Source organism: Lytechinus variegatus, chromosome 13 (genome assembly GCF_018143015.1).
Source record: "Lytechinus variegatus isolate NC3 chromosome 13, Lvar_3.0, whole genome shotgun sequence".
Taxonomy (NCBI): Eukaryota; Metazoa; Echinodermata; class Echinoidea; order Temnopleuroida; family Toxopneustidae; genus Lytechinus; species Lytechinus variegatus.
The window spans coordinates 19,296,789-19,402,220 of NC_054752.1; the positions used below are offsets into that span (position 1 = coordinate 19,296,789).

General features: G+C 36.7%; 2 protein-coding genes and 1 pseudogene across 2 annotated transcripts; all 3 read left to right on the plus strand.

Moving 5' to 3' along the window:
- The first annotated feature begins 8,197 nt into the window (after positions 1-8,197).
- Positions 8,198-15,076, plus strand: LOC121426691 (fibropellin-1-like). Its single transcript, XM_041623065.1, has 5 exons — positions 8,198-8,237; positions 8,587-9,285; positions 10,804-11,034; positions 12,807-12,960; positions 14,917-15,076. Exons 1-5 carry the CDS (start codon positions 8,198-8,200, stop codon positions 15,074-15,076), a joined length of 1,284 nt encoding a protein of 427 aa, XP_041478999.1.
- Positions 15,077-35,895: 20,819 nt separating this feature from the next.
- Positions 35,896-74,008, plus strand: LOC121425871 (annotated as a pseudogene).
- A 6,355-nt stretch (positions 74,009-80,363) lies between these two features.
- LOC121426646 (hepatocyte growth factor activator-like) lies at positions 80,364-103,632 on the plus strand. Its single transcript, XM_041623016.1, has 9 exons — positions 80,364-80,486; positions 81,038-81,280; positions 85,170-85,248; positions 85,687-85,820; positions 100,925-101,003; positions 101,448-101,580; positions 102,136-102,511; positions 102,959-103,078; positions 103,546-103,632. Exons 2-7 carry the CDS (start codon positions 81,088-81,090, stop codon positions 102,166-102,168), a joined length of 651 nt encoding a protein of 216 aa, XP_041478950.1. The 5' UTR covers positions 80,364-80,486; positions 81,038-81,087; the 3' UTR covers positions 102,169-102,511; positions 102,959-103,078; positions 103,546-103,632.
- Positions 103,633-105,432: the final 1,800 nt, after the last annotated feature.

Sequence of the window (105,432 nt, forward strand, 5' to 3'; positions counted from 1 at the left end):
AAAAAAAAAGATGAAGGGAGAAGATAATGGTGATCATGGGGGATGGGGTGGGCTAACTTAAGTAATTGGATGATAAATGATAAATAATCTTCATAATAATTGTCGTATACCACCTTGCAAATTTTAATCGAGAAGATTATGATTTCTTGTTCAGAAAGTATTACTTGTATGCATATAACGATATTTTGAAGATTCATGTTTTGGGGGGCATACTTTTAAAAGGAAATATCATATTCTTCATTTTTTTTCATTTTGCATGAAGAGAAAAACAGAGAGAACAAAATTAAGCAAAATAGGACGACGGGAGTAAAAGAATGAAAATAGGTATAAAGAGAAGATAAGACGACGAAGAAAAAAGGCGAAAAAAGAAGCACAAGCAAATTCATAACAAGAATGAGTAGAAGGGAAATAGAAAGAGAAAACTTAGGAGATGGAGGTGTAGGATTACACAATTATCAGTGAAGAAGAAGAAGGAGAAAATGAAAAGGGAGCATTATAAAAAAGGAAGAAAAAAAAGAAGGATTTCATTTGCAAGAGGAAACAGAGCAAGACTATATTAAGGAAGAAGGGGGGGTCTAAAAATAGGAAGTATAAGAACAAACAGATGAGACAGAGATCGAACAAAAGAAGAATGAGGATGATAAGATAAGAAGAATATCGAAAAAGAAGAATATGAGAAGAAAAGAAATGAGAATAATAATTTTGATAATAATAAGAAGAAAGGAAGGGAGAATATTATGATAATAGTAACATTATGAGAATATTATGATAATAGTAATATCGAAAAAGAAGAAGTCCAAGAAGAACTTCAAAACCCACATCACCAACAATACATTCTCAAAGAAGTCACTCTGTACGGACATAATTATAGCACTGGAGCGACAGGTGAGCTCTGAACTCCATGCAGCCAAAACAGGAAATGAACTACGCATGCGCGAAAACTATCGATCGATCAATTCACTCATCGTGGATCGCACACACGCTTTTGTAATCAACGATCCAGCTCGCACGCACGGAACAATGGAGCTGTTCGAACTTGACATGGCCGGCTGATTAATCTCGTTTGGGGTGTTAGAACCTATTCTACTATGCCGTCGCGAACGGGTTAATAAAACTTGGCCATAAGGTTGATCAAGTATTACTAAACATCCTATTAGAGATTCATGTCACATGACCAAGGTCAAAGGTCATTTAGGGTCAATGAACTTAGACCATGTTGGAGGATTCAACATCGAAATCTTAACCTGAGGTTAAGTTTTTGAAATGTCATCATAACTTAGAAAATATATGGACCTAGTTCATGAAACTTGGACATAAGGTTAATCAAGTATCACTAAATATCCTGCATGAGTTTCACGTCACATGATCAAGGTCAAAGGTCATTTAGGGTCAATGAACTTTGGCCAAATTGGGGACATCTGTTGAATTCCCATCATAACTTTGAAAGTTTATGGATCTGATTCATGAAACTTGGACATAATAGTAATCAAGCATCACTGAAAATTTTGTGCAAGTTTCAGGTCTCATGATTAAGGTCAAAGGTCATTTAGGGTCAATGAACTTTGGCCGAATCGGGGGTATCTGTTGAATTACTATCATAACTTTGAAAGTTTATTGGTCTAGTTCATTAAACTTGGACATTAGAGTAATCAAGTATCACTGAACATCCTGTGCGCGTTTCAGGTCACATGACCAAGGTCAAAGGTCAATGAACTTTGGCCGAATCGGGGGTATCTGTTGAATTACCATCATAACTTTGAAAGTTTATTGGTCTAGTTCATTAAACTTGGACATAAGAGTAATCAAGCATCACTGAACATTTTGTGCAAGTTTCAGGTCTCATGATTAAGGTCAAAGGTCATTTAGGGTCAATGAACTTTGGCCGAATCGGGGGTATCTGTTGAATTACCATCATAACTTTGAAAGTTTATGGATCTGATTCATGAAACTTGTACATAAGAGTAATCAAGTATCACTGAACATCCTGTTCGAGTTTCAGGTCACATGATCAAGGTCAAAGGTCATGTAAGGTCAATGAACTTTGGCCATGTTAGGTTTTTTTGTTGAATAACCATCATATCTCTGTAAGTTTATTGGTCTAGTTCATAAAAAGTGGACATAAGAGTAACCATGTATCACTGAACATCTTGTGCGAGTTAGAGTAGTATTCAAAGTCAGCACTGCTGCTATATTGAACCGCATGATGCAGGTGAGACGGCCAGAGGCATTCCACTTGTTGTAATATTCCAGTAGTCCTACTTATACGCGATCATACATGTATGTCATCAATGTATGGTTTCCAGGAAAGAAACTCATTTATTTTTATTCCTAAAAAAATGTCTTATCGACCCTATTCAAATGTATATTAACCATACCAAGGAGGATTTATTTTTCCTCTAGATCGGAACACAATAAATTTGGTTTTCTCAATATTCAAAGATAACTTGTTTAATTGTAACCATGACATGACCTTTTGGGGTTCAGAATTTAATAATGTGTCAAGGGAATTACAGTTTTTGTCTCACCTGCGAAGCAAAGTGAGACTATAGGCGCCGCTTTTCCGACGGCGGCGTCAACATCAAATCTTAACCTGAGGTTAAGTTTTTGAAATGACGTCATAACTTAGAAAGTATATTGACCTAGTTAATTAAACTTGGCCATAAGGTTAATCAAGTATTACTGAACATCCTATTAGAGTTTCATGTCACATGACCAAGGTCAAAGGTCATTTAGGGTCAATGAACTTAGACCATGTTGGAGGAATCAACATCGAAATCTTAACCTGAGGTTAAGTTTTTGAAATGTCATCATAACTTAGAAAACATATGGACCTAGTTCATGAAACTTGGACATAAGGTTAATCAAGTATCACTGAACATCCTTCATGAGTTTCACGTCACATGACCAAGGTCAAAGGTCATTTAGGGTCAATGAACTTTGGCCGAATTGGGGATATCTCTTGAATTCCCATCATAACTTTGAAAGTTTATGGATCTGATTCATGAAACTTGGACATAATAGTAATCAAGCATCACTGAAAATTTTGTGCAAGTTTCAGGTCTCATAATTAAGGTCAAAGGTCATTTAGGGTCAATGAACTTTGGCCGAATCGGGGGTATCTGTTGAATTCCCATCATAACTTTGAAAGTTTATGGATCTGATTCATGAAACATGGACATAATAGTAATCAAGCATCACTGAACATTTTGTGCAAGTTTCAGGTCTCATGATTAAGGTCAAAGGTCATTTAGGGTCAATGAACTTTGGCCAAATTGGGGGTATCTGTTGAATTACCATCATAACTTTGAAAATTTATTGGTCTAGTTCATTAAACTTGGACATTAGAGTAATCAAGTATCACTGAACATCCTGTGCGCATTTCAGGTCATATGACCAAGGTCAAAGGTCAATGAACTTTGGCCGAATTGGGTGTAACTGTTGAATTACCATCATAACTTTGAAAGTTTATGGATCTGATTCATGGATCTTGGACATAAGAGTAATCAAGTATCACTGAACATCCTGTGCGAGTTTCAAGTCACATGATCAAGGTCAAAGGTCATGTAAGGTCAATGAACTTAGGCCATGTTTGGGTTTTTTGTTGAACAACCATCATATCTCTGTAAGTTTATTGGTTAGTGGTTAGTTCATAAAAAGTGGACATAAGAGTAACCATGTATCACTGAACATCTTGTGCGAGTTAGAGTAGTTTTCAAAGTCAGCACTGCTGCTATATTGAACCGCGTGATGCAGGTGAGACGGCCAGAAGCATTCCACTTGTTATGGGATAAAAGTATATTTGTATCATCATGCAAATAATATAGATTTTAATAATGGAGAACAAAATATATCGTTTATATAAGAAGAAAAGGTAACGGGCCGAGGATGAACCTTGCAGAACGCCATGTGTAATGTTTTCAGTGGTAAATTTGACACCGTTGATGACAACATATTGTTTACGATCTGATAAATAATTCTTAAACCATTTTTTAAGCTAACTCCTTAACTCAATATTGATATATATTTTTTTTAACTATGGAGTGATTAACGGTGTCAAAGGCCTTTGACAGACTGAAAAATACTCCGACTTTGTAATTACTTTTATCAAATTGTTGCATTAGGTAATCATGCATAAAGAATAAAGACATATATGTAGAATATTTCTTTTCTGAAACCAAGTTCTTGAGAACACAAAATATTATTGAATGTAAACAATGAAGTAAAAAAAAAAAATTCTAATATTTTATAAAAAAGGATATAAAATAGAAATGACATGACGAAAATTTCGCGTTTGAGGGCTGTATACCCCATTTTTCCTTATCATCAAATATCTTCTCCCAGTAATACAAATCCTATTGCCCTCAAGCATGAAATTTAAGTATAGAAACACCTGTTTCTTGACCTCGGTCCGAAGATAATTCACCCCAGCATCTATGGTCTTAGCAGGGGGCCACACACGATGGATTGCAATGTGTGTAGTTCCGGCGAGCGCATGGATGTATACACGCGTTGATAGAAAGTTTTTTCTTCCTTTCTTTCTTTCCTTCTTTCTTTCTTTCTTTCTTTCTTTCTCTCTCTCTCTCTCTCTTCCTTCCTTCCTTTCTTTCTTTCTTTCTCTCTCTCTCTTCCTTCCTTTCTTCCTTTCTTTCTTTCTTTCTTTCTTCCTTCCTTTCTTTCCTTCTTTCTCTCTGTCTGGCTGTCTAATTCTTTTCTTTCTAGACTTATTTTCTTCATCCACCCCCTTTCTACACCTCTAAAGAACGTGCATTTGCCAATCATATCTGTAGTAAGGCCTATAAATGTCCTTTTCTCAAAGTTGAGGTGTAGGCCTATACATAGAACATTAAAATACAAAGACCAGCATTATGAATCACAATGTTTGGATAGCATTTCAATGTTCTATTCATATCTATTCAGAACGTTTTCTAATTCACATGCGTTATTAGCAGGTGATCTTCTTTATCTTTATCTCCCATTATTGTTCGTATTTTGTAGGCCTATAGCCTGTGTATACGGTAAACCTCCCTCTGAAATACCTTTCTTGGTTTCATGTTTTCTTCCAGATTTGTTTCCACCCAGGCGCGCCGGAACACTTTAATTTTTTTTTTTTTTGGGGGGGAGGGAAATCCCGAAGGGGGCACAATAATTTTGAAAGCGTGAGATACGGAAGCGATCGAGCGGAGAGGGTGTGGTTGAGGGTGTAAAAATTTAGTGTAAAAGTTGCGTTTCTAAGAGCATTCAAAAATAAATTTCTTGAGAATTAAACAGTCTTGGGGTTCTTTTTGCTCCTGTTTCCTCCCTTCTGACCCAGACTGGTGTTTCTTCATGATCAGGGTCGCAGTTCCAGCAAATTACGAGCCTTATTGCAAACTCTATTGTTTCAAACCAATGTAATATAGGCCTTTTAAAGACTTTAAGATGACAAACATGACCGTATGCATCCGGGGGCCGCCGATCGAGAGGGCAAAATTCACCCAAAGTGTGCACGAAATCTTTCAATTTTATTCTAGAAAATGCAAAAGCTCCCCCATCACCATGGGCAGAAATCCCAGGGGGACAGGGGGGACGCGTCCCCCTACCATTTTGGAAAGGGGTACATAATATCAAATGTCCCCCTACTATTTGTGCTCTTTTATTATGGAAAAAATACATAATTTCAAATCGAAATTATACACATGTATCCTTGAATTTCGAAATATATATAAACAGATAGTTTTTGTTAAGAACTTGGTTAGGAAAAGAAAAGGCATACCGGCCCAACTATTCTCCAACTCTCATCTAGCCCTATATACCAGCCAAAGAGTGATGACATTGATGACATCGATGGCCATTGTCAATTTCATAACTAATAAAAATGATGAAAAAAGAAAATCGCCTCTGAATTTAGTGCATAGACGGTTAGACGAGAATGTTCCATACCCAGTAAAATCATACCTTTGTTAATCCAATTCACTTTCCCTTTATTCCAAATTTACTTGGAATATACTGAGAATATTTTCATTGTTTGCGTACTCAGTATAAAGAATAGTTTTCATGAGTTATGATTAATCCTTCACAATGAACTTTAACTATGCTTTATCCCCCAAATTTGTTTTTAAACACTCTATTAACGAGACTTATACTCCATTTTTACACAAAATTCCTGCCGTGGGAGGGGTCATCATAGGTAGATCAAGGGGCGAAGCGGCGGAAGGTGAGGCGAAAAAAAAGAAGAAAGATAGGACCGGGAAGAAAGGTGAATGATGGAAGGGAGGTGAATAATTGGGAAAAAAGAAAACTTTCAGGACATATTATAAAAATAATAAAATCGCTTGCGCTTTGCATAAATACACAGCCATCTTTTTATTTCAAAACGTGCTCGATTTTTTTTTCACTTTTTGGATCGAAATATATAAAATCAAATCATTTATCTAAGAAGATATCCATCTTTTTCATAATTTGTAGGTTTAGATATTAAAGAAAATTAGCTTGCCATTCGGTTTTAGTCTGAAATGTATTCATTAAAGGTTAAACGTTATCACACTGTAATAAGATGGAAAAGGGGCTTTTCAAAGGTATGTTTCACAGAGGAACTGTTCGTCAAAAGACGCCAGGCTTACTATGATAATGTAATTGCCCCGTCAGGGGCAAAATTGTTCATTTTTGACAATAGAAATGACAATTTTTGGGCATAACAGTGCCTTCATCGTATACTTTTGTCCTTTAATTATTTAAAAATTTATCATTTTTCTACTTTCAGGGGGGCACATGGGGGGGCAAAATCTCGTTTTGCCCCCCAAAAAAAATTATTTGGGGGGGGCAAGTGCCCCCCTGCCCCCCCCCCTCGCTTCCGGCGCCCTTGTTAAAGATATATAGAGAGAAATAGAGATGGGGTGGAAATTCCACCCCATCTCTATTTTCTCTCTCTCTTTCTCCCGACAAAAAGGACAGGGCGCTAATTTTAATCACCTCATATTAGCAGAATGACAAATTTTGAACTAGAAAATAAAACAGACATTTATCACAATCAAATATGGGCATGTTCAAATGGGTCGCTTGATCAAAGATAAAAAAGGACACTGCAAAAGAACTTTCACTATGAAAAAGGGGCTAAGGGGGGGGGGGCAAAAAAGCAACTTTTTTTAAAGTTATTATTCAACAAGATGTACTTGAGGAAGGGGAACATATTAAAAATGGGCACTGGAGGGATCGGGGTTCAACGGGCACGCGGTTTTGTAAACTAAGACACGTGATCGATCTTTCCAACACTCCATCTTCCCAACTCATCAATCGCCTGAACTCGCTCTCCAACGATGAACATTTTGACTTACAAAAAAATTAGCACAACATATCTAAGTTAGACATTTAATGGTGGAAATTAAAAGTATAAACGACCCAAAACAAACGGTGGAATGGATGCAGCGCACATGGGCAGTTTACCGGAGAACCACGTATGGTGCAATAATACGTTTGCGATTAAAAAATAGTTACAGGCATAGTTTGTATTTAAATTATGAATAAGACTTTGGGGTAAAAAAAATAATGATTTCATATTTTTGTGCATATCAGCAGCATGATTATTATACTTTGTATGTTGGTATGCCATTACTTCTATTTTTCGAACGTTAAGACTGTATCATTGCGCGAGTGAACCCATTTTCTTGCTGGACGGACAGAAACTATGCATGCATCGCGGTCCTTGCATGCTAAGCATACCGTAATTCTTATTCGCTTACTTTCCTTATTTCAAGGTCGATTTTCTTCGTTCGAAATTGAAAATGGACTAGTATTGGATGTCTGAATGTAATATGCCTTTGAAAACGTGATTAATATCAGGTACAATAATTTCATTCCGAAGATCCTTCTACAGGCAGACAAGTCTTACGTAATAGCACAGCGTTGTTTATCATTTCGTCCTTGGCTCAACGCTCATTTAGCTGGCCCGTGGTGGTGAAATTGAGACAAGGGGATTACCTGGCCAAGATGGGTTTATCGGGGTTGGAAAAGTTGTTTGAGATATTCCAAACACAAATCGGGTATGAAACCGCAGTTTGCAGTCCGAAGTGAGGTCGAGAATCAAACGGGAAATTTTCGTAATGGAGCCGATAGTTACATATATTTTCTTTATTGCCCTTTTGAAAATAGATATTATTCATGGAATGTTTAGTTGATGTGGAATAGTTCCTGTTTGGATTGACGTATTCATAATATTACAAAAATGTATCAAAAAGCATGGATGCACTTCTTAGCAATCATAGGTATGATATCATTTCCAGGGGAATATGAGGATTTCAAAAAGGTGCATACTTTTAATAATTCAGATAGTGATACAGGCTTAAGGAACAATGAATTCAAATTACAATTAGGCAGATATATTGAAAAATCAATATTTGTATTTCTTACGTTTTTGTCAAGGCGCGATCCTACATTTTTTAAAGTATGATTAAAATACTTTGATTTCATACTATCAGTATTAGTACATGTATACATGTAAATGACCTCTTCTGCTTCCCTGTAATATGACCAAAGTCTTGCATTCTTATTTCTGTTTATTGTTCATACATTGCAACTGCATCTGATATATTCATCACTCTTTCATGTTGACAGGCAACGTATGCGAGACAGAAATAGACTACTGCAATCCACCACCATGCACGAATGGAACCTGTATGAACAACGAAGGTGATTTTGAATGTTCTTGCCCATTTGGATTTGGTGGTAAAACCTGCTCAGACAAAATAGAATACTGTCAAGAAAATCCATGCGCAAATGATGGAAGATGCATAGTCTCCGAACTTGCATTACGTGGGTACTTCTGTGAATGTAACGCAGGATATACAGGATCGTCCTGTTCTATTAACATTGACGAGTGTAAGAGCAGCCCTTGCTTACATGGCGGCGATTGCATCGATGGTATCAACAGTTTTACCTGTACATGCACAACTGGATTTACTGGTTTTGAATGCGAAGGAAAAATTGATCTATGTTCTGATTGGAACTGCCAGAATGGTGGTACATGCAATGATCTAGGCGACAGCGTAATCTGTGCATGTGCTGAAGCCTATGCCGGGCAGTACTGTGAAGAAGTTACAACAGCTTGCAGTGACTCCCCCTGCAGAAATGGAGGAACATGCTCAGCTGTTGACAACACAGCATTCACATACAAATGCTTCTGTACAGAGGGATTCATAGGACAAAGGTGTGAAACCAAGGCGAGCTTCTGCCAGTCGGATCCTTGTAGAAACGGAGCCACCTGTGAGGATGAAGCAGTTAATTACATCTGCCATTGTCCTGCTGGATTTCAAGGTATGTGGTTTAAGTTGCCAATGACATGAGCTTAGGATATGTATTTAGGGAATCTAAACCAAGGTTAAGTTTTTGAAATAACTTAAAATATATATGAACGTAGTTAATGAAACTTAGACATAAGAAAAATCAAGTATTACTAAACATTTTGCATAAGTTTCAACTAGCATGATTAAGGTCAAAGGTCATCTAGGGTCAATCTTAGACCATGATGTGGGAATCAGATATCGAAAACTTAACCAAGGTAAAGTTTTTGAAATGTCGTCATAACTTAGAAAGTATATAAACCTAGTCAATGAAACAAAGACATAGGGGTAATCAAGTATTACTGGACATCTTTCCTGAGTTTCAGGCCACATAACCAAGGTCAGATGTCACTTTGGCCATGTGGGGGGTATTTATGGAATTGTCATAACTTTTACATTGTATAGATCTTGTTCATGAAACTTAAACATAACAGCAATCAAGTATCCCTGAAAATTGTACGCAAGTTTCATGTCACATAACCGTGGTCAAAGGTCATTAAGGGTCAATGAACTTTGGTAGAATTGGGGGTATTTGTGGAATTGTGTTAAAGTCTATGGATCTAGTTCAGAAAACTTGGACATGATAGCAACTATGTATCCCTGAATATCCTATGCGCATTTCAGGTCACATGACTAAGGTCAATGATCACCTAAGGTCAATGAGCTTTGGCCACGTTACGGGAATTTGTCCAATTACCATCATATCTTAGAAAGCTGGTTCATGAAACATAGACACAAGGGTAATCAAGTATGAATGATTGTTTTGCACTCGTATTAGGTCACATGATCATGGCCACAAGCCATTTTTGGTCAATGAACATAGTATTTAATTATCATATGAAAGTTTTGTTTTGTGAATATTATTCAATAGCTGTTTTCAAAGTCAGCATTGTTACTATGTCAAATTGTATAACGCAGGCGAGACTACCAGAGGTGTTCCACTTGTTTATCAATGGTTTTAGAATATTTCTGTGTTCCGTATTTCCTTTGCTATTTCCCCCTTTCCCCTTCACTTGACCGCCTTGAGCATCTGTAACGAGATATCTATTAGGTCTTATTAATTGCATTTGTTATTGTTATCATTATTTGTTATTATTAGTATCATTACTTATTTACTTGTTTATTTATTTCAGCGTCGTCATCCTCATCTTTTATAGGGCGGTGGTTCAAATAGCAATCTAGGTTTAAACCGATTCTCACCCATCATTTTTATATGAATGGTTAGGACCTTAGGAAACACTTCTAAAGTCCATAAAGACTAACCAACAAGTTGAATAAGCTGCCACAAAAGAACCATGGATCCCACTGGACCGCTTGAAAACTGCCACGCCATAACGCCATTCTATTTACTGTACAGTGTACAAGTAATTCGCAGTTATGGTTGAGTGTGGGGCTCAATGCCAATCAAGCCATTAATTCTTCATTTAACTGGTATGAATGCAAGAGTACATGATATTGAACTAATATTTAGGGTGTCATTTGCATTCTAAAGGTGAAACCTGTTCTGAAGCAATACGATGGTGCGATGACACTCCATGTGGTCTGAATGCAATCTGCATTGAAGAGACTGATTCCTTCACCTGCCTATGCAATGTGGGTTACACTGGACCGAGATGTGAGGAAGTGCTAACGTTATGCAATGCCCAAAACCCCTGCCACAATGGAGCTACTTGCAGCGGGGACTCGGATACATTTGAGTGCCATTGCCCACCTGCATACAATGGTAATTCCTTGTGTCATTTCTTCTTTTTTTAAAAAGATATCGAGATGCTTCTCTCATAAATCATAAAGGATCTCGGTTCGATATAGATCTAAAATCTAACTTTACACCTCTGAATCATGGGTATCGTGTAGGTAATTGCCGATTTTCCAAGAGTGAGTGTTACTGTTTTATTTTATCATGGGGGGATATTGAGGAATATTTTTTTTCATCTCCCATGGAAGAGTAGTAATAACCATTACTTTCCATTAGGAAATTGTCAGTAATAGGTGGAAGATACCGCTGTTCCTATCATTTATCCCCTACAACTTTTTCGGAGACATTTTGTCTCACCTGCATAGCAGAGCGAGATTATAGGCACTGCTTTGCTGACAGCGGAGTCGTCAACATTTAAATCTTAACTAAGGTTAAGTTTTTGAAATGTCATCAGAACTTGGGAGAAACATATTATCCCAGTTCATAAAACCTTTACACAATGGTAATCAAGTATTTCTGAACATCTTGTTTGAGTTTCAGGTCACATAATTGAGATTAATGGTCATTTAGTGTTGAATAGACCAAGTTGGGAGAATTGACATCGATATCTCAACCAAGGTTAAGTTTTTGAAATGTTGTCATAGCTTTAGAAGTATATAAATCAATTTAATGAAACTTGGACAAAAGCGTGATCAATTGTTACGAAACATATTGCTTGAGTTTCAGGTCACATGACCAAGGTTAAAAGTCATTTTGGGTCGGTGAACTTTCGCCATGTTGGGGTATTTCTTGAATTGCCATACCTTGAAAGTTAAGGATCTAGTTCATGAAACCGGGACATAAAAGCAATCAAGTATCACCAGATATTCCATGCGAGTTTCAGGCCACATGATCAAGGTCAAATGTCATTTAGGGTCAATGAACTTTGGCCATGTTTGGGTATTTGTTTTAATTGCCATTATAACTTTGAAAGTTTATGTATCTAGTTAATGATTCTTAGATATAAGAGCAATCAAGTATCACTGAACATCCTGTTTAGGTTTCAGGGCATATTACCAAGGTCAAAGGCCATTTAGGGTCAAAGAGCTTTGGCCATGTTTGGGGTACATATATGTGCTGAATTGCGATGCCTTTGAATATTAATAGGTCTAGTTCATGAAACTTCAACGTAAAAGTACTCAAGTATAATTGAACATCCTGCATATTAAGTTTCAAAACACATGTTAAAGGTCATTTAGGGACAATGAGCATGTATTTTATTATCATATGAATGGGATTTTCCCCTACAGAAATTTAAGCGTGCCGCATGCTGGTTACTAGCATGCGACTAGCAGGGAGCTCGCTTAATAAGCGAGTGCACGCTAGCGAACAGTCCCTGCTCGCTAAAAGATCGCGTAACTATTACTCTGCACGCATATTACACGCTTATTAAGCTAGCCGCATACTAGTTACTAGCATGCCGCAAGCTTGAAAATTTCTGTGGGGGTTGTGATTAATTGTTTTATAGTTGTTTTCAAAGTCGGCACTGCTACTATATTGAATCACGTAAACGCAGGTGAGACTGCCAGAGGTCTTTCATTTGTTCCTTCACACTTTGAGCAATTAAATGTGTGACATGTATTTCCACAATATTTTTGAAAATCTTAAAAAAAAATTCTCAAAAGTTGTATGCGGGCTAAAATGCCTTGAAACGATTCGATGACGTGTTTTGTGACAACACGTGGCATCAAGGAGGGGGTGGGGGAGTTTAAATTTGCCTAGTAAGCATTAAATCAATTTACAATTATACTTTGCTACAGGTATGTTATGCGAGCATTTGATCAACCCTTGTGCTATTTCGCCTTGCCTGTACGGTGGTTCATGTGTAAAGGATCAGCTATCTTATCAGTGTGATTGTGTGGAAGGATTTGAAGGAATAAACTGTGAAGTTGATCAAGATGAATGTAAAAGCAAGTAAGTGAATGTTTTACAAATCAAGGGCACCCCGTGTACACTAAGGTACATTTGTAAATAAGTACTATTTACCTTTTACTGTACAGTTATAATACATGTATTAAATGCATAAAAAGCATATCTTCAGTAGGATTCTCAAATATTAAATTAATAATAATTTAAGAGAAAGTATATAAGATGCTTTTTTTTTAGTCTGTCAGTTCTGACAATATTACCGCAACTTTACCAGGGCTATTAGAGGGGAGAATAGGGACAGCTGAAATGTTTTTTAACAAGTAATCATTACGAAAATTTCCCGTTTGATTCTCGACCGCACTTCGGACTGCAAACTGCGGTCGGTCTCATACATCTTGGCCAGGTAATCCCCTTGTCTCAATTTCACCACCACGGGCCAGCCAAACGAGCGTTGAGCCAAGGACGAAATGATAAACAACAGCTGTGCTATTACGTAAGACTTGTCTGCCTGTAGAAGGATCTTCGGAATTAAATTATTGTATTCGATATCAATCACGTTTTCAAAGGCATATTACATTCAGACATCCAATACTAGTCCATTTTCAATTTCGAACGAAGAAAATCGACCTCGAAATAAGGAAAGTAAGCGAATAAAAATGACGGCATGTTTTGCAGAAACCGAGCTCAGCGCTGCGCATGCATCCCGTCGTGTGTGGCCCCCTACTGTGACTGTATATGCCGGGCTCTTGCGTTATCTTCGGACCGACGTCAAGAAACAGGTGTTTTGAAACTTAAATTGCTTGCTTGGGGCATGTTAGGGTTTGTCGTATTTGGAGAAGAGAATTGATGAGAAGGGAAACCAGGGTATAGTGATCTCAAATGGAAGTTTTTCGTCATGTAGTTTTTAGGCCCATTCAGAAAAAATTCATGTTAATTTTATCTTGAAGGAAGCTTTTGATTTAAAAAAGAAATAATTGGGTAAGTACAGCACACATCTTTCCAAAGAATTGCAAAAGCGTAAGTATAAGAAATGCACATGTAAACATGTATGGGGTTTCGGAACAACTGGGAATGGGTAAATGTTGCAGATTAAAGGGATGGTCCGGCTGAAAGTATTTAACATGTTTAAGGCTGAATAAATAAATTAGAATATACAGAGCAAAATACTGAAAATACCATCAAAATCGGATAACAAATAACAAAGTTATTGAATTTTAAAGTTTAGCAATATTTTATGAAAATAGTTGTCATGAATATTCATTAGGTGTGTTGATGATGTCACATCTCCACTTGTGTTTTTTTTTGTATTTTATTATATGAAATTAGGTTTATTCATTTTTTTCCTCCAAGAACTAGAAATATGGATTTACAACGGTATAGTTTATTAGATGTTCATTGCTGCAACTTGTTTCACTTTAAGGGAGACATATTGTTCATACAAGTATGAAATAATGAAAAAAACATGATTTTATTAATTAAATAGGAAAGCGGAAAGTGGGAATGTGACATTATCAGCCCACCTAATGAATATTCATTACAACTATTTTCACAAAATATTGCTAAACTTTAAACTTCAAAAACTTATTTGTTATCAGATTTTAATTAAATTTTCAGCATTTTGCTCAGTGAATTCTACTCTGTGTATTGAGATATAAATATTTCCAGCCTGGGCTATTTTTTTAGTTTCATGCACAGATCACTATCTGTCTTATTAAAGTATACAGTCTTTAGTCAAAGGAAAAAAAAGGTTATTTTATGTTAGTTTAATTTGTAGACCTTAATTGTAGCAAATATCGAGGCGAGGTCATGTAGACGAACAATCGCCTTTATTATGAATTTATTTTGTTCTTGTTTACATTTTCAAGTACTTCTTTATAAATTTCATTTTCCCCCTTTCGTAATGTATTAGTAATGCGCTTGGAGCGTGTTATCACTCGAAGCATACTTTCATATGTTTATTTCCACGTATTGATATAATCATTATTTCTTCCTCTCCTATAGTCCATGTGAGCATGGAACCTGCACAAATACCCCAGGCTCTTTTGAATGCGAATGTGAAGCAGGGTACACTGGGGTTACCTGTTCAGAAGATGTCCTATGCATCCCAAATCCTTGTGAAAATGGAGGAGTTTGTGAGAACCTGAACACTAGATATCGGTAATTTACATTGATACATTCCTTCGTCCGTGTATATAACGCTAACATTCAAGTTCAACCTTGAAAAGGGATAAAGTGTTGAGGCATTACAAAGTGCAAAGGACGGAATGATATGCACACAAGAAATTATAAATCTGTAATGGATTGCTATCATAAAATGGATATTAATCATCACTGAATGAAATTAAGATTTACAAAGTTTTACCACTGCATAATGTAAAGCATGATATTGTGCCCCATTCAAAGCCTGACGGACATTGCCTTGTGAGGCATCCAAGCTTGTATCAAACGGATGACTCTTTTATACTTTGTATGACTTCGAAGCAATTGAAAAAAATACTTTTCATTCAATCTCACCTATCGCAATAATGATAATATTACCAACTTTTACAGCGCAGTAGCATTTCCGGGAATGCATTCCTGCTAGGTGCCCATTTACCCCACCTCACTGCACAATGTGGATAAATTTCTTGCCAAAGGAAATTACGCCAGGGCTGGGATTCAAAGCCACAACCCCCCCCCCCATTTCAAAGTCCGAAGACTAATCAACTAGGCCACAACGCACCACAATTAAAGCAATTAAAGCAATAATTTGTTTTGCATGAATATGCCTTATGAAGGTTTGTCTCCCACATTCAGAGTAAATGAAAAGATTATGATATTTCACCTTCCCTCAAATCATTAGAAAAAAAGATTGTTTTTGTCCAATCCTTATACAAATTTCATGAAGTGTATTACATATCGATGATAATGATATCGATACTAATATTAAAATAAATAGTAAAATTACATATCAATATATCTTTTTTTTCCATATTAACTTGTCACTTTTCTTGTTATTCTTTATATGATGCATTTTAGAATTTGATTTTATGGTAAATTTCATGTTATTCCAGATACCACTTCCAATATAATGAAGTGAATTCTGTGCAAAAGTAGTCTTGTAGTTAACTTTCTTTGTGGACGCTACTTGCATCAAAAAAGTTACACATTTTAACTTCGCAATACCGCCAAATATGGTGCACAAAACATTGACAATATGTTCATGGATATCTGATTGCTATATATATATATATATATTTTTATCTATTTGTTTTATTTCTATTTTTTTTTGGGGGGGTACACAACATTTTTTTTCCAGTGACAATTGCTCCAGGCTGTATTTTTCTAAGGGTAAGGACAGCAATAGTCGTTTATGTTAGGTTTCGGGTTATTTTTACAGTAGGGGAAATAAATCTAGGGTTGGAGTTGGTCATTCCATTAGTGTATTTATTTGGAAATTACAACAGAGCAATTGTCGCCGGAGCAAATGTCATGGAACCATTTTTTTTCTCTATTACACTAAATGTTCAAGAGCGGGTGAAAAAAATTTATCAGGTTTGGCATGATACATGTACATGTAGGTTATGACTACCAGACTTGTAATTATACGTTTTCTATTAGTTGCGAATGTGCCATAGGATTCAGGGGACGAACTTGCGGTACCCAAGAAGACTACTGTCGACGAAAACCTTGCATTGGTAAAAATACTGAGCGCTGTGAGAATCTGATTGGTAGTTACCTGTGTGCATGTAAGACTGGTTTCTCAGGATCACGATGTGGGACAGAGATTGACGAGTGTGCAATGTCACCGTCCCCCTGTCTGAATGGTGGAAGCTGCTTTAACCTATGGGGGAGTTTCATATGCCAATGTCAACCGGGCTTCAGGGGAGACCGTTGTGGAGTAAGTACAGTGCGTCCCAGAAAAAACGAAACCGAGATTTAGCGACCATTTATCATTACTTAATCATAATTAAAATAAACAAATGACCTACCAATTTAAAGCTTAGAATCTCCTCTTTCATCTGATATTACTTAGATTATTTCTTATTCACGCATGAGTGAGCAAATGCAATTTGAAGAAAGGATATCAAAAACTCATTTGGCGGGGGGTATCTGGGTTTCAAATAGAAAACCACATTTTTGAAAAGTTCAATATCTCCTCTTTAATTTGATACCTAAATTACAGAAAATGGTCACGAAATAACAAAGTTCTGGTCATTTGAAATAAGGCTTGAATTTCAATAATTTCATAAAATTAAGAGGTTCTCCAGGATGGCTTTCAAACTCTCTCGACACTCTGTTTTGTTGACGATCAGCCATGCATTAAATCTTTTGTTCACCATGCGAAAGCTTCTGTGGGATACCGGTGAAAACATGTTTATCTCATGAAATTATGGAAATACAAGCCTTATTTCAAATGAACAGAACTTTTTTATTTCTTGACCATTTTTTGTAATTTTGGTACCAAACCAAAGAGCAGATATTGAACTTTTCAGAAATGTGGTTTTCTTTTTGAAACCCAGATAACCCCCGCCAAATGAGTTTTTGGTATCCTTTCTTCAAATTGTTTTTGCTCACTCATGCGTGAATAAAAAATAACCTAAGTAATATCAGATGAAAGAGGAGATTCTAAGCTTTAAATTGGTAGGTCATTTGTCTATTGTATTTATGATTAAGTTATGATAAATGATCGCTAAATCTCGGTTTCGTTTATTCTGGGACGCACTGTATAGTTGTGATTACATTGTTTTCCTTTTATTTAATTACCAATAAAGTTGTATGTATTTAAAGACCCTGACCGGACCCAAAAAGGAAATTAACAAATCATGTATCAATAGAAAAGTTATAAAAGTAAAAGACACATTATATGCAAGGTTTATGTATCTTCATTGATCCCGAGCTAATTATTTTGCTTAATAATAGTTCCAATTATCAGGCCTTGAAAATAGGTCATCCTGTAATAGAGGCGTTATGATTAAACAGGGTGATATTTATCACTTCAGATTATGCATTTCATGTTCTTTACTTCTATCTCAAAGAAATAACTTCTTTTTCTTTTACATCCAAGCTTGAAGTGATGAAATGTACAGCTTTGGACTAGTTTTTGCCATATCTTATTCCCCGCTGATTTCAGCACAATTTTCCAAATCTATTTGCCTTCAAATTTTGTATAACAGCTTTTCAAAAGAAATCACATAAGTCTTTGAAGAGTTGAAGGTCTACCTAAATTTTAGTACTGAATAATAATCAGTGCCATTTTCCCCTGCAAAGTGAAAAAAAAATTGATTTCATGATCTGGAATAAAAAGGGATATTTTATCCTCTAACCTCACGTCACATAATTCAGGCCATTAAGAAGCTCAATGAGGCTTTAATACTGTCGAAACCTGATAATTTGAGTTTTTTAGGTCATCCTGCCCGAAGGGCAAGATGAGCTTATGCCGTGGCCTGGCGTCCGTCGTCTGTCGTCCGTCCACAATTTCAAAATGCTACTACTTCGCCATTTCAAGTCCGATTTCAATTCTGTTTGCTTTATATGATAGCACTAGGTGGGGCATTCAAAACTTCTACACAGAATTTCGAAATTCATTAAATATGCTAATTTATGCGCATTTTTCAAAATTCACAAAAAATGCTACTTCTTTATTTGTCTACCGATTTTGATTTTTTTGCTTCCATCTGGTAGAGCTTCATGAGGTTCACCAAACTTCTACACAGAATTTTGAAATTTTGACCAGAACAATTTTTATGCTAATTTATGCGAAATTAATTTATGCATATTTTTAAAAATTCACATAAAATGCTTCTTCTTTATTTGTTGACCGATTTTGAATTTTTTGCTTCCATCTGGTAGAGCTTCATGAGATTCACCAATCTTCTACACAGAATTTTGAAATTTTGACCAGAACAATTTTTATGCTAATTTATGCGAAATTAATTTATTCATATTTTTAAAATTTCACATAAAATGCTTTTTCTTCTTCTTTATTTGTTGACAGATTTTGATATTTTTTCTTCCATCCGGTAGAACTTCATGAGGCCCACCAAACTTCTACACAGAATTTTGAAAATTTTCAGTAGAAAATTATTAATGCTAATTTATGCAAAATGTATTCATAAATCACAGAAAATTCCTCTTCTTCTTTATTTGTTGACAGATTTTGATTTTTTTCTTCCATCTGGTAGAGCTGCATGAGGTTCACCAAACTTGTACACAAAATTTTGAAATTTTGTCTGGAAAATTATTTATTCTGATTTATGAAAAATTTATTCATAAATCACAAAAAATGTTTTTTCTTCTTCATTTGTTGATCAATTTCAGTTTTGTTTGCTTTATATGATAGTTCAAAGTGGTGATACAAAATTTAAACATCGAATTTTGAAACTCACTGAATCTGCTATTTATTCATATATTTTCAAAACTCACAAAAATTGCTTACTTATTTGTTGATTGATTTTGGTTATTTTTGTTCCATCTGAGAGCTAGATTAGGTTCACCAAGGTTCTACACAGAGTTAAGAAACTTTGACTAGATAATAATTAATAATTAATTCATATGAAATTTATTCATAGATCACAAAAAATGCTTCTATGTCATTTCTTCATCAATTTCAATTCTATATCCTCAATTTATGTCACCAATATAATTCACTATAGTGTCAACTGGGCTGAAATTAAAATTGTGTTGAATTGTGTTGCGAGATGCCGGATGAGCTCCACATCTATTGATGTGCTAGTCAGTAATGAATAATTAATGAATGATTTTAAATTGTTGTACTGTATATATGCAGTGTCTATGGTTGTCAATTTAACATTTTATCCAGTGTACGCGTAGCTTTAAAATGTAGTTACCACTTGTCTATTTCACAGTTTGCTCCCTTCCAGTCTGTGTCGTAATGATGATACACCGGAATAAAGCTGTTGTTTTTTTTAATAATAATAATAGCGGTATTTATAAAGCGCCTTTTGCCTGAGGATACAAAGCGCTGCTATTATTACCCCGGCTTTAGCTCGAGCTGCCATCTCCGGCGCTCAGTGCATGCAAGGAATTAATCCTGCAGGGTACCCATTCACCTCACGTGGGTCGAGTGCAGCACATTGCGGATAAATTTCTTGCTAAAGAAAACACGCCATGGTTAGGATTCGAACCCATGACCCTCTGTTTGAAAGGCGAGAGTCAGAACCTTTTACACTGTGATGTTTACTATATAAATTTTACAGTAGTTTAACCGTGAAAAGAATTGTAACTCATGTTTATGCCATAGTCACATTTGTTCTACGGCGGTTGTACGGCGAGTCGAAAACAGCCGTTTTAACATTTTTTTTTGTCCAACTACATATAGGTGGTTTGAATCAAAATTGATAAAACGGCTGTTTTCGACTCGCCGTACGGCCGCCGTAGAACAAATGTGACCATGGTATTATAATCAATAAATCAAGCCTATTAAACAAGTACTGTAAAGTTCAAATAGTATGCAGAGTTGTATAAATTCGCATACATTCGTAATTCCGAAGCTTCGTTATTCCGAAGGTTCGTTATTCCGAAGGTTCGTGATTCTGAAGGTTTGTTAGTCCGAAAACGAAATGAGGTTCGTTAATCCGAAAACAATGTGAGGTTCATAATTCCTAAGGTTCGTTGATCCGAAAACATAATGAGGTTCGTAATTCCGAAGATGTTTTGATTAACAAATCTTACTTTGTTTACAACGAACCTTCGGAACAACGAACCTTATTTCATTTCCGGATTAACAAACCTTCGGAACAACAAACCTTGTTTCCCTTTCAGACTAACGAACCTTTGGAATATCGAACCTTATTTCGTTTTCGGATTATCGAACCTGCGGAATAACGAACAGGTCTTTGGAATAACGCCACAAATGTTCGGATTAACGAACCCTTTTACGTTTTCGGATTAACGAACATCGAGGTATAGGCTACATGTATTTACTTGTTTCGGAATTACGAAGTGTAACCATATATTAAATTTGTACCCACACACACCCAGCATAGGCGGATACAGGGGACCAAGGGGTCCGCCCCCCCATAGGCAGAGCAAAAAAAGGGGGAGAGAAGGATGTAGGAAAAAAAGAAGGGGAGCGTAAGAGGAGGAAGACGAGTGAATAAAATAAGATAGGGGAAAACTTAGAAAATAATTTTCAAAATCTCGCTTTGCGGTAGCATTGCCTTTTAGGTGATTTCCATATCTTGCTCAATATGGAGCTAAAAATTTCTTTTTAAAGTCAATATGCAAAACATATTTCAGCTCGGAAATCGAACTTACATTATTTTGTTGTATTTAAAAAAAAAAAAATGTTTTATGGTCTTAGGCACGTCATCAAAAATCCCTTATGCGTCGCTACCCGTCGCGACGCAAAAACAGGATGTAAATTCAATGCCCCGTCGCCCCTCGTCGCTTCCCGTCGAAGTCCGTCTGCTTTTTATTCAGCCGAGGCAGTTTATTGATTGGTTTCGGGACGCCCTGCGACGGCCCAATTAACGCCTCTAATCCAATACATCGCAACCCGGATGTGAGCCTCGATCTCGCTTCAACTGTACTATTTTTTCTGATCGGGAAGACGGCTTGTCGTGCGTGCGCAATACTTCCATTCTGATCGCTTCTGCACGAATCTTTTCTTGATTTATATGTATTTCCTTCTCAATTTGTTTTTATATCAACAAGTGCTTTTCCCTTTCCGACTTTGTTGGAAAGTTACGATTATTTTGAAAAACGGTGTTCGACAGCTTTAATTCGATCGAACATCGAATTTTGAAGGCGGAGAAAATTGGGTCAATTTTTTTGCTCCGGCGTCGTCGCGTCGATGCGGCTATGCACGCATGAGCTGCATGCATATGCACTGACGGTATGCGCTGGCCGGGTGAGCGTTGCACAAGCAGATGACAGAGCAAAGTTCTTTTGTATTTTCCATGATAACAAAATACAAAAAAAGGCCGGGGACCAATGTAGAATTCTTCCCGAATTCTTCTCAAAATATCTCCAACAATTATATTTGCAGATGAAAACATATAAGTTTAAAATGAAACAATACTAAAGACATGAATCACGCAGAGTCGATCCGAAAGATTTTACTCACTCTCACGAAACAACAGGCGTGCTTGTCAGCGCCAGCAAACAAGTACAAACAGCGGAGAGCGCTGTAACTTGCCTGAGATTGTGTAGTTGGATCCAAAATGTGCTCCAAATAAATTGATGGGAATAAATATGTAATCTTCTGTGGATGGTCATTTGGATTGCTATTCAATGTTGATATAAAGATTGTGAGGAAAGATTGTGGATATGAGTTATGACGATGTTCGAGAATTAATCCTGATAATGACAATCCATTTTTTTAAACAAGAGCATGCGATCGAAATAAATATGAATGTCTCGGATCGAGCCCTAAATTCATCAGTTATAATTACGATTTAATAAGATTTTACGGTCATACTAAGAATATTGACGATGTCATGCAGCAAAGTATGTTATGTTCATATGGAAGAATTAATACTGGCATGTTTTTTTTTATTGACGACGTCAGCAGAGTTTGTTATGTTTATATGGCAGAATTATTTTCATTCCATCTCTGGACGTCTCTTAGTTCCGAGCTCCGAGAAAAGAAGCAAAATGCGCATGCGTGTTCGATGACGTATGGCATATTTCCATTCAAGAAATCAGAGCCCAAAGTTGGGCACAAACTAGCTTCAAATCGATGGGGGAAAATATCAAAAGCAATTTTCTCTGTTTTGTCATGTGAAATGTTATTATTTGGTGATATTACGATTTTGAAAAGAGTTTTTGCATGGAGACAATGTTCGAGAATCAATCATGACGTGATAATCATTTTTTTCAGGTGCACTCAAGTCGATCGTCATATGATGTCCTCCATTGAAAATTGAAACGAAATACAAACGTTTCGCCAGGGTGACCAGATTTCTCAAAATGAAATACGGGACAATCGACAAAGATACGCGTAGAAGGTTACACAGTGTTAGACTTGTGAAAAAATATAAAGAATTGGAAGGGAAGGTGAACGAAAGAATGAAGGAGAGAAAGAAAATAAATGAATTGAGAGGAAAGAAAAGAAATGAATTGAGAGGAAAGAAAAAATGAAGGGGGATTAAATGAAGGAAAAATAAAAGAAAGTTAGTATAAAAAAAAGGTTTAATTCCGTAAAATCATTGTTAAATATTACGATTAAATAATGTTCTATGGTCATGATATTAATATTGTTCTTGAGAGCAAGATTTATTTCACGTTGATCGCGTCAATTTCCCGCCATTTTCTGGTTTGATTATTAAAGAACAGTACTGCGCATGCACGATCGATGGCGATGCCATTAATATTCATGAATTCATCTGCATGAATTATCTCGGCACGAGCAGACGAGTAAGACTCTAAATATGATCGAAATAAACTTCAAAGTAATGATGAATAGCTATAGGCAGGCATAATTACACAATCGGTTTCATTTTGGGGGGAAACAAATCAAGTATTGAGTAGTAGTCAAGTTGGACATTACTGATATTTTGATGATTGATTGTTGTGAACCAAACGAATCGGCCGAAGTATTTTTTTTTCGATCCACCGATTTTGCAAACTCAGGCTTACAAATAATACTTCTTCCGAGATAGTAAGCGTGTGTTCTGCCAGGTATATGAAAGTAATTTGACATCACAAGCAACTCGAACGAACTTTAATAACGGTAATGTCAAAGCGATCGGGCATTAATTTGGGATGGTGATTGCATCTACTGCATTTTAGTTAAAAAGTTTCCAGACTTTGTTTAAAAGTTACGTAAATCGTATTTTACACAGGATAGTAGAGAATTCATTCTGCCAGGCAAAGCAACCTGAACGATTTTTAATAAATGTCCGAACGATCGGACATTAATTTGGGATGATGATTGAGTCTATTCCATTGTAGTATTGTTCCGACATTGTTGGAAAGCTACATAAATCATATTTTATACGGGATAGTAGGGAATTCATTTTGCCAGGTATAGCAACTTGAACGATTTTTAATTAATGTCCGAACGACCGGACATTAATTTGGAATGATTGCGTCTATTCCATAGTGTAAGTGTTCCGACTTTGTTGGAAAGCTACGTAAATCATATTTTATACAGGATAGTAGAGAATTCATTCTGCCAGGTCTAGCCATTTGAACTATTTTTAATAAATGACTGAACGATCGGGCATTTATTTGGGGGTGATGATTGCGTCTACTCAAATATAGAATAGCTTTCCAACTTTGTTGGAAAGCTATACGTAAATCATATTTTATACATGATAGTATAGAATTAATTCTGCCAGGTCAAGCAATTAGAACCATTTTTAATTAATGACCGAACGATCGGGCATTACTTTGGGATGATCATTGCGTCTACTCCATTAAAGTATAGCTTTCCGACTTTCAAAAGCTACGTGAATGATATTTTATACGTACAGGATAGTATAGAATTCATTCTGCCAGGTACATACCTTGAACATTGGCGGCGGAGCAGAAGATTATCTTTTGTGTTGGGGGGGCGGCTATTGTTGCGTCCCCCCAAACACAAAAGATAATCCTCTGCTCCGCCACCTATGACCTTGAACATACCTTGTCAGGTAAATACCTTGTAGTAGTAGATAATTCATTCTGCCAGGTATAAGTAGTTTCATATCGCTATAGCAACCTGAACGATTTTCAAGAAATGTCCGACGATCGGGTATCGATTTGGGGGTGATGATTGCGTCTATACTCCTTTCCGACTTTATTGGAAAGTTACGTAAATCATATCTTATGCGGGATAGTAGAGAATTCATTCTGCCAGGTATACGAAAGTACTTTCATATCGCTATAGCAACTGGAACGATTTTCAATAAATGTCTAATAAATCGGGCATTATTTGGGATGATAATTGAGTCTTCCGTTTAGTATAGCTTTCCGACTTTGTTGGAAAGTTAGGTAAAAATGTTATGAAATTATATCAAATATACACAGTGGACAGTATGTTGCCATTCATTTTAAGTGTGTTGAGATGTATTTAGGGTGGCGGGTGTTCTCAACCGCCGTCGATCGCGCCGAAATTTGGCACGCACAAGCATCACACATTACCCCTACCAGCCATTGACAATATATATATAATTTTGTTGAATCATTATAAAGGAAACATTACTTGCATAATATATATATTAACACCCAATTTCACGTAAGATGTTTATGTCAGTTTTGAAATATAATTTATAGCTTTGGCAAAGAAAAAGGGTATTTTTTTAATTATGCAATTATATGATTTTATAATTTTTTATGTATATTTATTTTATTTCATCTTTGTATTTCAATGTTTTATTAACAATGGAAATTATTACAGACTATTCAGCGGCTAAAATCAACCCTAATTTAATTACGCAGACCAATTAGAATGAGAATTGAACCCATTCTGGTTTTGTACTACATAAGCATGTTCTCAAGTCTTTACCGGGCTGAGAATATATCAATTTAAATAGAGTAAAATTCACAAAGTAAAATGCTGAAAATTTCATCAAAATTGGATAACAAATAACGAAAATAACGAAGTTATTGAATTACAAAATTTAGAAATATCCTGTGAAAAGAGTTATATGCACATCGTCATTAATATTCATATTCGAGTCTATCAGTGGACGATTTAATTAAGGAGAGGGTGGGTGGTTTGGTAATAAAATACATGTTAGTTCTATATAGATTTTGAACATGTTCGTAATAAAGCCATGCCTTTACGGAGCTTTCCGGCTTCTATTCACGAGAGTATCAATCAAGTTGCGGTGGGGGACAGTAGCGGACCGTGACCCGGAGGAGACAAAGCATTGGGGGGGGAGGGGGCACTTCATTGTCTGTGAACAATGCTGTGCCCCCCGTGCTTTGTCTCCTCCGGATCACGGTCCGCCACTGGTGGGGATAACGGACTATCAAAGAATATCTGTCGTCTTTACGTGATGAATGGAATGGCAATACCAAGGGATCGTGCATAATGTTCATTAAAACATGCCTTTGCGGAGCTTACCGGTTTCTATTCACGGGAGTAAGCGAGTTGGGGTGGGGATTACAGATTATCAAAGAATGTCGTCTTCGTGCGTTTAGATGAAAAGATTGACAATGCCAGGGGATTGATAAACGCAGGGGATGAACAATAGCTTGAGATTTGCTCTTTGCAGGGTCAAGTGACCCATATTTTTAGGCCCAAAGCATTTTTAATATTCAATGTATACTAATATTTATCCGTTTCTCCGTATTTAATATTAATGCGTGTTTTACTCAATATAACTCCCATTTTATTGTAACGGAAATACTCATACACTGGTAGACGCGCATTTAGCTGATTTCGAGTCGTTGATAAAGGATCCCGCTCTTAAAAAAAACTATTACTACACAAAATGTCAGCGGGGCAAAATTTGTGTTGACTTTAAATGTGGTTTTAATTGAAACTTTAACATACTTTTCCAAATTGATCTATTTCTGCTCTATACAAGTAAGAAAAGGGAAGTTTAACCATATAACGAATTCCCCAACATAATTGTTTTATAATCGAACCCTATTTTCAGCGTGCTTAATTCTTTTCCAAGGGCCTCATTCAAAGAGGATAAATTATATGGGGTATAACAATAAAGACAACTTCTCCTTTATATTATGGAAAGTATTCTTATTTAGTATCCACTTTAATTATCGAAGGAGTACAAAATGAAAATAATCTTGAAAGAAAAAATAACAATGGAGTAGGTTGAACGGGAAAGGTTCATTTTTAATTCAAATAAATTCAGTCCTTAGACATGAATATGCACCTGAATTATACAATGTTATACATATTTTCATTGTACTGTCACTTAGAAAACAAAGTAAAATGTGTAAGAAAATCGAATTCAGGGTAGATTCCGATAGTTATAACAAACATTATAATTATCTGATATATTTTTATACCATTTTAGATAATACATATACTTTTTATTAAAATTCAGATATATATAGGTAAGCAATGTCGGGGAGTACATATAGCGCCGACAGCGCTAGACATCGGAATATAATCTATGACCACGGAAAGGATGTCGAGGTAAAAAATGTGATGACCAAGATAAAAATAATATAAATGACTACAGAATGAGCTCCGTGGGAGGTTAGCGATGACGGGAAGTAAATAGCGCCGACGGCAGGAAGTACTTCGACATCGGAATTTAATCTATGACCACGGAAAGGATGTCGAGGTAAGAAATATGATGACCAAGATAAATATAATTTAAATGACTACAGAATGCGCTCCGTGGGTGGTTAGCGATGACGGGAAATAAATAGCGCCGACGGCAGGAAGTACTTCGACATCGGAATTTAATCTATGACCACGGAAAGGATGTCGAGGTAAGAAATATGATCAAGATAAACATAATTTAAATGACTACAGAATGCGCTCCGTGGGTGGTTAGCGACGCCGGGGAGTAAATAGCGTCGACGACGGCAAGAAGTACTTCGACATCGGAATATAATCTATGACCACGGAAAGGATGTCGAGGTAAGAAATATGATGACCAAGATAAAAATAATATAAATGACTACAGAATGAGCTCCGTGGGAGGTTAGCGATGACGGGAAGTAAATAGCGCCGACGGCAGGAAGTACTTCGACATCGGAATTTAATCTATGACCACGGAAAGGATGTCGAGGTAAGAAATATGATCAAGATAAACATAATTTAAATGACTACAGAATGCGCTCCGTGGGTGGTTAGCGACGTCGGGGAGTAAATAACGTCGACGACGGTAAGTACGCAGACATCGGAATATAATCTATGACCACGGAAAGGATGTCGAGGTAAGAAATATGATGACCAAGATAAAAATAATTTAAATGACTACAGAATGCGCTCCGTGGGTGGTTAGCGATGACGGGAAGTAAATAGCGCCGACGGCGGGAAGTACTTCGACATCGGAATTTAATCTATGACCACGGAAAGGATGTCGAGGTAAGAAATATGATGACCAAGATAAAAATAATATAAATGACTACAGAATGAGCTCCGTGGGAGGTTAGCGATGACGGGAAGTAAATAGCGCCGACGGCGGGAAGTACTTCGACATCGGAAAGTAATCTATGACCACGGAAAGGATGTCGAGGTAAGAAATGTGATGACCAAGATAAAAATAATATAAATGACTACAGAATGCGCTCCGTGGGTGGTTAGCGATGACGGGAAATAAATAGCGCCGACGGCGGGAAGTACTTCGACATCGGAATTTAATCTATGACCACGGAAAGGATGTCGAGGTAAGAAATATGATGACCAAGATAAAAATAATATAAATGACTACATAATGAGCTCCGTGGGAGGTTAGCGATGACGGGAAGTAAATAGCGCCGACGGCGGGAAGTACTTCGACATCGGAAAGTAATCTATGACCACGGAAAGGATGTCGAGGTAAGAAATGTGATGACCAAGATAAAAATAATATAAATGACTACAGAATGCGCTCCGTGGGTGGTTAGCGATGACGGGAAATAAATAGCGCCGACGGCGGGAAGTACTTCGACATCGGAATTTAATCTATGACCACGGAAAGGATGTCGAGGTAAGAAATATGATGATCAAGATAAAAATAATATAAATGACTACAGAATGCGCTCCGTGGGTGGTTAGCGATGACGGGAAATAAATGGTGCGGACGGTAGCAAGTACTTAAACATCGGAATATAATCTATGACCACAGAAAGGATGTCGAGGTAAGAAATATGATGACCAAGATAAAAATAATGTGACTACAGAATACCTTCCGTGGGTGATAAGCGATGTCGGGGAGTAAAGAGCGCCGACGGCGGTAAGTACTCAGACATCGGAATATAATCTATGTCGCATTTATATGATGAAATCGTTTATTTCATATAAAAATCGCAATTAATGCAATAAAAAGGCATGCCTGTGCAAAAAATAGATATATGCAATCACGTTCGCTTCACGCAACCCGGATGTTGTTAGCAGTCTTATCGATCCGTCATTGTTATTTGCGACGAAGCGAGACGCTCCAATTAGCGAGTCGGCAAGATAAAAGGATGTAACGGGAAGGGATATCACCCAAAATGAATGGGAAAAGGGGGGTCGTCGGGTTGCGTCGGCTCTCGTCGCTCCCCGTCTGGAATCAGACCCGGATCTTGATATTCCGTCGCGACGAGTAGCGACGCATAAGGGATTTTTGATGACGTGCCTTAATATTAACATTTTCTGGTCTGAGTATTAACATTTTCTGCTCACGCTGTCCGCTCGCAAAATTTGATTCGTCAGGTACCTATTATTTTCCTGCATTCTACAAAGCTCTCAAAATATCCCTATTCAGGTAAGATTGTCAAAACATATAAGCTAGCGCTGCACGCTCGCATTTTGGTTTGTGAGTAATGTATAGCTCAGTATTGATTATATAATATACTACTTAAATCCCCATTTTATGACATTTTATCAAAAATTTTGGCATGTGATTTGTGCTTGCATTGATTGTTGAAAATGTATTAACTCATTGCAAATGTCCTTTAAATGTCCAGTTTTCAGGCCACGACAACCAATTTCACGCTCTCATTAGGCTTGTAACATTGATGAATAAGATATTAACTTTTATAATCGGATTTCCCATGTTTCAGAAGGGAATATCGACAACTGTCATCTTGCGCTTAGGAAGAAACATAGGAAGATAGTCATAATTTTCATATGATGACATGATGTTCTTAAAATGTCCCAGTCATATGTCAAAACTCGAAGTAATAATAATAAAACATAGCTTTTTTTTAGCTGTGATCAATATCCACCTCACAATTTATAATAATAATAATATATCTGTAAAGCACTAAGACACTTCGCTCCGATGTATGCGCTATATAAAAGCGGATTATTATTATCGTTATTACAATTTCCCTACAAAGTGCTTGAAATACAGAGCTTGAATTGATCCCCTTTTCAGATCGGAATATGAAACATTTTAAGCTCATGCTTCGTGCTTGATTTTCATAATGAAAAAATATTTGGAATGCCTACATACTAAGCCGAAATCTGAAACGTGCACGCATGCTTATTCAGATACACAGCCTGTTCTCTATTTAAATCATTATCCAGTTTCAGATCACATTATCAAACATTTTTTGCTCACGCCTTGCGCTCATGTGCAAAGATTTCCAATGTCATCCTTTTCATGATTTACAAAACATGAAAAGAGTGTCCCATTTTCAGGTGTAAATTTTTCTGCTCGCGCTTTGCGCTCACGTCGTTTAGGATCACAAACATTGCCCAAGATTTTTAAATTTTGGGACAAAATACAACTCTACATGAAGTTTTTAAAAAGTAGCTTGTGCTCGCACTATTTAGATAAGGCTTATGATATATGTTTATGTAATTTATGCTTATAAGAATAAAGCTTATAATTGTCTATGAGGACTATCCCTTTAAAGAAACGAATAAAAATCTACTTCGAGTGGCCGATCGGGGAAAACGTGGCTAAAAAAATCGCCCCCCCCCCCTCCCCATCGGCGAAGGCTGGATCTGCCCCTGCTAATGTATGATTTCAATGCTTAAACAGGAAAACATTGATGATTGCATCAGTCACAAATGTGAAAATGGTGGGACCTGTGTTGATGAGATCAATAGATACAGCTGCCAGTGTAACAAAGGATCATATGGATCACATTGTCAGCTGAGGTCAACACTCTGTGATAGCAACCCTTGCCTTAATGGAGGTTTGTGCATTCCCAATGAAGATGGCTTCCACTGCGAATGTCTGTCTGGCTTCATAGGCGAAACCTGCGAATACGACATTGATGACTGCAAAAATAATCTCTGTGCTCATGGCTCCACGTGCCAAGACCAGGTATAATCTGTTTTATATAGTTTTATTTTCTCCCCTTCTGATGACTGATTTTTTAACTTGATTATTCAACACGGTTATTGCTAAAAGCTAACTGAGGGTGGGTCCCACCCTTTGATCTGCCACATACATTTTGTGTATTATTTTGTTTAATATATCATTTTGGGGATAGGGTATTTTGAAATGGACTTGCAATACATCATGAACAGTACAATTATTGTTATTTTCTTTGCTGTGTCCTATGTTTTGTGGTAATCTGCATCAATAAAACTTCACAATAAATTATTGTTGTCAGAGATCACGGTTTCAACATTTTAGACATTTTTCTCAAATTTTATCTAGTGGAATAGCTACCGCTGTATATGTCCACTAGGTGTCACTGGAAGGCTTTGCGATGAAGAGATTGACAACTGTCTGTCGAATCCTTGCCAACATGGATCAACATGCATAAACGGAAGATCAAGATTTACGTGTGCTTGTGCAAACGGTAAATTGAAAAACATAAAATATGAGTATACATATTGATACAAATGAATAAATAATATGTTAATTCTGGCTTTACCCTAAATAGACTGGGCTAGTTCGACATCAAAGAAGACGGTGGGAATGATTCAGCCCCCCCCCCCCCCTCATTTTTGTCTCACCTGCATAGCAGAGTGAGACTATAGGCGCCGCTTTTCCGACGGCGGCGGCGTCAACATCAAATCTTAACCTAAGGTTAAGTTTTTGAAATGACATCATAACTTAGAAAGTATATGGACCTAGTTCATGAAACTTGGACATATCACTGAACATCCTGCATGAGTTTCACGTCACATGACCAAGGTCAAAGGTCATTTAGGGTCAATGAACTTTGGCCTATTTGGGGGTATCTGTTGAATTACAATCAAAACTTTAAAAGTTTTTGGATCTGATTCATGAAACTTGGACATAATAGTAATCAAGTATCACTGAACATCCTGTGCAAGTTTCAGGTCACATGATCAAGGTCAAAGGTCATTTAGGGTCAATAAACTTTGGCCGAATTGGGGGTATTTGTTGAATTACCATCATAACTTTAAAAGTATGTTGGTCTAGTTCATAAAACTTGGACATAAGAGTAATCAAGTATCACTGAACATCCTGTGCGCATTTTAGGTCACATGACCAAGGTCAAAGGTCAATGAACTTTGGCAATAATGGGGGTATCTGTTGAATTACCATCATAACTTTGCAAGTTTATTGATCTGACTTTTGAAACTTGGACATAAGAGTAATCAAGTATCACTGAATATCTTGTGCAAGTTTCAGGTCACATGATCAAGGTTAAAGGTCATGTAAGGTCAATGAACTTTGGCCACATTTATTGCTGCTTATGACTTTGATCAAATAGTGGGTCAATAAGTTTCCAATGGTTTATCCAAAGACACAAATTATTGCCCGCTCAGGAAAGTCAGTGAGAAAATGGGTTGAAATGTTGCGGGAGATAAGGCATATAGCTGACATTCGCATATTCTACGCATCCGTATACGCGTCCTATTGAACCGTGCAGTGCTATATGTCATAATAAGACGAGACAGCACTGGCATTTTATTTACCCTAGTAAATTAGGAGAGGCTTTCAATATAATAATAATTATTTCTATTATCATTTTTGTCTCACCTGCGAAGCAAAGTGAGACTATAGGCGCCGCTTTTCCGGCGGCGGCGGCGGCGGCGTCAACATCAAATCTTAACCTGAGGTTAAGTTTTTGAAATGACGTCATAACTTAGAAAGTATATGGACCTAGTTAATAAAACTTGGCCATAAGGTTAATCAAGTATTACTGAACATCCTATTAGAGTTTCATGTCACATGACCAAGGTCAAAGGTCATTTAGGGTCAATGAACTTAGACCATGTTGGAGGAATCAACATCGAAATCTTAACCTGAGGTTAAGTTTTTGAAATGTCATCATAACTTAGAAAATGTATGGACCTAGTTCATGAAACTTGGACATAAGGTTAATCAAGTATCACTGAACATCCTGCATGAGTTTCACATCACATGACCAAGGTCAAAGGTCATTTAGGGTCAATGAACTTTGGCCGAATTGGGGATATCTGTTGAATTCCCATCATAACTTTGAAAGTTTATGGAGCTGATTCATGAAACTTGGACATAATAGTAATCAAGCATCGCTGAACATTTTGTGCAAGTTTCAGGTCTCATGATTAAGGTCAAAGGTCATTTAGGGTCAATGAACTTTGGCCGAATCAGGGGTATCTGTTGAATTACCATCATAACTTTGAAAGTTTATTGGTCTAGTTCATTAAACTTGGACATAAGAGTAATTAAGTATCACTGAACATCCTGTGCGCGTTTCAGGTCACATGACCAAGGTCAAAGGTCAATGAACTTTGGCCGAATTGGGTGTATCTGTTGAATTACCATCATAACTTTGAAAGTTTATGGATCTCATTCATGAAACTTGTACATAAGAGTAATCAAGTATCACTGAACATCCTGTGCGAGTTTCAGGTCACATGATCAAGGTCAAAGGTCATTTAGGGTCAATGAACTTTGGCCGAATTGGGGGTATTTGTTGAATTACCATCCTATCTCTGTAAAGTGTATTGGTCTAGTTCATAAAACGTGGAAATAAGAGTAACCAAGTATCACTGAACATCTTGTGCGAGTTATAGTAGTTTTCAAAGTCAGCACTGCTGCTATGTTGAATCGCGTGATGCAGGTGAGACGGCCAGAGGCATTCCACTTGTTTAAAACAAGAGCACACCTACATATAGTTCCAAGAATGCGTAGGTCTGTAGCATTTGCCTTTATTTGAATGAAAGATAAAAGAGCATTGCTGATTTAAAGCCTTGCTCACAGTCTTAGGTACGGCAACCTGGGATCGAACCCCGGACTTTCAATGTATAGTCAGGTGCCTTAAAGCCCCGTCACACCTGTCCGAATGTAGGTGGACGAAGGGTGACAAATGGGAAAAAAACACGAAATGCACGCGAATTTAACAAATTCAAATAAAATTTCCGTCAAATCATGCGATCAGTAACTACTGTCAAATTTTATCAACGAACGATAAGCGAAGGATGAATATGACATGCAAAGAAAATTGCAGCCGAGGCGAGCTAAGGGTTGATTAACCCAATAAGACGGACAAACGGTGAGCAATGGTTTGATATGGCGTACGATTAGAAACGAAGATGAGGGAATAGATCGGGTGTTCTTGTACGTTTGTGTCAGCGTGTTTCTTCGTCGTGTTCGTAAAGGGTTCTTTAGAGATCGTTCCACTTTGGCAGAATCACGACGGACCATGCGCACCAATAACACACGAACGATTAACGAACGATTAGCACAGACTAAATAAGAGAAGCGAATTCAAACAGATGACCAACGATTTTTCAATTCGTCGGGAAATTTTAAACATCTTCAAATTTTCGCACGAATTTTAATAATCGCAGCTGTTAGTTCAGGTGATGTACGAACCCAAACACAAAGGGTAAATATAATTTACTATCAGTTACCATTGAAAACGATTTTGAAATAAAGGCCTTTCGCCAGCCATCGCAAGGCATATTTCAGGCAATTCGGTTAGGTGGGAGGGGCCTATAGACCACTCGGTCACGGCAGCCCCACCTCTCGGCCGTCAACCGCGCGATCGCAACGAAATTTTGCACGTGCGTTACCCAAGGCATATTCTATAAAACTGTAAGATCAAAACCTGCGAATAAATTTCATTGCTAATTAATTATCATAATTTAGCATAAAATCAAGTTTGCTCTATTTTTTTAGAAGCCCATAAAATGCTAATTTTTTGGTTTACAGACTTTTTAAAGGAATCTGATCAAATGTCCTTTCAAAAAAATTCAAGATCACATTTATTTTTTATGTATTTTATTGTTTTCTACAATTCGTATGTATTTTTATTCAACTCTGTTTTTCAATGGAAATTGTCGGGGACTTTATTTTGACCATAAACAAGATGAAATTAATTGATGTTAATGAGTAAAAGGGAAATAAAGAAGCATTTATGAATTTTGGCTGAAAACACTACATGTATTTGCATTGGATTTGTGCACGAATTCACGTTTTAATCAGCAATTTTGGGTCTGCATGCACTTACGAAATGTTCCGTAATTTAAAATGCATACCCGGGGTCGCAATTTTGGTCTTAAAAGTTCCGGGAGACTCAAAAGTAAAAAGTCAGCGACCGACGCGGTTAAAAAAAATGCGCAGCGGATTTTTTATTTTAAAAATATTGAGGGGAGGCTGATCATCAGCCCCAGCCTTTTTAGGGTTAACATTAAATATCTTTGAGTTGAAGGATGAAGCTTACTTAGACTCCCTTCAACATTTTTCACGATAAATATGTAATGCGAAGAGATTTACAGCAACAGGCACACAACAGGCCCATTATGTGTTGTTACAATTGATACGAGTATAGGGTGGACTGTCTCAATATTTTACTTGCATTGTTCTAACAACATTTGTCATGTCTTAGCTTTTGAAATAATGAGGTATTACGCGACAGGGCTAAAATTATTGTAATCGATTTAATCTCCTACAAGTATTGCTTTCTAAAAAAGGCATTTTGTTACCATCTTAAATATTAGAGGAGGCGTTCAATAATTCTACTAGTATTAAACGTATCAGACATAAGGGACCCATTTCATAAAGAGTTACAACTGTCGTAACTTTGCCATTATGGCAACTACCATGGCAACGGCTCAGCAGCCAATCAAAATCAAGGTTACCATGGTAGTTGCCATAATGCCCAAATTAAAGTAATTGCAACTCTTTATAAAACGGGCCCCTCAGCAGGGCAACCTTAATACATTATTTGCTGCTTATGACTTTGATCAAATAGTGGGTCAATAAGTTTCCAATGGTTTATCCACAGACACAAATTATTGCCCGCTCAGGAAAGTCAGTAAGAAAATTAGTTGAAATGTTGCGGGAGATAAGGCATATAGCTGACATTCGCATATTCTACACATCCGTATACGCGTCCTATTGAACCGCTCAGTGCTATACGTCATAATAAGACGAGACAGCACTGGCATTTTATTTACCCTAGTAAATTAGGAGAGGCTTTCAATAATATTATAATTATTTCTATTATCATTTTTCCTATTAGTATTAATTATTGTCATTGCTTCGATTATTATGATTTAAAGGATTAATGGGAAGGCTGTGCGAAGTTGACATCTTGGAATGTTCTTCCTCACCGTGTCACAACTTTGGCACATGTATAGAAGGAACTGACAGGTTTGATTGCCTGTGCCCCGAAGGTTATCGGTAAGAAGTCTTGAATAGAAAATATTGAATTTGGATGGAATGAAATTAGAACTGGAATTTGAAGAAAAAAAATCAAACTATTAGATAGCCCAAATTGATATTTACTCAGAACTTACTGAATTCCGCTCTTGCAAGACAATGGACTATATTTCATCAACATGTAGATGGTTTTTATTTCAAGTTGCTGGGGTAAAGAGTGGTGGGGGTTAAAAATAGATGCTTTGCTGCGACATCTCATAATTACCATTTATGACTTTATTTGAATCTTGTGCTTAAAACCATTGGGGTAATAAGCCTCCCCACCCCCCAAAAAAAATGTATATTCAGGAAAAAGAAGACTAAGCATCATGATGATTAAAAAATGGAAGAGCTAATTAACTCCTGATAACAATGCGCTTATAAAAAAACATGCACAAGCAAATTGACCAATTGAAACCAATTAATTTTTTCATTGAAAATTTTGAGATGGAAGTTGTCATTGATAAACAGCACCGGGTAAATAATCAACCAGTGTTAATAAATTCTTAATTTTAAGCATTTAATGATTTAGTATCCCATGTTGGAAATATCAGAGCTACCCACATCAAGACAGTGTCTCTCAGTGTGGAAACAGAACATCTGCATTTAAAAAAAAATTAAATATAACATTGTTGAACTCATTTTTACAGAGTCCTCTATGTGAAGAAATTGTTAACACTCAAAGTGTTAACGTACAGTACCCACAGTGGAAAATTACATTTAAAATAATGATATTTATATTGAACATTAATTGGCTACTATACGAACACAATGTGTGGCAATATGATCTTTCCAGCAGATAGCCCCACAGTTTTCAGAGAATGCAGAACATCACAGATTTTATTTTTAAACCTGACAAATTTCAAGAAGTTAGGAAAAAAAATATTTTCAAGTCAGTAGACGTGATAAGTCACCAGTATGAAAGGTAAATATTTTATAGAATCTTGATTACAGTATGCACAAGATATGTCATGTAAGATATGTAATATGTGAATATGATTATCTTAAGCGTAGAGATATGCAATTTTTCCATGTATTTTGCACTATACAAAAACGTTCTATTACTACTACTGCTGCTACTACTATTATTATTATTATGTCTCTCACATTTCAGCGGAGCAACATGTGAGGAGCTTGTAAGTTCATGTGTGTCAAGCCCATGCAAGAACAATGGAACCTGCGCAGACGTCCTCAGAAATTTCATCTGCACATGTCCTCCTGGGTATACAGGAGACACATGTGGAACAGGTAAACATTTTCAGGGAGTATCGCAAGCACTGTACTATGAGTCATTGCAATGTTCATATTAAATGCATAATTACATTTTTTTTTTTTTGGGGGGGGGGGTTGTGACGTCATTTGCAAGCAGCTTCCCTATTTATCACTTATTTACATAATCAATGATACATGTATGTCATTTACCTTAAAATTATTTTTCATATTGTACTTGGGGAATTATTCACTTTTTTTTTTTATTTTTGCTTTATATTTGTGTGGTGCCCCAAGATGCATATCCATAGACCCAAAGACTTGAACAAAAAATGATTCATCCGTAATCAGATCTGATAATATAAAGTGCAATTCAATATGTACGGTGCATGTTTAGTGTGTTGCTATAAATCACAACTGATGACTCTTTTGAATGGCATTTTATAGTTCCTAAATTAAATGTCAAGTCTTGGAAAAACTTATTTGACCAAAAAGCGTAAATCTGATACAAAAATGGGAAATTTGATAATAATTGGTATCGCCAAGCTGATCTGAGCAATAGGTGCTCATGAATTTCATTCAAAGGAAAGCTTGCCAATTTCCATGTGACACATGAGAGCGCAATGATTAAGAGAACATATTTTATGGAAAAAAACGTTTGAAGTATATTAAATAAAACCAGACCAATTATTTTACCCATGAAATATTTCAATTCAGAGGATTTGCTTGGTATAAATTATTCATGTTTTATATAAAAACAATTTGAGCCCTTGTGCTGTGTCATAATTTTTACAGAATATGTTCCCATCAAGTTTTGAATAAGGCAAGTTATTTTTTATCTCTCAGTTATTCCTGACAACTATGATCTTAAATTGGATCATCAAACATCATCCACCGTGTTTTCTGCTGATGTCAGCACCGACTTAGAAAATGTAACTGTATCACTCTGGATGATGGCAGAGATGTCATCACCCAACAAGCAATTCATTAACTTTGAAATGGGCAATCTTCAGTTTGGTATTTTCAATCCCTGCAGTCTCATTTTCAATGAGGCAAGGTGAGTTTATTTCATTTCTGATTTTGTGAGAAATACCTCACAATGATTTACTAATGTACTGTAAGATATAATAATGAATGTAAATAATTAAATTTGAGAAAAGGGCTTGTATTGTCGTGGGTGGAAGACATTGTGCTTGAGATAATAATTTCAAAGTGGCTTTTCAAAGCTGCCCAGGAAATCTCAATGCTAAAATGTAATTTCTATGAGAAACATTTGTATTACATTTCAACCTAGTGTTGTTACTGGTCAATTTGTTTTTCATTCTAAATTTCTAAGAAAACATTAACATTTTCAGGACGGAGTGCCATTTGAACAATAAATTATGCTAGGGTGATATTTTTGGTAATCCTTCTCCTTTTTCAATAAAAAGCTTAGATATGTTTGAAATTTTGAATTGAAAATGGTTGGGTATCATTGATTACTAGATTTTAGAAAATAATACACGTGGATGCTCAATAAAGGCATGGTCAGACTATTCAACATGGTCAGTAGATTTTGATAACCTTTAACTGTCCCTTTACAGTCAGAATTATTCATCTGATGGTCTTTCGGTTTGTGACGGTCGTTGGCATCATCTGTTGCTTGTATTTATCCGAACTGGGGGATGGTTTGTTCTGTTTGATGGTTTTGAAGCTGCAAGCGATGATGGCGATGTATCTGATTATCATCTCTCGGAAAACTGCAGCTCAAAGTTGGAGCAATTGAACTGGACAGAAATGGTATGAACACCCACGTAAACAAGTCGTAACCATAAAAAAATTAATAAAAATGACGTGGCCCCAGCGAAGTCCACAATACTTTTTTAATTCACAAACAAACCTTTTTCCTCGCTTTAATTTATCATACATGTAGCATATGATATAATTGGTGTGATTTTGTAGGTAAATGGATTTCAATGATCAGAATTTTATTGAAAATAAATATTACTACTAATGAAATCGTCAAGAACCTCCTAATATGCTAGATGATATTTATTCAGTGTTCTAATTAGATGACCTGCACTCTGAATATTTTCTCTGTTGAATTATTTGTTTGAAGATTCCATCACAATGACTGGTATCAATGTTTGGACTGGGGATATCCCTGAAGATGTGATATCAAGAGTTAAATCGGAGTGTTTTGCCACAGCTATATGGGAACATTATTTCATGGACAGACTTTGACTCGCACCAGGATTTTCCTACAACTTCAATGACTCCTTCAGTGTGTGATGGTAAGGGTATCATTGATATTTCCAAGATAATCATTATTTTTCACTGTGGTAGGAACGGTTCATTTCCTATTCATGGGAAGTACAATATTTAATTTTTGACTGTTAAGTGAAATAACCTTCAAGGTGAATATATTATCATTTTTATAGGCACTGGCAAGATTCTAAATTTCTAGAAATAATTGTTAAGTCATAAAGTCCTATTTCATAATTTGGGATACAAATGTTAGAAACTATCACCAAACATTTGAGGTCACTGGCTTAAAATTGAAGTGTATTTTAAGCAAAAATTGACTTCCGTAACAATTCCCCCAAAAAGCAGGAAATGGTTTTAAAGTTTTAACATATGTGAATAGAGCGAGTCTCAGTTTTAACCCTATTAAGATTGGGGCTGATTTACCCCCCCTCCCGCATTTTTCACGATAACTGTTGTCTTATCTGCATAGCAGAGTGAGACTATAGGCGCCGCTTGTCCGACGGCGGCAGCGTCAATATCAAATATTATTTGAAGTCTAAGTTTTTGAAATGACAGCATAACTTAGAAAATATAGACCTAGTTCATGAAACATGAAAATAAGAGTATTCAAGTATCACTGAACATCCTGTGCGAGTTTCAGGTCAAAGGTCATTTAAGGTAAATGAACTTTGGTTAAAGTTGAATTAAGAAGACGATTCCAAATATTGAGATATTTACATTAATAGCAACCTTACAACCCCCCAAACACTAAGAGGTGATTCGACCCCCATTTTCTTTTTTCAAAATAGTGAATTTGAACGATTTATCCCTACCTATTTTCCCCGAGTTCGCTCCTGCAATGCCTACCGAGACGGGTGTTCTTTGACTGTGACGTCACGGGGGGGGGGTATTCGGATCCTGGTGTAGTAATGTTTGTGTATGGTCAGTTCCCGCATGTTTGCGCGGTCTCCCAAGTCTGCGCACCTGCGTAACTGCGCGATTCTAGTAAAAGAAGATACGCAACGAGCACGAACTTTACACATGCAATACATAGACAGGTATTCATAAAAAAGATCCGACTCTAAATAGTGGAAAAATAATGAATTTAGGGCATTTCATGTGATGGCCTCAAAGTGCAGCCTTTTTCATCAAAATCCCCGAATCGTGTGCAAAGTGAATGAGTGCGCAGACATGGGGTACCATTTTTTTTCAATCTGAAAATGACTGCCCGAGGTTTTTTCAAGAAAATCTTATATTTTCTTTCAATTTTTAATGAGAAATTTGGTACACTTACTCTTAATAATATAACGAACACTATCAAAGGATTTTGTGAAATAAAAAGAAATTGATGTTAAATCTTAACTCAAATTGTTAGGTGCGCAGACTTGGGGCCCAACATCATACTATGCACGTAAACATATTGTACGCCTTCATATTTACTTTTGTGTCAAAACTTCATTTTTACTCTATTGATTTTATGTGAACGACATTGAAAGGAAGTAATAATTATTCAAAGACATATAGTCAATAGTATGTCCCTACATTGTTAAAACTGTTCTTCTTTGTAGCAATTTTAGATGGTTTTAATGCCTTCTTTTCGTTCGGGACTGTCCGTGGCGAAAGAAGTCATATAATGGAATAAACTGCACTGCAGTTGAAGTTGTACCTGCGAGCCGGAGAACTTGCAAAGAGGAAATGATTTAAAGTATATTTATGGCCGTACTATCATTCCAAATAAGTAAATTCCCTCAGTCAGAATGATACCATAGACCCTAAAGGAATAATTTCAAGGAGAATAATATGAAATTTTATCGAGATCTTCTCACCAGTCGATAACGTAGCAGACATGTTATTATGACATATTTATCGGCGTGTGACATGGCTCTTGCAAAATATACGGTTGGTTGCGGAATTGCTTTGTGCCGACCGGCCGCCCGCTCCGGCGCAGCTAGCTGTCGAGCTACCGTACCGCATACCTTTCTTGCTGTCTCCAACTCACTTGCGAATTGCGTTTGTATGTATGACGGTGATCTCTAGCGTAATTAATATAGAAAACAACTCGAAAGCCCAAAAAGAATAGTATGTTTGATTCAAGATTGTTCTGTGGAGCTATGAGTGGAAATCATCCAGAGGATATAAAAATGGAGTCAAAGACAAAAGGAAAGACGAAAAAGACGCCAGGGGATCGCTGCATGGTCATGAACTGTATCAGACCACTACAAACCCCACTACGGTACACTCAATGCCTGGGTGTTGTGTGTATTGTAAAGGCGTGCAGCGCGTGCAGAGCTGAGCTAGCCGCTGGAATTACTTGCCAGCTACTCACTTAATGGAACATCGTGATAAAATAAATGAGTAAAAGTGAAAATATCATTCAATAACTCATTGTTTGCAATCTTACATCATGATTTAAGAGTTCATGATACTTACATGTATTCATACTGTTTTTATACAGGGAAAGTAAAGATTTGTATATATGATTCCTATTTGTTTGATTTGAGTTGCTTTGAAAAAAAAATGTAAAATCATCTTTATTTCTCTGCATAGCATTTCTGTATTATTTTCAGGCATCTCTTATACTAAATTCCCTCCGGTGACGTCACACTCAGAGTGATTTTTCTGTACACTCATCTCTCGGGCTCTGACAGGTGGCTAATTTCATAGACTTTTAAAGCAAAATATCGAGAAGGCAGAGGATTTTTGTGACATGCTATCTGTTTGAACAACTGATATATACTAAATACTGTGTGTGGAACCCATATTTATGAGACTCACCCCCTTCTTAATTCAACTTTAAGTTGTGGTATTTGTTGAATCCATCATAACTCTGAAATTGCATTGGTCTAGTTCATAAAACCTGGACATAAGAATAATCAATTATCACTGAATCTCCTGTGCAAGTTTCAGGTCACATGACCAAGGTCAATGAACTTTGGCCATATTGAAGGTAATTACAAAATTGCTGTCATAACTTTCAAAGTTTATAGATATAGTTAATAAAATGTGGATATAGGGGTAATCAAGTATCACTGACATGTCTTAGGTCACATGATCAAGGTTAAATGTCATTTAGGGTCAATGAACGTAGTATTGTATCATTATATGAATGATGTTTTTTGTGAATATTTGTTATAGTCATTTTCAAAGTCAGCACCACTAGAGGCGCTCCACTTGTTTTTCTTATTACTTGTTTTAGTGTTTTAGAGTGCTTTATTTTGTTTTACACTTTCCACATGACAATACGTTTAATAAAAATGGTGTTAAAATAAGGCATTGGTAATACTTTTGATAAGCCAATGCTACAAGGCGGGTACTGCTGCCGTATTTACTTAAATGATAAGAGACTGCCATAGAGCTCCATTTCTTTAATTTGCAATACATGGACAAGAAAACCACATATATTGTGCTTTGTATGTTGAATCGTTTCAAAGAAGACATTCAAATGATTCAGAGAGTGATGAAAAAAGGGGAAATCGTTCAGTTTAAGAGGCTATTTTAATCGGCGACTTTTCTGCTCGACAAAGGCAGTTTAATAGGCAACATGCTCCATACTGAACAGTATTGGAATTTACCCACCAGCGCATGATCCAATGAATTAAATAGAAGTGGATAATGTATCGAGATTTAAACATGTCCTTTATACGCCTGTCCTAGACGCTCGGTGTCCGTCCGTTCACTTTTCCTTGTAAAAGCGATACCTTCACTTTGACCTAACCTAGGCTCATAAATTTTGGTGTGTATAATACTCGCATTAATCCCAGGAAACCTATTTGAAGTTCAAAAGTTCAAGGTCACAGTGACATGTTTTCATCTTACCCTTCTGCAGTCATTGTATACACGATAACTTCAGTTTAACTTAACCTTGGCTCAAATAATTTGGTGTGTATGATACTAGCATGAATCCCAGAGAGGCAATTGATTTTGACGACAAAAAGTCAAAGGTCAAGGTCACACTGACATGTTTTCATCTTACCCTTCAAAAGTCCTTGTAAACGCGATAAGATAAGTTTACAAACTTAAAGGACAAGTAAACCCCAACAAAAAGTTGATTTGAATAAAAAGAGAAAAATCCAACAAGCATAACACTGAAAATTTCATCAAAATTGGATGTAAAATATGTAGAAAGTTATGACATTTGAAAGTTTTGCTTAATTTCATAAAACAGTTACATGTATATGCACATCCTGGCTTGTATGCAAATGATGAGACTATGACGTCATCCACTCACTATTTCTTTTGTATTTTATTATATGAAATATTATAATTTTTGCCTCATTGTAAAGTGATACAACTAATAATTCCTCCCTGAACATGTGGAATTAGCATTGTTTAATACTACATCGTTCAGTCAAGTTGGTCCTTATTTTCAAATCTATAAAAAATGAAATGATGTATAATACAAACAAAAAAAAATAAATAGTGAGTGATGGACATCATCGACTGACTCACTTTGTTGTGCATATCCCAGTTTTGTGAAAAATAAGCGAAATTTTAAAATTTCATAACTTTTTTATTTTACATCCGATTTTGATGAAATTTTCAGCACTATGCCAGCTTGATTTTTCTCTAGTAATTCAAGTCAGCAGTTTCGTAGGGTGGACTTGACCTTTAACCTAGGCTCGTATAATTTGGTGTGTATAATACAAGCATAGATCCCAGGAATTCTATAAATGTTGAGGTCAGAAGGTCGACGGTGAATTCGCCACATTCCACTTTTCTTGACCAATAACTCCATTTTCCGTGTAACAGCAACACTCTTGTTTTTTTATGAAATCATTTTAGATGCGGATGAATGCGAATTGCAGAATCCTTGTCTGAATGGAGCAACATGTGTGGACAAACTCCGTTCTTATACCTGTGTATGTCTCAAGGATTATACCGGAATTCACTGTGAAAGGTTCGTAGACCTGTGCAACAATGATAGCTGTGAACATGGAGGAGCCTGCACAACAATGAATGGGACTATTCATTGTTCATGTCCTGATAGATTCTTCGGAGAGTTTTGTGAGCATGAAATAAGTAAGTTTATTTCAACATACAAAATGATAAGTGTTCTTTCTTTATAAAATATCAAATATTTGATCATTTTCAATCAACATTTAAAAAAAAGATATGTCATGCTTTTCCTAGGTTGACTGTTGCATGTAGGCATCGGGGTAGGTTCACTTAATTCCAAAATGCATCTGCAAATGTGAAATGATAAATTTCTCTTTTGAGATTGTAACATTATTAGAGTTGCATGTAATGCTGTAACCGATTTTTATTCCAATTCCCGATCCGATCCGATTTTCCCCTTTTTTCTACATTTTTCCGAACTCCGATTTCAAATGCGCTGGTGATTTGTTTAGATCTCAGACAAAAGCGGTGGAAGGAAAAGAAGATAAAGGGGAAGAAAATTATGATTCGTTTTTATCTGTGATATTAGCGGAAAGGCAGGTGGAGAAGAAGATTATGATTTGTTTTGATCTCCGACATAATCGGGGAAGAACAAAACGATAATGATGATAATTGGTGATAATTTGTTTTGATCTCCGACAAAAATGGAGGAAGAAAAACAACGAAAAGACGATATGTTTTGATCTTAAGCGGAGGCAAATAAGATTTAGTTGAACACGCTGACATGCGCGGTAATATTTACGACTATCTGACTATACGTCCTCTAAGAGTTTACGATTACCTCCGCTATCACTACGATGTTGTAGAGAAGGTAAATATCATGGTGAACAACTCTGGATAATAATGCGTCTTTTTCGGGAGGTCATGCGACCTTTATGAGATTACGATTACCTCACGATGTTGTAGAGGAGGTGAATATCATGGTTAACCAATCTGGATAATAATGCGTCTTTTTCGGGAGGTCATGCGACCTTTAAGAGTTTACGATTACCTCCGCCATCACTACGATGTTGTAGAGAAGGTGAATATCACGGTAAACAACTCTTGATAATAATGCGTCTTTTTCGGGAGGTCATGCGACCTTTAAGAGTTTACGATTACCTCCGCCATCACTACGATGTTGTAGAGAAGGTGAATATCACGGTAAACAACTCTTGATAATAATGCGTCTTTTTTGGGAGGTCATGCGACCTTTAAGAGTTTACGATTACCTCCGCCATCACTACGATGTTGTAGAGAAGGTAAATATCACGGTAAACAACTCTTGATAATAATGCGTCTTTTTCGGGAGGTCATGCGACCTTTATGAGATTACGATTACCTCCGCCATCACTACGATGTTGTAGAGAAGGTGAATATCACGGTAAACAACTCTTTGATAATAATGCGTCTTTTTTGGGAGGTCATGCGACCTTTATGAGATTACAATTACCTCCGCCATCACTACGATGTTGTAGAGAAGGTGAATATCATGGTAAACAACTCTAGATAATAATGCGTCTTTTTTGGGAGGTCATGCGACCTTTAAGAGATTACGATTACCTCCGCCATCACTACGATGTTGTAGAGAAGGTGAATATCATGGTAAACAACTCTGGATAATAATGCGTTTACCGTGATATTCACCTTCTCTACAACATCGTAGTGATGGCGGAGGTAATCGTAAACTCTTAAAGGTCGCATGACCTCCCAAAAAAGACGCATTATTATCCAGAGTTGTTTACCATGATATTCACCTTCTCTACAACATCGTAGTGATGGCGGAGGTAATCGTAATCTCAAAAAGGTCGCATGACCTCCCGAAAAAGACGCATTATTATCAAGAGTTGTTTACCGTGATATTCACCTTCTCTACAACATCGAAGTGATATGTTGTAGAGAAGGTGAATATCATGGTAAACAACTCTTGATAATAATGCGTCTTTTTCGGGAGGTCCTGCGACCTTTATGAGATTACGATTACCTCCGCCATCACTATGATGTTGTAGAGAAGGTGAATATCATGGTAAACAACTCTGGATAATAATGCGTCTTTTTCGGGAGGTCATGTGACCTTTAAGAGTTTACGATTACCTCCGCCATCACCACGATGTTGTAGAGAAGAGGCCTATCGTTGATCGGCGGTAGTGTCGCGCGCTGGAACGTCATTATCTTATTTTCCTTCCTCCGATTATGTCGGAGATCAAAACAACTCATCATCTTCTTCCTCCGCTTTTGTCGGAGATCAAAACAAATTCTGCCATCAGTGTAGCGTGCCGCATTTGTCCACGCGCCGGCCACATACAAATTTTAATGTATTTTTTTGTTTTTGAATATCTTCCGATCCGATATCCGAACCGATTCCGATTTTAGGAGCAAAACTTCCGAACCGAACTCCGATCCCGTAATTGCTCTAACTTACAACATTAGTTGCATGGCTATAATGATTTGTAAGAGTATATAAATATTTACCAATGTGCAATGTGTTGGATTATGAAAACCAATTAAAAAAAAAAAAAAAATGGGATTGGTTCCCTTGTTTGTCGGTTATGATATGCTTGTTCTGTGATTATTCTTATACAGTAAATATTGAAGAAATGAAACAAGCATTTTTAACTCAATGGTTATTGGGGTAATAGATTAATTACAATATACCCCACAAGCTACACAATGGTTTGAATTTGAGCCCCCTTATATTTATTTTAAACAGCATAAGATATTCATATTTCATGTGTGACTATGAAAAGAAAGCTCTGAGGACTGTTTAAACAATTAGGTGATCTGTCAATCGACAGAAAGATCTGTCAATTGATGGATCAACTATTAAATTTGTATGAATTTCCTTTATTTATTGATTTATTTTCATTTTTCCTCCCTTTGCTTGTTAACATAAATACTCAAAATCTACATCATCAATTTTCTTCAAAATATCATCAGTTATGGGGACTTATCATGTCATCTGTATGACACAAGTTCAAGATCAAAAGGTCATCATGACGTCATGTAGGCGCCATTTTGTAAATTCACATTATCAATTATCATATCTTCATTATCAAAAATCAACAATATTTACATCACATCAACTTCAGGTGAAGGGCCAACTGCCCATGCCATCAAGGTAAAGGTCATGACACACGCGTACATGTTACTCGCGCGTAACGGCACTATACAACGTAGGATCACCATTTTTTCATATCAATGCATCAATAATATAATTCTGAGTAATTTGATACCTTGATCAACCTTCTACAACAAATAATAACGGAATTAGCTCCATCAAAGTTTACAGCACACGCGCGCACTAACCATGGACAATATAATTGCAAAAACATGCCTATACAAAATTCATTATAGCTCTTCAGGAAATCCGTTGACCCCCATTTTTTTTTCATATTCGAATAGAGTATGGATGGGAGATATGATTTCATGCAACATTTGACCCTTAATTTCATTATGACGTCATCAAAATGGCATCGCAACTCAAAATCTCCATTTTGCTACTTATTATGACGTCATCATAGTTTTGCAAATTTGATTCTAACTCCGTAAATATTGGTCATTTTTCTCTCGTTTTTGATATGTTGTAGCTGAGGATATACTCGATTTAATACGATGGCTATATTCTCATTTTAAGGAACGGATCATCCCTAAAAATGTCAATTTATAGTGGTATGTCATTTTCGCTCATTTTGTGTGCAATCTCTATTGGAAATGACTTTTTCTCAAAACTGAATTCTACATTCCTATATTTCACGAGCCATATCTCCACCTTTTTTTGTCGGTTTTCTCTGAGCTTTGAGTATGTTGTGGCTGAGATTGTAAGCTATCGCCAATGTGCTCTCCATTTTCCGATCAGATGCCGGGATCATGCCTGTATTTCACTTGCAAAATTGGATTTGAGATCCTCTTAATTTGCTTATGTGTAAAGTCTATGGGAAACAGGGTAGCTCAATTGGGAAGGCATCAGACTTGCGTCCTTAGGGTCCACGGGTTCGAACCCAGGGGTGAACATGATAATATTTTTATTTTTTTTTCTTTTTTTTTTCTTTTCAATATTCCACAAATGGTCCTTTATGACCATTACCATGTATATAAAATATAACATTGGACAATAAAAGAGATTACCGGTAAAATGTCTTTTAATGTACAATATGTACATGTACAATATGTGGATGACCTACATTATTTCACACTACTTTCTCATTTCCCTCTTTTTTCAAAAGTATTCAACACATTCTTTTCGTAAGAGAAGTTCAGTTTTCATCATGATGATCATATCGATCTCAAACATGCTGATTGTCTTCATGATCATGAAATTAGAGACAGATCACCTAATTCGTCCTCATGACGAATTAAAATTCTAAATCATTTTCATTTCACTATCTGATTTCGAAGTGAAATAACACATGTAATTTTTAACTCTTTAATAAGATGCACTTTGATTTTGTTGCCATTGCATGACTGTAATATTCCTATTTCTGTAGTTGATGGTGGTTGGAGTAACTGGTTACCATGGAGTCCATGTAGCGCATCTTGTGAAGGTGGAACTCGAAATACTTCAAGGGAGTGTACTAACCCACCACCTAATGAATATGGACAAAATTGTACGGGTGAAAGTGCAAAAGAAGAACCTTGTAACCCTCAGGATTGCCCTGGTAAAAATCTTCATCTGAATCTATCCCATTATTCTTTCTGTCCATGTTTTCAGATATAAACGACAATATCATGAACAAAATAGTAGGCACAGATCAGGAGGGTTGGTGCATACATGTACGTCTATTGGCAATAATCTCCACTCACTGTTTTGTCTAGTAACAATTTCATCTAAGATCATTCAGTCCAATACAAATTAGCCAAAGCGCCGCTTGGTCTGTTGATCATTTTGCCTCAAACAAATTGTTCAATGTACAAAAATTATTACCCAGTGCCTTCATTTACGAATGGATTGTACTATCCCCCGGACTGGATAATGGTTGTCGAATATTAAATGATTTCATCATTCTTTATTTGAATTCAATAACTTGGATAACACCAATTATTTTCAGATAGGGTTTGTCAAATGCGCGTTGTATATTTTTATTTGTATATAGTGATCCCCATCTTTTTTTTTCCGGAATAAAAAAGAAGTAAAATAGGTTTGCATTAAGAATACGTCTACCACTTTGTGGTGTATTTTAATTGAAAGCACATTTCACCCTTTTGTTGGTTAAGGTTGCCTTCATCTGCAGAATCCTGAGAATGGCACAGTGAGCTGTTCGAGTGAAGATGAAACCAAGAGATGTACTGTTAAGTGCAACTCAACTGACTTTGGCTTTGTTCAGCCCACGTTGGACTTGTATTCCTGTGGTCCAGAGACAGACTATAAATGGGATCATGAAAATGATTACAACCGTAGAGCCATCTTTCCTCCATGCAAGGGTAAGTTTAAACAGGGAGTGATTTTCAACACATTCCACAGAATAATGATGACCCTTCCCAGTGCCTTTATTATAGCAAGGTTCTTTAATAGATACCTTTTCATGTATTTTTTTTTTCATATTCCTTTTCCCTTACTCGACAACATTTTGCATGTGAGTATATGAGGGAACACGGTTATCAATGTGAACTCCTCTTCAAACTGTCTTGAACCTCAGAAAAAGATCACAATATACGTGTCGAGCACCGGTTTACAAGGGAAGTGGGCCACATGATAATCAGAAGTCATTCAAATGCATCTCAAAACTTGAAAATGTCTCATCCAACCACCTGATGATGATGGTGCATCCTATTCACGTAAACTTCCTTTTTTTATTTTTCTACATTATTTTTAACTTGTATTACTATGTTTGTATTAAATTCATAGAAATGATACTTCCCGACTCGCTGGATGCACAGGTCAGCTTGCCTTATCCCGCAGCAACCTGTGTTTCATCTGCTCAAGAAGAGAATCTTCTAGAAATAGCCACCTCTAATATTTTGGATAATGTTTTTGCGAGTGGCTGTGAAAATTGTGCTGTTTCCAATGTACAGGTTGGTATAAAATGTTATACACTTCAAACAGCACACATATTAAGCCATGTCTTTAAAAAATTATGCAATGAGTCATCCCCTACAGACATTTTCAAGCTTGCGGGAAGCGTGCAACTAGCTTGCGCAAGCTTGCGGCATGCTAGTAACTAGCATGCGGTTAGCTTAATAAGCGTGTAATATATGCGTGCAGAGTAATAGTTAAGCGATCTTTTAGCGAGCAGGGACTGTTCGCTAGCATGCACTCGCTTATTAAGCGAGTGCCCTACTAGTCGCATGCTAGTTACTAGCAAGCGGCACGCTTAAATTTCTGTAGGGGATGATCATTAAAAGTAGTGCGATTTTTGCATTAATGATTACAAAAAGGTATTGAAATACCCAGTGTTGCTAATGATTAAGCCTGAGTCGAATCGATTTTAAAATCGGTGTTCGATCGATGTCATCGAACACCGGTGCAGATTTTGCAAAATCGGTGCATCGGAAAAAAAAAAAATACGTCGGCCGATTCGTTTGGTTTACACGATCAATCATCAAAATATCAGTAATGTCCAACTTTACTACTACTTACTTGATTTCTATTGCCCCCAAAATGAAACCGATTGAGTAATTATGATGCTATTCACCATTAATTTGAAGTTTATTTCCATCATAGTTTGATTCTTACTCGTTTGCTCGTGCTGAGATAATTTATGCACGATGAATTCATGAATGGAAGTCATGGCCATCGATTGTGCATGCGCAGTACTGTTCTTTAATCAAACCAGAAAATGGCCGGAAATTGACGCGATCAACGTAAAATAAATCTTGCTTTCATGAACAATATTAATATCATGACCATAGAACATTATTTAATCGTAATATTTAACAATAATTTGCATATGATAATCATTAATATGAATTTAGAGCTTGATGTGAAACGTTTGTATTTCGTTTCAATTTTCAATGGCGGACATCTCATGACGATCGACTTGACTTCGAGCTAGTGCACTTGTCTAAAAAAAATAATCATCACATCAGGATTGATTCTCGAACGTTGTCTACATGCAAAATCTCTGTTCAAGTTCGTAATATCACCATATAATAACATTTTACATGACAAAACAGAGAAAATTGCGTTTGATTTTTTTCCCATCAATTTGAAGCTAGTTTGTGCCCAACTTTGGGCTCTGATTTCATGAATGGGAAAATATGTCATACGTCATCGAACACGCATGCGCATTGTGCTTATTTTCTCGGAGCTTGGAGGAGACGTCCAGAGATGGAATAACAATAGAAATAATCCGGCCAGTATTAATTCTTCCATATGAACATAACATACTTTGCTGACATCGTCAATATTCTTAGTATGACCATAAAATCTTGTTAAATCGTAATAATTTAGATGAATTTAGGGCTCGATTCGAAACATTCGTATTTATTTTGATCGCATGCTCAATTGCGTCTAAAATACTGGATTGTCATTATCAGGATTAATTCTCGAACATCGTCATAACTCATATTCCACAATCTTTCCTCACAATCGTTACATCATCATTGAATAGCAATTCAAATGACCATCCAGAGAAAATTACATATTTATTCCCATAAATTTATTTGGAGCTCATTTTGGATCCAACTACACAATCTCAGGCAAGTTACAGCGCTCTCCGTTGATTGCACTTGTTTGCTGGCGCTGACGTCAAGCACGCCTGTCGTTTCGGGAGAGTGAGTGTACGGAGCTGCGGACGGGGCTGGTGAATGGACTGCGAATGCTCGTTGACCGAAAATCATTCGGATCGACTCTGCGTGATTCATGTCTTTATTATTGTTTCATTTTAAACTTATATGTTGTCATCTGCAAATATCATTGTTGAAGATATTTTGGGAAGAATTCTGCTTTGGTCCCCGGCTTTTTTGTGTGTTTTGTGATCATGGAAAATACAAACGAACTTTGCTGTCATCTGCTTGTGCAACGCTCACCCGGCCAACGCCAGCGCATACCGTCAGTGCGTAGTATAGTACTATAGTGGATATGCAAGCGCATCGCATCGACGCAAAAACAAGACTAAATTTTCCCCGCCTTCAATATTCGATGCATCGATGTTCGATCGAATTAGAGCTGTCGAACACCGGTTTTCAAAATAATCGATATGACTCAGGCTTACTAATGATAATTTAGATTAATGCATGACTGATCAGTTTGGTACTAGTTGAAAAACAAAGGCTTTACTTTCATATAATATGAAATTTAATATTTTTACGACCGTAAGGTTACATTTTTTCATAATTTTCAGTATTTCAGTGGAGCGTTGTGGCCCAGTGGATAAGTCTTCTGACTTTGAAACAGAGGGTCGTGGGTTCGAATCCCAGCCATGGCGTAATTTCCTTCAGCAAGAAATTTATCCACAATGTGCTGCACTCGACCAAGGTGAGGTGAATGGGTACCCCGCAGGATTAATTCCTTGAATGCATGAGCGCTGAGAGGCAGCTCGAGCTAAAGCCGGGGTAATAATAATAATAACAATGCGCCTCGGAATAGAATATTTCTAGATAGATGGCGCTATATAAATGCCTATTATTATTATTATTGTTCATGTGTAGTGCACAAATTATTCATGGAGACCCTGTTTGTATCTTTCTTATTCGTAAAAATAAATGTCCAGGTCAACAATTGTGGGCTATCAAGGAAGCGGTCACCTGATCAATCTCCAATCACTGTTTCCTTTGACATTGATCTTATCAACAGTGAGTAACATATGCAATATTGAAAAATATATCACTTTATTTAAAATGGGTTATATGGAGGTATATATATGTATATACATTTATATATAAAATCAATTTTTTTCTGTTTTTTGCCTAAAATATACCTTTTTACTAATGAAAATTGGTGTCAGATGTTGCAAATTATCTAAGATACTGACATATAGTAACTGTTTTTTTTTTTTTAGGTTTGGACACTTTATGGTAGCCGTTTCATTGTTTTTCCGTGGGAGGGGGGTCAACCAACTATTGTCGTATTTTATTATCAAGTATTGTCATAGTGTAGAGCACGTATTGTATGCAAGCGCATAGCATGCGCTCTGACTGCAAGTAAATGTGAAGAACTCTGAAAGGTTTTAACAAAGTATTGCTCTTCGTCATATTGTACCATCTTATCCCTTCACACATATATTCTAACATGGTAAAACCAGAATGATTGACCACCGAAGTGGTGCGGTGTCATAACATATTTTCAAAAAATTGGTAGTTGTGTACTAGAAGGTTTCACTTGTCAGACCATGATTTTAAAAAGTTTTAAAGCTGCTCTTGTAATCTTGATTAAACATGTTTGAGCCAAGAGATAAATGAATTGAGAAATAGTTCAGTAATCATTTTCAAATGGCTATGAGTATTCTCTTGGATTGACAAATAAAATTATTAAACTAAATGGTTTAAAGAGGTGCCATTGAAATATTACCAATGTGCAGGATTTGTTGAACATGAAGACAGTTCGAGTGCAAAATGTGAATGAATAAAGGATTAATATTGAAAATTACGTGGTATGTTAATAAATGTTTCACGCCTGTTGTATTTTGCTAATTTTCCCCTAAGCTACAAAAACTGTCACCGACATTGGCAATAGTTTCCAGCAACGTTTAGAAAATGGATCATTTTCTCTTGAACTGGATGGTGTAGTCATTGCAGTTGACGTTAACGGAAGCAGTGGTGAGGTCAAGATAGATTGTCCAATGGGAACTGGCCTAACATTGGAGGGAAGATGTGGTAGGTCAGGCAATTCAAGCATCTATTGTGAACAAAAATCCTATCGTTTGTATTATTTCTCGCAATATGCTATGACGTTGTCGGAGGCAATATTACTTGAAAATATGCATGTGCTGATGTACATGTATGTTTTCTGTGTGTGTGATTCTTAAATGAGTCCTATAGGTTTTAGAGGCAGTGGGTTCATAACTCTTGAATGCTCCCTAGGATTTCTACAGTGCAGTGATTCATACACAGCTTAACAACTACAAAGAGAGAGAAAAGCAAAGTCAATTGACGTGTACATTCATGTACTTGACACCTTCACCAGTCATGCCAGTGTTGTGACTGACATAACAGAACTACAAGATACATGTGTGTGATTATGTGAATTGCATACCATCTTGGGCAACTTACCCCCTTATATGCACCAAGCTGTGAAATGCTCTGAAAGACAGAAACAAGCTCATAAACATGCATATGATAAATAACACTAGGGTCCTGTAACATAAAGCTTTAAATGATTGACCATATGACTTCCTTTTTTACTATTAATCGTACACAATAATCAATGACATCAGTTGTGGAAATTAGTCCCTCAATCAATTGCTAAGCTGAACCCTCATCAGAAACAAATAACAAAATAATCATACATAAAACAAGCCTAGAAATAAAATCCATACACTACTACAATCTCCCATCAACCAAACTCCTAGAGGCCATCATGGGGAGGAAATGAGGCATCATTGAATGCCAATAAGAAAATCTCTTTACCTTGAACCTTGAAGAAGTACTCTCCCAAAAAGCGTACACCCTGCCCTTGAGAGGGTTGTGCTGTGTCAGGCGATGTCAATGCTTCAAGTGATGTGGTTATCCTGTTGTGGTACCTGTATTCTTGGTGCTCTATATACAGTGTGCAAGGTGCAGTGTGCGCGGGTGGTTACCATTTATTAACCAGTTCATATACATGTAGCTTCCTTTATAATGACTAATTGAAGTAGTATTGTTTGTTATATAGTATTGAAAAAAATGAATAAATCCAAAATTAACTGTATAATGTTTATGATTTTCCCCGAATAGTTGTATGCCCGGCCGGTAATTATCATTACGTGCTGCCAAACACAACTGAAGCTATATGTGCACCATGTGCTTTACATACCTACCAGGATCAAGACGGCCAAGATGATTGTCTTCCATGCCCTTCAGGTTTGATAACAAATGATCCAGGAGCTAATGGCATCCATTTCTGTATAGGTAAGTTCATTACCAAAAAAATGAATGAGAGTTTGTTTTTGTAACTATCAATGTAATTTTTACTAAGGCAATATATCAATCAGGCGATATATCGTCTACAAAATTCTTAAAGGGAATCCAGCCTTGGCCTTAACCAGTTGTGTTGGGAAGGAGAAAATTACATAAACAGAATGGTGAAAGTTTGAAGGAAATCGGCCAAGCAGTAAGAAAGTAGAGCTACTTTAAATTTGAAATCACTAATACTATGTAGATTCCAAATTGGCAACTTGGTAATTAAATTATGACAAGGGGCAAGGACAACTTTCCAATAGGCCATGTACTTTATTATCAGGGATTTGTGGTTTTCTCCTAAGTACCCATTCCCCTAAATATAACCCAGGCAGTACATTGTTTTATGTCGATCCTCATGAAAGAAAAATGTAATTTGAAATAAAACTTTTGGGAAAAATGACATTTTAGCCATAATATGTATTGGAATCCATGGAAGAGTAGTCCTTGCCTTACATCACTATGACATCACATATGCGGCCAATTCGAAGTCTCCATGGGTAAAGTGATTAACAGTATTTACAACTTTTAAAAATTCATAACTTTCTTGTTGTTTGTCCAATATTGTTCAAACCTTCACCTATCAACTTGTCTGATTTTTCTTTTTCCTCTAAAAACAAGTTTTTATTTGGGTTGGATTCCCCTTTAAATTTCTATGATGGTATTAAAGCACGATTATGAACTAAGGGATTGGTAAAAAGCAATAATGAATCAATATTTTGACAAATTCAGTTCAGATGTCACTCAGTGATGGCACCAGGGTACAGTCCGGGAAGGGACAAAACAACATAGAATTATATCACCCAACCCCCCCCCCATAACTTAAGGTGAGAGAGTGTTACACCACACAGACCTCTATTTTTTTCTACTTTTCAAGACCTTGAAACAACACTTTTCTCCATTCTTTAATCTGACATCAAATGGAAAGCGACATTTTCATTCTTACTTATAGAACCATGTCCAGTTGGTCATTACCAAGATGTTTGGGCTGATTCCAATGAAACAGTATGTATAAAATGTCCTCATGATACCTACCAAAACCAAACTGAAAGGAGAGCTGTATACCATGCCCTGATAAGTATGTTACCCTGGAACAAGGATCAACAGACCTGTCTGATTGCGTTGGTGAGTTTTGGTTTATCATCCTCTTACGCCTTTTTCACTTGTTACAGTATCCAACTTCATTGGATCTGTGTTTTTTTTTCCTGTGTCATTGTATAGGCTAATTTTATATGTACATGTATTTTTTATCATACAAATTAGATAAGATTGATTTATTTCTGTTCAACAAGATTTTCCAAATATAACCAAAGTAACAATAAATATTCAATATAGTACAGACAGTTAAGTGACATTTCATAACAAATATTGAAGATAAATTAACTCTTACTGTGCCAGTCAGAATACCCCTCCTCTGCCAGGGGTATTTGAGGAAATCCTAAATTGACTGAAACGGAAGCAGCGACTGATTTTAAAACATCATAACTCTTTACCGTATTGTATAATGTAACCTTCTACACATGAAATGATGAATGGTTCATGGAATTTATGATCGTGTTATTATCTTTCATATTCTCGTTTTGAAAAATCGAGAAAAGATGCAATATTTTACATCGGTTATTTTCGATAAGCAAAACCTAATTATAATTTCATGAACATTTCAAAGAGTAAGTAACCTGATAAATTGTAGAGATACCAAGAAATTAAGAACATAAAATGAAAATTCAATGTCTACCCTTTTTCAAATGACGTTTCTATTGATGAAATTGAACAAAAAGAAATAACAAAAAATAATGCTCTTTTGAATGAAATACTTTTTTGCTATTTAAGTTGTTTCCTCTGAAGTACGAGAGAGTATGCACACGCAATTTGTAGCGACCTTTTCAAAAAAGGGCATTTTCCTCACTCAAATTACTAATCACAGCACAGCTGTGATCCCTACACAAACACACACACAATAATGTATTAGAGCCATGTATCTTCAACCGTACCCTTTCATTCGTGTAGTCTTCAAAATAAGACCCTATAATTTTTAAGCATGAGCGGTTTTCCGCAGCAACAGCTATGGGGGAAACAGAATTATTATTGAAAATTGAAATTTATGTTATTTCAATTCTTGTCAATATTGTGGTGATGCATTTGAATATTTGATTTGCAAAACATGTTCTAGAAAAATCGTGTCCTGGATACGATTTGTGATATGCAATGCACTCAACTATTGTTTAAGATTAATATACCCGATTTCCTATCCAGTGCCGGCAACAAACATTTGCGTACTCTCAACTTGTTCTAAAGCATGAATCAGTATAAAGTTTGATCATATTTTGTCAGGGTCTGTTCGCCGTATACACTAATATGGGTTTTCGTAGTGTAACAAACAAAGTTATTGCCAGTCAGGAGACAAAATATAAAAGAACAAAAGATCATATATTGAAATACAGATAAAGAGGGGTCGGACAGGATCAATGCTAACAAGTTTGGTGTATAATATCCAACAAAATGATATGGGCGTTCTTGGCAAAGCACACAGAAGTAAAAAAAAATGTTGGGGTCAGATGAGTGTTTATGTTGACTTTTACCCCTTTTTTTGTGGTGACCCAGGTTGAATACAAAATTAAATGTATTTATTACAAACCATAATTCTAACATAATATTCATATGTTATCATTATTATGTAACTGATCTCCCTCTCTCGCTCTCTCTCTATCTATCTATCTAAACCCCTCAAAAAAAGTTCCGCAACTCAAGTTTGAGTGCTAATAAATTTCTTAGTGCGCCATCATCATATGTAAAAGTGGTATCATTGGAAAGTATGATTATTCCTCTTTATGATCATGTGTCATTTGTAATGCTAGTGTTATCATGAAATACACAGACATGATAAATATGCAGCAATGTAAAAAATGAAATGTTGCAAAATTTGTTGCCATGTCATGTTTGAGTTCTGCAACTCAAACTGCAAGTTTGGGTGCTAATAAATTTCGTAATGTGCCATCATCATGTGAAAAATTGATATCTTTAGAAAGCATGATTATTCTTCTTTACAATCATGTGTCATTTGTAATGCTAGTGTTATCATGACATACACAGACATGATAATACGCAGCAATGTTAGACATGAAATGTTGCAGAAAGCGTCGTTTGCAATAGCGAATTTCCAATTGTTTCGAGGATGGACCGAGTGCATTCACTGTCACCTGCATGGTGGAAATTTTATAGAAATGGAGACTCTTGTTAGAAATCAATGCATTTTGCAACATTTCACTTCTGACTTTTCTTGATGTTCAGGGTGATTGCATATTCCATGATTACATAATCACAGCAAATGGCATGTCATTGTAAAGAAGAATAATTCAGCTTTCCAATGATACCAGTTTCATCTTTTATACTTCATTAACCAAAAAGATTTCATCCCCCAGAACTGAGTTGCAAAACTTTTTTTGAGGGGTTTACATGTATCTCTCGTACTCTCTGGACTCTCTTCTTTCTTTTTCATCTCGTTTTTTTTTCACTTTTATTTTACTTTTATTATTTTTCATAGATTATGTCCTTTTATAACAAACAATGATTTAGGATAGAGCTAAAAAATTATAATAATAATTAGAGTAACAAAACTACTACTAACACTACACTACAACTAATCTTAATTTACAGCAGTACAAATATTGGGGGTCCTGACCGGCCTAATGAATCGCTTAAAATGTTTAAAATGTTGATATTTGTGAACACTAACTTTACAACTGTCTAAAAACTAATCTAAATGTTGAACAGTTTGGAAGTGAGGCTCCCCCCCCCCCCTCTTGATTTCGCAGGCATGAATCTCCACTAATTTTGGATGCGACATGGTTTTTTTTTTGAGAGTTGTGTGTTTCGTGGTAATTAAGTTGAGCAAACCCTTTTGGAAGAAATTTGTGATTAATATTATGTGTAGGCTTTATTCATTCCGCGAGCGAGCATACATAGCAAGCGGTTTGAAAAAAAAGGCAACGGTATTCGTCGACTACCAGGAAGGCCTGTGGGATCTTTATCTCCTCATGCGTTCACCTGTAAACCCCCTGTGTGTTGCATTATTTTAGCAGTGATCCTCTCTACACAGTGTAATGCACTCTGTTATTTAGAGTGCAATAACTTTTTATCTGATCATTTTGAAAGAAAATGTTGTACAGCAAACTTGTAGTGTTTCCTGGGCTTTCTTATCGTATATAAATTTATTAGATAAATTATGAAAAATGTATAGTAAATTACATTTTCTGAATGTTTTCTCCTAATACTTCCAACAAAATTTAGCCCCCCTTTACTTTGGTTCTTGTGTTAGTGGCATGATTTTTATTTATCCACTTGGACTGTTCATTACATAAGCTTTGTATTGATACCAAAATCATGATAATCTGATAAAAATAGCCCATATATAATTGAAAATAAAAGAGAGTAAATTTTGCCTGGTCAAAGCACTGTACTGCATTGAAAGGGTCTCATTCACATTCGTGCCATGAGTCACAGACTCCTAACAATAAACCTGGCCATGGTATTGTTTGTGAGGAGGATTTCATTGATTTTCTCCTCTCCTTTTCAATGAACTTCCTGGCTGTGATCAGGATGTACTGATTTTTTTGGGGAAAATAAACGCGATATAAGTACTAATTTTCAAGGAAAACTCAACGATTCTGTAATTTGTAAACTGCGATAATCCGTCGAACGCTAAACTAATGTCGCACGCGCGATCGATCGGTACACATGTACGGTATACACAAACACCAGGCTATACATTGTAGCTAGGCACTCTCCGGGGCATGCAATTGTTCGAAAAACAATGGGACAGGGGACATCTATGGGAAATGCATGGTTGTTCCAAAATGCGGACGAAACACGCCGACGGATGTGCAATAATGTGAACGTAACGCATGAAGAGTTAACCCTAAATAGACTGGGCTATTTCGACGCCAAAGAAGACTGGGGGGGCTGACTCAACCCCCCCCCCATGATCTTGGCCGTCGATCGCGCGATCACGACGAAAATTGGCACACGCGTTACCCACGGCATTATCTACAAAACTATGACATCAAATTCTGCAAAAAAAACTCCTGTCCCATTAATTATGCTAATTCCCAGATAACAATGTTTCGTTGGCCAAAGTTGGGCCAACCTTTGCAGTTACGTCGGGCCAATGTCGGAGGTGTAACGTTGGGCCAACGTTATTCTTGCCGTCGGGCCAACGTTGGCCCAACCTCAAAGGTATGATGTTGGTCCAACGTTAAACCAACGTTTAGCCAACGTATAGCCAACCACCAACCAACCATTTTTAAGCCAATAAAAAAATAGATATTCTCCTTATCACTCATACTTAAAGCATCTTGTATTTGATCCTAGTTGTAGACATTGATTTTCTTAGTTTATAATATTTATTCCTATCCCACTCTAACAACAACGACAATCGGTGAAATATATATATACACATTCTCGTTGCGAGTATGTTTTTCATAGTTAGTATTTGCAAAAAGATGGATTTTAATTAGATTCTGAAATCATTAGCCTTCAAATCATATTCATAACATTACATATAGTTTTTTATTCATACTTAAATACATTTTATTCAATGACAAGAATATCATAGAAATTTTTAAAATATAAATCCTTACAAAAATTGCATTACAAACACAATCAATTATAATCGATCATGAATTCCATGATAGCAACTTCGTTGGGCAAACGTCGGCAATAGCGATTGTGGAAAAAATTCCAATAAATCATTATTTGATTGGTATTAGTGAATGAAGGGGCTGCATAAAAAGGTTTTACACCCATATTATCCCAAGTGTCTCAAGGTTGATTTTGATTAAATTGTATTGTTCAATCATATATTGACAAATCATTTACAAATAACCAGAAATAGCATGTCATGCAAGTAAAACTTACCTCTTAAAATGTTTTTTAAGTATGAGCATTTATGGGTCAGCGTTACACAGTAGGCTACAGAAACGAAATTACACAATGTAGCGCGCACTCAAAATGGAAACATTTACCCAATATTAGCTCGCGACGGCCCCGACCAACAAGACCAAATGTCGATGTTGGGTAACTGTTAGACAGATGACCATTACCCAATGTCGCACACACTCAAAATGCCAACCTTGGCCCAATGTTGGCTCGACGTTGGCTTTACGACCGCGACGGCCAACCCGACCACTGCCAACGTATGGGCCAACGTTACATAGCTGACCATAATCCAACGTCGCGCAAACTCAAAATGCCAACGTTGGCTTCACGACCGCGACCAACCCGACCACTGCCGACGTTGGGCCAACGTTACATAGCTGACCATAATCCAACGTCGCGCAAACTCAAAATGCCAACGTTGGCTTCACGACCGCGACCAACCCAACCACTGCCGATGTTGGCCCAACGTCGCCTTGCTATCTGGGTTTTGCGTAAAATTCTAAGTTTGCTCTAATTAATAAAATAATGCCCCTGAAATGCTAATTTTGGTTTCACATACTCAGTAGGCATCTGATCAAATTTATTTTAAAAGAATTTCAATATCACATTTATTTTCTTATTTATTCTATTGTTTTGTAAATTTCTTATGTATTTCTATGTTGTTTGACTTTTTGTTTTTTATTGTTTTTTCAATGGAAATTGTCAGGGACTTTACCATAAAAGAGATAAAACTAATTTATTTTAAGCAGTAAAAGGAAAAATAATGATACATTTTGAATTTTGGCTTAAAACACTATTTGCATTGGATTTGTACACAAATTCACGTTTTTGAGAAATTTTGGGTCTGCATGCACTTACAAAATGTTGCATAATTTCGGAACTACGTACGCGGGGATCACAATTTTGGTCTCAAAAGTTGCGCGAGACTTGAAAGTAAAAAGTCAGCGAGCAACGCAGTTAAAAAATTTTGCGCGGCGGATTTATCGCGAAAAATGTTGAGGGGGGCTGAATCAGCCCCCCCCCCCCCGTCTTTTAGGGTTAAAGGTTTGCATGGTGGCATGTACAATCGCTCATGTGGTTTATGGTACACCATGTGGAGTGTTATAGAAACAGTGGATAGAAGAAGAAAAGGAAATGGATAGGCGAGAAAGTGGAGATTTGAGAGTATAGTATTCTTTTCTTGAATATAGTCCTGAAGACGGACAGTCAACCTGCCCGACACGTCGAGTCTCTCTACTGCTTCTGCTCATCATCTCTACTCGCCGACATAAGCCATCATCTCCTCATCTACCCTACTACTCAAGCTGTTTTCAACTCATCAATCTCTCCCAGTTTACAGTCCTTTTCAGGACTATATTCAAGAAAAGAATACTCTACTCTCAAATCCACTCACTCTGCCACACATGTATGTGCTTGACATACAAGCCATGCTCAACTGCCCCCGACACTGTACTTCCAGCTAAAGCTGGCTGGTCGGGCTGTGTTAACCCGCATAGCTAGACAACAGGTCTTTTACGGCTCACATATACCTGCAGGATGGCATTCGGTCATATTTTCTCCACACGTTGGACTGCCCTCTGAGTGGTTTCTCCACCCAGAGATTCTTGGTCATTTCAAGCCCTTTTACGAGGCCACTGGAAACAGACCGGCTTGCCACAGCTCTCAACTAGAAGCCGCAGATGTTCTGTTCTCACGTGAATGAAACAGAGGCGCTTTCATACAAAGGTAGACTGTTATCGACCATCGGCGGCTATGGTTCCGCCTTTGCAACCTGTATATGAAGAGCTCACTTGCAAAAGGGTTAGGTCCCTTTTTCATCAAATTTGATTTTTTTTTTGGTCTCAATGTATAGATGTTTAGTAGCTCTATAAGATGATACCAAAGAAAAGTTGAAATTCTCATGAAAAAGTGGTCTAAAATGGCAAAGAAAAATCACCTTTTTTCAAAATGGGCTAGGTCCATTTCAGTTTAGTTGCAAAAGGGTTAGGTCCAGACAGATTTTTTTTTAGAAAAGAATATTTACAAAAATATGAAGACAGGTGGATGGATTTCTATTATACCCAATTTTATATTTTCATGGTAGGGTATCACAAAAATCTAGTTTCGCATAAGAATATTGCAATATGGGACCATAAAAAAATGATTTTCTTGGAGTAACCTAACCCCTTTTGCAAACAAATTATTCTGAAGAGCTCATTTGTCAAAGGGATTAATAGGTCCATTGTTCATAAATTTTTATTGTTTTCTGTCTCAAAACCTCTAAATTATTAGTCGTTCTGATAAAAACAAAAATTCACATAAAAACGTGAATAAAAGTGGTAAAGAAAAATCACATTTTTAATCAAAATAGATTGGATTCATTTCAGTTTTGTTGCAAAAGGGGTTAGGTCCACAATGATAATAATTAATATAAAGAATATATAGAAAAGAAATTGAAGACGAATAGATTTCTTTTATACCCTATTTATGTTCACATGATAGGGTAGTACATTATGACAATTTAGTTTCTCGTAAGAGTATTGCAGTGAGAATAAAAAACATGGATTTTCTCGAATGGTAAAAAGTGGACCTAACCCCTTTTGCAACTAAACTCTTCATACATGTATGTTGGTTATCGATGGTTCGATATTTCTAATCTGAATTTTCTTACAAGATCATCTTTCCCAAACTTCCAGCTAATATGGGTTTGGCATGTCATGGAGCCTATCGACCATACTTGACGCTTGACTCCTCGTTTAAGTCTGTCATAAGGGTATCTTGGCGTATCTTATCCATCATGATTGTCTTTTTGTTTGCGGTGGACTGTGGCCTGAGGCGTAGCTCTTCGTACTTACGCATTGTTCCTGGATTATTAGGTGGGAGTGGCGTGGAGTCCGCGTGATTGTCCAGAACTAATCGTTCGCACTTGGTTCTGTGGAGTTTTTCTAACTCCCCTTCAGACTTCTTAGATAGAGTCTGATGTCCTGTCCTGGCTTTTGAATTTTGGTTTTTGATTAGACAATGTGGGTTCCCGCATTTGTTCAACCCTTGTCTTTTCTCACGAACCTTTCATCGCAGCATCTTGCAACTCCCTCTCATGCTGGTTTGCTGTTGCAGCCAAAAGCCCAAAATAGCACGAGTATCAAATCGTCATGTCTCTTTTTTCAAGGTTTTCCACTTGACTATTTTTGAGGGCCGCCTTTGGCATTCTACCAACTGTTCGGGTCTTTCCCCTTGAAACACATTTCATCTCATGAGACAAATTTTCCCTCTTCAGCCCTGAAGGTCGTGACCTCCGTGTCTTCATCTCCCTGTTTCTTGCGTAGTTTTTGCTTTAGACATGACTCCCCTTTGTTAAATCTGTGTTGGTCTAGCAAAAGACTAAATGGGTTTTCCCAGTAATTGATAGTAAATCATGAAAATACTGATTTTCTTACGAAATAACTGGATTCATCCATTAAAAATGAAAATAAAAAATGAATGAATAAATAAACCAATCAAAAAAATCAGAACGGCCATGATTATATGTTTTTCCTCATCATACCATTTCCGTGTAGACATTGACGAGTGTTTGACCCAGGCAGATGACTGCGAGCAAGAATGCATCAATACTATAGGGAGCTTTGAGTGTTCTTGTATGCCTGGATACAGAATCAATACTACTCTACCAAACACGTGTCTTGGTAAGTAGATTCTCTCATTCAATTACAATAATTGCGGTAGTAGTGGTGGTGATGTTTATGATGATAACGGTAATGGTGGTGGTGGTGGTGGTAATGATTTTGAGGGGCTACTCAAATTATAATGTGATACCTATGTGCCACACCAAAGTCGAAAAAAGAGGGCTCTGGAATTAAATCAAGGTTTTAAAACGGGGGTCTCCGGAACGGCTCTTGGAAAATAATTGCTAAAAATGTAATGCTGTGGAACTGTCCACATAAGAAACGAGGGTCTCCGGAACTCGTATCACACATGGTAGCACATTGGAATGAGAATCACAAAGTTGATGGTCACTGAAACTTTGTAAATTGGTGATGCTCTGGAACAGGAATTTAAGCTGATAATGGGGGTCTCAACCGCGGCACAGACGTACAGGTATAACATACATTTATGCAAAGTAAACTGTAGCCCCACCCCTCCTGGGTGATGTTGGTGATGATGATGATGAAGATTGTGGTGGTGATGATGATAGTTATTATGATGATGATGGTGATGATGATGACAATGAGATGAAGATGATTTTGTTTGTGTTTGTGTTGATGATGCACTCTATTGAATTTGCTTATTGCTTTAAAATGCCATGGTTTATTATACTTGACATCTACCGAAGATAAGGGTGTTTGTGCATATCACTTCAGTTAAAGATTAAATGCTGTAACATTGTTGAAAGAAAATTTTGTGTACATGCAGTTATCTTTCGCTGCTCTTAATTTTTACTGGTGTTGTTTTGTATTATAATTTTTGTTTAAAATATGAAATCGAGTTATAATTAGTTTACATCTACATAAGATAATTAGACAGTGTGTTTGTTACATTAATATTGTTATATTATATGCTACACCATTTCTCATTATTTTGACTTTTAGGTGTGTAAAACACTAACATTTTGAAAAGAGTCATTGATATTCTGGGTACAACTCGTTGAAACAGTTACTTTTTTGTCCAAGAGTGACTAAATAAAATTATTTCCAAAATTCATGCCTAATATTTTGATATTTGAAGGGCCATACAACATTACTATGCGGCACATTCATATATCACAACACAAACTGAGAAAGGGCACAAAAATATCCATGGCCAATGAAAAGGGGTATCAAGGTCAATCAATAGGCCAACTAAAGCCATGGTTTTAGATGCCTTTGGATTTATTTAAGCCCTAAAATTTAGATCTTGACAATTCAGTGATGACTTTTTAGTCCTACCTTACGTATCTGCTTGATAGATGAGGATGAGTGTGCTATGGGTATCAGTGGATGTCCTCAGGGTTGTAATAATACCACCCCTGCTCAAAACCCTAATGGTTTCAACTGCTACTGCTATGAAGGTTTCAACTCTGACTCGCAAGGCAACTGTCTTCCTAAGTAACCATCAGTCTTAGCTCTCGGGCACACTGTCTTTTGAAAGCTTTGAATTACGATTTCTTTCATTGACTGCTGAGCCTTGTTACTGAGGTCATTGTCACAATAGCAAGGATACCATAAACATACATGTACGTTCTTATGAAATAAAACCACAGTTATCAGGGAAGCATTTTATGAAATTGGTTTTCATTGATATTTTACAGACAACAGTAACAAGCTTCTGAAATGCTTGATTATTATTGGCTTGAAACAATCTTGTAAGGGAAGTCTTTGACTTTGTGCAATGTTCCTGTGGTGCTCCCACAATTGTATTGCAATGGTCATACATGTATTGCTGTTTTTTCTGTGAGCATTACAAATGTTGACGATAATGACATGTTTAGAGTTAAATTCTGTCAAATGTTGCACTTGATAATTTCCACAATTACCCTGGCTTTGGCATGATTGTTGTAATATTGTGCTCCAGTTTGAAAGCAATTCCTTCGGGTAAATATATACCTCACCCGGTTGGAGGGTGACAAGTATATATCACTTTCCTGTGAAAAGACATAATAGACCAGTTCGTAGTTACTTCATGGGCAATTTTGGTCAAATGACCTTTCATCATGATAGGCAGATTTCAAAGCAAGATATTACGTAAGCTTGCCTTACATAGCAGGATGAAGAAATTGAATAGACCAGGTGACTAGAATAGCACACCAATGAACACTTAATGAAGGTATTTGTTGCATTCCTACTTTGAATGCATATCTTAGCATGTTGCACAATGTACTTGACAAACTGTGAAATACCAGTCGTTCGTGGAAGCATTGTTGTTTTTGTGGATTTAAATGAAAACGACAATTCAAAAGAATATATGAATAATCAAGACATCAAAGTTGGTGCTTATCTCATTAGATTTTAAAGCACCATGTCACTTTAGTACAAATGACCTTCTTCTGATCATGCGTAGAATCTTTTGATCATGCTAAGTAAGGAACTACGAACTGGCTTATTGCTGTGGCCAACCATACATGTATGATCAATACCTTTAAGATAGTACCAATGATTGAATAAAAGTGAACAAGAACCTATGCTACGGTCACAAATACATTTATGAACACCATCAGAACAGTTTTTATTCATGGCAGTAAATGGTATAAAATCATTCGTATGTTTTTCGTAAAGGTATTTGTGAGATATCATTAGATCGTAACATGAATGTCTAATGAAGGAACTTAAGTTTTCACTGGTACTTTTCGTTAGGATTTGGGTTGGTTCCATATTCAGTCAATTGCTTATTAGGTGGTAATAATACTGCTTACATTTCCTTCTCAGCGGTAACAAATTGCACAAGTACAGTATGTAGTAACGGAGACTGTCATGTTCTAAACGGTCTGGAGATGTGCAACTGCTACAATGGCTACAAATTCAATGGCACGGACACCACATCTTGTATTGGTAAGAAACATTCCTATTATCACCAAACTCTGAGATCTTTCTTCCAGTTATATCTTACTGAAAAACCAACCAGGTGGGTGTTTCAGAAAACTGTACGATACGAGCGACTTAACAACTACTGGTGATCCTTTCTTGTTGTAAATGATATATCCACTATATTTTCATTGGTGTTTATTTGTGCCTAGGAAAGGATCACCAGTTGTCGAAAAGCCGTTTGTAACTTACGAACAGCTTTATGAAACATCCACATAGTGTCGTCATTTACATTTGGGTTGAAAATTAGCTGTCACAGCGTTGCGAGCAAAATCAAATGCTGTCAGTTTCATTCTTGGCATAAGCTCACTATAGTACCTACGGGTGAGGGGGGCAGTCTCATCATTTTTATGAACTGCCACAAAACGTGATTTGATGAACCATGTCCATGCAGAAACTTAAGCTTTGGTTCAACTGGAAGAGGAAGAGGCAAATGTTATGAAAAAAATTGCTGCTTAAGGTCAATCGACAAAGCCATATCCAGCCTCGAAGTTGTTAGATTCGGTCTTGTATTTCCAGAAGGAACGAGCAGAGTGAGCTTAAACGAGCAGGATTGAGTGGAAGCGAGTAGTATGGAAAAGAAGCGAGCTAACATGAGCAACTGAAGAGTTAGACTCGCAGTAAAGATAATAAACAAATGTACATGTAGTGTAGCGAGCTTCATTCGCATGGGTCCTCACTGGTACGAGCAGTATACAAGGTACAGGGCAGTGGTGCGAGCTAAAGCGAAGTAAGTTGAGGTTATACGAGCAAGTAAAGCAGTCATAGGCAGTCAACCTCCTGGCCGGGAGGGGCCAGTCAAATATATTGCTAAACACATTCGTGACCAAAAAATGCGTTTAAAATGGTGATTTTTTTTGTTTTGGCCGCGGGCCTCGCGTGCACTTTTTAAGGGTATCGAAAAAACACAGATTTTCAAAAAAAGGGGGGTGGTTTTGAAAAACTGGTCAATGGTCAATCGCGGGGTCAAACTTTTTTAGGGTATGTTTTTCCTCCAAGCTTTTCCCCTGGGTTCTTCCCGATTGTGAGCAATGATCCAGCATGGGAAAGCCGGGCCTGATAACGGAAAAATTGACGTGAAATTTGTCACACTTTAGGGTTCATATTTTGGCGACAACTTGTTTAGGGGCCAAAATGTGTAAATAATGCCAGCGAAAACTTTTTAGGAGGTTATTTTGCACACAGAGAAAAGCTTGTTTAGGGGTGATTGGAAATAATGTCACGCATGTGTGCACCAGGTCAAACTCAATTATCTGCCATTTTGTATTTGATGAATCATTGTGATCATTATATGATGACCGAACGCAGAGGGCAGCCACACACGGCCGTATTCTGCCTTATATGCGGACATGAGTGTAAACTTATTTGGATACAATCGAGTGATGGAGAGGCTCGAGTGTAGTTACAATGTGTTGATTATCATGATTGTTATTGCAAAGTGAGATCGTGTTTTTTCAGTTGATATTCGTATTTTGTTGAGGATTTGGGATTGATTTCTGCTGCTTTTTGTGCATTTTGAGAAAAAACGTGTTTTCCATGATTTTCCGTTTGAAAAGCGACTTTCCGTTTCAAACAGCCGATTCCGTGAATTCTGTCCGTTTTCCGCAATTGCGAAAAATCACTGTCCCTATATGATACGTATGTGCCGCAGTTGAGACCCCCATTTTCAGCCTAAAGTTCCATTCCAGAGCATCAATAATTCAGAAAGCCATAGAAATTTCCTCGTTCCAGAGATCCTCAAATTTTTTTTATCTCGTTCCAATCAATGCACGCCAATTATGACCTACTCAGCCGGTCGGAGCGGCGAGCTCAATCAGCGCAGAGCCATAGCGCCGGTCCCTGAAGCTCCCCATGATGCCCAAAAATAGCTAGCGCTAGTCTATATTAATCTAGCAAGACGTGCGCGCGTTTTTTTTTTCCATAGCCGCTACCATTACGCCTACTTTCTAATGAGTTCTTGAGACCCCCGTTTTTGTGTAGTCGGTCTGGAGCATAGCATTTTTAGCAATCGTAGATCCAACAGCCGTTCCAGAGACTCCCTTTTTTAGACATTTTTTTTTGTTCTAGAGCCCCCATTTTCGAATTTGGCGCAGCACAAAGGTATCATATTATAATTCTAGTACCCCAATCAATAGTTGCCATGTTAATGATGCATCCCATGCCCATGTCACCATGAATGATGAATCAGCACACTCAGATTACCGGCTCCCTTAAATCATATACATATACATAGGCCTCAGGCTTACATGTAGATCTACATCTTGATCCCGTTTGTTCTTAACATTATCGAATTGCCATTAATGACAAGACAAAATGCTAGGGCTAGCCTAGGCTAAAGCATTAACTTTATCGCAAATCTGGACCTGTCTAATGCCAACTAATGCCATGGTTATTGGAACTGGTTAATTCCGAACTTTACATTTACTTACGTTAGACCAATGAGCTTATAGTAGCATATACCCGGGGTTTAATACGTCTAGTCCATACATATAACTCTAGACTAGATATCAGAATCGTCACGTCAGTGCACAGAACCTGCACATAAAGTTCGTAAACAGCTTTAAAAAAAACGCACGGCTACCATTGACAATCGCAGAGTAAATTGATTTTTTACAAAATTTAGATCAATATGCATTTTTTTTACTAATCAAGTTTTTAATTTCTGCGCTTACAATCAGCAATAGTTTGTGTTACTAGTCCTACATACGGATTAGACCTATTAAACCAAGCCATGCAGGCTAACAAGCTCATTGGTCTAACGTAGGTAAACGTAAAGTTCAGAATTTAACCAGTTAACCATGGTCCATGGCATTAGACAGGTCCAGATTTGAGATAAAGTTCATGCAGTCGGTAGCCTAGGCTAGCCCTATAGTCTCGCCTAGCACTTCGTCATGTCATTAATGGCAATTTGATAAGTGTTAATGAAATGGATCTAGATATAGATTTAAGCCTGAGGCTTATGTTATCTAAGGGTACCAGTAATTTGAGGGTGCTAATCCATTTGTGGCAACGTGAACATGAACAGCGGCCACAACTAAAAAGTATCTTATTCCGAAGACGCAAGTCACGATTATTCACATTTGCTTCCAGAACTGCAGTAGAAAAATAATTTCTGCCGCCCCCCGGAATATGTCTGCGTATTGACCTCGTATTAGCTCGTCCCATTGCATTGCTTTGCACTTGCCTGTGTTTGTCTGCGTTCAGGGTAATTCGCAACTGAACGCAAGCCCAAAACGCAAAGATGTGAGTCAGGCTTTAATGACTACAATATTGGGTTATGTAATGTAGGTGGAATATACAGATCATCACAAAACGTCACTGCCTGCTTTCACCTGGTACCTTTATGGACTACTAGTATTTGGCGAGGTGGGACAAGAGTAGCTACGTATATTAATAAAACACTTCTTGTAGGCCTGATGTTCTCCATTTTTACTTCACTTCATAAATTGGAGAGCATTATAAGTTTTCATATGAATTAGAAAGCAGTTAATTTCAGGAAAGTCTCACCAATAGTGAGCGGGCAGGACATAATATTTCATGGGATTGCCTTTGTGTCAATATTCCATTCTTTGCACTCAGGCTGTCACATTCCCATTTTTAGGGGGTTATGTAAGTTTTCCCTATTCATAGCAAAATATCCACTAATCATTGGAATTACTCATGCACGAAATACAGTACATGTACTACAATGGGCATAAGAATGGAGTAAAATGGGGTCGGATCGTCCAGAAATGTTTGTTGCTTTTTAGAATCACCTATTTTCCATCAAATTCTCTCTCCTTACAGATATCAATGAGTGTGACACTCAAGATTCATGTGTACCCAACTCACAATGCACCAACACTGATGGGTCCTATCTCTGCACATGTGACACTGGTTACCGTGGCGATGGTCGTATTCAGTGTAGTGATATTGATGAGTGTGACGAGAATCCCACCATCTGTAATGAGAATGCGAGCTGTGACAACATTGATGGTACATATACATGCACCTGTAACGATGGATTCAGCTCTAATGGAACTGCTTGTATAAGTAAGTTCAGAAATGATTTCATATACTTGTCCAAGTGCAACATGTAGATCTAGATTATTTTTAGGTAAACTTGGGTATTCACAATGTAATTTCAAATTATAAAAAATGTATTAAAAATAATAAGTATGCTCGAGTATCACCACTAAGGCAATGACACCTATAAACTAAGCCTGAGTCATATCGATTATTTTGAAAACCGGTGTTCGACAGCTCTAATTCGATCGAACATCGATGCATCGAATATTGAAGGCGGGGAAAATTAAGTCTTTTGTTTTTGCGTAGATGCGATGCGCTTTGCATAAATATGCACTACGCACTGACGGTATGCGCTGGCGTTGGCCGGGTGAGCGTTGCACAATTTCGTTTGTATTTTCCAAGATCACAAAACACACAAAAAAGGGCCGGGGACCAAAGCAGAATTCTTCCCAAAATATCTTCAACAATGATATTTGCAGATGACAACATATAAGTTTAAAATGAAACAATAATAAAGACATGAATCACGCAGAGTCGATCCGAATGATTTTCGGTCAACCAGCATTCGCAGTCCATTAACCAACCCCGGCACCGTCCGCAGCTCCGTACACTCACTCTCCCGAAACGACAGGCGTGCTTGACGTCAGCGCCAGCAAACAAGTGCAATCAACGGAGAGCGCTGTAACTTGCCTGAGATTGTGTAGTTAGATCCAAAATGAGCTCCAAATAAATTTATGGGAATAAATACGTGATTTTCTCTGGATGGTCATTTGAATTGCTATTCAATGTTGATATAACCATTGTGAGGAAAGAATGTGGAAAATGAGTTATGACGATGTTCGAGAATTAATCCTGATAATGACAATCCAGTTTTTTAGACGCAATTGAGCATGCGATCAAAATAAATACGAATGTTTCGAATCGAGCCCTAAATTCATCTAAATTATTACGATTTAACAAGATTTTATGGTCATACTAAGAATATTGACGATGTCAGCAAAGTATGTTATGTTCATATGGAAGAATTAATACTGGCCGGATTATTTCTATTGTTATTCCATCTCTGGACGTCTCCTCCAAGCTCCGAGAAAATAAGCACAATGCGCATGCGTGTTCGATGACGTATGACATATTTTCCCATTCATGAAATCAGAGCCCAAAGTTGGGCACAAACTAGCTTCAAATTGATGGAAAAAAAATCAAACGCAAATTTCTCTGTTTTGTCATGTATAATGTTATTATATGGTGATATTACGAACTTGAACAGAGTTTTTGCATGTAGACAATGTTCGAGAATCAATCCTGATGTGATGATTTTTTTTTTAGCTCGAAGTCAAGTCGATCGTCATGAGATGTCCGCCATTGAAAATTGAAACGAAATACAAACGTTTCACACAAGCTCTAAATTCATATTAATGATTATCATATGCAAATTATTGTTAAATATTACGATTAAATAATGTTCTATGTTCATGATATTAATATTGTTCATGAAAGCAAGATTTATTTTACGTTGATCGCGTCAATTTCCGGCCATTTTCTGGTTTGATTAAAGAACAGTACTGCGCATGCACGATCGATGGCCATGACTTCCATTCATGAATTCATCGTGCATAAATTATCTCGGCACGAGCAGACGAGTAAGACTCGAACTATGATCGAAATAAACTTCAAATTAATGGTGAATAGCATCATAATTACTCAATCGGTTTCATTTTGGGGCAATAGAAATCAAGTAAGTAGTAGTAAAGTTGGACATTACTGATATTTTGATGATTGATTGTGTAAACCAAACGAATCGGCCGGCCGTTTTTTTTTTTTTTTTTTTTTTTCGATGCACCGATTTTGCAAAATCTGCACCGGTGTTCGATGACATCGATCGAACACCGATTTTAAAATCGATTCGACTCAGGCTTACTCTACACTCCTTGTTAACATGCACTTTCCTTTCAATATCATACACATTCTTTATTGAGCATGGTCTTGTACATGCATGTTGTTAGTCATTGAACTTGTTCATATTTTTTATTATCCTTTATTCAGATATCAATGAATGTTTGAATGATACATGCACTGGTGAAGGAGAGAGGTGTGTTAACACTGCTGGAAGCTACACCTGTGACTGCATGATTGATAGAGGTTACATTGCTAAGGATGGGAAATGCACCTGTAAGTTCCTATCCATGTTAACCCCACGCCCTGTATTCTTAGTTCTGGTTTATCATGAAACATTATCCTTGTGTTGAAAAGATGTGAAAGTGTGTAATGATTTCAAAAATTTCTTTTAGTTAAAACAAGTTTATTACCAATATTTTGTTAACATTTTAATGGGATTTGTCCTCATGTTTTTGGCTTAAAAGGAAATGCCTTCCGAAATTAAAAATGACTCGGATGCAACTTTGTAATGAAGATCAACACTTTTATTAGCCGGAACATATCTACTTATCAGACAGGCATTTTACACATCATACACTGTAAACGCATATGGCGCTAGGACACCACATACACTTCTAACAAATCAACAGGTATAATCAGTTTTTCCTTAAGAAAATGAATAAGAAACTTTACAATAGGAGTGGGCTATAAATGGGTGATTATTGGTTTTACTGTGGGAACAGTTTTTTGTGTTCCTTTTACCTTATCTCAACATGAAATGACAATATTTTTTGTCTCGGGTCCGAGAAAAAAGTGTGCCGGGCCAAAATCCAAAATGTACAGTGCATTGTACACCATGGTTACACTTCGTAATTCCGAAGCTTCGTAATTCCAAAGGTTCTTTATTCCGAAGGTTCGTAATTCCGAAACACGTAAATTGCCTATACCTCGATGTTCGTTAATCCGAAAACGAAAAAGGGTTCGTTAATCCGAACATTTGTGGCGTAATTCCGACGGTTCGTTATTCCGAAGGTTCGATAATCCGAAAACGAAATAAGGTTCGTTGTTCCGAAGGTTCGTTAATCCGAAAACGAAATAAGGTTCGTTGATCCGAAGGTTCGTTTATCCGAAAACGAAATAAGGTTCGTTGTTCCGAAGGTTCGTTGATCCGAAAATGAAATAAGGTTTGTTTTTTCCCCGAAGGTTCGTTTTTCCGAAGGTTCGTAAATCCGAAAAAGAAATAAGGTTCGTTTTTCCGAAGGTTCGTTGATCCGAAAACGAAATAAAGTTCGTTTTTTCCGAAGGTTCGTTGATCCGAAAACGAAATGAGGTTCGTTTTTTCCGAAGGTTCTTTAATCCGAAAACGAAATAAGGTTCGTTAATCCGAAAACAAAATAAGGTTCGTTAATCAAAAAAATGAAAAGCGGAAAAGCAGAGGCAGAGGCAAGGGGAGGGGGGGGGGCGGGGACACTGTTGCCGTTCAGTTATGAGGATGGGAAGGCAAGGGCCGCCGAACGAATTTTCGTTGGGGGGTAAAGCCAAAAAATGAAACTACGTCAAAATGGGCACTTTGGTGATATTTTCACCTTAAGATTATCATCTGCTTGAGGTCATTGTGTGTTTGATAGTGATTAAGTAGAGAAAAACTTTTTTGAAGTGACTTCTTATTATGGCAAAATGTATATTTAGGCTTTATTTTTCGGGAGAGAGTATAATGAGCGAGCGGCTTGGTAAAACAAATTCAAAGGTGAAGTTGTAAAACGTTTTGGGGTCAATTATTCTTAAAATGGCAATATTGCGAGGTGTTGCGAGCGTGAATCACAAGCTAAAACTTTAGGGTATTTCAATAAAAAATGAAAATAAGTTTTTAAAAATCCGAGCAGATTTCTGCTGTCATTAAAAAGATGTGCATCTAACTAAAGAATTAACACGAGCGCAAAACGCGAGCTTAAACATACTGACCAGAAAAGGAACCTGTTAAAGAAAGCATTTAGTGACCTCTTTAGGGCGCATATTTCAACAATCGAATGAGAGTGCGAAGCGCAAGCTGAAAATTTGCAATATTCCAGCCTGAAAACTTATATTAACTTGTATACTTTAAAAAGAGTATTTCATTTCGAAAAAAAAACAGTTACACATGAAAAACGGCATATTTATTTTTGAAAAAGGAACTTTCCCATTTTGGAAAATATTAATTTCCCTGTTTTTTATTTCATTTTTGGGGTGCAAGTGCCCCCTGCCTCCCTCCCGGCGGATCCAACTTTCGTCAAATAAGGGGGGGCAATTTTTTTTCAGCCATATTTTCCTCGATCGGCAGCTTAAAGTTGATTTTTGTTTGTTTCTTTGAAAGGGTAGTCCTAACAGTCAATAATTAGCTTTATACTTATAAAATACAGTAAATATGTAATAACATGATAAACCCTTTTTAAATAATGCGAGCTATATATTTTTTTAATAATATGATGGGCAATATGTTTGTGATCTTCAAAACGAGATGCCTATGTAACTAAATTTAGATAATAACTGCGAGCAAGAAGCGCGAACAGAAATTTAAAATATATAAGCTCAGACCTGATCTAAAGGGGACATTTTAAGAACTTTTTGCAGTTAGCCATGAAGACGATGCGTGTTTCAACCAATGGCGGCGGAACGTATTTTCCTATTTTTTTTTGGGGGGGGGCAAAGCAAAAAAAGGGACCAATAGGGGCAATTTGGTGCAAACGGATATTTTCACCATGAGATTATCATCTGTGTAAACAGGTTGTGTGTTTTGTAGTAATTAAATTGAGCAATTTTTTAAGTGATCACTAAAGTTATATATTTACGTTTCATTTCTGCGAGCGTAGCGAGCAAGCGGTTTTGGGGAAAAAATCAAATCTGAAGATGTAAAATTCGCCTTTTTGAGCAATTACTGTTAAAAGGGCATCCTTGTGAGATGTTGCGAGCGAATCACGTGCTCAAACTTTTGGAAATTTCATGTATTCCTAGAATGATAATAATGATAATATTGATATAGATATTATTTACCCAGGGAAGCCACATCAGTTCTGAAAACTGTTCTCCCAGCCATTATTATTATCATTTTTACAAGAATGCTTAGAATGTCCAGTTTTCAGGTTGGAATATCACAAATTTTAAGCTTGCGGTTCGCGCTCTCATTATTTAGTTCGTGAGATATATATTCTATTCATGAGTCACTAAATGCAGTCCTTAAAAGATTACTTTCTGAAGCCTGTTGCATAAAACTTTTTACCTGAGAAAACTCTGGTAAAAACTGAAAACTAAGGTTAGTCTGATTTCCGCCACTGCATGACTTTAGCACAGGGCAAAAACTCCTGTAAAAACAACCTGAGTTTTCTCAGGTAAAAAGTTTTATGCAACGGGCCCCAGGTCAGTATATAAACATATTACAGCTTGCCCTCGCATTAATTCTTTAGAAAGATACACATCTTTCTCACGATTACAAAAAATGCTCCGAATGCTCACTTCACGTCTTGTTACATGAAAATGTCTACTAGTTTGAGCTTGCAATTCGCGCTTTCAACATCTCACAAGGATCATTATTAGTATTATTTTTATTTTATTACCAGCAGAAGCTGTTATTAAAAATGACATCCCCACCATTACAAATCCTATTATCTAGAGGTTACTCGCACGCGACCAACACACTTGACCCCCTGCATCTTTAAACCATTTGCTTAGGCAGCAATTGCTCAGATAAAATCGAAATTAGCCTATGCATCAGGGCGCCTATATTCTTAATGAAATACATGCTTTTGGCCACAACACACACATGTATCATCGATCGTTATTACTATCATTGCATAATATCGTGTAATCTTGTAATGACAACATCATTTTTGTTACCAAAATGAATTATTTTCATTTTCGGAAATACGAACCTTATTTAATTTTCGGATTAACGAACCTTATTTCGTTTTCGGATTGACGAACCTTCGGAATTACGAACCTCATTTCGTTTTCGGATTAACGAACCTTCGGAATTACGAACCTTATTTCGTTTTCGGATTAACGAACCTTCGGAATTAAGAACCTTATTTCCTTTTCGGATTAACGAACCTTCGGAATTACGAACCTTATTTCCTTTTCGGATTAACGAACCTTCGGAATTACGAACCTTATTTCGTTTTCGGATTAACGAACCTTCGGAATTAAGAACATTATTTCGTTTTCGGATTGACGAACCTTCGGAATTACGAACCTTCGGAATTACGAACCTTCCGAAATACGAACCTTCGGAATAACCGAACCTTCGGAATTACGAATGTATGCGGTACACCATATAGCCCCAATGGATAATTGACATTTTTTTATTTAATAAGGTATATTTCACAAATATCCGTAAAACCCAAAGTGGAGGAATAAAAGCAATATAGCTATATGAAAATGCTTGCTATTGTTGACCTTGTACCATCTTATATCCCAGAACCCCAGGATGGCTGAAAAAAGGCTACAGAAATGGGAAAGTTTAGGTATCATTACCTTTAACTCTACAAATAATGGTTTTAAAAGTACTAATTATTGGTAAAACAAATTGCCTGCCCCCCCCCTCCCCAAAAAAAAAAACATATGAATAGACACCAATACCAGAGAAATTGACCACCAAATAAAAAAGTTGTGGCCGAAACTGTGATTTTGGGGGTTTGGTGGCCATTTTGGATTTTGGCCCAGCACACTTTTTTCTCGGACCCGAGACAAAAAATATTGTCATTTCATGTTGAGATACATTACAAGGAATAAAAAAAACTGTTGTCATATTGAAATTACAAAAAAAAAATTTTTGACCTGTATAGCCCACTCCTATTTACAATAATTTGAGGAGACAGGAATAAGTCAAAGTGTAAACTTTTTATTAGAGTATAACTTGGAAAACAAACATATACACCAACATTAAAGTTATGACATACCCACTGAATGAGAAATCAACCAACGCTTCAATTTTAACCAAAAACTAAATACGCAGCATATTTTATCAAGGCGGAGTAATATGCAGCGAACTAGCTGAAATTAGCGGGGTGTTTATTTGGTGCCGTGACAACCATGGAATCAATAAAATATCCAAATTATTATCTCTTCATTCCATTTGATGAAAGAAGACTAGACGAAAGGAACCAATATACATGCAAAGCCCGTGTATACAAATACACAAAAAGGCATAATATGCACAAAATACATAGATATATCATGGAGCTATACGCATATACGCATAGACACATGTATTTTGTAAAAACAAAGTAATGTGCAGTGGTGAATTTCAAATAAACAGAGTTATCCAAATCCAGGAGAGCACTTCATCAAAAGTTTTGTTTTACAAGTTTTTGTCTCACCTGCGAAGCAAAGTGAGACTATAGGCGCCGCTTTTCCGACGTCAACATCAAATCTTAACCTGAGGTTAAGTTTTTGAAATGACGTCATAACTTAGAAAGTATATGGACCTAGTTAATAAAACTTGGCCATAAGATTAATCAAGTATTACTGAACATCCTATTAGAGTTTCATGTCACATGACCAAGGTCAAAGGTCATTTAGGGTCAATGAACTTAGACCATGTTGGAGGAATCAACATCGAAATCTTAACCTGAGGTTAAGTTTTTGAAATGTCATCATAACTTAGAAAATATATGGACCTAGTTCATGAAACCTGGACATAAGGTTAATCAAGTATCACTGAACATCCTGCATGAGTTTCACGTCACATGACCAAGGTCAAAGGTCATTTAGGGTCAATGAACTTTGGCCGAATTGGGGTATCTGTTGAATTCCCATCATAACTTTGAAAGCGTATGGATCTGATTCATGAAACTGGACATAATAGTAATCATGCATCACTGAAAATTTTGTGCAAGTTTCAGGTCTCATGATTAAGGTCAAAGGTCATTTAGGTCAATGAACTTTGGCCGAATCGGGGGTATCTGTTGAATTACCATCATAACTTTGAAAGTTTATTGGTCTAGTTCATTAAACTTGGACATTAGAGTAATCAAGTATCACTGAACCTGTGCGCGTTTCAGGTCACATGATCAAGGTCAAAGGTCAATGAACTTTGGCCGAATTGGGTGTATCTGTTGAATTACCATCATACCTTTGAAAGTTTATGGATCTGATTCAGAAACTTGTACAATAAGAGTAATCAAGTATCACTGAACATCCTGGTTCGAGTTTCATGTCACATGATCAAGGTCAAAGGTCATGTAAGTCAATGAACTTTGGCCATGTTGGGTTTTTTTTGTTGAATAACCATCAATCTCTGTAAGTTTATTGGTCTAGTTCATAAAAAGTGACATAAGAGTAACCATGTATCACTGAACATCTTGTGCGAGTTAGAGTAGTATTCAAAGTCAGCACTGCTGCTATAATTGAACCGCTTGATGCAGGTGAGAAGGCCAGAGGCATTCCACTTGTTAGGTCGTTACAACTTTCCTTCATTTCGATTGGGTGTAATAGTCGGATAAAAACAGGACTTGTCCGGATAAATGCCCGTCTATTTCCTTTCATTAAAAACGCTTTCTTGGTGAAGATGATTCAAGGTATGGTGTCAAAATTCAAATATCACCCTTTCAGTTTATAATGTGTGGAACATATAGTCCTCTTTCAACTTTATTTCTTCCTAACACAGTATATAAGTTTAACCGTGGCCAATTTACTGTCCTTCTTTATCAACGATGTGCCTGCTATTTGCACCTCTGACCTCATCGACCCCTCTAGCCAGCCGTATTCAAGTCTAGCTTTCTTAATGAGCAGTGCGGTAAGTTCCTGTACTAAATCGCAAAGTGATGACAGAAATAAACATGTCTTAGTTGTTAGAATTGTAATGGGTATCATGATCAATACCATTATTAGTTGGTAAAACTTCAATATAAATCTCATTTTGCTGTCCATTTGTAAAATTGGTGAAATATTGTTCAAGTGAATCTGAGATTCTTTTTTGACATACCTAAAATATAATGAAGATAAAATGAGATAAACTTCATGGGTGTATACCCACTTGGGGGAGGGAGGGGGGTACAAAGGTTTGAAAACATGTGAAGCAAGGGGGCGCAGGGAACAAGCTTTCAATTAAACATTGATTGAAAAAGGAGGATCTGTAAAACATTTTATGTAAGATCGGTTTTTGGTGAATTCTGCATTATGAATAGTAAACAGATTAAGAAGATTTTTTTGTGGGAGGGGGGGGGATTGGCAACTTTTCTCAATAAGATGGACCAAATATAATTGTACACAATATTTATGAACTCAAAATTAGCATGATTTGTAAATTTGTATTATTATGATCAGTCTGTTCTGTACTCTCATCAGATACGATATCTCATTCTACTGCAACCAAACCTACAAGAATTCTTTGAATCATGTACTATATCTGGATCACCAACGGCAGTGTGGTAGCGACCTATTATGTCTCGTTCAATCAATCTGTCCAATACTTCAGAAAGCGCCCTCACAGGTCTGATTGTAAACAGCGTCGAGACCGATGGCATCCTTACGACGGCATAGCCTCCCAAGCCAACATTACTGTTGATCCTAGTTCTGTGGAAATAACAAGTAAGTGGTCACTTCTATTATATTAAATCATAGTAATATGTGTTGTGATCTACCTCTTCTCCTAAGTGTGTATACAAACTAAAAAGTGGCAAAGAAAATTCTAAATCACATTATTGGTGACATATTCCAGGTTCATACACATACATGGTGTGATACGGTTTGGTAACAAAATTGTAATATTCCTAGTATTTAGCATTGTTGAGAGAATTTAACCTTGTAAAGTAAAACCTCTGTATAGAGACCAGCCAAGGGAGACAAGAAAAGTGGTCTTTATGAGCAGATAGTCTTTATTGACAGGTTCCATAATCATTATTTTAATGGGGAATTATATTCAAATTCCCCAAAAAAAATGACATTTTGTAAAAGAAGATGATATCCAAAAATCGTGCACAGGTTATATTTGGCATATCATCCTTTATTATCAAATTTTGTACAGGAGCCTATGGAAGAGGGTCATCTTGGTTCCCCCCCCCCCCCCCCCCATGAAGAAAAACATCTCACAAAATCAGCACTTATGATTAAACACTAAAAGATTAAAAGTCCTGAGTGTATTTGACCTTTATAAACTATCCCTTGGATCATTTATGTATTCTTGTCACAAAAAGATAATTCCTGAATCACTAAGTAGATATTTTTGTCTCAATACTACTACCAATTCTCACCAAACTCGTAGACAATTTAATTTTCACATGCCCTCCGTCCGTACTACTTTTTAATTGAAAAAAACTATAATGTATTCAGGTCCCAAATTATGGAACTCTATTCCCCCTACACTTAAAAATAGTTATCCTTAATAGTTTTCAACGTCATCACAAAGAAATTATGTTAACAACGTTCGCATCCGATAACAAGTAATTGTAACATGACTATAATTTCTGTGTTTGCCCTTCTCCTACACTTGTTCTCACTAATTTCACTTGTTGATTTTCTGTGACCCTCCGCATATGCTCGTGCTTTACCTTTGTTTTCTATGATTTTTACTAGAAAGGCAAAAACTCCCATTTTAACTTTATTAATGTTTGTTTTTTCCCTCGTATTCTTTTGTCTTTGTATGGTCTATTTTGTATCCCTTCTTTTTTCTTTCTAACTGGGCTGGAACTTGTAAGATTCAACAGATCTTTAATGCCAGTTCTTGAACCCCGTTTTGTACATTATTTACTGTATTATCTTTTTTGTTACTATGTTTTGTTCTTGTCATTATGTATTTCTTATTTACCTGTATATATGTTATGTTTATCGAGTGAAATAAATGAATTGAACACTGCTTAGTTGAAACACTGATTAGCTGAAATACTGTAAAGTTTAAACACTGCAAAATTGTTGAAACACTGCAAAGTTGAGACACTGCAAAGTTCGGACACTTCAAGTTTGAGACACTACAAAGTTAAAAATGGTAAAGATGAAGAACTGCAGAGTTGGAACACTGCGAAGTTGAAACACTGCTTAATTGAAATAATGCTTAGCTGATACACTGCAAAGTTCTTCAAACAATGCAAAGTTGATGAAACACTGCTTAGGTGTACAGTTGAAACATGGTAAAGATGAAGAACTGCAGTTGGAACACTGCAAAGTTCTTATAACACTGCACAGTTGTTGAAACACTGCTTAGTTGAAATAATGCTTAGCTGACACACTGTAAAGTTTAAAAACTGTAAAGTTGAAGAACTGCAGGATGTAGGATGTAAAGTTTTTGAAATACTGTAAAATGAGACACGACAAGGTTGAGACCCTGCAAAGTTCTTAAAACACTGCAAAGTTCCTGAAACACTGCTTCGTTGAAATAATGCTTAGCTGAAATACTGTAAAGTTTTAAACAATGCGAAGTTCTTAAAACAACGCAAAGTTGATGAAGCACTGCACAGTTGAAACACTAAGGTTGATGAACTTCAGAGTTGGAACACTGTATAGTTGAGACACTGCTTAATTGAAACACTGGTAAAGTGGAAACACTGTAAAGTTGAAAACCTGCATAGTTTTTCACAAAATTTTTAAGTTAATAATGTTTGTTATATTGTCATGAGTGTGTCAGTAATCTCATTAATTTTCATTTAGTGAAATAGACCCTATATGATTTTCATTGAAAAAAAACTTCGCCAGTCATTTTCAGACAGAACAAAAATGGTGCCCCATGTCTACCGGGGGGGGGGGGCACTCACATAAATTGTTCTACGGGATGTGTCGCTTCTATGACCCCCTTTTTCAGACCTAGTTTTCGGTTCTGTAGATACTCTTGTGTGACAAAAGTTCAGTTCAGAAGCCACCCAGCCCCGCTCGCAAGACCCCCATTACGCGACATCTCAGTTCCCCAACCCTGCCAAAATTGTCGAGCGCAAGCACCGCATGCGAGAGGATGCACGTACGGCTTCCCAACTTCCTGCATAAAACTAGTAGCTGCTTGATAAACCGCTAGCGCATGCATGCACAGCGCTATAACAGCTCCAGTGCCGCATCCCATTCCGTAGACCCTGTTTTTCACACCGTGCGGTATATATTTAGTTCCAAGACCCCGTAATTTACCATTTTATTCAGTTCTTAGACCCCCATTTTAGATTTTCGTGAGGCAAATCCCCATAAAAAAAATTGAGTGCCCCCCCCACCCCCCATCGGGCCCATGTCCTTCACATTACAATTCAGATATTTTGATGGATAGGCCGTCACATGAAATGACCAAAATCCATTATTTTTCCATTTTTAGTCGGGTTTCTTCCATGCGTTGCATGTGTACAGTGCGTATCAAAAAAAGTTTACACTTTTAAAAAACCCTGTAAAATTATAAATTTGTAATATCCTGAAGATTTTTCCACATTTTAACATTGGTACAGATCCATTTAAGCAAATGACGATATAACTATCGTAAAATATTTCCGCTTGAAGTGAGCACCACTTACTTTGAAAAGTTAGTGAAAAAGGATTTGCGCAAAACTTTGAAATAGCTATGCGAATGAAAGTAAACCTTTATCATTAAGAACACGTAGAATTTAGCAAGTAAAATTGATTTTTAGATCTCTGACCTTTTTAACTTCGAAGAGTGAATTGCGCCCCGCCCCACTCCCCCACACACCAATGCCATCAAGACGATATTTGATTTACACTGAGCTGTGATTTACATAAAATGAATTAGGCTTGATTTTTATTTGTTAATCATAGTCAAGCTTGGGAAAAGTGTGGAGAAACAAGTATTAAATGAAAAATTAGATATCAACCCACTTTAAATAAAAAAAACTTAGTGAAAAAGTGGCTGGAGATGTCTGATATAAACTTTTGTTTAGATTCAGTTATGTCCTCAGATCCAGCTGGCACAAAAAAGGGTAAAAGTTTGTGCTTACTAAGTGTTGAAATTTCAATTTGGGTGGCAAATTTGTTTAAAAATGCTTGAATGTGTCTGTTTTTATCTTAATTGATTGAAAGTACACTGAAGGGAAATGTAAGAAAAATGTGTCGCAGGGTAGTTTGATTTCACCTTTTCCCCTTGACACTGCGTGAACGATATGTTCTGCGCAAACTGCAAACAGTTTCTGCGACTTACAAAAATAGATAGTGCTCACTCAAGTGTAACATTCTGTTAAAACTTTTACTTTCATTGGATAGATGAGACCCAAACCCAAGATTATATGTGAAAAAATTACCCACATGTTGCATATTTATTAATTCCCAGAGCTTTTTCAAAGTGTAAACTTTTTTTGATACGCACTGTAGAGTTTGTAGTCGTTGTATGTCTTCTTTTATCAGATACGCACGTGCACAAGCAAGGTGTATTGTGCAGACTTGGGTGAACTTCTCATATAATTGTTTGGACACCAGAGTGTTTTAAGTCACTAAATACATTTAGCATGAGGAAATACCTATTTTCTTACAATAATAAATCATTTAAATATTTTCATTTCTCTAGAAATAACTGAGGAATGTTCTACTTCTTACTGTTTGAATGGAGGGATATGCTCTTTGCTAAATGGATTGAGAGTTTGCCAGTTAGTATACTCCTAATGACCTTCAGCAGCACTTGATAATCTTTTGAAGAGAAGTTCCACTAAGCCAAAGCATATATTGAATGTATTTGCACATGCCTAGTGCATTTCATGTACATGTACTGTACATCTTTTTTTTAGCCAAGCAGAAAATATTTTAATTATGGTTTTAAGAATTATGATAATCGTTAAAAACTTGCATGCATGCATATAAACAATTGTTTTCTTAGCAGTTATTTTGGTGCAATGTTGGAAATAGTAAAAATCATAAATCATTTTAGTTGGTATATAAAAATTATAAGATTTTATGATCTAAATTATGTAAATTATGAATCTTGGTAAGAGTTTTGAAGCCTTATGAGTTGTTGAGTCACAAAATTCAATCATTCATGGCTTTACAAAAATCTCACTTGAAAACTTTGAATCCTTTATTCCAAATAGATGTCCCATTGGTTATGAAGGAGATATTTGTGAGATAGCTCCTAGCACTCAGGCTCCTTCCACTCTGGATGATAGTACCATGGCAACAGAAAGCATCGCTCAGACGACCAATGAGGAATCATCATCGCAGATACGTAAGTTTGAGAAGGCATGCGTCACATTCTGTCACAAGGGGTGTGAGTGATCACAAATAACAAAAAGCTCAAGAATGTTGAAAAAGCTGAAATTAAAAGAGTTCCTATACATTGTTACAGAGTAAAAAATAAAATAAGCTGAAAATCAAAACCAAACGTAGCTAAAGATCAGCTAAAAGACTGTGATATCAGTTTTCACAAGTCTAATGACAATTTGCGCCCGTGCCCACAACTTTTCACATGTGTGATATCATCGAAGTTCGGGTCCCTTTGCTGTAGTTTCAAGTTTAAATGAAGCAGATTTTATCTGTTATCTATGTATGTAGCCACTCATTATTCATGATGAGTGGGCTGGTACATCGTTCTCATCTACACAATCTAAAACTTCCTTTACCAATTCTTTTGGAACAATGAAGAGAGTTAAAATTATTTAATGAAATTGCAATATCGATTTGTTTTGTATTTTTATTGCAGATTTTAACTTTTTCAAATGCTTCAACAGAGCTGCAAAGTAGTAAAATTTCCAGTAATCTGTATAGTAGAAAAAAATGAGAAACTGATGCAATGTCATATTCAGTTTCCAGTTTCATGCAATAAATTGATTTCTATTTTTCTTTTTCTTTTACAATACTGATTTCCTAACCAAAGTAGTGATTTTTAACTTTTGAAATACTAAAATGTTCTTGTTCAGGTTGGCAGATTTTCTTGAAAGTATAGAAATGTAAGAACTGTGAAAAAATACTTGTATATGTACAGTCTAATATAATTTCAAAAACTTGAACACTGCAAAGTTGAGACACTACAAGTTTGGGACACTACAAAATTGAAACACTGTAAAGTTGAAGAACTGCAGAGTTGGAACACTGCTCATTGAAATAATTCTTAGCTAAAACACTTTAGAGCTTAAACACTGCAAATTTCTTAAAACACTGCACACTTGTTGAAACACTGCTTAGTTGAAACACTGTAGAGTTTAAACACTGAAAAGTTGAAACACTGTTAAGTTGAAGAACTGCAGAGTTGGAACGCTGCAAAGTCAAACACTGCTTAGTTAAACACTGCTTAGCTGGAACACTAGAGTTTAAACACTACAAAGTTCTTAAAACACTGTTAAGTTGAAGAACTGGAGAGTTGGAATGCTGCAAAGTTCAAACACTGCTTAGTTGAAACACTGCTTTGCTAAAACACTAGAGTTTAAACACTAAAAAGTTCTTAAAACACTGCACAGTTGTTGAAACACTGCTTGTCTGATACACTGTAAAATTTAAAACTGCAAAGTTATTGAAACACTGTTTAGTTGAAAATAATGCTTAGCTGATACACTGTAAAGTTTAAGCACTGCAAAGTTCTTAAAACACTGCAAAGTTGTTGATACAATGCTTAGTTGAAACACTGTAAAGTTGAGACACTACAAGGTTGAGACACTTCACAGTTGAAATGCTGTAAAGTTGAAACACTGTGAAGTTGATGAACTGCTGAATTGGAACACTGCAAATTTGAGACACTGCTAATTGGAACACTGCACAGTTGAAATACTACTCAGTTGAAAAAATGTTAAGTGGAAACATGGTAAAGTTGAAACACTGCACAGTTGAAACATTGCAAAGTTTAGACACTGTAAAGTTGAAACACTAAAATTGGAAGCACTGTGAAGTTCAGACACTGTAAAGTGCAAATACTGCAAAGTTGAGACACTGCAATGTTGTAGAAACACTGCAAAGTGGAAACACTGCTTAGTGGAAACAGTGTTAAGTCGAATCCTGTTTCCAGAATAATCAGGTAAAAAACACCTTTAAGTATGAAGTGGGGGCAAAATTTCTGCACACCTAACAATCAAATTAACAGCCATGTTTTTTTTCTTTCACAAATTATTTCAGTTAATAATGTTCCTTATATTCTTATGAGTAAGTGTGTCAAAATCTCATTAAAAATTTAGTGAAATGACTCTATATTAGATTTTCTCGGAAAAAAAAAACACTCGGCCACTTATTTTCAGCCTGAACAAAAAATGGTGCCCCATGTCCCGGACTCCCGGGGAGGGACCACTCACTTATATTGGGGACGTGTCGCTTTTATGACCCCTTTTTCAGACCTAATTTTCAGTTCTCTATATACTCCGAATGACAAAAGTTCAGTTCAGAACCCGCTCGCAAGACCCCCATTACGAGACATCTCAGTTCCCCAACCCTGCCAACCGAGCGCGTGCGAGAGGATGCACATGCAGCTTCGCAACTCCCTACATATAACTACAATGCGTCTCAAAAAAAAATATACATTTTGAAATGGCTACCAAACAAAAAATATGTCACTTTGGGGGAAAATGCCTATATATATAATATATAAATATATAATATAATATATATATATATATATATATATAGAAAGCCAATGAAGTCAACTTTCAGATGACACCAAAAAGTTGGAAATCTATCCATGCTTGAGTGAACACTACCCACTAAAACAAAAGGGTATGAAAATTAGGGTGGGCAGAAATTAGCATTTCGATTTCTTTCAGTTTTTGAGGGGCAAATCCTTTGGACCTTGCAAACTTAAATATAGTTAAATTGAATTAATGGTCATTCATGATCGATTTAAATTGTTAGAGCAAATTTCATGAATTATCAAACTGAAATTTCATGCATAAGTGAGCATGAATTGCAATCTTTAGTGCAGCATTTTAACTTTACAATGTGGATCTCAGCAGTGTGTTCAATAGATTCAGGAAAACACATGTAAGGGTAAGAAAGGACTTCAGTGGGTGAAGTAAGCTGATGAGAAAGAGGTCAACAGAACGTTTAGCCTCCCTCCTTCAGGTGCTCCTCTCCCCCCCCCCCCTTCCTGTTGAGATTGAGACTGATTGCTATTACATGTACGCATTAAGTCCAGAGTGGCTGTCAATTTGATAATAAATTCTGAAAATTAGGTCATCACCTTTCACTTATCAATCATTCAATCAACAATTAGTTAGTAAATCAACTCTATCAAGGTATTCACCTTTTTCAATGAATTATCAATCAAATTATTTCATAAATCATCATAATTAGTCAAGTTCTTAATAATCATTCAATGGAAAAAAAGACCCATCAGACACTTGGCATTAAATACCATCCAGGAAAAAGGGGTGGAGGGCGGGGTGAGTACATAATTTGTAATTTGTAAGAGAACACAATGAAAATGCCCCTTTAACCCAGTCTTACCCTATCTCATCCCTTGCATGTAACAGTTACCATCACATTACTCTGACTCTCACAAGCACACTTGCTAAGATCCACATAATAAATTAAAAATGCTACACTAAAATTACAATTCCTGTTTACTCATGCATTACATTTCAATTTAGTAACTCATGAAATTTGCCTAAGAAACCAAAACTTATCTCAATTCATCAGTGATTTAGCATAACATCCTACCCTTAACCTTGCAAGTTCCAAAGGATTCACCTCTAAAAAATTGGAAGGCTAATTTCTGCTCACCCTAGCAAAGGCTAGTCTCTCAGGAGGGGTGAAAGGGGTAGAGAGGGAGAGGGGGGGTTAAGTGATATGTTGACTCTTATCCCATCAACCTACTCCCTCACCTAAGTCCTATCCCTTCCATTAACACATTGCTGAGATCCATGTGAAAAGTTAAAAATTGTATTTCATGTTTACTCATGCATTAAATTTCAATTTAATAATTCTTGAAATTTGCTCTAAAAACCTAAATTGATAATAATAATAATAGTGTATATTTGTAGAGTGCACACACCGTCAGCAGACGCTCATGGCGCTAGCCGAGCAACAGTTCTCTTTTACAATGTAAAAATTATATTTTATGGAAATTTATATAAATACTACACAAGAACAATTAACAAGTACGATGTAAAAATAATAATAATAATAATTTCACATTTGGTTCATTCACCCCAACCCATCCATCAGCCAATCATCATGCGGAACCCAGTGCCCTCTAGCTGCCCCGTTCACTGACAATTTAAGGGGTAAACCCAGTCAGTACATAACTCACAGGAGCTCTAGCAATCTGAGGACACCGGGTCCCACATGAACAGCCAGCGAACGGGAAGGGATGAATCATCTTTCTTTTAATCATAAATGGAATACAACAAAATACAATATACATTTAAAATCAATTACAATTGAAATAGGTATGTCTTAAGGTGATCTTTGAAAGTAGTATATGTCTTGATGGAGCGAAGTGAGAGAGGAAGCATATTCCATAACCTGGCTGCTGCATTCGAGAAAGCATGGTCTCCCCAGGAATGATAGGTATGGGGAGTTTGAAGCAGCTTACAATCTGTAGATCGTAAAGTGCGGATAGGATTGTATGGCCTAAGGGAATCCTGGATATATTGCGGTGACAATCCATTGAGGGCTCGATATACAAATAAAAGTTTAAACTGAACTCGTTTGTGGACAGGAAGCCAATGTAGAGAATGTAAAACTGGTGTGATTGGGTCCATTCTCGGTGTAAAGGTGAGGAGTCTGGCACTTGAATTTTGAAGAGATTGCAGTCTATTAAGTTGTTGTTTTGTGAGTCCATAGAAAAGAGAATTACAAAAATCAAGCCGAGATGTGATTAAAACATGAATTAATTGTTCACATGCTTGTTTGTTTAAGAATTTTCGAATAAACCCTAGGTTCCGCAATTGATATCTAACAGACTTTGATGTGCTAGATACATGTTCAACAAAAGACATATTGGTATCAAATACCACACCTAGGTTACGTACCTTAGAAACTGGCCTAATAACTTTATCGTCAATATGTACAAGCAAGCGATCATGGTTAATTTTCACAATACTTTTTTTTTTTCGAACCAAAAACAATGAATTCACTTTTATTTTCATTAAGTTTAAGACTATTTGAATCCATCCAGCACTTCATGTCATGGATGCAGGCATCTAAGACTCTCAAAGCACTGGCAATCGCATCAGGGGAAGGATGTACAGAAATGAATAGCTGAATGTCATCAGCGTAGCAATGATACTTAATATTATGTTTTTTAATTAATTGCACTGATAGGCTGAAGGTAAACAGAGAACATTAATGGGCCACCTACAGACCCTTGTGGCACACCATACGAAAGGAGAGTTCTATCTGACTGTGAATTATTGACAGACACATATTGGGTTCTTTGATCGATGTATGAAGAAAACCACTCTAGTGCCATGCCTGTTACTCCAAGAGAGTGTAGTCTTTTTATTAGTATAGAGTGATCAATGGTGTCAAATGCACTTGCATATCAAGCAGCACGAGAAAAGTTATATTACCTCTGTCCATTTCCGATAGGATGTTATCTACAAGATTAGTAAGTAATGTTTCTACACTATGGTTTGGGTGGTAGGCAGACTGGTAGTTGTCAATTAAACTGTTTTCAAGAAGATATGCACGAAGACGTGAGAAGGCCACTCGTTCAGCGACCTTGGAAAGATAAGATAAGTTTGAAATGGGTCTATATTTTTGGAGACAGTCACTCTTGAATTTAACTTCTTAATGGTAGGGCGCACTGCTGCAACCTTCATGCTATCAGGAACTATCCCTAAATAAAGACTTGAGTTTATGATAGATATAATTGAGGGTAAGATTGCAGGGAGACATTTTTTCAGAAGCAGTGTTGGTATAGGATCAAGCTCACTGGATTTTGAAGGTGAATTCATGATAATGGATGCAATTTCATCAGGAGTAGTAGGAGAAAGTGTATCCAAGGTTTTGTTAGTAATCAGTGGGATATCAAATTCTCCAACACTGGTGAGACTTGATCGTACCTTCTGGACTTTTTCTACGAAAAATTTATTAAAGCGTTCTGGAAGATCTGGAAGAGTAGGAAGGATTTTGTTTACCTCTGTTTAGCAGAGAATTGGCAACTCTAAAGAGCTGTCTCGTATTTGTGCATTTTTCAACCAGCATAGAGTTATAAGATGTTTTGGCAACACGAACACTCGCCTGTACTACCTGACGTTGTTTCTGATATTTCTTATGATCAGACTCTAGACCTGATTTTAGCCATTTGCGCTCAAATTTCCTGCGCTGAAGTTTTTTGTCGGCAATGTCTTGAGAGTACCACTGTGTATTGGGGCGAACTGTTACATGTCGCTGTTTTACAGAGCATGTTCATCAAGAACAGTTCTTAGAATTGTATTGTAGTGTTCTACAGAGACGGAAATATCAGAGCAAGAGCAGTTTTCAAGAAGAGATAGTTTAGAAATTCTGTCAACAAATTTTTCAACATCAATAGATTTAATATTACGTGTGTTAATTCAAACTCTTTATAGCGGGAGGCTTTATCAGGTTCAATTTACAAATAATGGCCGAGTGGTCAGAAAGGCCATCAACAACCATTACATCCTTCACAATATTTCTATCTGACTGGCGGGTGATGAGTAGGTCCAGAGTATGCCCATGAGTATGAGTTGGCAAATGAATGTGCTGTGTGAGATCGTAAGCACTTAAAGTTTCAAGGAAAAGCTTAGTATTTACAGAATCATCGTTCACATGAACATTAAAATCTCCAGCAATTAACAAACTGGAATTCTTAAAAAGAAGATAATCTAATAGACAAGAAAAATCATCAATGAATTCCTTGAGAGAAGATGAGGCACCTGGTGGCCTATAAATGATACACATATCCACAGATATAGAATTCTGTATAATACTGATTTCAATCATTTCAAATGTATTAATATCAAGAGGAGGAACAACTTTTATATTAAGGTTACTACGATAAAGAAATGCAACTCCACCACCTCTTTTATGAAGTCTTGGAGTGTGAGTGAACTTATATCCACCTGGATTTAGTGCTGCTATCACTGCATCATCATCTGGGTGCAACCATGTCTCACAAATACCAACAATATCAAAATTGTGATCTACGACGAAGTCATTAAATTCAGAAGTTTTATTACGAACTGATCGTGTATTAATCATGCAGAATGAGACATTCTGTTCTGCCTGATCGACTTTATGTTGTGAAGAGTCAGAATAAGTTGCCACCCGTTTATTTCGGCGACAGTTTCGGCGTTTTCCGCCCCTATTTAATAATTATGCTTGATCATATCAGAACACTCTCAACTTTGCAAGTTCCAAGGGACTCGCATCTCAAAACTGAAAGAAATTGGAAGGCAAATTCCTGCCCAGTCTAATTTTCATACCCTTTGTTTAAGTGGGTAGTGCTCACTCAAGCATGAATAGTTTTCCAACTTTTTGGTGTCATCTAAAAAATTGACTTTATTGCTTTCCATAGAGATAGGTATTTTCCCCCATAGTGACATATTTTTTGTTTGGTAGCCATTTCAAAAGTGTATAGTTTTTTTAGAAGCACTGTAGTAGCCGCTCCATGAATGCACAGCGCATGCATACTCAGCGCTATACCTACAGCTCCAGTGCCGCGATCCCGTTCCGTAGACCCTGTTTTTCACACCGTGCGGTATATATGTACGGCCGTGATCTGGCAAAACTACGTAATTTTTGGCGTTTTTCAGTTTTTTGGTTTCTTATTATATTGAATACGCTCTTTCATCTGCCAAAATTTCAAATTCTTACTCCAATTGTTTTGGGAGATTCGAAACCCAGTTTTTGTAAAATTCTCTAAAAAATCACTAAATTTAAAAGGCAGAACTACGTAAGTTGACTTACAAAAGTAGTTTTTCAAGCTTTGACAAGAATTAAAAGGCAAAACTATGTAAGTCTACTGACGTAGTTTTGCCAGAACAATAGCCGCAAAAGAAGGTGATTTATCAGGCAAAACTACGTATCTCCCAAATTCTGCATTTTACCGGTCGCTTTTTTAAAACACGCACTTTTGCCTGATAAAATCGATGACACACTCCGAGCTTTTTATCAGGCAAAACTACGTAAGTTCTAACTTATCAGGCAAAACTACGTACGTATGTCACAAGGTACGCGGCCGCGTGGCAAATGTTTATCAGGCAAAACTACGTATGTCACAAGGTACGCGGCCGCGTGGCAAATGTTTATCAGGCCTACGTATGTCCTCCGCATGGCAAAGTTAGAGATACGTAGTTTTGCCTGATAAAACTTTGCCATGCGGAGGACATACGTAGGCCTGATAAACATTTGCCACGCGGCCGCGTACCTTGTGACATACGTAGTTTTGCCTGATAAACATTTGCCACGCGGCCGCGTACCTTGTGACATACGTAGTTTTGCCTGATAAGTTAGAACATACGTAGTTTTGCCTGATAAAAAGCTCGGAGTGTGTCATCGATTTTATCAGGCAAAAGTGCGTATGTTTTAAAAAAAAGTGGAAAATTAGAAGATCAAATGAGTAAATCAACTAGTTTTTGGTGCCAATAGCTTATATAAGTTCCGCAGATCAAAGGAAAACAAAAAAAATCGATATACCATTTTCCACTTTTCCAAGAAAAGCAAAAGAGGCAATGTAAAATATTCAAGCTTGAATGGCAAAAAAGGAGATACATAGTTTTGCCAGATCACGGCCGAGTAGTTCCCAACACCCCGTACTTTACCCTTTTAGTCAGTTCCTTAGACCCCCATTTTAGAGTTTCGTGAGGCACACCCCATTAAGGAATAAGGTTCAAGGTTTTTGTCTCACCTGCGAAGCAAAGTGAGACTATAGGCGCCGCTTTTCCGACGGCGGCGGCGGCGGCGACGGCGGCGGCGTCAACATCAAATCTTAACCTGAGGTTAAGTTTTTGAAATGATGTCATAACTTAGAAAGTATATGGACCTAGTTCATAAAACTTGGCCATAAGGTTAATCAAGTATTACTGAACATCCTATTAGAGTTTCATGTCACATGACCAAGGTCAAAGGTCATTTAGGGTCAATGAACTTAGACCATGTTGGAGGAATCAACATTGAAATCTTAACCTGAGGTTAAGTTTTTGAAATGTCATCATAACTTAGAAAATATATGGACCTAGTTCATGAAACTTGGACATAAGGTTAATCAAGTATCACTAAACATCCTGCATGAGTTTCATGTCACATGACCAAGGTCAAAGGTCATTTAGGGTCAATGAACTTTGGCCGAATTGGGGATATCTGTTGAATTCCCATCATAACTTTGAAAGTTTATGGATCTGTTAAATGAAACTTGGATATAATAGTAATCAAGCATCACTGAACATTTTGTGCAAGTTTCAGGTCTCATGATTAAGGTCAAAGGTCATTTAGGGTCAATGAACTTTGGCCGAATCGGGGGTATCTGTTGAATTACCATCATAACTTTGAAAGTTTATTGGTCTAGTTCATTGAACTTGGACATTAGAGTAATCAAGTATCACTGAACATCCTGTGCTCATTTCAGGTCACATGACCAAGGTCAAAGGTCAATGAACTTTGGCCAAATTGGGTGTATCTGTTGAATTACCATCATAACTTTGAATGTTTATGGATCTGATTCATGAAACTTGTACATAAGAGTAATCAAGTATCACCGAACATCCTGTGCGAGTTTCAGGTCACATGATCAAGGTCAAAGGTCATGTAAGGTCAATGAACTTTGGCCATGTTGGGTTTTTTGTTGAATAACCATCATATCTCTGTAAGTTTATTGGTCTAGTTCATAAAAAGTGGTCTAGTTCATTAAACTTGGACATAAGAGTAACCATGTATCACTGAACATCTTGTGCGAGTTAGAGTAGTATTCATAGTCAGCACTGCTGCTATATTGAACCGCGTGATGCAGGTGAGACGGCCAGAGGCATTCCACTTGTTATTCATATCAAGCATACCACACTTTCAACAGTGTCAACAATAATATTATACAAAACAAACAATAATATCATACAATACAAATTATTATAGGTAAGCATAAATAAATGTCGTGAAATATGAAAAGTATACTTAATATATTAGAAAAAAAAAAGTACTAAAATGCATTCTTGTAAATTGTTGTAATATAATGACAGTGAAAGAAAATGTGAGGTGAAGATATGGGGAGCCAAAAGTAAAAGCAGAGCTTGTTGGTTGAAGGCTCCAAGGAATATGCAGTGAGAGTCCCGTAAAAATATCAATACGACAAGAGGGAAAAATAAAAGGGCAAACAAAAAGTAAACAAAAACTAGGGATACACAAATACATAAATGATGAGTAGGAAGAAATAAGAGTAGAAAGCAACAAATTGAATTGAATTCGAGCCTGTAGGAAAATGGAAATAAACATTGCTAAGAGTGGGAAATGGAAAATTTATGGCATAAGGCAGCAATAAGATGAATGGACATCTTCCAAGGATTAAGACAACCCACGCGCAACGACGATAGAGGAGCAATGAAAGAATAAGACATAAAAAAAAATCAATTTGGTATAAACCCGTAGAGCAAATGGAATGAGGCTATAACTAATTAAAAAGGTACACAACTGTGTTCGTGCTAAGTATAGTCCTTGAGAAGATGGTGTTTCAGCTTTCGTCGAAAGACATATATTGAGGGTGAATGTAAAAGATCATCATGGAGGGCATTCCAAAATTTAGGGCCTGTAAAAGTGATATTCCTTTTGGCAAATGAAGTTCTTACACGAGGAAGATGAAACAGATTACTTTGCCGAGTAGGATATCCATGGACACTGCTATTTTTTGAAAAAAGGGAGGCAATAACAGAAGGTATATCATTGGCATTTAACTGATACATAAAGATTCCTAAGTTATAGGTATAAAGATCAGTAATACGAAGTAGTTTGTTTTTTAGAAATAATGGAAATGTATGAGATAGGTAACCAACACAGTTAATATTTCTGATTGCACATTTCTGGAGTAATAAAATCCTATCAAGCAGGAATTTTGCCCCATTGCCCCAGGCTAAAATACCATAGTTGAGGTAGGATGATATGAGAGTAAAGTATAGTGATAATAGAATATGGTGAGGAAATTCATGTTTCAGTTTATTTAAAACTCCCGCGTTTCGAGACAGCAACTTACATAAGTAGTTCACGTGAGTCTTCCACGATAAATTAGAATCTATATATATGCCAAGGAATTTTGTTGACTCGACTAAGTCAAGAGGAATATCATGTATAAATAAATTGCCAGGAAGTGTTGAAAGTGAATTACTGAAGAGCATGTAGTGAGTTTTATTAACATTTAGAGATAGTTTATTGGCATTTATCCAACTTTGAACCATTTTTAACTCTTCATGAACAGTATCAAGGAGAGTTTGAGGGGTGATGGGAGTAGAATATGTTGGAGTCATCCGCAAAGAGGATGAATGACATGATTTCAGAACAATATTGAAAGTCGTTTATATAAAGAATAAAGAGCAAAGGCCCCAATAGCGATCCCTGTGGAACGCCACAGGATATTTGTCTTGAGTAGGAATCCTCACCATTAATACTCACAAATTGGTTGCGGTCCGATAGGTAGCTCCTGAACCACTCCAAGGCCTTTCCTCGTACACCATAATTGCTCAGTTTGTACAGTAATATATCATGGTTGATGGTATCAAAGGCCTTGGAGAAGTCCAGGAAAATTCCAACGGTATGAAAAGATTTATCGATTGCGCGGCTAACTTTATCCAAAAATAGAAGAAGGGCATGAGTTGTAGAATGATTTTGTCGAAAACCAAATTGGGTATCGGATAAGATTTCATATTTTGTAAGAAATTTCACTGTGCGAGCATAAATCAATTTTTCCAAAATCTTGGAAAGTGCAGTTAAAAGTGATATTGGCGGTAGTTTCCGAGGTCTTCTTTACTACCCTTTTTAAAAATAGGTATAACTTTTGCAGTTTTCATTTTTTTTTCGGCACAGTTCCATTAGACAATGATAAATTAAAAACATATGTTAGGGGAGATAAAATTTCTGTAATTGTTTTTTTAGCAAAGAGTTGGATATACTATCGAACCCAGCACTTTTGTTTATTTTCAGATTGTTCACTATGTCAAAGACTTCATGCTCAAGAATTGGATCTAGAAACAGCGTTTGAGGGTTTGGCGTTTTTAAGAACTGTTTGAAATTACAATTTGGTTCAGAGACATTTCGCGCCAAATTTGGGCCAATGTTGACGAAGTAGTTGTTGAATTCCTCAGCAATTGCAAGAGGATCCTGTACTTCGGTTTCGTTTACTAGAATTCTGGAAATAGGAGTTGAGACTACCTTGGTTTTCAAGACATCATTTATAACTTTCCACGTCTTTTTTAAATCGCCTTTGTGAGCATCGAATTGTGAGGAGTAATAGTTCTTTTTAGCTAGTCGCAATGAAGTTGTTAGAATATTACGATATCTAGTATACTTGGATTTGGTTGTGGTGTTTGGAGTAGTTTTTGTATTTATAAAAGAGGTTGTTTTTTTTATTTATAGATTTGAGTAGCGATTTGGTAATCCACGGAAGCTTAGGAGTTTTTTTATAGTTAGAAACATGGCTTCTGCGGAATGGAATAGAAGAATTAAGGTTATGCATGAAGATATCCATAAAGTTATCGAAAGACGAATCAGCATTGTCTGTGGCATATACAGAGTTCCATTCAGCAACAGCAAGTGCCCTAATAAAATTGTTAACGTTATCCTCCGAAAAGTTGCGAGTCTTAATGTTGTTGGCTGATGCAGGCAGACAGGATGAAATTGGATATGATATTAAGTTATAAACAGAAAATGGTCCGAAATGTCGCTGACTATAATCCCAGATTTTACGTTATTTGTTTTATTAACAAAAATATTGTCAATTAGAGTAGCTGATGATTCAGTTATTCTAGTAGGTTTGGTAATAGTTGGGACGAATGAAAGCAAGTAATAAGCAAGTCAAGGAAGTCTTGACAGTCTGAGTTTTCATGATGCTGGAGGAGATTAAGATTAAAATCACCCATAATTGCACAGGATTTGTTAGTAAGAGAGCAGGAAGATAATATATGGTGTATAGATTCAATGAATTCGCTAGAATTAGAATGTGGAGGTCTATATACTACTCCAACTATCATATTACCCTTGCTTTTTAATTTAATTTCAATGAAGATAGTTTCTAATGCATCAGATATTTGCGTCAACTCTCCGATGACTTCAAAGTTAAAATCAACCGGGACATAAATACCCACTCCACCACCTCTTTTGCCAATGCGACTAGAAGAAACAAAGTTAAAACCATTCATAGAAAAATAAGAGGATGGCGTGTCTTTAAGCCAAGTCTCACTAATTCCTAAGATAGAATGATTGAACTTTAGCTGCTTTGTGAAAAAATCCAAACAATCAAAGTTTTTGTTGAGACTTCTGATGTTAAAATGTAAAAAGAGAATATCATTGCCGGAAACAGATTCCAAAGTTGAGAAAAAATTGTTCTCTGTTACATGGTTTGATGAAAAGGAATCGAATGGAGTGTCTTCTGCATCAAAGTCAAAAAGAAGTTCAGGTGTTTCAAAGTTAAGAGAGCTGTTGTCAAGCGAATTACTAGAGGACTGGTTAGTATGCATATACGGTACATTAGTTGAGGTACTACACATGGATGTGTAAGAAAAATTTGTCAGTTTTAAAAGTTGTAAATTGAAGGAAATCCATAACTAAATGGACAGAAGTAAAAAGAAATCCATTCGCAATATACGGGGAAGTTATCACTAACATATCGTGGCGCGTGGGAAGTAAAGTAAATTGTGGGTAAGCAATTGGCAGTGTTAATAAGAGTTGCTTTTCCGTAACGAAAGAAGGACGTCGATACTCAAATAGAGGGAAGGGGGCAGGCTGGAATAAACATAGCGAAGTATACTTGAACAAAGAATAAGATGAATAAAATGGTACTAAAAATAAGATCATGAATAAGTAAAAATATTGGTATTGATATAAATAGCAGGACAAGCACTGCATATTGAGTGATGGCGCACTCTAATTCAAGCACGAGCGAGCTGGACTACTGCCATTAAGAATGAATTATTAGATGATAATAACAATGCATTATACACCGCAAAAGAAAAGAACGAAGTGCCAACCCAGCATCCACAGCGCCTGCATAACGACTGCACCGCGAGCGCCGATCCGACAGGTCAGAAATTTAAAGGGAAACCAAACCATCGGAACGAGCCGGCCCGTGCCGAAAAGGACAAATCAGAGAACGAGAACCAGGAAAGTCCGAGAGAAATCGGACAAGCACTGAGAGAGCTATGGGCACCCAAATACCGCGACCGCCGGTGCTATGGAGATCCCCCCACCGGCAAAGCGATAAAGACGTGCGATGCCACGCGCGAACAACTCCATCGCTTGACTAAAAAAAAAAAAAAAAAAAAAGAGCTGCTCACAAGCGACACCACACACCCCCATCGCACCGCCACCGGGAGGACCCCCACAGCAAAGCATCAGCGATCGCAACACCCAAACGCCCACAACCCACCCCCCCAACACCCGACCGACTCCCCTCAAACCCCCATTGATCCGCTCCCCGACCCCCCATTCCCACACAAGCCACCCCGACCCAAAGGCTCCGTTCCCTCCCGGACAAGACAATCGGCGCCAGCAGCGCAGCCACCACACAAGCACCCCAAGCGCCTGAGTGAGCACCCCGATGCAAAGGAGTAAAGCATTATACCAAGAGTAGTTGTACTGAATCTAATCTGATCACTACATTCAGGAATGTTAACTCTGTTTGGTATCCCAACATAACACGTAATTCTAGCATCTATGATGCTTCAAAAATGGATGGGGTTTACACATGAGTGTTTACACACATTTACACATACAAATATTTTATTGTATTAATGTTGCTTGTCATTAAAAATTCAAGGAAGTTGTTCACTATTTGTGATTGGAAAAAAAAGAGAACAAGCCTTTTCAGTTTACAGTGTAGTACAATAAGTTGAGTGCCACCCCCCCCCCCCCCCCTTTCCCCCCCCCCGGCCAATGTCCTTTCACATTACACACAATTCGAAGATTGTGAAGAGAAAGGCAATCACATGAAATGACCAAAATCCATTATTTTTCCACAATTTTTAGTTAGGTTTTTAATCTTTCCATGCGTTGCATGTGTAGAGTTTGTAGTCGTTGTGTGTCTTCTTTTATCAGATACGCGTGTGCACAGAAAGGGGGTACTGCTCAGACTTAGGTGAACTTCCCATATAATTGTTCAGACACCAGAGTGTTTTAGTCACTAAATACATTTAGCATGTGGAAATATCTATTTTCTTACAATATTAAATCATTTAAATATTTTCATTTCTCCAGAAATAACCGAGGAATGTTCTACTTCTTACTGTTTGAATGGAGGGATATGCTCTTTGCTAAATGGATTGAGAGTTTGCCAGTTAGTATACACCTAATGACCTTCAGCAGCACTTGATAATCTTTTGAAGAGGAAGTTCCACTAAGCCAAAGCATACATTGAATGTATTTTCACATGCCTATGCATTAAGATGCATGTACATGCACTGAACATCTTTTTTTAGCTCAGCAGAAAATAATTTGAATTACGGTTTTAAGAATTATGATAATCGTTAAAAAGTTGGATGCATGCTATGAACACTTGTTTTCTTAGCAGTTATTTTGGTGCAATGTTGGAAATAGTAGAAAATCATTGATCATTCTAGTTGGTATAGTAAAATTATAAGACTTTATGATTTCAATTATGTAAATCATGAATCTTGGGAAAGGGTCCAGAAGCGTTATGTGTTGTTTAGGTCACAAATTCAATCATTCATGGCTTTAACAATATCTCACTTGAAAACTTTGAATCCTTTATTCCAAATAGATGTCCCATTGGTTATGAAGGAGATATTTGTGAGATAGCTCCTAGCACTCAAGCTCCTCCCATTCTGCATGATAGTACCATGGCAACAGAAAACATTGCTCACGAACCAATGCGGCATCATCATCGCAGATACGTAAGTTTAGAAGGCATGCGTCACACTCTGTCACCAGGAGTGGTGAGTGATCACAAATAAGAAAAAGCTCAAGAATGTTGAAAAAGCTGAAATTAAAAGAGTTCCTATAACATACATACAAATAATATAAAATAAGCTGAAAATCAAAACTAAACATACCAAAAAATCAGCTAAAAGACTGATATCAGGTTGTCACAAATCTGAAGACGGATTTGCGCTCGTGCCCACTTTTTTCACACATGTGATATCATCAAAGTTAGTTCCTTTTCTGTAGTTAGTTCAAGTTTATATGAAGAAGATTTTATTTGTAGTCTATTCAGCCACTTATTATTCATGATGAGTGGGCTGGTACATTGTACTCATCCACACAATCTAAAACTTATTTTACCTTTATGTTTGTAGTGTTGTTTGTAATTATCAATACCGAGAAAATGAATTAATATTGTATTTATTCTTTAGAAAAACTTCAACTTTACTCGAATTTCTATTTGGTTAACCTGAACATTAAATTCAACGTGATTAATGATTGCCAAGTTTTTGTTGTTGTTTTTCCAGCTGGTCTCTCTGATACAGATACAATTGGTATAGTGTTTGGTGTGCTGGTGTAGTAGTCATCTTCATATTTATTGTTTGCTTCTGCATCCACATCTCCCACTATCGCCAACAAAACATAATGCTTTACTCCAAGCCACTGCCCTACGGCACCGCCGATGATGACAGCCTGAGAGGTTTGCACAGCATACCTTACGCTCAACATGCTGGACGTTCCAACTTGCGTCACAATGGCAACTCTGACCAGTTCAGATTGCCCTTGCACTTGTTTGACACAGAGGCTGATTTCAGTGAGAGAACGAGTGATGGATTCAGAAGCACCACTGATCTTCGTATGCAGCAGCTAGCAAAAGTCATCACACACTCACCATACCTCAATGTGAGTTTCAGTATAAAACCAGCCTCCTAAATATTTCTTTGCTTTTATATCTATTATTTGCAAAGTTCTTCAGTGGATAATTGAATTTGTAGTAATTTCATGTAGATAAAATTAAATAAAATCTAAGATTTACTTCTAACTTTTGAAAATGATATAAATTAGGACGGGTAATATATAACTATAGGTACAGGTTATAGTGTTTTATGCACTTGCACATCCTTGATCCCATTTTACAATGAGTTGTTATAACAAATTAATAGTTTCTACAACAAATTAGCCAATCGGAGTGAAGGATTTCAGAAGTTTTCACTGTTATTGCATATTTGTTGTTGTAATAATTTCTTTATGAAATGGGACCCAGTATCCTATGAAATGGCAGATGTCAAATCAAACAAGTACTGTTGAAAGCGTGATTGTGTTTATCCTTCCTAACTTTTCCAACGACAGGAGAAGATGCAGTCCCAGATTACCGACGTCACTAGCCCATCTCGCATGAGGGCTGCTCCAAGATCAGAGTTTGTACGTCCTTACCTTGCAACTGGACAAGAAGGAGAGTTTATATCACTGGTATGTACTACAAAGCTTGCATTAACTTTAGGGAATATTGGATGGCCTTAAGTGAGATGCATAGAATATTGTTCGTCAGCGAGTAACAATATTTGTACACGTCCCATGAAAATTGGTCATCCAATATTATTATTTAGATATCCCCACAAAGCTACTCATAAATTAATAAAGCAAATAAAATTGCTTTAATCACCATTTTATGTCAATCCTGTAAATAATGAGCATTCAATCTTCGCCCAGATAATTACTTTACTATATTTTTTTATACCGCAGACATAAGATTTTGCGAAACCAGAATTTTTCCAAACTGTTACATTTTACTTCTGATGGACAGTCGTACTCCCATATTATTAGAATTATCTAATATTATCATTTATTTATTTGGAAAGTTCTTTTCTAAGTAGGAAAATTGATTGAATACTAGATAGATCCAGATTCTGACCTTTGACCTTCTTTTTCTTACAAAGAAATGAATCAGAGGATGCTATTGGTCCAGCAGGAAGATTCCAGACACCTAGAGCTCATGTACCCTGGGGTCTTCAGGAAAGTCACACATAGAAAAGAAAGTCTTTATTTTTTTTTTCGTTGATATTTAACCTTCAGTTGGGATATATTTCTTGTATGCTCCGCATGATGCTAAAGGACTGGAAGTCACATTGCTCCTAATTTTTAGAAATAGATGTTTTAAAAGCAAGTATCTGTCTACAAAAACACATTTTCTCTATTCACTAAAAAACAATTCTACAGACTAGAGTTGCTCCTTTTGTCATTGGGTGACCTGTAGCTTGTTAAATTGGTGATGCACTCTAGCTACATTGTACATAGTCACACGATTTTTTACAGGTGATTACTATTGAAGGTTAATTGTAGTTGAAGGTATAGTAAACACTGGATATGAAATCAACCTTCTAAAAATCAAATATTCGCCCAAGTCCTGACCAGATTATGCTTGACATGTATTTACCTTATGTAAGCCAAATTTCACCAAAGTCCCAACAGATTTTTGTACTCCAAAGAGATGGAAAAGTTACAAGTATTTTTACATGTATATTTTTTTTTTCCAAATAAAGAAGCAGTTACATGTATATGTTGTTCTGTATTGCAAATGCAGACGTAACTATACAATTGTTTACTTCTTGAAATTCATATGGATTAGTAAAATTTGCAGGGCAGTGGTCTATGGAGACTGGTTAATTCTGCTATAATATACACTTCCTTTTAGGCTCTATTATCCACTGGGTTAATGTGTACTTCACATGGAACAATTATAAGCCTACTTTTCACATATTTTTTCAAAGGTGAATATCTATGGGACTATAGCCTTGAACAGTATCAGACCTTTCCCTTGTATAATTAGGCGTTAATCTATGAGAAATGTAAAAGCCATCTCCACTGGTGTTTATTTGATTTTTATTGCTTAAACATGTAAAATGTACAGTGTATATGGGGTTTGCCCTCATTGTCTCCTGAACAATGCTTAGCCTACAATAGGTAGGGTTTTGTCGTTGTTGAATTACCTGAACCTGGGTACTATTAATATATATTTTCATTTATGTTTAACTTGCTTACTTTCTTGCTGAAAAAATATATAAATGTACGCAGTTTAACATCTAAGCTTCGAATCAGTTCAAATCATAATCAGTCATTCCTCAGACATGCCACTTGAATAACTGAATAACTCAGTTCTAGGCTTGAAATATAAGGTTCATAACTTTAATTGTGTGTTTGCAATTACAACGTCACTGTTACACAATCGTGGTTATTATGTATGCAGTTCTTTGTAATAGTCTTTGCATTCAGACTTTTCATTATTTTCTAGTCAGGGATATCACACGCAGATATCCTATAAAAGAGAGTGGATATTTATATTGAAAATGATTAATAATAGAGTAACAAAGTGTAACAAAATAACATACAATTTACTCAATGAAAGGTTAATAAAAGTAACCATTGAGGTTTTCCTGTGTCCCTGGATTCTATGCACTGATGAATGACTACACCTGCAAGGATTTTTAAAACCATGAAAAATTCTTTATTATATTATATAAGACATGATTTCCATTAATACAAATAGTTATTTTCTTCCATATTTTGTTTTGTTTACTGAAGTATACATTATTAAAATGCTACTAATATATTTAAAGTATGTGGGGAAAATGGTGTTTTAATCCAGTGACGTATATATTTTCAGTATTTATAAATATATCAGTATCTAACTTTTACATATATTCTGAAATTCTATGTTGACAAGTACTGCACTTCAATGTTATTTTCTTATATCATTTCGATATATTTCATGTAAATGTATCTGTAATGCATTATTTTATGGCTTTATTATTGTTGTTGACATTTTG

Coding starts and splice junctions, on each gene's coding strand:
- LOC121426691 (XM_041623065.1), top strand. CDS start 8,198: ATGTATCAAAAAGCATGGATGCACTTCTTAGCAATCATAG. Junction 9,286..10,803: donor TTGTCCTGCTGGATTTCAAG/GTATGTGGTTTA, acceptor TGCATTCTAAAG/GTGAAACCTGTTCTGAAGCA. Junction 12,961..14,916: donor CAAGATGAATGTAAAAGCAA/GTAAGTGAATGT, acceptor CCTCTCCTATAG/TCCATGTGAGCATGGAACCT.
- LOC121426646 (XM_041623016.1), top strand. CDS start 81,088: ATGTACTATATCTGGATCACCAACGGCAGTGTGGTAGCGACCTATTAT. Junction 101,004..101,447: donor AATGGATTGAGAGTTTGCCA/GTTAGTATACAC, acceptor TATTCCAAATAG/ATGTCCCATTGGTTATGAAG. Junction 101,581..102,135: donor GGCATCATCATCGCAGATAC/GTAAGTTTAGAA, acceptor TTGTTTTTCCAG/CTGGTCTCTCTGATACAGAT.